Source organism: Pristiophorus japonicus, chromosome 4, assembly GCF_044704955.1.
Source record: "Pristiophorus japonicus isolate sPriJap1 chromosome 4, sPriJap1.hap1, whole genome shotgun sequence".
NCBI lineage: Eukaryota > Metazoa > Chordata > Chondrichthyes > Pristiophoridae > Pristiophorus > Pristiophorus japonicus.
Window position 1 is genome coordinate 5920543 of NC_091980.1, and position 144179 is coordinate 6064721.

Sequence of the window (144179 nt, forward strand, 5' to 3'; positions counted from 1 at the left end):
CCTGTGGAGTATTTGATTATCCCAAGCTGTGCTTGTAACCCCTAACCCCCCTCTCAAACAGATATGTGTGCTGCTCCTCTCTGACACCGTCCAGTGATTCGATCTCAATTGGGTTGACTATTCCAGCATTGCCCAAAGGTCCCCAGGAGTGAATGATTAATCGTCAGGACATTGAATCATAGAACGGTTACAGCAGAGAAGGAGGCCATTCGGCCCGTCAAGCCCGTGCCGGTTCTCTGCAAGAGCACTTCAGCCAGTCCCACTCCCCCCGCCCTTTCCCCGTAGCCTAGCTAATTATTTTCCTGCAGGTACGTATCGAATTCCCTTTTGAAAGCCACGATTGAGTCTGCCTCCACCACCCTCTCAGGCCGTGCATTCCAGATCCTAACCACTCGCTGCGTAAAAAACCTCTTCCTCGTGTCGCCTTTGGTTCTTCTGCCAATCGCCTTAAATCTGTGTCCTCTGGTTCTCCACCATTCCACCAATGGGAACAGTTTCTCTCTCTCTACTCTGCCTAGATCCTCGTTATTTTGAACACCTCGATCAAATCTCCTCTCAACCTTCTCTGCTCCAAGGAGAACAACCCCAGCTTCTCCAGTCTATCCACGTCACTGAAGTCCCTCATCCCTGGAACCGTTCTCGGAAATCTTTTCGGCACCCTCTCTCTAAGGCCTTCTGATTGGACGTGTTCCTTGAGTTTTAATCACATGACCTCACGCCTCCAATTGACCCGCCCCCACACTCTCTCGTCATTGGTCATTGGCCCATCACTTCTATCCTCCCCTGGCCAATTGGAAAGCAAATAGATTCTTTGTTACCCGATTGGTTGATTCTTGACTGTCAGTTCAAACAACCTTTGTTCACCATGATCTCTGATATTTTTACAACTGAATTGTGGTAAGGACATGACAAAAGAACGTATAAAATTCTGACGGGATGCAGAAAGAATGTTCCCAATGTTGGGCAAGTCCAGAACCAGGGGTCACAGTCTAAGGATAAGGGGTAAGCCATTTAGGACTGAGATGAGGAGAAACTTCTTCACTCAGAGAGTTGTGAACCTGTGGAATTCTCTGCCGCAGAAAGTTGTTGAGGCCAGTTCGTTAGATTTATTCAAAAGGGAGTTAGATGTGGCCCTTACGGCTAAAGGGATCAAGGGGTATGGAGAGAAGGCTGGGGTGGGGTACTGAGGTTGAATGATCAGCCATGATCATATTGAACCGCGGTGCAGGCTCAAAGGGCCGAATGTTGTGCTCCTGCACCTATTACGTAGAAACATAGAAACATAGAAAATAGGTGCAGGAGTAGGCCATTCGGCCCTTCGAGCCTGCACCACCATTCAATAAGATCATGGCTGATCATTCACCTCAGTACCCCTTTCCTGCTTTCTCTCCATACCCCTTGATCCCTTTACCCTATTTTCTATGTTTCTATGTTTCGACTATAATTTTTAACAACGCTATGATGTTTCTTTCATCCCTGGAGACTCCAGGTCAGCCCTGGAGAGTTGTGGTAATCATATTAAAATTACAACAACAACTTGTATTTATATAGCGCCTTTAAAATAGAGAAACGTCCCAGGGCGCTTCACAGGAGTGTTATGAGATTTTAAAAAATTGACATCGAGCTACAGAAGGAGAAATCAGGGCAGAGGTGACCAAAAGCTTGGACAAAGAGGTAGGTTTTAAGGAGCGTCTTGAAGGAGGAGAGAGAGGTAGAGAGGCGGAGAGGTTTGGGGAGGGAGTTCCAGAGCTTGGGGCCCAGGCAACAGAAGGCACGGCCACCGATGGTGGAGCGATTATAATCAGGGATGTTCAAGAGGTCAGAGTTAGAGGAGCACAATCTCGGAGGGTTGTGGGGCTGGAAGAGATTACAGAGATAGGATTACATAAGAATATAAGATTTAGGACCAGGAGCACGTCCTATGGCCCCTCGAGCCTGCTCCGCCACTCAATGAGATCACGGCAGATCTTCGACCTCAACTCCACTTTCCCGCCCGATCCCCATATTCCTTGATCCCCTTAATATCCAAAAATCTATCGACCTCAGCCTTGAATATATTGAGAGACTGAGCCTCCACAGCCCTCTGGGGCAGAGAATTCCAAAGATTCACCACCCTCTGAGTGAAGAAATTCCTCCTCATCTCAGTCCTAAATGGCCGACCCCTTATCCTGAGACTGTGACCCCTGGTTCTAGACTCCCCAGCCCCGGGGGGAAACATCCTCCCTGCATCCACCCTGTCAATCCCCCTCAGAATCTGATATATTTCAATGAGATCACCTCTCATTCTTCTAAGCTCCAGAGAGCGTAGGCCCAATCTACTCAATCTCTCCTCATAGGACAACGCTCCCATCCCAGGAATCAGTCTGGTGAACCTTCGTTGCAACCCCTCGAAGGCAAATATAGCCTTCCTTAGGTCGGGAGACCAAAACTGTGCACAGTGCTCCAGGTCAGTAAGCTGGCCGGCTGCTGCAGGTTTTCCGTGTAGCCAGCATGCCGGGTATCTGCGGTATTTTGAATGGCCCCTGTGTCAGTGTCGGCTGTGGCTCCATGGGTGGCACACTTGTCTCTGAGGCAGAAGGCTGTGAGTTCGTGTCCCACTCCAGGGACTTGAGTACAAAAATATAGGCTGACACTCCAGTGGAGTGCCACACTGTCGCAGGTGTCGTCTTTCGGATGAGACTTTTCGCAACCTTGGTGTCATATTTGACCCTGAAATCAGCTCATCCGCTGCTGAAGCCCTCATCCATGCCTTTGTTACCTCTAGACTTGACTATTCCAACGCACTTCTGGCTGGCCTCCCACATTCTACCCTACATAAACTAGAAGTGATCCAAAACTTGACTGCCCGTATCCTAACTCGCACCAAGTCCCGCTCACCCATCACCCCCTGTGCTCACTAACTCGCACCAAGTCTCACTCACCCATCACCCCCTCTGCTCGCTGCCCCGTGTCCTAACTCGCACCGGGTCCCGCTCACCCATCACCCGCTGTGCTCGCTGCCCCGTGTCCTAACTCGCACCGAGTCCCGCTCACCCATCACCCGCTGTGCTCGCTGCCCCGTGTCCTAACTCACACCGAGTCCGATTCACCCATCAACCCCTGTGCTCACTGCCCCGTGTCCTAACTCGCACCGAGTCCCACTCACCCATCACCCCCTGTGCTCACTGCCCCGTGTCCTAACTCGCACCGAGTCCCACTCACCCATCACCCCCTGTGCTCGCTGACCTACATTGGCTCCCAGTTAAGCAACGCCTCGATTTCAAAATTCTCATCCTTCTTTCCAAATCCCTCCGTGGCCCTTCCCCTCCCTAGCTCTGTAATCTCCTCCTACCCACAATGTCTGCGCTCCTCTAATTCTGCCCTCTTGAGCATCCCTGAATATAATCGTTCAACCATCGGTGCCCGTGCCTTCTGTTGCCTGGGCACCAAGCTCTGGAACTCCCTCCCTAAACCTCTCCGCCTCTCTACCTCTCTTTCTTCCTTTAAGACGCTCCTTAAAACCTACCTCTTTGACCAAGCTTTTGGTCACCTGACCTAATTTCTACACATGCAGCTCAGTGTCAAATTTTTTTGTCTCATAACACTCCTGTGAAGCTCCTTGGGACGTTTTACTACATTAAAGGTGCTATATAAATACAAGTTGTTGTTGTTGAGACATTAAACTGAGGCCCTGTCTGCTCTCTCAGGTGGACATAAAAGATCCCATGGCACTATTTTGAAGAAGAGCAGGTGAGTTATCCCTGGTGTCCTGGCCAATATTTATCCCTCAATCAACATAATAAAAATGGATTATTTGGTCATTATCACATTTGCTGTTTGTGGGAGCTTGCAGTGCGCAAATTGGCTGCAATGTTTCTCACATTGTTGAGGCCAATTCACTAAATATATTCAAAAAGGAGTTAGATGTAGTCCTTACTACTAGGGGGATCAAGGGGTATGGTGAGAAAGCAGGAATGGGGTACTGAAGTTGCATGTTCAGCCATGAACTCATTGAATGGCGGTGCAGGCTCGAAGGGCTGAATGGCCTACTCCTGCACCTATTTTCTATGTTTCTATGTTTCTATTACAACAGTGACTACACTCCAAAAGTACTTCATTGGCTGAAAAGCGCTTTGAGACGTCCGCTGGTCGTGAAAGGCGCTATATAAATGCAAGTCTTTCTTTCTTCAGGTGTGGTCTCACCAAGTCCCTGTACAATTGCAGCAAGATTTCATTGGTCCTGCTTGCATTAAAAGCCAACATACCGTTTGACTTCCCAATGGCTTGCTGTGCCTGCCCGTTAACCGCTCTGTGATTTTGTGCACAAGGACACCCGGATCCCTCTGAGCACCAACATTATCTGGTCCCTCACCTCTTCCATTTTTCCTGGGAAAGTGGATAATTAGAATTTTGTACTGAGAGGAATCCAACAGTTCGAAACTGAAAGGGTCCAAGTATGGCAAGGGACGTCTAAATCCTTTAAGCCCAATATTGCCGGTTTACGACCGGCCCCTAATTGTTTCAATCACCTCAGATCTTTGGGTCAGAGGTCACTGGTGTGAAGGCCATTCTGTCATATCTGCCTTAACTTTTGTAACCAATTATAAAGCAGGCCGAGAGAATCCTGAGTGATTTATTAATTTATTGCCTCTTTGCCACATCAACAGTGAACTCACATTTGAGCCATAAATGCCTCTCCTGTCCAGTCATGTTTATCAGAGTGGGATTAACAAAGCGAATTAAACACAGGAAGTGATTTGGAGGCAATGTACCAGCAGGCAACTTGCTTGCTCACGGCTGACCTTTGGCCTCAGGCCGAGGTCACGAACGGTCGCGAGCTGATTGGGGTCAACGGGAAAAAGGTTTTCTCTTTCGGTTTGTTCTCAGAGTTTTATGGTTTGGGGGAAATACAGATAGAAGGAACTTGCGTCGGCAAATGCGCACAGCAAGATCCCAGAGACAGCACACGTGTGTTGAACGGCCCCAGACAATACTCAGCTTTGCTGGTGCTTCTTGAGGGATGAATGTTGGCTGGGATACCCCGGAGAATTGCGTTTCTCTTTGAATGGCACCGTGGGATCGAGCAGGCCTTGATTTAACGTCTCGTTTGCAAAATAGCACCTCCAACGAAATAAAGGTCCCGCATTTATATGCAGCCTTTCACCAGCTCAGGACGGACCCAAAGCGCTTTACAGCCAACCAAGTACTTTTTGAAGTGAAGTCACCGTTGTAATGTAGCAAACGTGACAGCCAATCTACGCACAGCAAGATCCAACAAACATCAACATGATAGATGATCAGATGATCTGTATTAGTGATGTCGGTTGAGGGATAAATATTGGCCCAGGACACTGGGAAAAACTCCACTGCCCTTCTTTGAACTAGTGGCCGCTTGACAGAGCAGACGGGCCCTCAGTTTGACGTCTCATCTGAAAGACATTGTTATGAAACAACGAGACACAGAATAATTCAGGATCAAAAATCTGTGATGCTAAAAAGCTGCAATCATGGAATCATACAACGCAGAAGGAGGCCACTCAGCCCACCGAGCCTGTGCTGGCTCTGTGACAGAGCGATCCGATCAGTCCCACTCCCCCCCGCTCTTTCCCCACAGCCCGGCAAATTTTTCCTTTTCAATTATTTATCCAATTCCCATTTGAAAGTTACTATTGGATCTGCTCCTGCCGCCCTTTCAGACAGCGCATTCCAGATCAGAGCAACTATCTGCAGATCTCCCTCACTTACATCCCTCCATGGCCTCCCCCCTCCTTATCCTTATAACTTCATCCAGCCCTACAACCCCCCGAGTTGTCTGCGCTCCTCCAATTCTGCCCTCTTACGCATCCCTGATTATAATCGCTCCACCATTGCCGGCCCTGCCTTCTGTTGCCTGGGCCCCAAACTCTGGAACTCCCTCCCTAAACCTCTCCGCCTCTCTACCTCTCCCTCCTCCTTTAAGACCCTCCTTTGACCAAGCTGTTGGTCACTTGTCCTAACATCTCCTTATGTGGCTCGGTATCAAATTTTGTTTGTTAATCGCCTTGGGATGTTTTACTATGTTAAAGGATCTATATAAATGAAAGTTGGCGTTGTTGGGTGTGATGACAAGTCTGTGACAAGTTGTCAGAAGTATTTTCTATTAGAAATGTGGAAATAAGAATTTATAGCAGGTGGTGAAGAAGGCAAATGGTATGTTGGCCTTCATAGCAAGGGGATTTGAGTATAGGAGCAGGGAGGTCTTACTGCAGTTGTACAGGGCCTTGGTGAGACCTCACCTGGAATATTGTGTTCAGGTTTGGTCTCCTAATCTGAGGAAGGACATTCTTGCTATTGAGGGAGTGCAGCGAAGGTTCACCAGACTGATTCTCGGGATGGCTGGACTGACATATGAGGAGAGACTGGATCAACTGGGCCTGTATTCACTGGAGTTTAGAAGGATGAGAGGGGATCTCATAGAAACGTATAAGATTCTGACGGGACTGGACAGGTTAGATGCGGGAAGAATGTTCCCGATGTTGGGAAAGTCCAGAGCCAGGGGACACAGTCTTAGGATAAGGGGCAGGCCATTTAGGACTGAGATGAAGAGAAACTTCTTCATTCAGAGGGTTGTTAACCTGTGGAATTCCCTACCGCAGAAAGATGTTGAGGCCAGTTCTTTAGATATATTCAAGAGGGAGTTAGATGTGGCCCTTACGGCCAAAGGGATCAAGGGGTATGGAGAGAAAGCAGGAAAGGGGTACTGAAGGAATGATCAGCCATGATCTTATTGAATGGTGGTGCAGGCTCGAAGGGCCGAATGGCCTACTCCTGCACCTATTTTCTAAGTTTCTATGTCTATAAGAACATAAGAATTAGGAACAGGAGTTGGTCATTTGGCCCCTTGAGCCTGGTCCACCATCCAATAAGATCATGGCTGATCTTCGCCCTCAACTCCACTTTCCTGCACTGTCCCCATATCCCTTGATTTCCTTAATGTCCAAAAATCTATCGATCTCTGCCTTGAATATATTCAAAGACTGAGCCTCCACAGCCCTCTGGGGCAGAGAATTCCAAAGATTCACCACCCTCTGAGTGAAGAAATTTCTCCTCATCTCAGTCCTAAATGGTCGACCCCTTATCCTGAGACTGTTACCCCTGGTTCTAGACTCCCCAGCCCGGGGGAAACATCCTCCCTGTATTTAACCTGTCAATCCCCCTCAGAATCTTGTATGTTTCAATGAGATCAACTCTCATTCTTCTAAACGCTAGAGAATATAGGCCTAGGGAGGGAGGTGTTGCTACAGTTGTACAGGGCCTTGGTGAGGCCACACCTGGAGTATTGTGTACAGTTTTGGTCTCCTAACTTGAGGAAGGACATTCTTGCTATTGAGGGAGTGCAGCGAAGGTTCACCAGACTGATTCCCGGGATGGCGGGACTGACCTATCAAGAAAGATTGGATCAACTGGGCTTGTATTCACTGGAGTTCAGAAGAATGAGAGGGGACCTCATAGAAACGTTTAACATTCTGACGGGTTTAGACAGGTTAGATGCAGAAAGAATGTTCCCAATGTTGGGGAAGTCCAGAACCAGGGGTCACAGTCTGAGGATAAGGGGTAAGCCATTTAGGACCGAGATGAGGAGAAACTTCTTCACCCAGAGAGTGGTGAACCTGTGGAATTCTCTACCACAGAAAGTAGTTGAGGCCAATTCACTAAATATATTCAAAAGGGAGTTAGATGAAGTCCTTACTACTCGGGGGATCAAGGGGTATGGCGAGAAAGCAGGAAGGGGGTACTGAAGTTTCATGTTCAGCCATGAACTCATTGAATGGTGGTGCAGGCTAGAAGGGCTGAATGGCCTGCTCCTGCACCTATTTTCTATGTTTCTATGTTTCTAGTCTAGTCAATCTCTCCTCATAGGACAATCCCCCCATCCCCGATGAGCAACAAACCTGGTGACTTATGATGGATTTGTAAACATAAGAACATAATGGATGACTTTAAAATGGGAAGTGAATTATGTGTGAACACCTTGCTCCAAATATCACCCCCTCCGCCTACAATCCCCTTTGACCTGAAGACCTCCATGTTTAACGTCACAGATTGTCTGGTCTTGTTAAGTCATTACACGCATCCCACCCATCCTTTCCCTCAACCACATTCTGTCCCACCTGTGACAGAGACTGTAATTCCCGTATTGGACTGTTCAGTCACCTGAGAACTCACTTTTAGAGTGGGAGCAAGTCTTCCTCAATTCTGAGGGACTGCCTATGATGACGATGACACAGTAAACTGGCCAAGGTTAATGCGTAATTTTTCAGGATTGCCAATCAAATCAGTTGCCAATAAATAATAACTTCCAATCAGACTCACACCAATAAAAAGTCGAAATGGAGTTGAAGAATTTCTTCCATCCTGCCATGAAGGTGCTGACTGATGTGGTGGAATAGTCCGTAGATATTGGACCACCCTCACCATATCACCGAGGGGCCGTTCTTTGAGTGTGGGGGCCGCGTGGTGAGTGTCGCCATCTTGGAGCATCCCGGGTCGCCAACACGAGTGCACCTCTCTCGAAGAACACTGAAGAGGAAGATCCCAGGACAATATTTCACCCTCCCTCTCCAGGGAATAATCAACAACAACAACAACAACAACTACTTGCATTTATATAGTGCCTTTGACGTCGGAAAACATCCTAAGGCCCCTCACAGGTGCGTAATCTGATTAAAAACTCTGAGGAGAGATTAGGACAAGTGACCAAAAGCTTGGTCAAAGAGGTAGATTTTAAGGAGGGTCTTGAAGGAGGAGAGAGATTGAGAGAGGCGGAGAGGTTTAGGGAGGGAGTTCCAGAGCTTGGGGCCCAGGCAACAGAAGGCATGGCCACCGATGGAGGTGTGACTAAAATCAGGGGATACGCAGGAGGCCAGACTTGAAGGAGCGCAGAGATCGCAGAGGGTTGAAGGGTTGGAGGAGGTTACAGAGATAGGGAGGGGGGGTGAAGAGGCCATGTAAGGAATTGAACACAAGGGGGAGAATTTTAAAATGGAGGCGTTGCCGGACCGAGAGCCAATGTAGGTCAGCGAGCACAGGGGGTGATGGGTGAGCGGGACTCGGTGCGAGTTAGGACACGGGGCAGTGAGCACAGGGGGTGATGGGTGAGCGGGACTCGGTGCGAGTTGGGACACGGGGCAGCCGAGTTTTGGATGTGCTGAAGTTTACAGAGGGTGGGAGATTGGCCAGGAAGAGAGTTGCAATAGTCAGGTCTGCAGGTAGCAAAGGGACACAGTCACAGCCAGAACCGGTTTGGTTGAGATTAGCTAACACAACACACAAGATCTGGGGTGAAAGGTGGGTCTATATCACACGGGAAACCGCGAGGGATGTAGGTTCGTGGTGCAATTAACTCATCAATTTGTTACCTAACCTTTCTCCCCCCCCCCCTCTCTCTCTCTCTCTCTCTCTCTCTGTCTGTGAGCGCATTATTCGTTGCCTCAACACTTCACCTGGCGTTGGTATTGAGGGCCAAGGGGACAGAGAGAGAATTTCTCCTGTCCTTAATCTTTGTGGCTCTGTTTGAAGTTCTCAATCTCTAATCTTTGAATGCAAATTGGAGGAGCAGTTAAAGAGAGAGAGAGAGAGATGTGACGTCAGGGTGTGTTTTAAGTAAGAGATGGTTAATGAGAAACCGCGTTTGTGTGTGTGTGTGTGTGTGTGTGTGTGCGCGCGCGCGTGTGTGTGTGTGTGAGTATCAGGAGGAGTGCTAGAGAACTGTGTGCGGAAACTCAAACCGCCCTTTGCCGGCAAGCGGAGAGGCGGCATGTTCCAGGCTGGAGCCAGCCAACATGTACGTCAGTTATCTCTTGGATAAAGAAGGCAGCATGTATCCCAATTCCGTGCGGCACCCGGGCTTGAACCTCAACCCCCAGAACTTCGCGCCCCCTCCTCCCCCTCCTCCCCCCCCTCAGTATTCCGACTTCGCCGGCTATCACCACCACGTCCCCGGGATCGGCACCGAGCAGCACGCCGGCTCCTGGGGCTCCCCCTACGTGCCGTCCCGGGAGGAGTGGCACGGCTATGGAGCCGGGGCTGCCGCTGGAGCACCCTCGCCGGCCCAGCTGGCCTTCGGAGCCTCCGACTTCGCCCCTGGACCCCCACAGGGGGGCGCTGGACTGCTGCCCCCCATGAGCACCATGGTCCCTCAGCTATCCCCGGGCTCCCCCAGGCGGAACCCCTACGACTGGATGAGACGTAACCTGCCGCCCAACCCTCAAGGTAAGACGGGAATTCCGGGAAGACGGCGGGGGGGAGCGGGGGGGGGGAGGAGTGGGGGGGGGTTGGGGTGGGGGAAGGAATTGTTCCCGTTTATTTATTTTAAAAAAAAAATTCTTTCACTCTTCCGCCGGCCGGCTCACTTTCTGCCTCGAGTGAGATCCGACACCTGGGAATGCTGTGGGTGTCCCGGCGAATCATTAACCCAGGCGTGTAAGGTGGAATATGGGTCTGAGCTGCGAACTGCTGGACCAGATCTGGTCTGATTTACGGACCTGTCAAGTGCCTCGGGATGCATTTAGCTCCGTCCAAGGCGCTGTATAAACGCAAGTTGTGGTTGGTGTTGTGCCGGGCCGACACTCACATCCACTCGGGAGTCGGAGTAAGGCAGTCGGGGAGAGAGGGCGACTGCACTGTCCGACTGGGAGTCTCAGGAGGGTTTCAGAAAGTGGGGGAAAGAAAAAGGACTTGCATTTATATAGCGCCTTTCACGACCACTGGCCGTCTCGAAAGCGCTTTGCAGCCACTGAAGTATTTTTTTGAAGCGTAGTCACTGTTGTAATGTGAGAAACGCAGCAGTCAATCTGCGCACAGCAAGCTCCCACAAACAGCAACGTTATAATGACCAGATAATCTGTTTTTGTTATGTCGATTGAGGGATAAATATTGATCCCAGGACACCGGAAATAACTCCCCTGCTCTTCTTCAAAATAGCAGCTGTGGGATATTTTACGTCCGCCTGAGAGAGAGAGCAGACGGGGCCTCGGTTTAACGTCTCATTCGAAAGATAGTAGAGTTAAACGGACCGAGCATTTTGTGCACAAGAATTACAGAGGGCCGTTGGGGGGTGGGGGGGCGGGTGACGGGGGAGGGGTGGGCGAGGGGGCGGGTGACGGGGGAGGGGGGGTGATGAAGGAGGGGGGGGGGGTGATGGAGGGGAGGGGGGTGGGGGGGGTGATGGAGGAGAGAGAGGGATGGGGAGGGGGTTTAATTGCAACAATCCCGTCCCGTGAGTGCAGGGAGGTGGAGGGAGTCTTTGAGGTCGAGCAGAGAGTGCAAGCCGGAGGAAGTTGAGCGGAGAAGGGGACAGGTCACGAAGGGGTTTGAAAATGGGGATCTTAAACCCAAGTGACCAGGGAGGGTGCCGGGGTGGGGGGGGGAGCTGAGGGTCGGTAAGGAGGGGAATTTGAGAGTTTGGACTGCATCGGATACAGGGCTGGATAATGGCCAGATGGGCCTGGGGCAAACTGACCCAAATGTACCGATGGTTATGTTTGTTCATGGTCATTACATTACGTATAAATATAATAACAAATTACTACAGTGGACTTATAATATAATATATTAATATCATATGTTATATATTAACATATATTTTGTATCTTAAATATATTTTATATCATCATAAGCAGTCCCTCGGAATCGAGGAAGACTTGCTTCCACTCTAAAAATGAGTTCTCAGGTGTCTGAACAGTCCAATATGAGAACCACAATCCCTGTCACAGGTGGGACAGACAGTGGTTGAGGGAAAGGGTGGGTGGGGAGTCTGGTTTGCCGCACGCTCCTTCCGCTGCCTGCGCTTGATTTCTGCATGCTCTCGGCGACGAGACTCGAGGTGCTCAGCGCCCTCTCGGATGCACTTCCTCCACTTAGGGCGGACTGGTCTTTGGCCAGGGACTCCCAGGTGTCAGTGGGGATGTTGCACTTTATCAGGGAGGCTTTGAGGGTGTCCTTGTAACGTTTCCTCTGCCCACCTGGGGCTCGCTTGCCGTGTAGGAGTTCCGGGTAGAGCGCTTGCTTTGGGAGTCTCGTGTCAACCTGTTCAACCTCCGTCATCACCAGGCCATAGATTATACAATAACACTATTAAATAATAACACTGATAAATAGTAAAGATCTTGTCTCTGCAAAAATAGATATGTGCACATTGGGCCAATAAACAATATTTTCCTCGGTCTTGTTTTCCCTCTCTTATTGTCAATTCTATTCAGCCTATTTGCAAGGCCTTTCATTTTCTTTCCTACATTTATTTGGTGGGCCTGGGACTCAGGCCCATCCACCCCGTGGTTAATCTGCTCCAGATTGTATATAGACCAGGGTGGGGGGGCTTCTCTCTATTCCTTCCTCGATGATCCACATACTCGCCCTACGCAATCTCTCTCTCTCTCTCGCCGTGTGGGAAATCGAGACTCACTCTCCAACCCAAAGCTCAATCTATCTCCAGAATCCCCAAACTGTGCAGCTCCTCACCACCCTCACGCTCCCCCACCCCCGGCCCTCTGTTTCCGACAATCGGCAGGCTTCCAAAGCTCAGACATGTTGTCAGCCAATCAGCGATTGACCTGGTCGTCTCTGCCGCTGTTTGGAACCGTTCAAGGCAAAACAAAATAATAAAAATTAAAAAATACCCCAAATGAAATAAAAGCCATAAAACAGCTCTGTGCAGGTTTACTCGTGGCATTGGTATCCGGATCTGTCCGGCTATTGGCTGAAGAGTGGCTTTTAACGCCAGTTAAACGCAAGAAAAGGCCAAATCCCTCTTTCCGATGAGACGTTAAACCGTGGCCACATCATGGTGGACGTAAAAGTTCCCACGTCCACTATTTCGAGGGCAGGGCAGAGGGAGTTCTCCCCCGGTGTCCTGGGCCAATATTTATCCCTCAAATCAACATCACCAAAAGACAGATTATCTGGTCATTGCTGTTTGTGGCAACTTTCTGTGCGTAAAATAGCTGGCACATTTCCAACATTGCAACAGTAATTATCTTATATTGATGGCCCCTAATCCTGGTCTCCCCCACAGGGGGCTTATTATACTGTTGTCCTCCGCTGTACCGCTGCTCAAATAATTGGACCTGTTCTGCGATTCTGCACGGAAGTGGCACTGTAGCAGATTGCTCTATTTGAAGAGCCAGCAGCAACCCAGCTTCGATGGGCCGAATGGCCTCGCCCAGTGCTGCACGTTGCTATATCCTGTGAAATCTATTTCAATGACGCGTTGCAAAATCCAAGGGTTAAGTTGCGAGGAGAGATTATACAAACTAGGGCTGTATTCCCTGGAATTTAGAAGATTAAGGGGTGATTTGATCGAAGTTTTCAAGATATTAGCGGAACAGATAGGGTAGACACAGAGAAACTATTCCCGCTGGTTGGGAAGTCTAGGACGAGACATAGCCTAAAAATTAGAGCCAAGCCTTTCAGGAGTGAAATTAGGAAACATTTCTACGCACAAAGGGTGGTAGGAGTTTGAAATTCTCTTCCTCAAATGGATGCTGGGTCAATTGCTAATTTTAAATCTGAGACTGATATATTTTTGTTAACCAAAGGTATTAAGGGGTATGGGGCAAAGGCGGGTATAGGGAGTTAGGTCGCAGATCAGCTGTGATCGCACTGAGTGGCGGAACAGGCTCGAGGGGCTGAACGGCCTCCTCCTGTTCCTGCATTCAAATTGAATGACTTTTACTAAGTTCATGTGGCAGTATTCTGTCAGGGTCATTAATCACATATCGAGCTGTGCAGATCTGTTTTATGGCCGCTGCTGTTTTCCTTTGTACTGTATGCAAATCGCCCGTCTCTGCAACAACCTGTTGCACTGTCGCCGACATTTTGTTAGTGGGGCCCCTTCGCAAAGGCTCGTAAAACACTCCGGGAAAAAAATCCTCGAGACTTTTCAACCTGATTTCTAGGATTTAAAACGATCCCACACGCACGCTCGCCCTTGTGTGCCAGACCGGGCTCCGTAGATAGCGGCCTGTGAAACTCAAGGAGCAATGGCCCCTGAGCCCAGCTCTTCCCCCAGTGACCTCTGGGTCCGCCAGAGGCTGCACCTCATTGAACTCCAGCCTGCGTTTTATAATAGGCAGCACACTTAACATAGAAACATAGAAAGTAGGTGCAGGAGCAGGTCATTGGGCCCTTCGAACATGCTCCACCATTCAATATGATCATGGATGAATATGCAACTTCAGTACCCAATTCCTGCTTTCTCTCCATACCCCTTGATCCCTTTAGCCGTAAGAGCCATATCTAACTCCCTTTTGAATATATCCAATGAACTGGAATCAACAACTCTCTGTGGTAGAGAATTCCACAGGTTAACAACTCTGAGTGAAGAAGTTTCTCCTCATCTCGGTCCGAAATGGCTTACCCCTTATCCTTAGACTGTGACCCCTGGTTCTGGACTTCCCCAACATAGGGAACATTCTTCCTGCATCTAACCTGTCCAGTCCCGTCAGAATTTTATATGTTTCTATGAGATCCCCTCTCATCCTTCTAAATTCCTATTAGCTTAGTTTTACAACAACTGCCGTTTAGACAGCATCTTTATGATAGTAAAATATCCCAAGACCCTTCACCGGAGTGTAATCAGACATAACACTGACAATGACATGGAATATACAGCACAGAAAAATGCTATTCTGCCCAACTAGTCCATGCTAGCATTTCATAGAATTACAGAATCATAGATATTTACATCACGGAACGAGGCCATTCAGCCCATCCTGTTCGCGCCGGCCGACAAAACGCTATCCAGCCTGCTCTGACTTTCCAGCTCTTGGTCCGTAGCCCTGTATTTTTGTCTGTAGCCTTGTGCTAAATTTTTAGCGCGTAATACTCCTGTGAAGCATCTTGGGCGCTATGTAAATATAAGTTGTTGTTGTTGTATGTTATCACTTCAGGTGCACATCCAAGTACTTTTTAAATGTGGTGAGGGTTTCTGCCTCTACCACCCTTTCAGGCCGTGAGTTCCAGACCCCCACCACCCTCTGGGTGAAAAATCTTCTCCTCAAATCCCCTCTAAACCTCCCCCACAATTACTTTAAATCTTTGTCCCCTGGTTGTGGACCCCTTTGCCAAGGGAAACAGGTCCTTCCTATCCAGGCCCCAATAATTTTATACACCTCAATCAGGTCTCCCCTCAGCCTCCTCTGTTCCAGAGAAAACAACCTGTCTATCTGTCCTCATCGCTAAAATTCATGTTCTAGGCGAGTGACAGAAGGAGATAGTAGGAAAGGTGAGGTCACAGAGTTCGTGTCGTTAAACAGGAGAGAGAGGCGGAGAGGTTTAGGGAGGGAGTTCCAGAGTTTGGGGCCCAGACAACAGAAGGCACGGCCACCAATGGTGGAGCGATTATAATCAGGGATGCTCAAGAGGGCAGAATTAGAGGAGCGCAGAGATCTCGGGGGGTTGTGGGGCTGGAGGAGGTTACAGAGATAGGGAGGGGTGAGGGCCATGGAGGGGTTTGTAAACAAGGATGAGAATTTTAAAATTGAGGTTTTGACGGACCGGGAGCCAATGTAGGTCAGTGAACACAGGGGGTGATGGGTGAGCGGGACTCGGTGCGAGTTAGGACACGGGGCAGCGAGCACAGGGGGTGATGGGTGAGCGGGACACGGTGCGAGTTAGGACACGGGGCAGTGAGCACAGGGGGTGATGGGTGAGCGGGACTCGGTGCGAGTTAGGACACGGGGCAGCGAGCACAGGGGGTGATGGGTGAGCGGGACTCGGTGCGAGTTAGGACACGGGGCAGCGAGCACAGGGGGTGATGGGTGAGCGGGACTCGGTGCGAGTTAGGACACGGGGCAGCGAGCACAGGGGGTAATGGGTGAGCGGGACACGGTGCGAGTTAGGACACGGGGCAGCGAGCACAGTGGGCGATGGGTGAGCGGGACTCGATGTGAGTTAGGACACGGGGCAGCGAGCACAGGGGGTGATGGGTGAGCGGGACACGGTGCGAGTTAGGACACGGGGCAGCGAGCACATGGGCGATGGGTGAGCGGGACTCGATGTGAGTTAGGACACGGGGCAGCGAGCACAGGGGGTGATGGGTGAACGGGACACGGTGCGAGTTAGGACACGGGGCAGAGTTCTGGATAAGCTGAAGTTGGAAGGTGGGAGGCTGGCCAGGAGTGCGTTGGAATCGTCGAGCCTGGATGTTTTACGACTGTTAGGGATGAAAAGAATCTCGCGGGCAGACTGTGGAGCGATGGGGAGTAGTTTGCGTGATTCTGTCTGGTGACCTGTAGCAGTTTAAGTTTTCTCACGGTGTGCTCTAAATATTGCAGCGATAATTGTAAATGTGGAACCTGCAATCTGGGTGCATTTAATAGATCGTCCTATTGCTAAACACTTGTTTGAGCTTACCTGTGAATACAGTTCCTTGCATTCTTCAGTGGAGGCAACATGTTAAACACCAAAACCGAATACAATGCATGAGACTGAACCACGACCGTCTCTGAACACCTTGTAATTTAATTTTCTTTTTGAACCGACAAAGATCGAATAAAGTGCACTGGGGAGAATCATTCCTCCTGGGATGCAATCTGTTCCTGAAATCTCACTGCACTAAAACAATTTGAATTGTCCAATAAACTGCATGAAACGACAGAGCAGGAACTTAATGCTAAAAAAAAAGTTACTGACTTTGTGAAGAAAAATGAGTTGGTTGTAGAGTCTTTGCCTGTCATTGCTGTGCTGTACCTCCAGAGTTGACTATTCCAACGCACTCCTGGCCGGCCTCCCACATTCTACCCCACATAAACTTGAGGTGATCCAAAACTCGGCTGCCCCGTGTCCTAACCCGCACCGAGTCCCGCTCACCCATCACCCGCTGTGCTCGCTGCTCCGTGTCCTAACTCACACCAAGTCCCGCTCACCCATCACCCGCTGTGCTCGCTGCTCCGTGTCCTAACTCACACCAAGTCCCACTCACCCATCACCCCCTGTGCTCACTGCCCCGTGTCCTAACTCGCACCGAGTCCCGCTCACCCATCACCCCCTGTGCTCACTGCCCCGTGTCCTAACTCGCACCGAGTCCCGCTCAACCATCACCCGCTGTGCTCGCCAACCTACATTGGTTCTCGGTTAAGCAACACCTCGATTTTAAAATTCTCATCCTAGTTTACAAATCCCTCTATGGCCTCGCCCCTCCCTATCTCTGTAATCTCCTCCAGCCCCACAACTCCGCCGAGATATCTGTGCTCCTCAAATTCTGTCTCCCTGATTATAATCGCTCCACCATCGGTGGCCGTGCCTTCTGTTGCCTGGGCCCCAAGCTCTGGAACTCTCTCCCTAAATCTCTCCATCTCCCTCTTCTCCTTTAAGACGCTCCTTAAAACTTACCTCTTTGACCAAGTATTCCCCTAATGTGGTTCAGTGTCAAATTGTGCTTTATAACACTCCTGTGAAGATCCTTGGGATGTTTTACTCCTTTAAAGGCGCTATATAAATACAAGTTGTTGTTGTTGTCCCTTGAGAAGGTGGTGGTGAGCTGCCTTCTTGAACCGCTGCAGTCCCGTGTGGTGAAGGTGCTCCCACAGTGCTGTTAGGGAGGGAGTTCCAGGATTGTGACCCAGCGACGATGAAGGAACGGCCGATATATTTCCAAGTCGGGATGGTGTGTGACTGGGAGGGGAACGTGGAGGTGGTGGTGTTCCCATGCGCCTGCTGCCCTTGTCCTTCTAGGCGGTAGAGGTCGCGGGTTTTGGAGGTGCTGCCGAAGAAGCCTTGGCGCGTTGCTGCAGTGCATCTTGTAGATGGTACACACTGCAGCCAGGGGGCGCCGGTGGTGGAGGGAGTGAGTGTTGAAGGTGGTGGATGGGGGGCCAATCAAACGGGCTGCTTTGTCCTGGATGGTGTCGAGCTTCTCGAGTGTTGTTGGAGCTGCTCTCGAAGCTGACCACCACAGGATGTTGATGGTGGGGGATTCGGTGATGGTAATGCCGTTGATTGTCAAGGCGTGGTGATGGTGTTCCCATGCGCCTGCTGCCCTTGTCTTTCGAGCTGGAGGTGACGGGTTTGGGAGGTGCTGTTATAGAAACCTGGGCGAGTTGCTGCAGTGCAGCCACAGCTGTCGATGGTGGAGGGAATGAATGTTTAAGGATGGTGTCACTGACTCCTGGCCTTACTGCATTTTGTCTTCCCCTTGTTACAGCTAAAACAGGCCAGACAATCTCGATACAATATGACTCAACACTCAACCCACTGCCCAGGTTTATAGAGACCAATCTCAGGGAGCATTCAATCGGAGCTGAATTAGGTCTGCAACACCGTCTCTTGTGGGGGAGATCAAAACTAGGGACCATAAATGTAAGATAGTAATAAATCCAATGGGGAATTCAGGAGAAACTTCTTTACCCCGAGAGTGGTGAGAATGTGGAACTCACTGCCACAGGGAGGGGTTGAGGTGAATAGTATCGATGCATTTAAGGGGAACATAAGAACATAAGAAATAGGAGCAGGAGTTGGCCATTCGGCCCCTCAAGCCTGCTCCGCCATTCAATGAGATCATGGCTGATCTGCTCCTGGCCTCAATTCCACTTCCCTGCCCGCTCCCCATAACCCTTGACACCCGTGTCGCTCAAAATAGCTAGATAAACACATGAGGGGGAAAGGAATCGAAGGATATGGTGATGGGGGGGCGATCGAGCGGGGTGGGAGGGGGCTGGTGAGGAGCATAAACACCAGCACGGAGTGGTGGGGCCCAGTGATGTGTTCCTGTGCCGTACACTCAATGTAATTCTACGTAACGCATCAGTCATTCACATCCTTCTCTAGAAACTGTGCAGAAGATCATAGAGAGAGGGAGAGAGAGAGCCGGGTTGTCAGTGCACGCTGGGCAAAATAGAACCTGAGGCTATCGTGGTAAATCATAGAATGATACGGCACAGGAGGCCATTCAGCCCATCGTTGCCTGTGCCGGCACTGTGACAGAGCGATCCAATCAGTCCCTCTCCCCCGACTCTCTCCCCACAGCCTGGCAAAATTCTCCTTTCCAAGTATTTATCCAATTCCCGGTTTAAAAGTTACTATTGAATCTGCTCCCACCGCCCTTTCAGGCAGCGCGTTCCCGATCACAACAACTCGCTGCGTAAAAACATTTCTCCTCATCTCCCCCTCGGGTTCTTTTGCCAATCGCCTTAAATCTGTGTCCCCTGGTTACCGACCCTCCCGCCCCTGGAAACTGTGTCTCCTTATTCACTCTATCAAAACCCTTTAGAGTTTTAAACATCTCGATCAAATCTCAACATAACCTTCCATACATTCAGTCTTGATATATTCAAGAGGGAGTTAGATGTGGCCCTTACGGCTAAAGGGATCAAGGGGTACGGAGAGAAAGCAGGAATGAGGTACTGTGGTGAATGATCAGCCATGATCATATTGAATGGTGGGGCAGGCTCGAAGGGCCGAATGGCCTACTCCTGCACCTATTTTCTATGTTTCTATGTTTCTTCCCTGCTCTAAGGAGAACAACCCCAGCTTCTCCAGCCTCTCCACATAACTGAAGGCCCCCATCCCTGGGACCATCCTGGTAAATCTCCACTTCCTCTCTCCCAGGCCTTCACATCCTTCCTCGAGTGCGGTGCCCTGAACCGGACACAATACTCCAGTTGGGGCCTAACCAGTCATTTATAAAGGTTGAGCACTACTTTCCTGGCTTTTGTACTCTATGGGCCCGAACCTGGTGGCCTTACCGCCACTGCTGCCGGCTGCCGCCGAGTATTTTGGGCGGCACTGGGCTTCCACCGAGAAGATTATAAAATACTGACGGGACTGGACAGGTTAGATGCAGGAAGAATGTTCCCGATGTTGGGGAAGTCCAGAACCAGGGGTCACAGTCTAAGGATAAGGGGTAAGCCATTTAGGACCGAGATGAGGAGAAACTTCTTCACCCAGAGAGTGGTTAACCTGTGGAATTCCCTGCCGCAGAGAGTTGTTGAGGCCAGTTCATTGGATATATTCAAAAGGGAGTTAGATGTGGCCCTTACGGCTAAAGGGATCAAGGGGAATGGAGAGAAAGCAGGAGTGGGGTACTGAGGGAATGATCAGCCATGATCATATTGAATGATGGTGCAGGCTCGAAAGGCCGAAAGGCCTATGTTTCTATGTTTCTATGCCTATTAATAAAGCTAAGGATTCTGTCTGCTTCTTTAACAAACTTTTAAAAATCATTGAAGGTGGCAGGGCAGGTTGATAAAGCAATTAAAATAGCATATGGGATCCTGGGCTTCATAAATAGACGCATAGAATACAAAAGCAAGGAAGTTATGATGAACTTTTATGAAGCACTTTAGGAAGGATGTGAAGGCCTTAGAGAGGGTGCGGAAAAGATTTATGAGAATGGTTCCAGGGATGAGGGACTTCAGTGACGTGGATAGACTGGAGAAGCTGGGGTTGTTCTCCTTGGAGCAGGGGAAGTTGAGAGGAGATTTGATCGAGGTGTTCAAAATCATGAAAGAAAGAAAGACTTGCATTTATATAGCAACTTTCATGACCACCAGATGTCTCAAAGCACTTTACAGCCAATGAAGTACTTTTGGAGTGGTCTAGAAGGAGTAGATAGGGAGAAACTGTTCCCATTGATGGATGGGTCAAGAACCAGAGGACACAGATTTAAGGTATAAAACTGAAAATGCTGTAAATACTCAGCAGGTCAGGCAGCATCTGTGGAGAGAGAAACAGAGTTAACGTTTCGGGTCGATGACACTTCGTCAGAATCAAATTTCCAGCATCCGCAGTATTTTGCTTTTGCACAGATTTAAGGCGATTGGCAGAAGAACCAAAGACGACACGAGGAAAAATGTTTTTACGCAGCGAGTGGTTAGGATCTGGAATGCACGGCCTGAGAGGGTGATGGAGGCAGACTCAATCGCGGTTTTCAAAAGGGAGTTGGATAAGTACCTGAAGGAAAACAATTTGCAGGGCTACGGGGAAAGGGCGGGGGGAGTGGGACTGGCTGAGGTGCTCTTGCAGAGAGCCGGCACGGGCTCGATGGGCCGAAACCACTCTCTGATTCTATTCTATGATTCTAAATAGACGCAATGCATCTTCAGTACTATATCTGTAGACCCCAACACGAGGGCTGGTTCTGGGAAGGAGAGTGACCAATGGAACTACATTGTGAGTGCACCAGTTAGAGCGAGCTGCTTACTCAGACTCCAAAGGTTAGAGTCAAGGCAGAATATTCACCGGGAAATCTCACCATCTCGAAATGGCAAACTGTGCTAGCCATGGGTACAGAAGAAGCCTCGCGTTCTACACGTTGAATTAAAGTTAAAATGCTCCTATCAGGTTTAAGTCCTTTAAGTAGCAGCAACGTCAACTTTTATTTATATAGCGCCTTTAATGTAGTACAACCATCTCGAGGTGCTTCAGAGAGGTTCAGTCAGGTAACATTTGATACTGAGCTACAACAGGAGATATTAGTACATAAGAACATAAGAAATAGGAGTCGGCCATTCGGCCCCTCGAGCCTATTCCACCATTCAATAAGATCATGGCTGATCTGATCATGGACTCAGGTCCACTACCCCGCCTGCTTGACACCCTTATCGTTCAAAAATCTGTCCATCTCCACCTTAAATTTATTCAATGACCCAGCCTCCACAGCTCTCTGGGGCAGAGAATTCCACAGATTTACAACCCTCTGAGAGAAGAAATTCTTCCTCTTCTCCATTTTAAATGTCTGACCCCTTATTCTGAAACTATAAGAACATAAGAAATAGGAGCAGGAGTAGGCCATACAGCCTCTCGAGCCTGCTCCGCCATTTAATACGATCATGGCTGATCCGATCATGGACTCAGCTCCACTTCCCTGCCCGCTCCCCATAACCCCTTATTCCCTTATCGTTTAAGAAACTGTCTATTTCTGTCTTAAATTTATTCAATGTCCCAGCTTCCACAGCTCTCTGAGGCAGTGAATTCCACGGATTTACAACCCTCTGAGAGAAGAAATTTCTCCTCATCTCAGTTTTAAACGGACGGCACTTTATTCTAAGATCATGCCCTCTAGTTCTAGTCTCCCCCATCAGTGGAAACATCCTCTCTGCATCCACCTTGTCAAACCCCCTCATAATCTTATACGTTTCGATAAGATCAACACTCATTCTTCTGAATTCCAATGAGTTCTAACCTTTCCTCATAAGTCAACCCCCTCATCTCCGGAATCAACCTAGTGAACCTTCTCTGAACTGCCTCCAAAGCAAGTATATCTTTTCGTAAATATGGAAACCAAAATTGCACGCAGTATTCCAGGTGTGGCCTCACCAATACCCTGTACAACTGTAGCAAGACTTCCCTGCTTTTATACTCCATCCCCTTTGCAATAAAGGCCAAGATTCCATTGGCCTTCCTGATCACTTGCTGTACCTGCATACTAACCTTTTGTGTTTCATGCACAAGGACCCCCAGGTCCCGCTGTACTGCAGCACTTTGCAATCTTTCTTCATTTAAATAATAAGTTGCTCTTTGATTTTTTTTCTGCCAAAGTGTATGATCTCACACTTTCCAACATTATACTCCATCTGCCAAATTTTTGCCCACTCACTTAGCCTGTCTATGTCCTTTTGCAGATTTTTTGTGTCCTCCTCACACATTGCTTTTCCTCCCATCTTTGTATCGTCAGCAAACTTGGCTACGTTACACTCGGTCCCGTAGTTCTAGATTCCCCCAAGAGGGGAAACATCCTCTCTGCATCTACCTTGTCCAGCCCCCCTCAGAATCTTATACATTTCAATAAGATCACCTCTCATTCTTTTAAACTCCAATGATTATTAGGATACGTGACCAAAGGCTTGCTCAAAGAGGTAGGTTTTAAGGAGCGCCTTAAAGGAGGAGAGAGAGGCGGAGAGGTTTAGGGAGGGAATTCCAGAGCTTGGGGCCCAGGCAACTGAAGGCACGGCCACCGATGGTGGGGCAAAGTGAGTGGGGGTTGCCCAAGAGGCCAGTTTCAGGGGAACCCGGTGGGTTGTGGGGCTGGATTGGGTTACAGAGATAAGGAGGGGGCGAGACCATGGAGGGATTTGAACATGAGGTGAAGAAGTTTCAATCTGAACAGGTTAAGAGAGCATGGTATCATGATCTTCATGCGGAGGGGATTTGTTAACGGGTCCAGGTTGATGTGGGAGGGGTTAATTGGAGGTCCCTGAGGTCGCTGGAGAGAGTTGTATTGTAGCCCCTTCAATGACAAAGTCAATATACTTGAAGAATGGAGGTGGAGATGCAAACAGGGCCGGTGACACAGAGCTACAGAAGGGGCTGCCCTCTGCCATTGTCCTGGCCTGAGTTCTGTGTCTATGGAGCTGTGAACCACACAGTCATTGCCCTTTGATCTGATTCCCTGGCTTTCTGTTTTTCTCAGTGTTTGTCAAACACTCTTTTTAAATGTCTAACCCCTCCCCGCAAATTTACATCAAACAAGTCCCCTGGTTAGAAAAAGATAGGCACAATCTCAGCCATCTGGTCTTGTGGTCTTAGAATTGTCTTCTCTCTGGCAATGGAAGGTCAGAGGTCAACGTTTGTCTTCTCAGTTTCGTCAGAGCTGCTGTGTGAGTGTGAGTGTGTGTGTTACTGTATGTGTGTGAGTGTGTGTGTGTGTGTGTGTTTTACTGTGTGTGTGTGAGTGTGTGTGTTACTGTATGTGTGTGAATGTGTGTTTTACTGTGTGTGTGTGAGTGTGTGTGTTACTGTGTGTGTGTGTGTGTGTGTTACTGTGTGAGTGTGTGTGTGTGTGTTTTACTGTGTGAGTGTGAATGTGTGTGTGTGTGTGTGTGTGTTACTGTGTGAGTGTGAGTGTGTGTGTTACTGTATGTGTGTGAATGTGTGTGTGTGTGTTTTACTGTGTGTGTGTGAGTGTGTGTGTTTTACTGTATGAGTGTGAGTGTGTGTGTTACTGTGTGAGTGTGAATGTGTGTGTGTTTTACTGTGTGTGTGTGAATGTATGTGTTACTGTATGAGTGTGAGTGTGTGTGTTTTACTGTATGAGTGTGAGTGTGTGTGTTACTGTGTGAGTGTGAATGTGTGTGTTTGTGTTTTACTGTGTGTGTGTGAATGTATGTGTTACTGTATGAGTGTGAGTGTGTGTGTTTTACTGTATGAGTGTGAGTGTGTGTGTTTTACTGTGTGTGTGTGAATGTGTGTGTGTGTGTTTTACTGTGCAAGTGTGAGTGTGTGTGTTACTATGAGTGTCAGTGTGTGTTACTGTGTGTGTGTGAGTTGTGTGTGTTAATGTGTGAGTGTGTGAGTGTGTGTGTGTGTGTGTGTGTTACTGTGTGTGTGTGAGTGTGAGTGTGTGTTACTGTGTGAATGTGAGTGTGTGTTACTGCGTGACTGTGAGTGTGTGTTACTGTGTGAGTGTGTGTGTGTTACTGTGTGAGTGTGAGTGTGTGTGTGTTACTCTGTGAGTGTGAGTGTGTGTTACTGCATGCGTGTGAGTGTGTGTTACTGCGTGACTGTGAGTGTGAGTGTGTTACTGTGTGAGTGTGTGTGTGTTACTGTGTGAGTGTGAGTGTGTGTGTGTATTACTCTGAGTGTGAGTGTGAGTGTGTGTTACTGTGTGAGTGTGGGTGTGTGCTACTTTGTTAGTGTGAGTGTGAGTGTGTTACTGTGTGAGTGTGAGTGTTACTGTGTGAGTGTGAGTGTGTGCTACTTTGTTAGTGTGAGTGTGAATGTGTATTACAGTGTGAGTGTGTTACTGTGTGAGTGTGTTATGTATGAGTGTGAGTGAGTGTGTTACTGTGTGAGTTTGTGTTACTGTGTGAATGTGTGGGTCTCTCTGTGTGGTCACGTGTATGTGTGTTTGTATGTGTGTTCATTATTGTGCGAGTGTAAATCTGTCTGGCTCTCTTATGTTTAAGTGTCTTTATGTCTGTGTGTCTGTGTGGTCTTGGGCCCAAGACCGCCCTAAGTGGAGGAAGAGCATCCGGGAGGGCACTGAGCACCTCGAGTGTTGTCGCCGAGAGCATGCAGAAACCAAGCGCAGGCAGCGGAAGGAGCGTGCGGCAAACCAGACTCCCCACCCACCCTTTCCCTCATCCACTGTCTGTCCCACCTGTGACAGACTGTAATTCCCGTATTGGACTGTTCAGTCACCTGAGAACTCACCTTTAGAGTGGAAGCAAGTCTTCCTCGATTCTGAGGGACTGTCTATGATGATGCTGTCTATGTGGGAATGTATGTTTTTGTGTGTGTCTATCTGTGTGTGCGTGAGAGTGTGAGTTGCACTTGTGTGTGTGTGTGTGAGTTGAGGGTGTGTGTGCGTCTGTATGTGAATGTGTGTGTATGAGAGTGTGTCTGTGTTCATGAGAGTGTGAGTGTGTGTGTGAATGAGAGTGTGTCTGAGTGTGTGTATGTCTGCATGTGAGTGTGAGTCTGTGTCTCTGTGTGATTGTGTGCATGAGTTTGTGTCTGTGTGTGAGTGTGAGTGTATGTATGAGAGTGTGAGTGTGTGTGTATGTATGAGAGTGTGAGTGTGTGTGTATATATGAGAGTGTGAGTGTGAGTGTATATATGAGCATGTAAGTGTGAATGTGTATGAGTGAGTGTGAGTGTATATATGAGTGTAAGTGTGTGTGTGTGTGTGAGTGTGTGTGAGTGTGAGTGTATATTTGAGAATGAGTATGTGTGTATGAGCGAGTGTAAGTGCATATATTAGAGGATATGAGTGAGTGTGAGTGTGTATGAGTGAGTGTGTGTATGTAAAGTGAGTGTGAGTGCATATATGAGAGTGTAAGTGTGTGAGTGAGTGTGTGTATATATGAGTGTGTGTGAGCGTATATATGAGAGTGTAAGTGTGTGTGAGAGTGAGAGTGAGTGTATATATGAGTGTGTGTGTGAGTGAGTGTGAGTGTAAGTGTATATACGAGAGTGTGTGTGTGAGTGTGAGTGAGTATGAATGTGAGTGTATATATGAGAGTGTGTGTGAGTGTATATATCAGAGTGTGAATGTGAGTGTGAGTGTATATATGAGAGTGTGTGTGAGTGTATATATGAGAGTGTGAGTGTATATATGAGAATATGAGTGTATATATGAGTGTGAGTGTGAGTGAGCGTGAGTGTATATATGAGAGGGTAAGTGTGTGAGTGTATGAGTGAGTGTGTGAGTGTATATTTGAGAGTGTAAGTGTGAGGAATGTGAGTGTATATATGTGAGTGTGAGTGTGAATGTGTGTGAGTATATATGAGAATGTGCGTGTGAGTGTCTAAATGAGAGTGTGAGTGTGAGTGAGTGTGTATATGAGAGTGTGAGTATGTGTGTGCGTGTGAGTGTATGAGTGTGAGTGTATATATGAAAGTGTAAGCGTGAGTGTGAGTGTATATATGAGAGTGTAAGTGTGAGTGTATATATGAGTGTATGCGTGTGAGTGTATATATGCGAGTGTGAGTGAGTGTGAGTGTATGAGTGTGAGTGTATATATGAAAGTGTAAGCGTGAGTGTGAATGTATACATGAGAGTGTGAGTGTGAGTGTATATATGAGAGTGTGAGTGTGAGTGTATATATGAGTGTATGCGTGTGAGTGCATATATGCGAGTGAGTGAGTGTGAGTGCATGAGTGTGGGTGTATATATGGGAGTGTGAGTGTGAGTGTATACATGAGAGTGTGAGTGTGTGAGTGTATATATGAGAGTGTGAGTGTATATATGGGAATGTGAGTGTGAGTGTATACATGAGAGTGTGAGTGTGTGAGTGTATATATGAGTGTGTGAGTGTGAGTGTATATATGGGAGTGTGAGTGTGAGTGTATACATGAGAGTGTGAGTGTGTGAGTGTATATATGAGTGTGTGAGTGTGAGTGTATATATATGAGTGTGTGAGTGTGAGTGTATATATGGGAGTGTGAGTGTGAGTGTGAGTGTATACATGAGAGTGTGTGAGTGTGAGTGTATATATGAGTGTGTGAGTGTGAGTGTATATATATGAGTGTGTGAGTGTGAGTGTATATATGAGTGTGTGAGTGTGAGTGTATATATATGAGTGTATGAGTGTGAGCGTATATATGAGTGTGTGAGTGTATCCTGCAGACATTCCAATACACACCAACTAATCCTTGTATTAAATACTCTCATTTGATGATCTGTAAGTCAGTGAATGCAGTGATGATTTCCTGAACAGCACGATAGCCCCGGAAGTTTAGCCGCACACATGCAGCGACCGTTCACCGTGTACCGAGGGTTCAAGTGGACACCCTGGGCTCTGAGTACACAACAGGGTGCAGTGCAATTTATTGGATCTATATTTTAATTGACGTTGGCAGAGACTATATTGCCTCATGTTTTATTGATTCATTGCCCTTCTGAACTTGCATCTCGTGCCGAGGATGCTCGGCACTGCAGCCTGTGTCACAATCAACATAAGAGCATAAGAACATGGGAGGAGGAGTCGGCCATTCGGCCCCTCAATCCTGCTCCGCCATTCAATAAGATCACGGCTGATCTTCGACCTCAACTCCACTTTCCCGCCCGATCCCCATATCCCTTGATTTCTCGAGAATCCAAAAATCTATCGATCTCAGTCTTGAATATACTCAAAGACTGAGCCTCCACAGCCCTCTGGGGCAGAGAATTCCAAAGATTCACCACCCTCCGAGTGAAGAAATTCCTCCTCACAGAAATTCCTACAACAGTGACTACACTTCAAAAAGTTCTTCGTTGGTCGCGAAAGCCACTATATAAATGTAAATCTTCAGTTATTTCTCTTCATCTCAGTCTTAAATGGCTGACCCCTTATCCTGAGACTGTGACCCCTGGTTCTAGACTCTCCAGCCCGGGGGGGGAAACATCCTCCCAGCATCTACCCTGTCAATCCCCCTCAGAATCTTGAATGTTTCAATGAGATACGATTAAGATTAGTTTGACTGTCTTCTTCTCTAACTTGCTCCTTCCCAGGGTCTCTCCTCCCTCAGCTGCAATTTATGCCTTCAGTCGGGTTAGGTTGTGCAGCGGCTATGTCCTGAGATGGGCTTCCAACTTATCCTCTCCATCACCAAGACTCTCCGTAGCATCTGTCTCAGGCTGAACCACACTGCTCACAACCTTGGTGGCGTATTTGACCCTGAAATTTTCTTACGACCACATATTCGTACTATAACTAAAACCGCCAATTTCCACCTCCGTAACATCGCCCGTCTCCGCCCCTGCCTCAGCTCATCCGCTGCTGAAGCCCTCATCCGTGCCTTTGTTACCTCTAGACTTGATTATTCCAACGCACTCCTGGCTAGCCTCCCACATTCTACCCTACGTAAACTAGAGGTGATCCAAAACTCGGCTGCCCCATATCCTAACTCGTACCAAGTCCTGCTCACCCATCACCCCCTGCGCTCGCTGCCCCGTGTCCTAACTCGTACCGAGTCCCGCTCACCCATCACCCCCTGTGCTCGCTGACCCGTGTCCTAACTCGCACCGAGTCCCGCTCACCCATCACCCCCTGTGCTCGCTGACCCGTGTCCTAACTCGCACCGAGTCCCGCTCACCCATCACCCCCTGTGCTCGCTGACCCGTGTCCTAACTCGCACCGAGTCCCGCTCACCCATCACCCCCTGTGCTCGCTGACCCGTGTCCTAACTCGCACCGAGTCCCGCTCACCCATCACCCCCTGTGCTCGCTGACCCGTGTCCTAACTTGCACCGAGTCCCGCTCACCCATCACCCCTTGTGCTCGCTGCCCCGTGTCCTAACTCGCACCGAGTCCCGCTCACCCATCACCCCTTGTGCTCGCTGACCGACATTGGCTCCCGCTTAAGCAACGCTTCAACTTAAATAATTTCATCCTTGTTTTCAAATCCCTCTGTAATCTCCTCCAGCCCCACAACCTCCCCGAGATCTCGGCGCTCCTCAAAACCTGGCCTCTTGGACCTCCCCCCATTTCCATCGCTCCACCATTGGTGGCCATGCCTTCAGTCGCCTGGGCCCTCAGCTCTGGAATTCCCTCTAAACCACATCTAATGTCCCTTAGAGAAGGAAATCTGCCGTCCCTACAGGTCTGGGCCTACATGTGACTCCAGTTCCACATTGACGTGGTTGACTCCTAACTGCCTTGTTTAATTTTTTAGCGTGACCATCCGGTCTTACTTTGTAAAGTACACAGTACTGTTTTGAATGTTCTAACATGGCCTAGCAAACCACTCAGTTGTATCAAACCTGTGATGCCAGTGCTTCGAGAAGGCCCACTACCTCAGGGCAACGAGGGATAGGCACTAAATGCCGGCCTTGCCAGCGACGCCCTCATCCCAAGAATTATTCTAAAAGGTGCCTTTTAAAGCCCAGGTTTGGGCCTCAGCTCTTTACAACATATATTAATGACTGAGATGAAGGGACCGAGTGTAACGTATCCAAGTTTGCTGATGGTACAAAGTTAGGTGAGAAAGTAAGCTGAACACAAAGGAGGAGAACATAGAAATATAGAAACATAGAAAATAGGTCCAGGAGTAGGCCATTCGGCCCTTCGAGCCTGCACCACCATTCAATAAGATCATGGCTGATCATTCACCTCAGTACCCCTTTCCTGCTTTCTCTCCATACCCCTTGATCCCTTTAGCCGTAAGGGCCACATCTAACTCCCTCTTGAATATATCCAACGAACTGGCCTCAACAACTCTCTGCGGTAGAGAATTCCACAGGTTCACAATTCTCTGGGTGAAGAAGTTTCTCCTCATCTCGGTCCAAAATGGCTTACCCCTTATCCTTAGAACTGTGTCCCCTGGTTCTGGACTTCCCCAACATCGGGAACATTCTTCCTGCATCTAACCTGTCCAATCCCGTCAGAATTTTATATGTTTCTATGAGATCCCCTCTCATTCTTCCAAATTCCAGTGAATATAAGCCCAGTCGATCCAGTCTTTCTTCATCTGTCAGTCCAGCCATCCCGGGAATCAGTCTGGTGAACCTTCGCTGCACTCCCTCAATAGCAAGAATGTCCTTCATCAGATTAGGAGAGGCCGCAAAGAGGCTGTAGAGAGATATAGGGCTAGAATTTCATAACAACCCGCCAGCGCCCGATTGTCGCCCAAAAGACCGCTAAAATTCCCCAAATTATCGCCGGGTGAAAAATTCCCTCAAAAAGAAAAAAATTCATCCAGCAAAAAAAAAATGGGCGTTGCAACCCGATTGTTGGCGAAAAAGTAGAATTTTGGGTCGATTGGGTGGTTCCTAAAGAAAATGGGCAATAAATAAAAAATTCACGAAAAATGTACCCCAAGGCTGCGGGTTGGGCCTAGGAGGAGAAATAACTAAAAATATTTTTTCAAAAAACAGAGCATAAAAAAATCATAAAACCTTCTCAGGACCCTTTTCACTTACTTCACCCCAACAGAATTTTAAAATAATGAGTAAAAAAAAACAATTACTAACCTTTTTCTTGAAGAGCTACTCACCGACCGGCCAGCTCTGCTGATTCTCGTGGGTGGATTTTTTTTTCATACTGACCTACGGGTCACCGTTGAGCCAAATATCGCGCCAGGGCGGTCTGTGGATGGTGCACGCTGATGGTCCGCTCCCCAGCGGGACTTCGAAACCGCCGGCATAACTCAGCTGGGCAATTTCTCGCCGACCCGGTTATTGCCCAAACCGGACAATACCGCCCAGAAACCGGGCGGTGAAACACTGGAAATTCTAGCCCATAGTCATCATCATAGGCAGTCCCTCGGAATCGAGGAAGACTTGCTTCCACTCTTAGCATGAGTTCTCAGGTGGTTGTACAGTCCAATAGGGGAATTACAGTCTCTGTCACAGGTGGGACAGACAGTGGTTAAAGGAAAGGGTGGGTGGGGAGTCTGGTTTGCCGCACGCTCCTTCCGCTGCCTGCGCTTGCTTTCTGCATGCTCTCGGCGACGAGACTCGAGGTGCTCAGCGCCCTCCCAGATGCTCTTCCTCCACTTAGGGCGGTCTTTGGCCAGCGACTCCCAGGTGTCAGTGGTGATGTTGCACTTTATCAGGGAGGCTTTGAGGGTGTCCTTGTAACGTTTCCTCTGCCCACCTGGGGCTCGCTTGCCGTGGATGAGTTCCTAGTAGAGCGCTTGCTTTGGGCGTCTCGTCTCTGGCATGCGAACAATGTGGCCCTGCCCAGCGGAGCTGGTCGAGTGCGGTCAGTGCTTCAATGCTGGGGATGTTGGCCTGGTCGAGGACACTAACGTTGGTGCGCCTGTCCTCCCAGGGGATTTGTAGGATCTTGCGGAGACATCGCTGGTGGTATTTCTCCAGCGACTTGAGGTGTCTGCTGTATATGGTCCATGTCTCTGAGCCATACAGGAGGGGCGGGTATCACTACAGCCCTGTAGACCATGAGCTCGGTGGCAGTTTTGAGGGCCTGGTCTTCAAACACTCTTTTCCTCAGGCGGCCGAAGGCTGCACTGGCGCACTGGAGGCGGTGTTGGATCTTGTCGTCAATGTCTGCTCTTGTTGATAGGAGGCTCCTGAAACACTGGAAATTCTAACCCATAGACAGGTTGACTGAGTGGGCAAGAACATGACAAATGGAATATAATGTGGGGAAGTGTGAAGTTATCTATTTTGGTAGGAAAGACAAAAAAGCTGAATATTTTTTCGAATGGCGAGAGACTGGGAAATGTTTGCATTCAGAGGGTCCTGCATCACAGAAAGTTAACATGCAGGTACAGCAAGCAATTAGGGAAGCAAATGGTACGTTTGCTTTTGTTACAAAGGGATTAGAGTATAAGAGTAAAGAACAGGGCCTTGGTGAGGCCACACCTGGAGTACTGTGTACAGTTCTTGTCTCCTTACCCAAGGAAAGACATCTAGAGGGAGCGCAACGAAGGTTCACCAGACTGATTCCTGGGATGGGAGGATTGTCCTATGAGGAGAGATTGAGTAGACCAGGCCTATATTCTCTAGAGTTTTGAAGAATGAGAGGTGATCTCATTGAAACATATAACATTCTTAAGTGGCTTGACAGGGTAGATTTCCTCGGGCTGAGCATTCTAGAACCAGGGGTCACAGTCTCAGGATAAGGGGTCGGCCATTTAGGACTGAGATGAGGAGGAATTTCTTCACTTTGGGATTCTCTGCCCCAGAGGGCTGTGGAGGCTCAGTCGTTGAGTATATTCAAAACAGAGATCGATAGATTTTTGGGAACTAATGAGATTAAGGGATATGGGGACAGTGCCGGAAAGTGGAGTTGAGGTCGATGATCAGCCATGATCTTATTGAATGGCAGAGCAGGCTCGAGGGGCCGAATGGCTGACACCTGCTCCAAATTCCAATGTTCTTATGGTATAAGAACATAAGAAATAGGAGCAGGAGTAGGCCATATGACTCCTCGAGCCTGCTCCGCCATTCAATAAGATCATGGCTGATCCGATCATGGACTCAGCTCCACTTCCCTGCCCGCTCCCCATAGCCCCTTATTCCCTTATCGTTTAAGAAACTGCCTGTTATGTATGTAAACTTGTATATACCTTGTACAGCCACCAGAGGGCTCGTCCCCTGGAGTCTGAAGGGATCCCACAATCCCTTGGGAGCACAGGTACTTAAGGAGGCCTCACAGGCTGGAGAGACACTCTGGAGACCTGCAATAAAAGACTAAGGTCACACTTTACTTTGAGCTCACAGTATCCAGTCAGACTCTTTATTCACATACAACACTGCCTATTTCTGACGTAAATTTATTCAATGTCCCAGCCTCCACAGCTCTCTGAAGCAGCAAATTCCACAGATTTACAACCCTCTGAGAGAAGAAACTTCTCCTCATCTCAGTATTAAATGGGCAGCCCCTTATTCTAAGATTATGCCCCATAGTTCTAATCTCCCCCATCAGTGGAAACATCCTCTCTGCATCCACCTTGTCAAGCCCCCTCATAATCTTATACGTTTCGATACGATCACCTCTCATTCTTCTGAATTCCAATGAGTAGAGGCCCAACTTCCTCAACCTTTCCTCAGAAGTCAACCCCCTCATCCCCAGAATCAACCTAGTGAACCTTCTCTGAACAGCCTCCAAAGCAAGTATATCCTTTCGTAAATACGGAGACCAAAACTGCACGCAGTATTCCAGGTGTGTCCTCAACAATACCCTGTATAACTGTAGCAAGGCTTCCCTGCTTTTATACTTCATCCCCTTTGCAATAAAGGCCAAGATTCCATTGGCCTTCCTGATCACTTGCTGCATCTGCATACTAACCTTTTGTGTCTCATGCACAAGTACCCCCAGGTCCCACTGTACTGCAGCACTTTGCAATCTTTCTCCATTTAAATAATAACTTGCTCTTTAATTTTTTTCTGCAAAAGTGCATGACCTCACACTTTCCAACATTATACTCCATCTGCCAAATATTTTGCCCACTCACTTAGCCTGTCTATGTCCTTTTGCAGATTTTTTGTGTCCTCCTCACACATTGCTTTTCCTCCCATCTTTGTATCGTCAGCAAACTTGGCTACGTTACACTCGGTCCCTTCCTCCAAGTCGTTAATATAGATTGTAAATAGTTGGGGTCCCAGCACTGATCCCTGCGGCACCCCACAGGTTACTGATTGCCAACCAGAGAATGAACTATTTTTCCCGACTCTCTGTTTTCCGTTAGTTAGCAAATCCTCTATCCATGCTAATATATTACCCCCGACCTCGTGAACTTTTATCTTGTGCAGCCACTCCTATTTAATTTTTCATGTCCTCTCTTCAAATCTTTCCAAACTTGATGATGCCGTGCACCTGGAGGATTTACAGCCAGGAGCAGCTAATTTTTAAACTAGTGTGCAGAAACTCACAAATCACAGGACTGACTGGTATCCTTTTAATACTTACGGCAACCATTTAAAACTATGGGTTCAGAGACCTGAGCTTAAAAATCCAAGCCGACACTCCGAGTGCAGTGCTGAAGGAGCGCTACACTGTCAAAGGTGCCATCTTTTGGGTGAGATGTTAAACATAGAAATATAGAAAATAAGTGCAGGAGTAGGCCATTCGGCCCTTCGAGCCTGCACCACCATTCAATAAGATCATGGCTGATCATGCAACTTCAATACCGCATTCCTGCTTTCTCTCCATACCCCTTGATCCCTTTAGCCGGGAGGGCCACATCTAACTCCCTTTTGAATATATCTAATGAACTGGTCTCAACAACTTTCTGTGGTAGAGAATTCCACAGGTTCACCACTCTCTGGGTGAAGAAGCTTCTCCTCATCTCGGTCCTAAATGGATTACCCCTTATCCTTAGAACTGTGACCCCTGGTTCTGGACTTCCCCAACATCGGGAACATTCTTCCTGCATCTAACTTGTCCAATCCCGTCAGAATTTTATACGTTTCTATGAGATCCCCTCTCATTTTTCTAAATTCCAGTGAATATAAGCCTAGTCGATCCAATCTTTCTTCATATGTCAGTCCTGCCATCCCGGGAATCCATCTGATGAACCTTCGCTGCACTCCCTCAATAGCAAGAATGTCCTTCATCAGATTAGGAGACCAAAATTGAACACAATATTCAAGGTGTGGCCTCACCAAGGCCCTGTACAATTGCAGTAAGACCTCCCTGCTCCTATACTCAAATCCTCTCGCTATGAAGGCCAACATGCCATTTGCCTTCTTCACCGCCTGCTGTACCTGCATGCCAACTTTCAATGATTGATGTACCATGACACCCAGGTCTCGTTGCACCTCCCCTTTTCCTAATCTGTCACCATTCAGATAATATTCTGCCTTCCTGTTTTTGCCACCAAAGTGGATAACCTCACATTTATCTACATTATACTGCATCTGCCATGCATTTGCCCACTCACCTAACCTGTCCAAGTCACCCTGCAGCCTCTTAGCGTCCTCCTCACAGCTCACACTGCCACCCAGCTTAGTGTCATCTGCAAACTTGGAGATATTACATTCAATCCTTCGTCTAAATCATTAATGTATATTGTAAATAGCTGGGGTCCCAGCACTGAGCCGTACGGTACCTCACTAGTCACTGCCTGCCATTCTGAAAAGGACCCATTTCATTCCTACTCTTTGCTTCCTGTCTGCCAACCAGTTATCTATCCACATCAAAACATTACCCCCAATCCCATGTGCTTTAATTTTGCACACTAATCTCTTGTGGAGGAAGGCCCTAAGTGGAGGAAGTGCACCCGGGAGGGCGCTGAGCACCTCGAGTCTCGTCGCCAAGGGCATGGCAGCGGAAGGAGCATGCGGCAAACCAGACTCCCCACCCACCCTTTCCTTCAACCACTGTCTGTCCCACCTGTGACAGAGACTGTGATTCCTGTATTGGACTGTTCAGTCACCTGAGAACTCACTTTTAGAGTGGAAGCAAGTCTGCCATACAACTGTTTACAATATACATAGATGACCTGGAAGAGGGGACAGAGTGTAGTGTAACAACATTTGCAGATGACACAAAGATTAGTGGGAAAGCGGGTTGTGTAGAGGACACAGAGAGGCTGCAAAGAGATTCAGATAGGTTAAGCGAATGGGCTAAGCTTTGGCAGATGGAACACAATGTCGCAAAGTGTGAGGTCATCCACCTTGGGAAAAAAAACAGTAAAAGGGAATATTATTTGAATGGGGAGAAATTACAACATGCTGCGGTGCAGAGGGACCTGGGGGTCCTTGTGCATGACTCCCAAAAAGTTGGTTTGCAGGTGCAGCAGGTAATCAGGAAGGCGAATGGAATGTTGGCCTTCATTGCGAGAGGGATGGAGTACAAAAGCAGGGAGGTCCTTCTGCAACTGTACAGGGTATTGGTGAGGCTGCACCTAGAGTACTGCGTGCAGTTTTGGTCACCTTACTTAAGGAAGGATATACTAGCTATGGAGGCGGTACAGAGACGATTCACTAGGCTGATTCCGGAGATGAGAGGGTTACCTTATGATGATAGATTGAGTAGACTGGGTCTTTACTCGTTGGAGTTCAGAAGGATGAGGGGTGATCTTATAGAAACATTTAAAATAATGAAAGGGATAGACAAAATAGAGGCAGAGAGGTTGTTTCCACTGGTCAGGGAGACTAGAACTAGGGGGCACAGCCTCAAAATACGGGGGAGCCCATTTAAAACTGAGTTGAGAAGGAATTTCTTCTCCCAGAGGGTTGTGAATCTGTGGAATTCTCTGCCCAAGGAAGCAGTTGAGGCTAGCTCATTGAATGTATTCAAGTCACAGATAGATAGATTTTTAACCAATAAGGGAATTAAGGGTTACGGGGAGCGGGCGGGTAAGTGGAGCTGAGTCCACGGCCAGATCAGCCATGATCTTGTTGAATAGCGGAGCAGGCTCGAGGGGCTAGATGGCCTACTCCTGTTCCTAATTCTTATGTTCTTATGTTCTATGTTCTTCCTCGATTTCGAGGGACTGCCTATGATGATGATGAGATGTTAAACCGAGGCCCCGTCTGCCCTCTCAGGTGGGTGTAAAAGATTCCACGGCACTATTTTGAAGAAGAGCAGGGGAGTTCTCCCTCAATCAACATTTAACCCTCAATCAACATCACTAAAAAAATAGTGGGGGCGAAATGGCCCTGCGCCCCGATTGGAGGCGGTCACCATTTGGGCCGGGACTTTCTGCTGAATTTTGCTTACCGCCCTTCAAAGGAAGCCCAGCGCAATCTCAGGCTATGGACAGGCTCAGTGAGTGGGCAAGCACATGGCAAGTGTAACATATGTGGAGAAATGTGAAGTTATCCACTTCGGTAGGAAAAATAGACGAGCAGAGTATTTTTTAAATGGTGAGAGATTGGGAAATGTTGGTGTTCAGAGGGACCTGGGTGTCCTTGTACACCAATCACTGAAAGTTAACCTGCAGGTACAGCAAGCAATTAAGAAAACAAATGGTATGTTGGCCTTTATTGCAGGAGGATTTGAGTATAAGAGTAAAGATGTCTTACTGCAATTATATCGGGCCCTGGTGAGACCACACCTGGAGTATTGTGCACAGTTTTGATCTCCTTACCTAAGGAAGGATATACTTGCCATTGAAGGAGTGCAACGAAGGTTCACCAGACTGATTCCTGGGATGGGGGGGTTGTCCTAATGAGGGGAGATTGAGTAGACTAGGCCTATATTCTCTAGCGTTTTGAATAATGAGAGATGATCTCATTGAAACATACAAAATTCTTACAGGGCTTGACAGGGTAGATGCAGGGAGGATGTATCTTCTGTCTGGAGAGTCTAGAACCAGGGGTCACAGTCTCAGGATAAGGGGTCGGCCATTTAGGACTGAGATGAGGAGAAACGTCTTCACTCAGAGGGTGGTGAATCTTTGGAATTCTCTACCCCAGAGGGCTGTGGAGGTTCGGTCTCTGAGTATATTCAAGATAGGGATCGATAGATTTTTGGATATTAAGGGAATCAAGAGATATGAGGATCGGGCGGGAAAGTGGAGTTGAGGTCGAAGATCAGCCGTGATCTCATTGAATGGTGGAGCAGGCTCAAGGGGCCGAATGGCCGACTCCTGTTCCTAATTCATATGTTCTTTTGATCTTCTGCTATTATCTCGCGTGCTCCACTTCCTTTGGGGGTTCCCTGGAAGCTACTGAGGCGGCGAGGGAAGCGCTGTGCAGATGTTCTGCTTCAATGCCCCTCCCCTTCACTAAATGTTGGCCTTTATTGCAAGGGGGATGGAGTATAAAAGTAGGGAAGTCCTGCTACAACTGTACAGGGTATTGGTGAGGCCACACCTGGAGTACTGCGTGCAGTTTTGGTCCCCTTATTTAAGGAGGGATATACTTGCATTGGAGGCAGTTCAGAAATGGTTCACAAGGTTGATTCCTGAGATGAAGGGGTTGTCTTATGAAGAAAGGTTGAGTAGGTTGGGCCTATACTCATTGGAGTTTAGAAGAATGAGAGGTGATCTTATTGAAACGTATAAGACACTGACGGGGTTCGATAATGTAGATGCAGTGAGGATGTTTCCCCTCGTGGGGGAATCTAGAACTAGGGGCAAAGTTTCAGAATAAGCGGTCGCCCATTTAAAATGGAAATGTGGAGGCATTTCTTCTCTCAGAGGGTCGTGTATCTTTGGAATTCCCTACCCCAGCGAGCTGTGGAGGCTGGGTCATTGAATAAATTTAAGATGCAGATAGACAGATTTTTGAACGATAAGGGAGTGAAAGGGTTATGGGGAGAGAGCGGGGAAATGGAGTTGAGGCCAGGATCAAATCATCTTAGTGAATGGCGGAGCAGGTTCGAGGGGCCGAATGGCCGACTCCTGCTCCTATTTCTTGTGTTCTTATGACTCTGAGGCGGAAAGACCCTCAATGAGCCAAAGCCTCGTTCCTGGCCTTAAATGACCAGACCAGTTTAAATTGGATTATTTTGTAACCATCTCAAACAATCATGTGAGCTGGGCACTAAAAGGTTAATTAATATTCCTGCCGTGACATCACCAGAGCCCTCGGCTGGGGGAATGAATTGCAGACCAGGTCGGTGAGAGAAGGCCCTGAGAGTGTGGATGACACCAATGATAGGGTAGCTAATTCTTGGAGCTTGTTGGGAGATAACAGAGGTTTAATTATCTTTGTGTACGCTAACCTGCAAAGTGCAAAAAAAGCAAAGGGGAATTTGCATTTACTCAATGTTACTACGTTATCTGTTATTTGAAAGCTGTCCTTATCTGTCTAGTTACACAGAGACGAGAGGGGAGAGAGGAGCTAAAGCTCCTAAAAGTGAGGGTTGGTGTCTGTGAGGATGCGTTTGATGTGCCTTCTCCTCCTCTCGTCAGTAAAATGAGACGGCAGCTACACGGTTCCTGCCAGTGTCAGCCGTGGCTCAGTGGGCAGCACTCTCGCCTCTCAGTTCGAAGTTGCAAGTTCAAGTCCCACTCCAGAGACTTGTGCACAAAAATCTCGGCCGACGCTCCCAGTGCAGTACTGAGGGAGCGCTGCACTGTCGGAGGGGCAGTACTGAGGGAGCGCTGCACTGTCGGAGGGGCAGTGCTGAGGGAGCGCTGCACTGTCAGAGGGGCAGTACTGAGGGAGTGCTGCACTGTCAGAGGGGCAGTACTGAGGGAGTGCTGCACTGTCAGAGGGGCAGTACTGAGGGAGCGCTGCACTGTCAGAGGGACAGTGCTGAGGGAGTACTGCATTGTCAGAGGGGCAGTACTGAGGGAGTGCTGCACTGTCGGAGGGGCAGTACTGAGGGAGCGCTGCACTGTCAGAGGGACAGTGCTGAGGGAGCGCTGCACTGTCAGAGGGACAGTGCTGAGGGAGTGCTGCACTGTCAGAGGGACAGTGCTGAGGGAGTGCTGCATTGTCAGAGGGGCAGTACTGAGGGAGTGCTGCACTGTCGGAGGGGCAGTACTGAGGGAGTGCCGCACTTTTGGAGAGGCAGTACTGAGGGAGTGCTGCACTGTCGGAGGGGCAGTACTGAGGGAGTGCCGCACTTTTGGAGAGGCAGTACTGAGGGAGTGCTGCACTGTCGGAGGGGCTGTACTGAGGGAGTGTCGCCTTGTCGGAGGGGCAATACTGAAGGAGTGCTGCTCAGTGCGAGGTGCCGTCTTTCGGATGAGATGTTAAACTGAGACCCCTTCTGCTCTCTCAGGTGAACATAAAAGATCCTACGGCACTATTTCAAAGAAGAGCAGGGGAGTTCACCCCAGTATCCTGGCCAATATTTATCCCTCAATCATCAGCACTAAAACAGATTATCTGGTCATTATCACATTGCTGTTTGTGGGAGCTTGCTGTGCACAAAATTTGCTGTCACCTTACCTACATTACACAGTGACTACACTTCAAAAAATATTTCATTGGCTGTAAAGCACTTTGGGACATCCGGTAGTCGTGAAAGGCGCAATATAAATGCAAGTCTTTTTTCGCAGGTGATGGTATAACTCTGATATCTGGGTCACGGTGTCAGGTTCCTGATAGCCCCCCCCGACCCATTCAAACATAAACGTGCAGCACAATGTACGAGGGAATAAGCCCGTTGAATGTTTACACTCTGCATTAATATTAATGCAAATCATATCACAATAAATTGCAACAACAACATCACTAAAACTGATGCCTCGACCCCGAGCTCTGGAACTCCCTCCCTAAACCTCACCAACTCTCTCTACTCCTTTAACCTGCTCCTTAAAACCTACCTCTTTGACCAAACTTTTGGTCATCTGTCCAAATTTCTACTTATATAGCTCGTTGTCAAATTTATTGTCTTCTAACCCTCCCGTGAAGCGCTTGTGATGTTTTACTACATTAAAGACGCTGGATAAAAAGAAAGAAAGACTTGCATTTATATAGTGCCTGTCACGTCCAGCGGACGTCTCAAAGCGCTTTACAGCCAATTGAAGTACTTTTGGAGTGTAGTCACTGTTGTAATGTGAGAAACCCAGCAGCCAATTTGCGCACAGCAAGCTCCCACACACAGTAATGTGATAATGACCCAGATAATCTGTTTCAGTGATGTTGATTGAGGGATAAATATTAGCCCCAGGACACCAGGGATAACTCCACTGCTCTTCTTTGAAATAGTAGCCATGGGATCTCTCATGTCCACCTGAGAGAGCAGACGGAGCCTCGGTTTAACATCTTATCCAAAAGACGGCAGCTCCGACAGTGCGGCGCTCCCTCAGTACTGCACTGGGAGTGTCAGCCTAGATTTGTGTGCTCAAGTATCCCGGAGTGGGACTTGAACCCACAACCTTCTGACTCAGAGGTGAGAATGCGTCCCACTGAGCCACGGCTGACACCATAATATAAATACAAGTTGTTGTTGTTACATGGAAACATAGAAAATAGGTGCAGGAGTAGGATATTCGGCCCTTCGAGCCTGCACCACCATTCAATAAGATCATGGCTGATCATTCCCTCAGTACCCCTTTCCTGCTTTCTCTCCATACCCCTTGATCCCTTTAGCCGTAAGGGCCAAATCTAACTCCCTCTTTAATATATCCAATGAACTGACATCAACAACTCTCTGCGGCAGGGAATTCCACAGGTTAACAACTCTCTGGGTGAAGAAGTTTCTCCTCATCTTGGTCCTAAATGGCCTACCCCTTATCCGAAGACTGTGTCCCCTGGTTCTGGACTTCCCCAACATCGGGAATATTCTTCCCGCATCTAACTTGTCCAGTCCCTTCAGAATCTTATACGTTTCTATGAGATCCCCTCTCATCCTTCTAAACTCCAGTGTATAAAGGCCCAGTTGATCCAGTCTCTCCTCATATGTCAGTCCAGCCATCCCAGGAATCAGTCTGGTGAACCTTCGCTGCACTCCCTCAATAGCAAGAACGTCCTTCCTCAGATTAGGAGACCAAAATTGAACACAATATTCCAGGTGAGGCCTCACCAAGGCCCTGTACAACTGCAGTAAGACCTCCCTGCTCCTATACTCAAATCCCCTAGCTATGAAGGCCAACATACCATTTGCCTTCTTCACCGCCTGCTGTACCTGCATGCCAACTTTCAATGACTGATGAACCATGACACCCGGGTCGCGTTGCACCTCCCCTTTTCCTAATCTGCCGCCATTCAGATAATATTCTGTCTTCGTGTTTTTGCCCCCAATGTGGATAACCTCACATTTATCCACATTATACTGCATCTGCCATGCATTTGCCCACTCACCGAACCTATCTAAGTCACCCTGCAGCCTCTTAGCGTCCCCCTCACAGCTCACACCGCCACCCAGTTTAGTGTCATCTGCAAACTTGGAGATATTACACTCAATTCCTTCATCTAAATCATTAATATATATTGTAAAGAATGGGGTCCCAGCACTGAGCCCTGCGGCACCCCACTAGTCACTGCCTGCCATTCTGAAAAGGACCCGTTTATCCCGGCTCTCTGCTTCCTGTCTGCCAACCAGTTCTCTATCCACGTCAGTACATTACACCCAATACCATGTGCTTTGATTTTGCACACCAATCTCTTGTGTGAGACCTTGTCCAAAGCCTTTTGAAAGTCCAAATACACCACATCCACTGGTTCTCCCTTGTCCACTCCGCTAGTTACATCCTCAAAAAATTCCAGAAGATTTGTCAAGCATGATTTCCCTTTCATAAATCCATGCTGACTTGGACCGATCCTGTCACTGCCTTCCAAATGTGCTGCTATTTCATCCTCAATGACTGATTCCAACATTTTCCCCACTACTGATGTCAGTCTTGCTGAGGGAATCTAATAGAAACATATAAAATTCTGACGGGACTGGACAGGTTAGATGCAGGAAGAATGTTCCCGATGTTGGGAAAGTCCAGAACCAGGGGTCACAGTCTAAGGATAAGGGGTAAGCCATTTAGGACCGAGATGAGGAGAAACTTCTTCGCTCAGGGAATTGTGAACCTGTGGAATTCTCTACCACAGAAAGTTGTTGAGGCCAGTTCATTGGATATATTCAAAAGGGAGTTAGATGTGGCCCTTATGGCTAAGGGGATCAAGGGGTATGGAGAGAAAGCAGGAATGGGGGACTGAAGTTGCATGATCATATTGAATGGTGGTGCAGGCTCGAAGGGCCGAATGGCCTACTCCTCCTATTTTCTATGTTTCTATGTTTCCACCACTGTTTCAGGTCGAGCGTCCAGATCCCGAATAAATTCTCCTCAGCACCGCTCCAGATCTTTTTCCAATGATTTTGAATTCGACCTCATGTAATTATCCACTTGCCAGAGGGAATACTTAGCTCTCTCTACTCTATCAAATCCTCTCATCATCTTGAAAACTTCTATGAGGTCACCTCTTAACCTTCTCTGTTAAGCTATGTATGTGGAGGAAACAAAAAATCTGCAAAAGGACATAGACAGGTTAAGTGAGTGGACAAAAAGTTGGCAAATGGAGTATAATGTTGGAAAGTGTGAGGTTATGCACTTTGGCAGGAAAAAAAATCGAAGAGCAAGTTATTATTTAAATGGAGAAAGATTGCAAAGTGCCGCAGTACAGCGGGACCTGGGGGTACTTGTGCATGAAACACAAAGATTAGTATGCAGGTACAGCAAGTGATCAGGAAAACCAATGGAATCTTGGTTTTTATTGCATAGTGGATGGAGTATAAAAGTAAGGAAGTCTTACTACAGTTATACAGGGTATTGGTGAGGCCACACCTGGAATACTGCGTACAGTTTTGGTTTCCACATTTAAGAAAGGATATACTTGCTTTGGAGGCAGTTCAGAGAAGGTTCACTCGGTTGATTCCGGAGATGAGGGGGTTGACTTATGAGGAAAGGTTGAGTAGGTTGGGCCTCTACTCATTGGACTTCAGAAGAATGAGAGGTGATCTTATCGAAACGCAATATGAGGGGGCTTGACAAGGTGAATGCAGAGAGGATGTTTCCACTTATAGGGGAGACTAAAACTAGGGGCATAATCTTAGAATAAGGGGCCGCCAATTTAAAACTGAGATGAGGAGAAATTTCTTCTCTCAGAGGGTTGTAAATCTGTGGAATTCGCTGCCTCAGAGAGCTGTGGAGGCTGGGTCATTGAATACATTTAAGGTGGAGATAGACAGATTTTAGAACAATACGCAAGTCAAGGGTTATGGGGAGCCGACAGGGAAGTGGAGTTGAGTCCAAGATCCAATCAACCATGGTTTTATTGAATGGCAGAGAAGGCTCGGGGGCCTGCTCCTATTTCTTATGTTCTCATGCCGTGTCATCATCACAGGTAGTCCCTCGAAATCGAGGAACATAAGAACATAATGCATATACAGGGAATGGAATGTTTATACATAGAATGGAATGTTTAAACATATAATGAGATGTTTATCCATGGTCTAGAATGTTTCCACATGGAATGGAATGCTTATGTATGAATGGACTGTTTATACATGGAACAAAATGTTTATACATGGAATGGAATGGCTATATGTGGAATGGAATGTTTTGTACATGGAATAGTAAGTTTATACATGGAATGGAAAGTTTCATGCATGGAATGGATTGTTTATACATGGAAAGAGCAAGTTATTATTTAAATGGAGAAAGATTGCAAAGTGCCGCAGTACAGCAGGACCTGGGGGTACTTATGCATGAAACACAAAAGGTTAGTATGCAGGTACAGCAAGTGATCAGGAAGGCCAATGGAATCTTGGCCTTTATTGCAAAGGGGATGGAGTATAAAAGCAGGGAAGTCTTGTTACAGTTATACAGAGGCCACATCTGGAATACTGCAAATGGGCTGTTTTTACATTACTGAATTGTTTATACATGGAATGGAATATTTTTACATGGAATGAACTGTTTATACATGGAATGGAACATTTATACATGGAATGGGCTGATTATACATGGGCTGATTATACATGGAATGAAATTTTATATATGGAACGGAATGTTTATACATGGAAAGGAAGGTTTATGCATGGAATGGTCTGGTTATACATGGAATAGAATGTTTGTACATGGAATGTTTAAACATGGAATGGTTTGGTTATACATGGAATGGAATGTGTATACATGGAATGGAATGTTTATTCATGGAATGGAATGTTTATTCATGGAATGGAAGATTTATACATGAAATGCTTATACATGGAATGGGCTGTTCATACATGAAGTGGAATGTTTATAAATGGAATGTAATGTGTATACATGGAATGGAATGCTTATTCATGGAATGGGTTGGTTTTATATGGAATAGAATATTTATAGGTGGAATGGAATGTTTATAATTTGATAGAATGTTTATACATGGAATGGAATGTTTATAATTTGACGGAATGTTTATACATGGAATGCGTTGTTTATATATGGAATGTAATTTTTATACATGGAATGGAATGGTTATACATGGAAAGTACTGTTCATACATGAAATGGAATGTTTATACATGGAATATGCTGTTTATACATGGAATAGAATGATTATACATGGAACGCGTTGTTTATATATGGAATGGAATATCTACACAGGGAATGGGCTGATTATACATGGAATGTGTTGGGGTAAAAGGAAGACCTCTCTTCCTCGGGGTGGACTACCTGATATAGGTAATCGACACTTCACCCTTCGCCCTCCGTATAACGACCACGGAATCACAATCACAATCACTAAGGAGGTGGTACTCAGTAAGATAATGGGACTAAAGGCAGATAAATCCCCTGGACCTGATGGCTTGCATGGGTCTTAAGAGAAGTAGCGGCAGGGATTGTGGATGCATTGGTTGTAATTTACCAAAATTCCCTGGATTCTGGGGAGATCCCAGCTGATTGGAAAACTGCAAATGTAACGCCCCTATTTAAAAAAGGAGGCAGACAAAAAGCAGGAAACTACAGACCAGTTAGCCTAACATCTATGGTTGGGAAAATGTTGGAGTCCATTATTAAAGAAGCAGGACATTTGGAAAAGCAAAATTCAGTCAGGCAGAGTCAGCATGGAATTATGAAGGGGAAGTCATGATTGAAAATTTTGCTGGAGTTTTTTGAGGATGTAACAAATAGGGTGGATAAAGGGGAACCTGTGGATGTATTTGGACTTCCAGAAGGCATTTGACAAGATGCCACATAAAAGGTTACTGCACAAGATAAAAGTTCATGGGGTCGGGGGTAATATATTAGCATGGATAGAGGATTGGCTAACTAACAGAGAATAGAGAGTCGGGATAAATGGTTCATTCTCTGGTTGGCGACCAGTAACTAGTGGGGTGCCGCAGGGATCAGTGCTGGGACCCCAACTGTTTGCAATCTATACTAACGACTTGGAAGATGGGACTGAGTGTAACGTAGCCAAGTTTGCTGACGATACAAAGATGGGAGAAAAAGCAATGTGTGAGGAGGATACAAAAAATCTGCAAAAGGACATAGACAGGTAAGTGAGTGAGCAGAAAATTGGCAGATGGAGTATAATGTTGGAAAGTGTGAGGTCATGCACTTTGGCAGAAAAAAAATCAAAGAGCAGGTTATTATTTAAATGGAGAAAGATTGCAAAGTGCCGCAGTTCAGCGGGACCTGGGGGTACTTGTGCATGAAACACAAAAGGATGGTATGTAGGTACAGCAAGTGATCAGGAAGGCCAATGGTATCGTGGCCTTTATTGCAAAGGGGATGGAGTATAAAAGCAGGGAAGTCTTACTACAGCTATATAAGGTATTGGTGAGGCCACACCTGGAATACTGCGTGCAGTTTTGGTTTCCATATTTACGAAAGGATATACTTGCTTTGGAGGCAGTTCAGAGACTAGGTTGATTCCGTGGATGACTGCGGCACTTTGCAATCTTTCTCCACGATAATACTGTGGCAGATGAATTCCTGGAGTGTGTACGAGATGGTTTTTAGACCAGTATGTTGAGGAGCCTACTAGGGATCAGACTATCTTGGATTGGGTACTGTGTAATGAGAAGGGTTTAATTAACAGTCTTGTTGTGAGGGGTCCTTTAGGGAAGAGTGAGCATAACATGATTGAATTTTTTATTAAGATGGAAAGTGAAGTAGTCCAATCTGAAACTAGGGATCTAAATCTAAACAAAGGAAACTATGAAGGTATGAGGAATGAATTGGCTATGGTAGATTGGGAAGATTCATTAAAAGGCATGACGGTGGATAGGCAATGGCTAATATTTAAGGAACGAATGCATGAATTGCAACAGTTATACATTCCTTTCTGGCGTAAAAACACAAAAGGAAAAGTGGCCCAACCATGGCTAACAAAAGAAATGAAGGATAGTATTAGATCCAAAGAGGAGTTATACAAAGTTGCCAGAAAAAGTAGCAAGCCTGAGGATTGGGAGCAGTTTAGAATTCAGCAAAAAAGGACCAAGAGATTGATTGAGAGGGGAAAAATAGAGTATGAGAATAAACTTGCAAGGAACATAAAAAACAACTTCAAAAGTTTCTACAAGTACGTAAAAAGAAAAAGATTAGTGAAGACAAATGTAGGTCCTTTACAGACAGAAACGGGAGAATTTGTAGTGGGGAGCAAGGAAATGGCAGAACAATTAAATAAATACTTTGGTTCTGTCTTCACGGAAGAGGACACAAATAATGTCCCAGAAATGCTAGGGAACCAAGCATTCCCCATTACAAATCCCAGAGTACTAAAAGAGGTAGCCATGGAAATAGTGGATGCATTGGTTGTCATCTTCCAAAATTCTATAGATTATGGAACAGTTCCTGCAGATTGGAGGGTGGCAAATGTAATCCCACTATTTAAAAAAGGAGGGAGAGAGAAAACGGGGAACTACAGACCGGGTAGCCTAACATCAGTAGTAGGGAAAATGCTAGAGTTTATTATAAAGGATGTGATAACGGCACACTTAAATAATATCAACAGGATTAGACAAAGTCAGCATGGATTTATGAAAGGAAAATCATCTTTGACAAACCTACTGGAGTTTTTTGTGGATGTAACTGATAGAATAGATAAGGGAGAACCAGTGGATGTAGTGTATTTGGATTTTCAGAAGGCCTTTGATAACGTCCACATAAGAGGTTAGTGTGCATAATTAAAGCACATAGGATTGGGGGTAATGTATTGGCATGGATTGAAAATTGGTTAACTGACAGGAAACAGAGTAGGAATAAACGGGTCTTTTTCGGGGTGGTGGGCAGTGTCTCGTGGGGTACCACAGGTCTCAGTGCTTGGGCCCTAGCTATTCACAATATAAATAATTTGGATGAGGGAACCAAATGTAATATTTCCAAGTTTGTTGATGACACAAAACTAGGTGGGATTGTGAGTTGTGAGGAGGATGCAAAGAAGCTGCAAGGCGATTTAGAAAGGTCAAGTGAGTGGACAAACACATGGCAGATGCAGTATAACGTGGATAAATGTGAAGTTATCCATTTTGGTAGGAAAAACATAAGGACAAAGTATTATTTAAATGGTGATGGCTTGGGAAGTGTCGATGTACAGAGGGACCTGGGTGTCCTTGTACACCAGTCATTGAAAACAAACATGCCGGTGCAGCAAGCAGTTAGGAAGGCAAATGGTATGTTGGCCTTCATTGCAAGAGGATTTGAATCATCATCATCATCATCATCATAGGCAGTCCATCGGAATCAAGGAAGACTTGCTTCCACTCTGACACAGGTGGGACAGATAGTCGTTGAGGGAAAGGGAGGGTGGGACTGGTTTGCCGCACCATCTTTCCACTGCCTGCGCTTGGTTTCTGCGTGCTCTTGGCGACGAGACTCGAGGTGCTCAGCGCCCTCCTGGATGCACTTCCTCCACTTAGGGCGGTCTTTGGCCAGGGACTCCCAGGTGTCGGTGGGGATGTTGCACTTTTTGAGGGAGGCTTTGAGGGTCTCCCTGTAACATTTCCTCTGCCCACCTTTGGTTAATTTGCCGTGAAGGAGTTCCGAGTAGAGCGCTTGCTTTGGGAGTCTCGTGTCTGGCATGTGAACGATGTAGCCTGCCCAGCGGAGCTGATCGAGTGTGGTCAGTGCTTCAATGCTGGGGATGTTGGCCTGGTCGAGGACGCTAATGTTGGTATGTCTGTCCTTCCAGGGGATTTGTAGGATCTTGCGGAGGCATACAGCAGCTGGCCGACAGCCATGATGTGCGAGGATTCTTCATTGCAGTTCAAGGCCACCTATGGTCCAAACGCCCAAGGCCCCACCGCACTGCTGGCCAAGAACGGGGAAACACTCATGAAGAAGACCGAGACAGTCAGGGCCCACTGGAAGGAGCACTTCGAAGATCTCCTCAATCCAGACTCTATCTTTGACTCGAGTGGTCTTGACTCCATCCTGCAGCATGCTACCCGTCACCACCTCAGTAAAACCCCAACACTGCACGAAGCCATAAGACAGCTTAAAAACAACAAGGCTACGGGAACAGATGGAATCCCTGCTGAGGCACTGAAGTACGATGGAGAGGCACTGTTGGCGCGAATACATGACCTCATCTCTCTCATCTGGAGGGAGGAGAGCATGCAGGGAGATCTCAGGGATGCAGTGATCGTGACCATCTTTCAAAAAGGGAACAAATCCGACTACAGCAACTACAGAGGAATTTGAGTACAGGAGCAAGGATGTCTTACTACAGTTATACAGGGCCTTGGTGAGACCGCACCTGGAGTATTGTGTGCAGTTTTGGTCTCCTTCCCTAAGGAAGGATATATTTGCCTTAGAGGAAGAGCAGTGAAGGTTCACCAGACTGATTCCTGGGACGGCAGGACTGTCGTATGAGGAGAGATTGAGTCGACTAGGCCTGTATTAGAAACATAGAAACATAGAAAATAGGTGCAGGAGTAGGCCATTCGGCCCTTCTAGCCTGCAGCACCATTCAATGAGTTCATGGCTGAACATGCAACTTCAGTACCCCATTCCTGCTTTCTCACCATACCCCTTGATCCCCCTAGTAGTAAGGACTTCATCTAACTCCTTTTTGAATATATTTAGTGAATTGGCCTCAACAACTTTCTGTGGTAGAGAATTCCACAGGTTCACCACTCTCTGGGTGAAGAAATTCCTCCTCATTTCGGTCCTAAATGGCTTACCCCTTATCCTTAGACTGTGTCCCCTGGTTCTGGACTTCCCCAACATTGGGAACATTCTTCCTGCATCTAACCTATCGAACCCCGTCAGAATTTTAAACGTTTCTATGAGGTCCCCTCTCATTCTTCTGAACTCCAGTGAATACAAGCCCAGTTGATCCAGTCTTTCTTGATAGGTCAGTCCCGCCATCCCGGGAATCAGTCTGGTGAACCTTCGCTGCACTCCCTCAATAGCAAGAATGTCCTTCCTCAGGTTAGGCGACCAAAACTGTACTCAATACTCCAGGTGTGGCCTCACCAAGGCCCTGTACAACTGTAGCAACACCTCCCTGCCCCTGTACTCAAATCCCCTCGCTATGAAGGCCAACATACCATTTGCTTTCTTAACCGCCTGCTGTACCTGCATGCCAACCTTCAATGACATGCACCTCCCCTTTTCCTAATCTGTCACCATTCAGATAATAGTCTGTCTCTCTGTTTTTACCACCAAAGTGGATAACCTCACATTTATCCACATTATACTTCATCTGCCATGCATTTGCCCACTCACCTAACCTATCCAAGTCACTCTGCAGCCTCATAGCATCCTCCTCGCAGCTCACACTGCCACCCAACTTAGTGTCATCCGCAAATTTGGAGATACTACATTTAATCCCCTCGTCTAAATCATTAATGTACAGTGTAAACAGCTGAGGCCCCAGCACAGAACCTTGCGGTACCCCACTAGTCACTGCCTGCCATTTACTCCTACTCTTTGCTTCCTGTCTGACAACCAGTTCTCAATCCATGTCAGCACACTACCCCCAATCCCATGTGCTTTAACTTTGCACATTAATCTCTTGTGTGGGACCTTGTCGAAAGCCTTCTGAAAGTCCAAATATACCACATCAACTGGTTCTCCCTTGTCCACTCTACTGGAAACATCCTCAAAAAATTCCAGAAGATTTGTCAAACATGATTTCCCTTTCACAAATCCATGCTGACTTGGACCTATCATGTCACCTCTTTCCAAATGCACTGCTATGACATCCTTAATAATTGATTCCATCATTTTACCCACTACCGATGTCAGGCTGACCGGTCTATAATTCCCTGTTATCTCTCTCCCTCCTTTTTTAAAAAGTGGGGTTACATTGGCTACCCTCCACTCCATAGGAACTGATCCAGAGTCAATGGAATGTTGGAAAATGACTGTCAATGCATCTACTATTTCCAAGGCCATCTCCTTAAGTACTCTGGGATGCAGTCTATCAGGCCCTGGGGATTTATCGGCCTTCAATCCCATCAATTTCCCCAACACAATTTCCCGACTAATAAGGAGTTCCCTCAGTTCCTCCTCCTTACTAGACCCTCCGACCCCTTTTATATCCGGAAGGTTGTTTGTGTCCTCCTTAGTGAATACCGAACCAAAGTACTTGTTCAATTGGTCTGCCATTTCTTTGTTCCCCGTTATGACTTCCCCTGATTCTGACTGCAGGGGACCTACGTTTGTCTTTACTAATCTTTTTCTCTTTACATATCGATAGAAACTTTTGCAATCCGTCTTAATGTTCCCTGCAAGCTTCTTCTCGTACTCCATTTTCCCTGCCCTAATCAAACCCTTTGTCCTCCTCTGCTGAGTTCTAAATCTCTCCCAGTCCCCAGGTTCGCTGCTATTTCTGGCCAATTTGAATGCCACTTCCTTGGCTTTAATACTATCCCTCACTAGAGTTTAGAAGAATGAAAGGGGATCTCATTGAAAGGTATAAAATTCTGACGGGGTTGGACAGACTGGATGCGAGGAGGATGTTTCCCCGGGGCTGGGAAGTCTAGAACAAGGGATCACAGTCTCAGGATATGGGGTAAGAAATTTAGGACAGAGATGAGGAGAAAGGTTTTCACTCAGAGGGTGGTGAACCTGTGGAATTCTCTACCACAGAAGGCTGTAAAGGCCAAATCACTGAATATATTTAAGAGGGAGATAGATAGAGATTTCTCGAAACAAAAGGCATCAAGGGGTATGGGGAAAAAGTGGGAATATGGTGTTGAGATAGAGGATCAGCCATGATCATATTGAAAGGCGTTGTAGGCTCGAAGGGCCGAATGGCCTATTACTGCTCCTATTTTCTATGTTTCTATGTTCCTATAATATGGTGACCAGCACTACACACAGTACTCCAGCTGTGGCCAAAGTATTGCACAATTTAAGCATTTCCTCCCTGCTCTTATATTCTATGCCTCAGCCAATAAATGCAAGCATTCCGTTTGTCTTCTTAACCACCTTATCCACCTGGCCTGCTACTTTCAGGGATCAGTGGACAAGCACTCCAAGGTCCCTTTGTTAATCTATACTATTAAGTGGCCTACCGCTTAATGTGTATACCCTTTCCTTATTAGCCCTCCCAAAGAGCATCACCTCACACTTCTCTGAATTAAATTCCATTTGCCACTGCTCTGCCCACCTGACCAATAGATTGATATTCTCCCATTATATGTGGAATGCAAAGTTTATATTTGGAATGGAATGTTGAGAGGTGAAATGGAATGTGTATACATGGAATGGAATGGCTATACGTGGAATGGAATGATTATACATGGAATGGGCTGTTTATATATGGAATGGAATATTTGAGGATATAACGAACAGGGTGGATAAAAGGGAACCAGTGGATGTGGTGTATTTGGACTTCCAGAAGGCATTTGACAAGGTGCCACATAAAAGGTTACTGCACAAGATAAAAGTTCACGGGGTTGGGGGTAATATATTAGCATGGATAGAGGATTGACTAACGAACAGAGGACAGAGAGTCGGGATAAATAGTTCATTCTCTGGTTGGAAACCAGTAACTCGTGGGGATCAGTGCTGGGACCCCAACTATTTACAATCTATATTAACAACTTGGAAGAAGGGACTGACTGTAACATAGCCAAGTTTGCTGACGATACAAAGATGGGAGGAAAAGCATTGTGTGAGGAGGACACAAAAAATCTGCAAAAGGACATAGACAGGCTAAGTGAGTGGGTAAAAATTTGGCAGATGGAGTATAATGTTAGAAAGTGTGAGGTCATGCACTTTGGCAGAAAAAAATCAAAGAGCAAGTTATTATTTAAATGGAGAAAGATTGTAAAATGCCGCAGTACAGCAGGACCTGGGAGTACATGTGCATGTAACACAAAAGATTAGTATGCAGGTACAGCAAGTGATCAGGAAGGCCAATGGTATCTTGGCCTTTATTGCAAAGGGGATGGAGTATAAAAGCAGGGAAGTCTTGCTACAGCTATATAAGGTATTGGTGAGGCCACACCTGGAATACTGCTTGCAGTTTTGGTTTCCATATTTACGAAAGGATATACCTGCTTTGGAGGCAGTTCAGAGAAGGTTCACTCGGTTGATTCTGGGGATGAGGGGGTTGACTTATGAGGAAAGGTTGAGTAGGTTGGGCCTCTACTCATTGGAATTTAGAAGAATGAGAGGTGATCTTATTGAAATGTATAAGATTATGAGGGGGCTTGACAAGGTGGATGCAGAGAGGATGTTTCCACTGATGGGGGAGACTGGAACTAGAGGGTATGATCTTAGAATAAGGGGCTGCCCATTTAAAACTGAGATGAGGAGAAATTTCTTCTCTCAGAGGGTTGTAAATCTGTGGAATTCACTGCCTCAGAGAGCTGTGGAAGCTGAGACGTTGAATAAATTTAAGACAGAGATAGACAGTTTCTTAAACGATAAGGGAATAAAGGGTTATGGGGAGCGGGCGAGTTTGTGGAGCTGATTCCATGATCAGATCAGCCATGGTCTCATTGAATGGCGGAGCAGGCTCGAGGGGCCGTATGGCCTACTCCTGCTCCTATTTCTTATGTTCTTATGTTCTATACAGGGAATGGAATGTTTATACATGGAATGGGCTTTTTACACGTAAAATGGAAAGTTTATACAGGGAATGAGCTGTTTATGAAAAGGGCACTCAAAACAAGGCTCTCTCTAGTCCACCTTGATCACCATAATCATGTCGAGGGCAGGCGGTATCAACAAAGCAAGTACCATGATTGCGCAAATTTGTCACGTGATATTGAAGTCAATGACCCTGTATTTGTACTCAACTGTGGACATGGTCTCAAATGGCTTGCTGACACTGTCGTAGCCAAAGAAGGGAGTAGGGTGTTTAAGGTCAAACTTGCAAATGGACTAACTTGCAGAAAGCATTTGGACCAAACCAAACTGCGATTCACAGACAGCTACGAGCAACCTGAAGAGGACACCACCAACGTTGACCCTCCGATACACACACAAGTGGCAAACGACATCACGGTTGACCACGAAGCTGAACCCATCATCGCCAGCAGCCCACCAAGGCCAGCTGCGCATCAGCCCAGCGAAGGCCCAAACAACTCACCTGCACCTGTGTTTGTACCGAGACAATCGACTAGGGAGCGGAAAGCCCCAGATCGTCTCACCCTGTAAATAAGACCTTGGAGGGAGTGATATTATGTATGCAACAACTTGTAACCAGCATTCTACCGCCACCAGAGGGCGCATCTGTTGGAGTCCCAAGGGATCCCAGCATCCCTTGGGAGCACTGCATATAAGCAGACCTCCCATGCTGTGCCAGCACTCTGGAGTCAGAATAAAGAGACTAAGGTGACACTTACTCAAGTCTACAGTACTCAGTCACATTGCTTTATTTGAGACATAACAACTGGCGACGAGTAATAGATAACCAACCATTTTGCGAAAATGCAGAGAACTGTTGGTATCCTGGAGAAATTCTCAGAAGATGACGATTGGGAAGACTTCGTGGAGCGACTCAACCAATACTTCATGGCCAACGAGCTGGAAGGGAATGAGAACACTGCCAAACGAAGGGCGATGCTCCTCACCGTCTGCGGGGCAACAACCTATGTCCTCATGAAGAATCTTCTTGTTCCGGTGAAACCAATAACCAAATCATATGAAGAACTGTGTAAGCTGGTCCGGGAGCACCTAAATCCGAAGGAGAGCGTTCTGATGGCAAGATATCGATTTTATACATGTCAACGGTCTGAAGGCCAGGAAGTGGCGAACTAAGTTGACGAACTAAGGCACCTTGCAGGACAACGCGAATTTGGTGGATTCCTGGAGCAAATGCTGAGAGACTTTTTGTGCTTGGCATTGGCCATGAGGTTATCCTTCGCAAACTATTGACTGTTGAAACACTGAATCTGAGCAAAGCCATAACGATAGCCCAGGCATTTATGTCCACCAGCGATAACACCAAACTAATTTTGCAGCCTAAAGATGCATCGGCAAGTACTGTACACAAAGTAACATCATTTTCAGGCGGGAATATATATGGCAGAACGTACACGCCTGCAACCGCACGACCTCAGATGACCCAGAGTCCGCCATCAAGTGTGAATGCGAGCCAATTAACACCTTGTTGGCGCTGCGGAGGTGATCATCGAGCCCATCCATGCCGCTTCAAACACTATGCGTGCAAAGGCTGTGGAACAATGGGACACCTCCAGCGAATGAGCAGATGAGCTGCAAACCCTGCAAACCACCACGTTGCAGAGGAAGACCGATCCATGGCGGATCAAACTGAAATAGAGACTCGAACCGAGGAGGCAGAAGTGTACGGGATACATACCTTCACCACGAAATGTCCACCGATCATGTTAAATGTTGAACTGAACGGAATTCCAGTATCCATGGAACTGGACATGGGTGCGAGTCAGTCTATCATGAGCAAAAAGACCTTCGAGAGGCTGTGGTGCAACAAGGCACAAAGGCCCACGCTGAGCCCTATTCATACAAGCTGAGAACTTACACTAAAGAGCTGATCCCTGTAATTGGCAGTGCAGCAGTAAAAGTCTCCTATGATGGAGCGGTGCACGAACTACCACTACGAATTGTACCAGGAGATGACCCCACACTGTTTGGCAGAAGCTGGCTGGGAAAAGTCCGCTGGGACTGGGACGACATCTGAGTGCTTTCGTCCATCAACGACGCCTCATGTGCCCAGGTTTTGAGCAAGTTCCCGATGTTTGAGCCAGGCATCGGAAATTTCTCGGGGGCGAAGATGCAGATCCACTTGATTCCTGGTACACGACCCATCCACCGCAAGGCAGGTGCATTGCCATACATGATGCGAGAGAAAGTGGAGATCGAGCTGGACAGGCTGCAACGAGAGGGCATCATTGCATCGGTTGAGTTCAACGAGTGGGCCAGTCCGATTGTTCCGGTTCTCAGGGGCGATGGCACGGTCAGAATTTGTGGGGACTATAAAGTAACGATTAACCGTTTTTCGCTGCAGGACCAGTACCCGCTACCCAAGGCAGACGACCTATTTGCGATGCTGGCAGGAGGGAAGACGTTCACCAAGTTGGACCTGACCTTGGCCTACATGACGCAAGAGCTGGCGGAATCTTTGAAAAGCCTCACCTGCATCAACACGCACAAAGGTCTGTTCATCTACAAAAGATGCCCGTTTAGGATTCGATCGGCCGCGGCTATTTGTCAAAGGAACATAGAAAGTCTGCTAAAGTTGGTTCCGCGCACCATGGTTTTCCAGGACGACATATTGATCACAGGTCGGGACACCATCGAACAATTGCAGAACCTGGAGGAGGTTCTAAGTTGGCTGAATCATGTGGGACTCAGGTTGAAACGCTCGAAGTGTGTTTTCCTGGTGCCAGAGGTCGAGTTCTTAGGGAGAAGAATCGCGGCAGACGGCATCAGACCCACCGACACCAAGACGGAGGCCATCAAGAACGCACCGAGACCACAGAAGATGACGGAGCTGCAATTGTTCCTGGGACTCCTCAATTACTTTGGTCATTTTCTACCCGGGTTAAGCACCTTGCTAGAACCCCTACACGTGTTGCTGCGCAAGGGAGATGACTGGGTATGGGGGAAATCACAAGAGGCTGCTTTTGAGAAAGCCAGAAATCTGCTATGTTCCAACAAACTTCTTGTTCTGTGTGACCCATGTAAACGTTTAGTGCTAGCTTGCGATGCATCTTCGTACGGGGTCGGGTGTGTGTTACAACAAGCAAATGAATCGGGAACATTGCAACCGGTCGCCTATGTGTCCAGGAGTTTGTCCAAGGCCGAAAGGGCCTACAGCATGATTGAAAAAGAAGCTCTGGCATGTGTTTACGGGGTGAAAAAAATGCACCAGTATCTGTTTGGGCTTAAGTTCGAGTTAGAAACTGACCATAAGCCGCTCATATCGCTATTCTCAGAGAGCAAAGCTATTAATACTAATGCCTCTGCTCGCATCCAAAGATGGGCGCTCACGCTGTCTGCATATAACTATGTAATCCGCCACAGGCCAGGCACAAAGAACTGCGCTGATGCACTCAGTCGGCTACCATTGCCCACCACCGGGGTGGAAATGGCACAGCCTGCAGACTTGCTCCTGATGATGGGTGCATTTGAAAACGAAAAGTCACCCGTTACGGCCCGCCAGATCAGGACCTGGACCAGCCAGGATCCTTTACTGTCCCTTGTAAAAAAACTGTGTCGTCCATGGGAGCTGGTCCAGCGTCCCAGCGGAGATTCATGAAGAGATCAAGCCGTTCCAGCGGCGCAAAGATAAAATGTCCATACAGGCGGACTGTCATTTGTGGGGTAATCGTGTGGTTTTGCCTAAGAAAGGCAGGGAAACGTTCATCCTCGACCTACACAGCACCCACCCAGGCACAGTAATGATGAAAGTTATAGCCAGATCCCACGTGTGGTGGCCCGGCATCGACTCAGATTTGGATGCGCCAATGCAACACTTGTTCTCAACTGAGCAATGCACCCAGGGAGGCACCGCTAAGTTTGTGGTCATGGTCCTCCAAACCGTGGTCTAGGATCCATGTAGACTTCGCTGGCCCGTTTCTAGGCTAAATGTTTTTGGTTGTTTTGGATGCTTATTCAAAGTGGATTGAGTGTGTAATAATGTCTCTAAGCACATCCACTGCCACCATTGAAAACCTACGAGTCATGTTTGCCACGCACGGCCTGCCTGATGTCCTTGTCAGTGACAATGGGCCATGCTTCACCAGCACTGAATTCAAGGAATTCATGACCCGCAATGGGGTCAAGCACGTCACATCTGCCCCGTTCAAGCCCGCGTCTAATGGCCAGGCAGAACGGGCAGTCCAAACCACCAAGCAAAGCTTGAAACGCGTGTCGGAAGGCTCCCTGCAGACCCGCCTGTCCCGAGTCCTGCTCAGCTACCGCACAACACCCCACTCGCTCACCGGGGTTCCCCCTGCCGAACTGCTCATGAAAAGGGCACTCAAAGCAAGGCTCTCTCTAGTCCACCCTGATCTCCATGATCATGTCGAGGGCAGGCGGCATCAACAAAGCATGTACCATAATTGCACAAATTTGTCACGCGATATTGAAGTCAATGACCCTGTATTTGTACTCAACTATGGACATGGTCCCAAATGGCTTGCTGGCACTGTCATAGTCAAAGAAGGGAGTAGGGTGTTTAAGGTCAAACTTGCAAATGGACTAACTTGCAGAAAGCATTTGGACCAAACCAAACTGCGATTCACAGACAGCCACGAGCACCCCGAAGAGGACACCACCAACTTCGACCCTCCGATACACACACAAGTGGCAAACGACATCACGGTTGACCACGAAGCTGAACTTATCATCCCCAGCAGCCCAGCAAGGCCAGCAGCCCAGCGAAGGCCCAACCAACTCACCTGCACCTGTGTTTGTACCGAGACGATCGACTAGGGAGCGGAAAGCTCCAGATCGTCTCACCCTGTAAATAAGAGTACTATTGACCTTGGGTGGGGGGGGGGGTGGGGGAGTGATGTTATGTATGCAATACCTTGTAACCAGCATTCTACCGCCACCAGAGATCCCAGCATCCCTTGGGAGCACTGTATATAAGCAGGCCTCCCATGCTGTGCCAGCACTCTGGATTCAAAATAAAGAGACTAAGGTCACACTTACTCAATTCTACAGTACTCAGTCACATTGTTTTATTTGAGACATAACAGTTTATACACGGAATAGGTTGTGTATACATGAAATGTGCTGTTTTTACATGGAATAATTATACATGGAATGGAATATTTATAGATGGAATGGAATATTTATAGATGGAATGGACTGTTTGTACATGGAATGCAATGATTATACATGGAAAATTTATACATGTAATGGAATATTTATACATGGAATGGGTAGTTTATGCATGGAATGAGCTGCTTATACATGGAATGGAATGTTTATACATGTAATGGAATGTTTATGCGTGGAATGCACAGTTTATACATGGAATGGAAAGTTTATACATGGGATAGAATGGTTTTTGTGGAATGGAATGTTAATACGTGGAATGGAATGTTTACACATGGAATGGATTGTTTATACGTGGAATGGAATGTTTACACATGGAATGGATTGTTTATACGTGGAATTGAAAGTATATTCATGGAATGGAATGTGTATACATGGAATGGGCAGTTTATACATGGAATTGAATATTTGTACATGGCATGGGCAGTTTATACACAAAATGGAATGTTAATACATAGATTGGGTAGTTTATTCATGGACTGGGCAGTTTATACATGGAATGGATTGTTTATATATGGAATGTAATGTTTATACGAAATGGGCAGTGTATACATGAAGTGGAATGTTTATAGTATGGGGTTATAGATGGAATTAAATGTGTATACATGGAATGGGCTGTTTATGCATGCAATGAGCTGTTCATAAATGGAATGGAATATATATGCATGGAATATGTGTATTGCTGTTCCTTCATTGTAGTTGGGTAAAAATCCTGGAACTGCCATCATCACACGGACTACAATGGTTCAAGAAGGCGGCTCAACATCAGCTTCTCCAGGAAAATTACAGATGGGCAATAAATTACGGCATTGACAGTGACACTCACATGGCATGAATTATTTTTTATAAACATGGAATGTTTTTCATATAATGAATGGAATGTTTATACATGGAATGGAATGTTTATACATGGAATGGAATGTTTTTATATAGAATGGAAAATTTATACATGTAATGTGTAAGATACACCTATTTTTCTTGGAACAAGGCACAGGAAGAGGCCACAAACAAACAGTTTTAAAGTAAAACAAACTGTGTTAAAGTAAAAAAAAACCTGTTGGACTACCTGGGAGCGGAACAGGTGCCAGTCTGAGGCAAGTGGTGACTGAGCACCCATTAAAGTGATCTTTGTGGTCAAGGACGAAAATTGGTTATGCGTACATACAAAAGACATTGATACCCCAGAGATTACAAACCTGCAAGAAAACCAGGACTACAAAGGACCCTACGAAATGCACATTTTTGGATGACAGGGCATTAAGTATAAGGAGTTATCTTTTGCACTGTCAACTCCATGTGCAAATTAGTAGCCATTCAAAGTCATCACCACAGCCAGTTAAACAAATCACCACATCGATCCAGATACATTAATCGGACCCCGGCCCAGTGGGAAACTTATTCATAATGTGGATATAAATATACGGACACAGAAACACAAGCTCGCACAGAAGGGAAGGAAAGTAACAGAAGCAGGAGGAAGAACGAAGGAAGAATGACAAACAGAGAGACAGAAGGACAGGAACAGGAACAGCACTGTAGAGAACGGCCAGAAGAACCAACAGGTCACGGAACCAATGACCACGAACCTACAATAGCTACAGCCAGGGCTGGTGATTGTGTGTCTTGTCAATTTCTCTCAGAAGTCTAGTCCTGTAGTTTTAGTCGGTTTTTGTTGTGTAATAAAACTGACACTGGGTTAAGCCTAAATTTTGTGCCGTATGTTGTCCTTTCCCACTTTAAGTTCCGAGGTCTGAGAATCAGAGTAGAGTGAAAAACAAACACCCTACAAATGGAATATTTATACATGGAATGTGCTGTTCAAATGTGGAATGGAAAGATTATACGAGGAATGGAATATTAATACGTGGAATGGAATGTTTACACATGGAATGGATTATTTATACGTGGAATGGACTATTTATACATGGAATGGACTGTTTATACATGGAATGGAAAGTATATACACAGAATGAAATGTTTATACATGGAATGGAATGTTTATAGATGGAATGGGCTGTTTATACATGGAGTGGAATGTTTATATATGGAATGGTATGGTTATAGATGGAATGGAATGTGTATACATGGAATGGGCTGTTTATACTTGGTATGAGATGGTTATACAAGGAATGAACTGTTTATGCATGCAATGAGCTGTTCATAAATGGAATGGAATATATATGCATGGAATATGTGTATTGCTGTTCTTTCATTGTAATTGGGTAAAAATCCTGGAACTGCCATCATCACGGACTACAACGGTTCAAGAAGGCGGCTCATCACCAGCTTCTCAAGGGAAATTACAGATGGGCAATAAATTACGGCATTGACAGTGACACTCACATGTCATGAATTAATTTTTAAAAAGAATGGAATGTTTATAAATGGTATGGGCAGCTTATACATTGAATGGAATGGTTATACATGGAATGTGTTTTTTATACAAAGAATGGAATGTTTATACATGGAATAGAAAATTTATACATGGAGTGGGCAGTTTTTGGATGGAATGGAATGTTTATACATGGAATGGAATGTTTATCCATGAGATGGAATGTTTATACATGGAATGAGCAGCGTATACATTGAATGGAATGTTCATACATCGAATGGGCTGTATATACATGGCAGAGAATGCTTATACATGGAATGGAATGTTTATACATGGAATGGGCTGTTTATAGATGGAACGTGTTGTTTATACATTTAATTGAATGCTTATACATGGAATGCAATGGTTATACATGGAATGGAATGGCTATAGATGGAATGGTTTTACATTGAATGAGCAGTGTATAGATGGAATGGAATGTTTATACATGGATTGGGCAGTTTATACATTGAATGGAATGGTTATACATTGAATGGGCAGTTTATACAAGGAATGGAATGTTTATACATGGAATGGAATGTTTATACATGGAATGAAATGGTTATATATGCAATGGAATGTTTATATATGGAATGTGCAGGTTTGACATGAAATGGAATGTTTATACATGAAATGGAATCTTTATACATGTAATGTAATGTTCAGACATGGAATGGAATGTTTATATATGGAATGAGCAGTTTATCCATGGAATGGGCTGTTTATAAATGAAATGGGCTGTTTATAAATGGAATGGGCTGTTTAAATATTGAATGGATTGTTTATAAATGGAATGGATGTTTTATATGGAATGGAATGGTTATACATGGAATGGGCAGTTTATACATTGAATAGAATGTTCATACATCGAATGGGCTGTATATACCTGGCACGGAATGTTTATACATGGAATGGAATGTTTATAAATGGAAAGGTCTGTTTATACATGGTATGGAAAGTTTATGCGTGAAATGGAATGTTTTGTACGTGGAGTGGAATGTGTATACATGGAATGCGTTGTTTATAAATGGAATGGAACATTTATACATGGAATGGGCAGTTTATACTTGGAATGGGCTATTTTTACATAGAATGGAATATTTACATGGAATGGAATGATTATAATGGAATGGTCTTTTTATGCTTGGAATGGGCTGTATAAACGTGGAATGGAATGTTTATACATGAACTGGTCAGTTTATACATGGAATGGCATGTTTATACATGGAATGGAATGTTTATATGTGGAACGCACTGTTTATACATGCAAAGGAATGTTTGCACACGGAATGTGCAGTTTATACTTGGAATGGAATGTTTATGCACGATCTGTTCTGATTATGCATGGAATGAAATGTTTATGTTGGAATGAGCTGTTTATACATGGAATGGCCTGTTTTACATGGAATGGAATATTTATACATGGAATGAGCTGATTACATAGTCTGTTGATCCTGTGCAGACTCTCAGCTTGTCCCACTCCCTTGCCGTTGCCCCATAGCTTTTCAATTTTTTTTGCTTCAGGTACTTATACAACTCCCTTTTGAAAGCCATAATTGGATTTGCCTCCACCACCCTTTCAGGCCGTGCATTCCAGATCCTAACCACTCGCTGCGTAAAAAAGCTTTTTCTTCTGTCGCCTTTGGTTCTTTTGCCAATCACCTTAAATCTGTGTCCTCTGGTTCTCATCCCTTCTGCCAATGGGAAGATTTTCTCTCCATCTGCTTTGTCCAGACCCCTCATGATTTTGAACACCCTTGTCAAATCTTTTCTGAATCTTCTTTCTGCCAAAGAGAACAACCCCAGCTTCTCCAGTCTATCCATCTAAATGAAGTCCCTCATTTCTGGAATCATTCTCGTAAATCTTTTCTGCACCCTCTCTAAGGCCTTCACATCCTTCCTAAAGTGCCGTGCCCAGAATTGGAGACAATACTCCAGTTGGGGCTGAACCAGTGTTTTTTACAAGTTCGTCATAATTTCCACACCGTTAGACCCGATACCTCTATTTATGAAGCCCAGGATCCCGCAAGTCTTTTTAACTGCTTTCTCAACCTGCACTGGAATTTAGAAGAGTGAGAGGGGATCTCATAGAAACATATAAAATTCTGAGGGGATTGGACAGGTTAGATGCAGGAAGAATGTTCCTGCTATTGGGGAAGTCCAGAACCAGGGGTCACAGTCAAAGGATAAGGGGTAAGCCATTTAGGACCGAGATGAGGAGAAACTTCTTCACTCAGAGAATTGTGAACCTGTGGAATTCTCTACCCCAGAGAGTTGTTGAGGCCAGTTCGTTAGATATATTCAAAAGGGAGTTAGATGTGGCCCTTATGGCTAAAGGGATCAAGGGGTATGGAGAGAAAGCAGGAATGGGGTACTGAAGTTGCATGATCAGCCATGATCCTATTGAATGGTGGTGCAGGCTCGAAGGGCCGAATGGCCTGCTCCTGCACCTACTTTCTATGTTTCTGTGCCATTTTCAACTATTTATGCAGATATACCTCCAGGTCTCTCAGTTCGTGCACCCCTCTAGAGATTGTAATCTTTAGTTTATATTTCCTCTCCTCCACCAGAATGTACCACTTCGCACTTTGCTGCGTTAAATTTTATCTGCCACGTGTCCGCCCATTTCACCAGCCGGTCTATGTCTTCCTGAGGTCTATCACTCTCCAAGGTTATCCACTTTGGACCTAAGAAAGATAGATCACAGTATTTTCTAGATGGCGAGAAGCCAAAAGCAGAGAGATGTAGGGATCCAAGTACAGGAATCAGTAAAGACTAGTATACAAAGGGGTGGTGGGTATTACCGTTACCTAAAGCTCTGGTTAGATCCCATCCTGAGTGCTGCATTCCATTCTGGGCACCTCATCGCAGGAAGGATATATTGCCCTGGGAGTGGGTGCAGCGCAGGGTTGCCAGAATGATACCGTCATAAAGAGTTAGATTATGAGGAGCGGGTACATAGACTGGGCTTGTATTTGCTTGAGTATAAAAGATTAACGGCTGATCAAATTGAGGTCTTTAAGATGATTAACAGATTTAATAAGGGACACGGAGATAAATTATTTCCTCTGGTGAACCTTAAAATCAGAGCCAGGCCGTTCAGGGGTGATGTCAGGAAGCACTTCTTCACACAAAGGATGCTGGGAATCTGGAACTCTCTCCCCCAAAAAGCTGTTGAGGCCGGGGGGAGGGGGTGGGGTATGTGGTCAATTGAAAATGTCCAGAACTGAGATCGATTGTTTGCTATTGGGCAAGGGTAGTAAGGGTTACTGAACCATGGCATGGCGGTGCAGATCAGTCATGACCTAATTGAATGGCAGAATGGCCTCCTCCTGTTCCTAAGAGACGCTGGGTTCAATCACTAGTCCAGGACTGCCTGCCGTCTGTCAGATTAGAGACTAAGCTAGACTTTCATCTGCTTCTTCAGATGATGTGAAAAGACCCTTGTGCCAGCCGAAGAAACGCAGGTACTTCTCTGGTTGAGAAGAGGAGGAACTGCCATACATCTCTTCCAAGGTAAAGGATCACCTGAGCGGATGGGGGCAACAATAACTAAATAGCACCTTTAGCGCAAGACAAAGCACAGCGGACATCTGGGACTCTCTCCCCCAATAGGCCGTTGAGGCTGGGAGTCAATTGAAAATTTCAAGACTTGAGATAGCTGCATTTTTTGTTGGGCAAGAGTTACGGAACCAAGGCAGGTGAACGGTGTTAAGATACAGATCAGCCATGATCTCATTGAATGGCGGAACAGGCTCGAGGGGCCGAATGGCCTACTCCTGATCCTTTGTTCCTATCTGGGCATGATGCAAGCGCTGACAGCTTCATGAATTGAAAAATCACCATTGTGCAGCCTAGGCTTGTATTCCCTCGAGAATGGAAGATTAAGGTTCAATTGAAGTGTTTAAGATGATTAAAATAATCTATAGCGCAGATAGAGAGAAACTAGCTGCAGTCTTAAAATTAGAGCCAGGCCGCTCAGTGCTGATGTCAGGAAACACTTGTTCACAAATTGTAGTCACACCTTGCTGCCTGTATAGGCCTGCACTGGGCTGCCATATCATGGGCAAGTGCATCGGGTCTGTTAGTTGACGTTTGTTTCAGCCTCATTCATGGCAAGAAATAGCACAATCGTTACACAGACAACCCTTCAAAATAAACTTTTACACGAAAGCATTTAACACTTGTCATTGCATTTAAAGAGGCACTCAGAATATTACAGTGTGCAAAGGATAATTCAGGTTAAATTTAAATCCATTCATAACTATCAGCAGGATGTACTGCTTTTGTCAATCAAGTGCTGGGAGAAAGGCAGCCACCTTGTTCATATAATAGCTGGGGACCAGCTTGTGACAGTGAAAATCTGGAACACCCTCCCCCAAAAAGCTGTTGAGGCTGGGGGGAAGGAAGGGGCAGGAATTGAAAATCGAAAGATTTTGTTAGGCAAGTGTGTTAAGGGTTACAGAACCAAGGCGGATAAATGGAGTTAAGGTACAGATCAGCCATGATCTCATTGAATGGCGGGACAGGCTCGAGGGGCCGAATGGCCTCCTCCTGATCCTGCGGGGGGTGAAATTCATTATCGGCTCATTTAGGGGCGGAAACAGTTGGGGGGGGGGGGGGCACGCCCGCCCGGCTCGAGAAATTCGGGTTACCGCCCCCCGGAAGGAAGTGGAGCTAAATCAAGTGCTCCACTTCCTGGGGCGTTAACGGGGCAGTGCCTCAGCAGTGCGGCACACTTGTCCGTGCAGCGCTCCAACGTCCGAGGGGCCCATCCCTCACTCGCTGCCGACTTTGCTGAAGGAAAACGGACCGACCCGGACTGCCGGGGAGCTGGGGAGCCGTGCGATTAGCCCGACACTCGGAAAGAGCGAAACAGCGAAAAGCTAGGTCATTGTTTTTTTTTTCCATTGGCCACCTCGCCGTTAACCATCGCCCCGGTAGCGGCCGGCCGCCCGATCCGTGCCTCCCGCAGCTGCCGGTGTTTGCGCCCGCCGCTGCTCCCGGGGGGGCGGTAGTGAAGTGAATTCCCGGGGCAGGGGCGCTAACGGAGCGATGCATGCGGCGATTACGTCACGATCTCTGGGCACCGGAGATCGGGGCGCAAAGCCGGAGCGCCGCCCGCTAAACCCACGTCCAATATGGCGGGAGGCGTTACCGGCGTCGCACCCCGGCGGTAATGCATTTCTGCCCCATTACCGCCCCCCCAAGAGGCGCCAACGGGAGGCACAAACGCATTAAATTTCTAACCCTATGTTCCTCGAAGAACCAAGGGCCAATGTCATCGCTAAGAGGTGTATGAGCGACGACAAGGTCAATCAACGTGTCTTGGTTGAGTGGCATCAAGTTTGGGTTTAAAATCGTTTAGGGGATGGGAAAAAGTGGGAAAATTATGAAATTCTGAATTGTTGAGGTCCGGAGAAGAACGAGTTTGAGCAGGAGTCGGCTCGATGAGTCAACAGTGAGGAAGCAGGGAGTATGAGTATATTGGATGGGATATTTGAAGTTGAAGGTGCAGAGAGGAAAATTCAGAGGAGAAATGGCCATAGTATTAGCAATAAAATAGAGAGAGATGGAAAGGTTGTGATGTAGCGAGGTTGAAGGCTGTAGATAAGAGAAGAATCAGTTACCAGGCACTCGATAGGCTTCAGTGGGCAGCACACTCGCCTCAGAGTCAGCGTGTCGAGGGTTCAAATCCCACACCAGAGACTTGAGCACAAGTTCAAGGCTGACACTCCCCTGCACTGTCGGAGGTGCCTTCTTTCATATGAGCGGTAACACCGAGGTCCTGTCAGGTGGACGTAAAATATCCCATGGATCCTATTCCAAAGAAGAGCAGGGGAGTTCTCACCAGTGTCCTGGGCTAATATTTAATCCCTCAGTAACAGATTGCCGTTTGTGGGAGCTTGCTGTCTGAAAATTGGCTGCCGCGTTTCCCACATTACGACAGTGACTACCTTCAAACGAAGACCAGAACTAGGGGGCCATCAACATAAGACAGTCAGTAATAAACCCAATGGGGAATTCAGGAGAAACTTCTTTACCCAGAGAGCGGTGAGAATGTGGAACTCGCTGCCACAGGGAGGGGTTGAGGTGAATAGTATCGATGCATTTAAGGGGAAGCTGGATAAACACATGAGGGAGAAGGGAATAGAGGGTTTTGCTGATAGAGTTAGATGAGAAAAGATGGGCGGAGACGCGAGTGGAGCATGGAGTTGGGCCAAATGGCCTGTTTCTGTGCTGTAAATTCTGTAATTCTTTGTCATCATAAGCAGTCCCTCGGAATCGAGGAAGACTTGCTTCCACTCTAAAAATGAGTCCTTAGGTGGTTGAACAGTCCAATACGAGAGCCACAGTCTATGTCACAGGTGGGACAGACAGTGGTTGAAGGAAAGGGTGGGTGGGACTGGTTTGCCGCATGTTCCTTCCGCTGCCTGCGCTTGCTTTCTGCATGCTCTCGGCGACGAGATTCGAGGTGCTCAGCGCCCTCCTGGATGCACTTCCTCCACTTAGGGCGGTCTTTGGCCAGGGACTCCCAGGTGTCAGTGGGGATGTTGCACTTTATCAGGGAGGCTTTGAGGGTGTCCTTGTAACGTTTCCTCTGCCCACCTTTGGCTTGTTTGGCGTGAAGGAGTTCCGAGTAGAGCGCCTGCTTTGGGAGTCTCATGTCAGGCATGCGAAAAATGTGGCCCGCCCAGCGGAGCTGATCAATTGTGGTCAGTGCTTCGATGCTGTTCAATTCTATGTAATTGTAGACTGTAAAGTGCTTTAGCACGTCCTGAGGTGGTGAAAGGTGCTATATAAATGCAAGTACTTTCCTTCTTGTAAAGACTACGTCAGTGAATGTTGGCGAGCTGTTGTGATACTGTGATCGGATGGTTGATGGGTCTGTCAGCGCTGTGGAAACCCAAGGACTTGTTGTTGAGTTCCCCGAGGAGATTTGCAATAAACCTCAAATTACCCATTAACTGAGATAAGCTTCTTATCAAGCACTGAAGTCGGGTCTCTCAAGAATTGCTATCAGGGGCAGCAATTTTTCATCATAAACTTTCCACCGCTGGGGTCATTGAGCAACCGGCCTTCAATTATGTTGACAGTAAAGGTGGATAAATTGGAGTACAACTGGAATTCACAATTCAGCGGGTAATAAAGTTCGATTGGAGACACGCTGTCAAATCCTGGATGACAAGCCCGGGATAGGGCGGGATAATAAGGCAATTTCAAATGGTGGGACTGACTCCCGGGCTCTGATTGACTAGTCTAACTGATCGTTCATTTATCAAGTACCAACTCACACCTCTCGCTCATAAAAAAAATGACACCGCAGTTTGGAAAGTAAGAGAAGGACTTATATGGCACCTTATCAGTGAGGGATTAATGAGTGAAGCGACTGTTGTTGTGAGGACAACCGGGGCAGCTATTGTACGGGCAGCAAGATCTCACATACAGCAAGGCGATGGATGACCATCAAAACATAAGAAATAGGAGCAGGAGCAAGCCATTCGGCTCCTCGAGCCTGCTCCGCCATTCAATAAGATCATTTCTGATCTTCGACCTCAACTCCACTTTCCTGCACTGTTCCCATATTCCTTGATTCCCTTAGTGCCCAAAAATCTATCAATCTCAGTCTTGAATATACTCAACGACAGCCCTCTGGGGTAGAGAATTACAGGGATTCACCACCCTCTGAGTGAAGAGGTTTCTCCTCACCCCTGGTTCTAGACAGAGGAAATATCCTCCCAGCATCTACCCTGTCAATCCACCTCAGAATTTTATATGTTTCAACGAGATCACCTCTCATTCTTCTAAGCTCTAGAGAATATATGCCTAGTCTGCTCAATCTCTCCTGCTGACCAGCTAATCATTTCTATCTTTGGGTTGATAGAAACATAGAAACATAGAAAATAGGAGCAGGAGTCGGCCATTTGGCCCTTCGAGCCTGCTCCGCCATTCAATAAGATCATGGCTGATGGAAGGATGCTTAGTACATGAGTGTACTGAGCCTCCTGTGACATAATTTTTGGGGATTGAGTAATTTGAGACATGAGGTGTGGTGTGTGTTGTGTGCTCTGGAGGAACAGGTGACTTTGAAAAAAGAAAGAAAGACTTGCATTTCTATAGCACCTTTCATGACCACCAATCGTCCCAAAGTGCTCTACAGCCAATGAAGTACTTTTTGCAATAGTGCCATGGGATATTTTACATCCACTTGAGAGGGCAGACGGGGCCACGGTTTAACATCTCATCTGAAAGACGGCACCTCCAACAGTGCAGCGTTCCCTCAGTACTGCCTCTCCGACAGTGCAGCACTCCCTCAGCATTGACCCTCAGACAGTGCGGCACTCCCTCAGCACTGCCCCTCCGACAGTACAGCACTCCCTCAGTACTTTCCCTCTGACAGTGCGGCGCTCCCTCAGTGCTGCCCCTCTAACAGTGCAGTGCTCCCTCAGCACTGCACCTCCAACAGTGCAGTGCTCCCTCAGTACTGCCCCTCCAACAGTGCAGCGCTCCTTCTTCAGTACTGCCCCTCCGACAGTACAGCACTCCCTCAGTACTTTCCCTCTGACAGTGCAGCGCTCCCTCAGTGCTGCCCCTCTGACAGTGCGGCACTCCCTCAGTACTGCCCCTCAGACAGTGCAGCACTCCTTAGTACTGCCCCTCCGACAGTGCAGCACTCCCTCAGTACTGCACAGTGGGTGTCAGCCTAGATTTTTGTGTACGAGTGTCTGGAGTGGGACTTGAACCCACGACCTTGTGACTCAGAGGTGAGAGTGCTGCCCACTGAGCCACGGCTGATTCTGTGGACCTGTGCTTCCTAAAGCTCGCCACCACATGGGGTGTTTTCCTCACCTCATGTCTGGGTCTGTTGTGGACTCATTGATAGAGATTGATCGCCGTGATCAGTCAACAGCTCCTTTATCATTGTATCACGGGACTACCAGGAAGGGAGAAGGTGAACTAGATGAACCTTGGTCTTTATTTGTCTTGCAATCCCTATGTTCTTCAAATAGTATCATGTGGTCTTTCGCATTCACCTGAACGTGCAGAAAGAGCCTCGTGTGAGACGGCTCCTTCGACAGTCCATCTCTCCCTAAGAACTGCCTTGAAGTGTCAGCTGAGATGAGAGACTCAAGTTATGTAACAGGATCACCTCCAAAATGAACTTCGCATTCTTGTGCTAAGAACTATGGGGGTGACTTTCCAGTTGGGGTTCATCCGCTACAGTGTCATCAGATACTGGGGTTTCCAACCGTTAGTTAGGAATTTTTAGGTCAGTTTTTTTTCAGCCAGAGGGGGCGTAACCAGCCACCTTTGCCACTTCTGGCCATTTAGGGAAGTTTGGCCGGCTGAGAGTTACTCCAGCACAATATTTATGCTCCACACCAGCCCCCTCTCACCCCTCTCCATCTCCCCCCATCACCATATCCTTCTATTCCTTTCTCCCTCATGTGTTTATCCAGCTTCCCCTTAAATGCATCGATACTATTCACCTCAACCACTCCCTGTGGCAGCGAGTTCCACATTCTCACCGCTCTCTGGGTAAAGAAGTTTCTCCTGAATTCCCCATTGGATTTATTACTGACTATCTTATATTTATACTTTCTTGATAGGTATAACCTCTCATAAGAACATAAGAAATAGGAGCAGGAGTAGGCCATTTGGCCCCTCGAGCCTGTTCTGCCATTTAATAAAATCATGGCTGATCTGATCATGGACTCAGCTCCACTTCCCCACACACTCCTCATAACACTTGACTCCCTTATCGTTCAAAAATCTGTCTATCTCCACCTTAAATATACTCAATGTCCCAGCCTCCACAGCTCTCTGGGGCAGAGAATTCTGTCATGTATCTTACATTATTATATATAACTGTATCCTAACATGCTATACATGACTGTAATAAGATATGACCTGTAACCACCAGCATACCTTACCACCAGGGGTGCACTTGCAAGAGTTAGGTATATAAGGACAGGTCTCAGGCAAGTGCAGCGTTCCAGAGCTGTGAAATAAAGGTGCAGGTCCAGAGTGACCTTCACTACATGCCTCGTGTGAATCTGTACTGAGGGGACAGGACTTTACAGTGGCGACGAGTTACGGGATTACAGAATCCACAGAATGCCGAACAACGGATCAGATGAAAAGTACAATGCGGGAGACAATTGGGAGGACTTTATAGAAAGGCTCCAGCAAAGCTTTGTAACCAAAGACTGGTTAGGCGACGATAAGGCAGACAAGAGAAGAGCCCATCTCTTGACCAGCTGTGGCTCGAAAACATACGATTTAATGAAGGATCTGTTGGCACCCGAGAAACCAGCAAGCAAGTCGTTTGAAGAATTGAGCACACTGGTAAGAGACCACCTGAAGCCAGCGAGCAGCCTACACATGGCCAGACACAGGTTCTACAACTACAGACGCTGTGTGGGCCAGAGCATACCCGACTTTGTGGCGGAACTTCGGAGGTTGGCTAGTTTATGTGAGTTCTCCGATGAACTGAGGAGAGAAATGCTGAGAGACTTTTTCATTGAAGGAATAGGCCATGCAGGCATATTCCGAAAGCTCATAGAGATCAAGAACCTGACGTTAGAGGCAGCAGCACTGGCTGCATAGACATTCTTGGAAGGGGTAGAAGAAACGAGGTTGATTTACAATGCAGGTACAACAACTAACGAAATATCGGAACAAAAAGTTCACAGCACTAAACAAGCTGCTACCCCCACACACAGACAAAACCGGTAGAACAGGCTCTCGACAGCAGGCAGAAGCCATCAAGAGCCACAGGAACGGCCGTTCACACCTCATCAACCCACAATGCGAGCAATCAACTACAAACTGAGAGAAGCTCAAGAGAGATCAGCCAGACGCAGCTCATTCTTTGGAAACACTTTGAACACTGGAACAGGTCTGTGCTAGAGGTGTGGGGGTGGGCACTCGTCAAGGGGATGTCGATTTCAGCAGGCTATTTGCAGAAATTGTGAATATACAGGGCATTTGGCCCGCATGTGCAAAAAAACAGACAGTCCAGGCGAGATACCAGCAACCACACCCAAAGAAAAACAGACACCAAGGCAAACAACTGAACCACAACTCAGACGCTCCATGCGAGAGCGTAGACCACCTGAGAGACTGAACCTATAAAGACAATAAGACCTTGGGGGAGGGTGATGTCATGTATCTTACATTATTATATATAACTGTATCCTAACATGCTATACATGACTGTAATAAGATATGACCTGTAACCACCAGCATACTTTACCACCAGGGCTGCACTTGCAAGAGACAGGTATATAAGGACAGGTCTCAGGCAAGTGCAGCATTCCAGAGCTGTGAAATAAAGGTGCAGATCCAGAGTGACCTTGACTTCACTACATGCCTCATGTGAATCTGTACTGAGGGGACAGGACTTTACAAATTCCAAAGATTCACACCCCTCTGAGAGAAGAAATTCCTCCTCATCTCCATTTTAAATGGGCGACCCCTTATTCTGAAACTATGCCCCCTAATTCTATATTCCCCCACGAGGGGAAACATCCTCTCTGCATCTATTCTGTTAAGCCCCCTCAGAATCTTATAAGTTTCAATAAGATCACCTCTCATTCTTCTAAACTCCAATGAGTATAGGCCCAACCTGCTCAACCTTTCTTCATAAGACAACCCCTTCATCTCAGGAATCAACCGAGTGAACCTTCTCTGAACAGCCTCCAATGCAAGTGTATCCCTCCTTAAATACGGAGACCATCTGAGTTCTTGTGTCATCCGCGTAAATATCTTTTGCAGCTTCTGCAGTTCCTCTATATTCTTTTCGTAATAGGCAGACCAGAACTGTGCACAGTGCTCCACATGTGGTACTCGAGGACTATTTGCACTGGAGCAGGGAAGGTTCATTGAAGATTTAATCGAGGTTTTTAAAACCTCGAAGAGTTTTGATAGGGAGAGATTATTTCCTCTGGTTGGGGACTTCTCTTCTTCTTCTTTTGTACGATAGTAGCAAAAAGCAAATCAAACTTCAATATCTCAGTCGGATATCCAGGCCAAAGCTCCCGGTGTAACAGCGTGGATATTGTGTAGGCTGCCCGCGAATTCCCTCTGAGGGCAGTGCTCGATGATGTGCTCCAGGGTCTGATTAGGAGCTCCACAGTTGCATGATGATGATGCTTTAATCTTCCTCCTATGGAGAAGCCATGGCTCAGTGGGCAGCACAGTCGCCTCTGAGTCAGAAGATTGTGGATTCAAGTCCCACTGCAGGGATTTGAGCATATCTCGGCTGACACTCCCAGTGCAATGCTGAGGGAGCGCCGCACTGTCAGAGGGGCAGTACTAAGGGAGCGCTGCACTGTTGGAGGGGCAGTACTGAGGAAGCGCCGCACTGTCGGAGGGGCAGTACTGAGGGAGCGCCGCACTGTCGGAGGGCAGTACTGAGGGAGCGCCGCACTGTTGGAGGGGCAGTACTGAGGGAGCGCCGCACTGTTGGAGGGGCAGTACTGAGGGAGCGCTGCACTGTCAGAGGGGCAGAGCTGAGGGAGCACCACACTGTTGGAGGGGCAGTACTGAGGGAGCGCCGCCCTGTCAGAGCGGCAGAACTGAGGAAGCACCACACTGTCAGAGGGGCAGTACTGAGGGAGCGCCACACTGTCAGAGGGGCAGTACTGAGGGAGCGCTGCACTGTCGGAGGGGCAGTACTGAGGGAGCACCGCACTGTTGGAGGGGCAGTACTGAGGGAGCGCTGCACTGTCAGAGGGGCAGAGCTGAGGGAGCACCACACTGTTGGAGGGGCAGTACTGAGGGAGCGCCGCCCTGTCAGAGCGGCAGAACTGAGGAAGCACCACACTGTCGGAGGGGCAGTACTGAGGGAGCGCTGCACTGTCAGAGGGGCAGTACTGAGGGAGCGCCGCACTGTCAGAGGGGCAGTACTGAGGGAGTGCTGCATTGTCAGAGTTTATGTCTTTCAGATAAGACGTTAAACCGAGGCCCCGTCTGCTCTCTCAAGTGGAAGTAAAAGATCCCATGGCACTATGTTGAAAAAGTGTAGGGGAGTTATCCCTGGTGTCCTGGGGCCAATATTTATCCCTCATTCAACATAACAAAAAAAAAATGATCTGGCCATTATCACATTGTTGTGTGTGGGAGCTTGCTGTGCGCAAATTGGCTGTTGTGTTTCTCACATTACAACAGTTCAAAGATACTTCACTGGTTTTAAAGAACTCTGAGCTGTCCGGTGATTGTGAAAGGCGCTATATTTGTTTTTGATGTAGGTGACAGCAGTGACCATGACCGGTGCTGAGGTGGTTGATGGTTGCCCACTGTTAGTGAGGAAGGATTGATCCTTCAGGTTGTACTGTGGGGCCCTCTATAAGTAATCCATTCCGTATGTCACAGTTCTTCCAAGCACTTCGCCGTTGGTCATCGAGGCTGAGGGGAGATAGCTGACGGGCTTTCGGCAATGGTCCAAAATTACCTTCTAGATTTTGAGAGGGGTTGGTGGTAGGTCGGTCCAGTCGGCCTGGATCGGTTTGTCTTTGCTGGTGTCGCGGTTGTGTTCTCTGGAGACTGTGTGGGCAGAGTGAGGAGAGAGGTTAGGAGAAGCAGTTTGACAGAGAGCATTGTTGGAGCAAGGAATGCTTTGCCACAGGGAGTGGTTGAGGCAGAGGGCGTCGCTGCTTTTGAAAGAAAACAATTATAATTTGAAGCAGAGGGAGATGCTGGGCTGCGCGGGGCGAGCACGTGAAGGTGGGAATGGTTTTGGTTTTGCTGCAGCAAAGAGCCAGCTCGGACCCCCCAACGGGCCGAATGGTCCCGAACTGTGCCGCAGACCTCTGCAGTTGGGTTTGCAAATGACTAAAAGTACAAATGTTTCGAGCTCTCCTGATGCGGGCGAGGTCACTCACTGCCCACTTTGTGATGCTGAGCCCGACAGACAGGGAACACCCCAGGTACAAGCCCTGCCCAGTTCTGATAGCAGTCCCAGGAAAGGGGGCAACTCAATTGGCCTCATCGACCCGGCAACAAATAATTAAATTCTGGCTGACGAACTATTGGGGGCCTTCTACAGTTTGATGAAATTGCAAAGTGCCGCAGTACAGCGGGACCTGGGGGGTACTTGTGCATGAAACACAAAAGGTTAGTATGCAGGTACGGCAAGTGATCAGGAAGGCCAATGGAATCTTTGCCTTTATTGCAAAGGGGATGGAGTATAAAAGCAGGGAAGTCTCACTACAGTTATACAGGGTATTGGTGAGGCCACACCTGGAATACTGCGTGCAGTTTTGGTTTCCATATTTACGAAAGGATATACTTGCTTTGGAGGCAGTTCAGAGAAGGTTCACTCGGTTGATTCCAGAGATGAGGGGGTTGAGCTATGAGGAAAGGTTGAGGAGGTTGGACCGCTACTCATTGGAATTCAGAAGAATGAGAGGTGATCTTCTCGAAACGTATAAAATTATGAGGGTGCTTGACAAGGTGGATGCAGAGAGGATGTTTCCACTGATGGGGGAGACTAGAACTAGAGGGCATGATCTTAGAATAAGGGGCCGCCCATTTAAAACTGAGATGAGGAGGAATTTCTTCTCTCAGAGGGTTGTAAATCTGTGGATTTCGCTGCCTCAGAGAGCTGTGGAAGCTGGGTCGTTGAATAAATTTAAGACAGAGATAGACAGTTTCTTAACCGATAAGGGAATAAGGGGTTGTGGGGAACGGACAGGGAAGTGGCCGCGAGTCCATGATCAAATCAGCCATGATCGTATTAAATGGCAGAGCAGGCTCGAGGGACCGTATGGTCTACTCCTGCTCCTGTTTCTTATGTTCTTATGTTCTTTTGAAACGAATGGGCAGATTGCAAAGGGCCTGTGTCAGAAACATCAGGAGTGGTGATTATCACTCTCGGCAAACTCCATAGTGGAGCCACAGGCAGTAATGTCTACGTTCTCTAACAGACCCACAAAGAATGATCTTGCATTTAGTCAGCACCTTTAACAATCTCAGGACATCCCAAAACGATTTATATCCAAAGAAGGACTTTTAGTTGAAGTGTAGTCACGGTTGTGTTGTCAGAAATGACATTTTTGCGCATGGCAAGCTCCCACAAACAGTAACGTGATAATGACCGAGGTATAAATATTGGCCTTGATTTTTGTGGTATCTGTCAATGACTTGGACTTGAATGTAGGGGGTATGATTAAGAAGTTTGCAGATGATACTAAAATTGTCCGTGTGGTTGATAATGAAGAAGAAAGCTGTAGACTGCAGGAAGATATCAATGTACTGGTCAGGTGGGCAGAACAGTGGCAAATGGAATTCAATCCGGATAAGTGTGAGGTAATGCATTTGGGGAGGTCTAACAAGGCAAGGCAATACACATTAAATGGTACGACACTGAAAAATGTAGAGGAACAAAGGGACCTGGGAGTGCAGGTCCACAGATCCCTGAAGGTAGCAGGCCAGGTAGATAAGGTGGTTAAGAAGGCATATGGAATACTTGCCTTTATTAGTTGAGGCATGGAATACAAGAGCAAGGAGGTTATGCTTGAACTGTATAAAACACTGGTTAGGCCACAGCTGGAGTACTGCGTGCAGTTCTGGTCACCACATTACAGGAAGAATGTGATTGCACTGGAGAGGGTGCAGAGGAGGTTTACCAGGATGTTGCCTGGACTGGAGAATTTTGGCTATGAGGAAAGATTGGATCGGCTGGGGTAATTTTCTTTGGAACAGAGGAGGCTGAGGGGAGACCTGATTGAGGTGTATAAAATTATGAGGGGTCTGGATAGAGTGGATAGGAAGGACCTGATTCCCTTGGAGGAGGGGTCAACAACCAGGATTGAAAGTAATTGGTAGGAGGTTTAGAGGAGTTTAGAGGGGAAATGTCTTCACCCAGAGGGTGGTGGGGGTCTGGAATCCACGGCCTGAAAGGGTGGTAGAGGCAGAAACCCTCACCACATTTAAAAAGTACTTGGATGTGCAGTTATTGTGCTGCAACCTACAAGGCTGGAAAGTAGGATTGGCTGGATAGGGTCTTGTCGGCCGGCGCGGACACGGTGGGCCGGATTGGCCTCCTTCCGTGTTGTACATTTCTATGATGCTATGACACCGGGGATAATTTCTTCGAAACAGTAGCCAAGGGCAGAAGGAGCCTTGGTTTAATGTCGCAGCTGAAAGATGCCCCTCCCACAGTGCAGCGCTCCCTCAGTACAGCCCCTCCCACAGTGCGGCACTCCCTCAGTACTGCCCCTCCGACAGTGCAGCGCTCCCTCAGTACTGCCCCTCCGACAGTGCAGCATTCCCTCAGTACTGCCCCTCCGACAGTGCAGCACTCCCTCAGTACTGCCCCTCCCACAGTGCAGCACTCCCTCAGTACTGACCCTTCGACAGTGCAGCGCTCCCTCAGTACTGCTCCTCTGACAGTGCAGCACTCCCTCAGTACTGCCCCTCCGACAGTGCAGCACTCCCTCAGTACTGCCCCTCCGACAGTGGAGCACTTCCTCAGTACTGCACTGGGAGTGTCAGCCTAGATTTATGTGCACAAGTTCCTGGAGTGGGACTTGAACCCATAACCTTCTGACTCAGAGGCAAGGGTGCTACCCACTTTACAAAAAATTAATATTTATTGAACATTAACAACATCGTGATGATTCCCTTGTATCGTACAAATCCATACCGCCCCTCTGCACAACCGCTCCTCCAACACATATTTACATCAAAACCTGAAATTTAATTTGTCTCCTGTAACATATAATAATCTATTGTACTTTACAAATTGATCATAAAATGTTATTTTTAAATTCTTACTGAATAAAACATACACAGAGCCTTATAGAAACATAGAAACATAGAAATTAGGTGCAGGAGTAGGTCATTCGGCCCTTCGAGCCTGCATCCCCATTCAATATGATCATGGCTGATCATTCCCTCAGTACCCCTTTCCTGCTTTCTCTCCATACTCCTCGATCTCTTTAGCCGTAAGGGCCACATCTAACTCCCTCTTGAATATATCCAATGATTATATTATAATGATCTTTTAGTTTATATTTAAAACACTCTTTTAGGTTTATTCTCCTCACCTTAAAAAACAGAGCATTCCTTCTTTGCACAATCACAAATCTCGCCAAACTGAACATTAAATTAATTGCCGCTCCGCTAGACTCGGGCAGACTCTCCTGCAATTCCCATCTCAACACTGAGTCCCATTCTTGCTCTTCAGTCCTCACCCAGCAAGAAATCCTCACACAACTGTCGAACATAGTATTTAAAATCCTATAACTGCGGACATAACACCAGCAAGTGGATCCCGCGTCCCACGCACTGGGCAAGTTGCCACCTCGACTTGCCCAATCTTACATAAGACCATCACGGTAAAAACCAGGTTATGAGCCAATTTGTAATTCAGTTCAATCCATGCTGAACATTTAAAATTCGCCACACTCCCTTCCAAGTCCTGTTGAAGTCCAGCTGTGGGTATATATTCTGCCAAAACTCCTGACCTGATCTCATAGAAATCTCGAGTATTGCAGTTGTCAACTTGGACCAACTCCTCCCCTTTCTCCAGCAGAAAGCTTGGAAAAACTGGACGCATTATACCTCCTTTGGAGATCTGCGTATTTATTTCTTCCATCCAATCCTGTGGCATTGCCCTCACAATCTTCTCACACATGATCTTAATTGCTTTTTCCTCTGCCTCCATCAAAGCACATGGTATTGGGGGTAATGTACTGACGTGGATAGAGAACTGGTTGGCAGACAGGAAGCAGAGAGTCGGGATAAACGGGTCCTTTTCAGAATGGCAGGCAGTGACTAGTGGGGTGCCGTAGGGCTCAGTGCTGGGACCCCAGCTATTTACAGTATACATCAATGATTTAGATGAAGGAATTGAGTGTAATATCTCCAAGTTTGCAGATGACACTAAACTGGGTGGCGGTGTGAGCTGTGAGGAGGACGCTAAGAGGCTGCAGGGTGACTTGGACAGGTTAGGTGAGTGGGCAAATGCATGGCAGATGCAGTAAAATGTGGATAAATGTGAGATTATCCATTTTGGGGGCAAAAACACGAAGGCAGAATATTACCTGAATGGCGGCAGACTAGGAAAAGGGTAGGTGCAACGAGACCTGGGTGTCATGGTTCATCAGTCATTGAAAGTTGGCATGCAGGTACAGCAGGCAGTGAACGAGGCAAATGGCATGTTGGCCTTCATAGCTAGGGGATTTGAGTATAGGAGCAGGGAGGTCTTACTGCAGTTGTACAGGGCCTTAGTGAGGCCTCACCTGGAATATTGTGTTCAGTTTTGGTCTCCTAATCTGAGGAAGGACGTTCTTGCTATTGAGGGAGTGCAGCGAAGGTTCACCAGACTGATTCCCGGGATGGCTGGACTGACATATGAGGAGAGACTGCACCAACTGGGCCTTTATATACTGGAGTTTAGAAGGATGAGAGGGGATCTCATAGAAACGTATAAGATTCTGAAGGGACTGGACAGGTTAGATGCGGGAAGAATGTTCCTGATGTTGGGGAAGTCCAGAACCAGGGGACACAGTCTTAGGATAAGGAGTAAGCCATTTAGGACTGAGATGAGGAGAAACTTCTTCACTCAGAGAGTTGTTAACCTGTGGAATTCCCTGCCGCAGAGAGTTGTTGATGTCAGTTTATTGGATATATTCAAAAGGGAGTTAGATATGGCCCTTACGGCTAAAGGGATCAAGGTGTATGGAGAGAAAGCAGGAAAGGGATACTGAGGGAATGATCAGCCATGGTCATATTGAATGGCGGTGCAGGCTCGAAGGGCCGAATGGCCTACTCCTGCACCTATTTTCTATGTTTCTATGTTTCTATATTTCTCCTGATCCTCCTCCCAAACCATGATCCTCATTACCGCTTTCGGCAACCAACCTAGAATTACCTCATATAATACATCTTTCGCATATATAATACCAGCTTTTTTAAAAGCTTGATTAAATAATACCTCTCCTTCAATGTTGATCCACCTGTTCAAAAATAAGGGCTGTTTTAAAAATCCCTCAGCACCTTTGGGCATAAACTGCACACTTTTAAAAAATTGGGCCCAAGTCTCTACAACCCCCTATAGAAACATAGAAACATAGAAAATAGGTGCAGGAGTAGGCCATTCGGCCCTTCGAGCCTGCACCGCCGTTCAATGAGTTCATGGCTGAACATGCAACTTCAGTACCCCATTCCTGCTTTCTCGCCATACCCCTTGATCCCCCTATTAGTAAGGACTTCATCTAACTCCTTTTTGAATATATTTAGTGAATTGGCCTCAACAACTTTCTGTGGTCGAGAATTCCACAGGTTCACCACTCTCTGGTGAGAGGTTTAATCGATTTCAAAAACATATAGTTGCATTCCATATACAATATTCCCTGTCCTCCTATCCCACTTAATTTTAAAAAGTGCTGGAAACAGCTGTTCCAAAAACTTGTATTTGACTTCTGAAGAAATCTCTTCACCCATTTAATTCTAAAGGATGTTTTCTTCAAAGCAATATCTGGGAAATTGAGTCCTCCCTGATTTCGCTGTCCAATGATGGTGTTGTAAGCATCCAAGGCTGGTTTACCTTCCCATAAAAACTTTACACAAGCCTCTCGGATAGACTTTTCCGCCCACACAGGAATATCCTCCACCCTCAATAAGTACCATCGTTCAGATAGCAGGAGAGCTGACCCCACTGTCGGTCTTCCTTGCACTTTCAACCACCTTCTTTCCCATCTTCTCAAATTCTGCAGAATTTTATCAAGAATTTTTAGAGATTTTAAGTCCATTGGTCTTAGAGGTTTTTAAGGAGATTAAAACTGAGGGAAGCCTGGCTCCATCTATGAGGAGAGGTAACATAAGCTTAGCTTATAAAAATAAAGGGGTAGAAGGGATCTGAAGAATTGGAGGTCCATCACATTATTAAATGTGCATTATAAGATCTCGGCGAGGGTTATGGCAAATCTGAGGTGATGCCGCAGATAGTTTCGCCCTCTCAGTCCTATGGAGTCATAGGCCGGGACATCGCTGACTCTGGTCTCAATCCCAGATGCGCTAGAACTCATGGAAGAGACTGGGAGGGAAGCTTATGTGATAAAGATGGATCAAGAGAAAGCCTTTGATAGGGTCGCTCATGAGTTTTTATTGATGGTTCTGGAATCATCTTCTGTTCCCAATTTAGTCGATCCACTTCATCCCTTCACTTCTTGTATCCCATCTGCACCCCCAGAACTTCTAAACCTCCACCACCTTAAAAGGGCTTTCCTCGCCCCCCTACTCCTTCCCACGACCGGCATTGGGACTTTCTATCATTTACTCCGGCTCCTGAAGCTCTACAATACTCCTCCATTACTCCCATAGTTTTCCTCACTGACTCTCCATCTCTCAACGTTAAGGTCGTCTCATCTGCATATTGGTGTATCACCGACACCGGCCCGGAACTGGGAACCGCCATCCCCACTGTGCCTTGTTCCTTTCGCATCATGTAACCCATTGGTTCTGCTACCAATGTGTACAACAATGGGGATTGGGGACAACCCTGTCTCACTGATCTCTGTATTGGAAAATACTTGGATAAAAAACCCATTACATTTAACACAGCTAAATGTCTTTGAATAAAAAAATCCTTATCCACTCAATGAAATTATTCCCAAAAGCAAATGATTCCAGAACCATCAATAAAAACTCATGAGCGACCCTATCAAAGGCTTTCTCTTGATCCATCTTTATCACATAAGCTTCCCACCCAGTCTCTTCCATGAGTTCTATCGCATCTGGGATTGAGACCACAGAGTCAATGATGTCCCGGCCTATGACTCCACAGGACTGAGAGGGCGAAACTATCTGCGGCATCACCTCCTTCATACGGTGTGCCATAACCCTCGCCAAGATCTTAGAATGCACATTTAATAATGTGATGGACCTCCAATTCTTCAGATCCCTTCTACCCCTTTATTTTTATAAGCTAAGCTTATGATACCTTGCTTTAAAGATGGAGCCAGGCTTCCCTCAGTTTTAATCTCCTTAAAAACCTCCAAGACCAATGGACTTAAAATCTCTAAAAATTCTTTATAAAATTCTGCACATAGTCCATCAGACCCTAGGCTCCCCCCGCCGCACTTCATTCCACTTATTGTTACTTTTATTTTCGCTAATCCTACTTCTTTGTCACACCTGCTTCTCTCATCCTCCTTTAAACCCTCGTCAATAAAAGCACTAACCTTCTCCATCGCCAATTTGCAAATGTCTTCTTTTGTATATAACTCTTGATAAAAGCTACTAGCTGCCTCTGTAATCTCCTCACTTTCATTAATGATCTTTTCCCCAACCTTCAACTCTCCAATTAATGATAACTTTTGTCGCAACTTCTCTTGCTCTAGAAAATATCGAGTGCATCTTTCTCCCACCAATGCCTCTTTACCTTTGTGCAGAGAATGGTCCCCTTGCATTTTCAAACTTGCAATAATTCCTGCTCTTCCTTTAAAACCACCCACTTAGTCTCTGCTCCCTTGTCCCCTCCGTCAAATGCTTTACAGATATCTGTAAACCTTCTGTTTATATTCTCTTCTTGACGCCGGTTAGCTGTTGCTCTCTCTTTCCCATAACCTGCCGAAAAACTTTTACCTCATATTTGAAATTGTCCCACCAAACTCTTTTTCCTTTCAAGAATAAAGGTTCCTTCCGAGCATTGTTTATTATATTTAAAATCCCTTCTTTAAAAGCAATTTCTTTCAGATGCGATTGTTTAAAATCCACACCCCTGGACCGATCTTAAACCTGCTGTTCTTAATTTCAAGAACCAAAACTGAGTGGTCACTAAAAAATACCTTTTTATAATAGATCTCCATCACCTCAGAACTTAACCCTTCCCGCATTAACACACAATCTATTTGGCTCGGTTTTAAAGCATCACTTACACAACCTCTTCTGGAGAACTCCCTTTTTATGGGGTTCTGATCCCTCCATAGTCTCTCAAATTTAAATTTTCCATCATTTTTACAATCATCTCTCTGGAGTTATCATCCTTAAAGGTTATTTGGGCTGAAATATCTATCTGAGATAAAAATACATTAAAATCCCGCACTATACAAGGGTTTTCTGCCTCTGCCACTTCTCTGAATAACCACCGAAAAAACTCACGCCACTTGCAATGTTCATTTGGTGCATAGATATTAAAGAGATCACAATTCAATTCGTCCATTTGTACCTTTAGCTGTAAAAATCTCCCCTCAGTGTCCTTGTCCACCAGAGCAACGTTCTCTTTTATGGACGAACTCACTAACACAGCCACCCCTCTACGGTTATTATTTGTGCAACTTGCAAACACTTCTCCAAACCTTCCGAACCCTTTCGAGGATATCCTCATCCCAAAAGGTTTCTTGCAGACACAACAGGTCCATGTCTTTAAAACACTGCAGCAACTGCTGCAATTTCTTCTCCCCCCTCAGTCCGTTCACATTAATCGAGACCAATGTAATCATTGCTCCTAATAAAAGAAGTGTGCCCGATAATCCCCCCCCCCCATCATCATTTAATCTCCGGCCCTTCCCTCCTCTCGGGCTCCTCCACAATCTTTTGGGCAGCTGTTGATTTCTTCTGAACCTCCAGTTTGAACTTCCCCGGCAGTTTCAGCCACTTCCTTACATTAAATTTAGGCCGAGGAACTGCCCCTTCTCCCTCCTTCTGCCCCTCACTAACCTTTCCCTTTCCACATAATGCCCTCCCCCACCCCCCCACCCCCCAGTCTCCACCCCCCTCTGACTCCTCACTCTCCAGCTCTTCTGTAATCTCCCGTCCCTGTTCCCCGTCAGATACAGAATCTCCCTGAGAGAGTCCTCCTACTAACGTGGTTTCTCCAACAGTGCCACTCCCTTCGGCCTCACCCCCACCGCTGACCCTTGCTCCCTGTTTCTTCTCTCTCTGGGACAATGGCGCCTCTCCACCCATCTTGCTCCCTTTTGCCGTCTTTTGACTCCCTGCTCCCGTCCTGCTGCACCTTTAAGGCTCCTGCCCCTTGCACCCTCTCCTAGTCTTTCCCCTTCCTGCTCCCCCGAGATGTCCAACTCCCCGTCTCTCTTTGGAGTACTTACACTTACCCTGCCCCTCGCACCTGCCTCTGCTCCCCCCACGGACACCTGATTCTTTAGGGAGAGGTGAGCCATATTATGGCTCGACTCTATCCCTGACCCGTGATGTCCTCCTCTGACTTTGTCCTTTTCCACCATACTTGGTTTTCCCACTATCTCCATCCTGTTTTCTGCTCCACAATTTTCTGCCTCTTTTTCGCTCTTTCCTCATTCCGTTCGGGCGGCTGTGTCCTCCGCCTGCTCCGCTCCTCCGGCCACTCCACTCCCACCTCCTGCTCCTTCTCCCATCTCCTCGTCGCTCTAGGGACTTCCCTCTGCCTCACACTCACAGCGGGTGGGGCCTTTGTGACAAACCGCACAGCTCTCTGCCTTGCAGCTCCGAGCGATGTGTCCAGACTTGCCGCAGTTATTGCAGTACAGGTCTGGACAGCTTCTTACAAGGTGGTCGTGTCCAAGACAGTGATAGCAAACCTTCACCTGGTTATCATGCAGAACCCGGAAGTACTGCACTCCTTCCATTGTCTCGAACTTCATGCTGTCGGGCAGTGACTTCACCCCCTCCGGGAACAGCACTTTTACATAACGGGTTCCATCGGCTACCCGTGTTCCAGGATGGTATCTCCTCTTTATTACTGAGCAAAGTTTAATGTCCCACGTCTATAACTTTTTTATCAGCACCTGAACGTAAACAGACAGGTTTCAGAATGAGACCATCAGCTCTTCAGAATCCAGCAGAGATACTTCTAAGTGCCTCTCACCAACCTTCAGGCTCAGTAAATGTCTTTCCACCTCCTCTCGCCCACTGACCGTCACCTCGAGCCCAACATTCGGCTTTGGTCGGCAGGCAAAGCAACGTCCCTCACTACAGTCCTCATGTACTGCCTGGATAATATCCCAAGCTCGTATCTCCTTATCTGGCACTGAACCACCACCGTGTTTCCTTTCCCAAACCTCCTGGGGTTCCGGCCCAAATCTTTGGGCCTTTTATTCTCCCTTCTCAAGACATTTTCTCCCCTGATTAAATTCACACTGGGAGCATTGTCCTCAGCGGGGCCCGGCACTCCAGGCCCCTCAGCAGCCTCTGGCTGATGTTTATGGGCCAAAATCAAAGAGCAAGTTATTATTTAAATGGAGAAAGATTGCAAAGTGCCGCAGTACAGCGGGACCTGGGGGTCCTTGTGCATGAAACATAAAAGGATAGTATGCAGGTACAGCAAGTGATCAGGAAGGCCAATGGTATCTTGGCCTTTATTGCAAAGGGGATGGAGTATAAAAACAGGGAAGTCTTGCTACAGTTATACAGGGTTTTGGTTTCCATATTTATGAAAGGATATACTTGCTTTGGAGGCAGTTCAGAGAAGGTTCACTCGGTTGATTCCGGAGATGAGGGGTTTGACTTATGAAGAAAGGTTGAGCAGGTTGGGCCTCTACACAGTGGAATTCAGAAGAATGAGAGGTGATCTTATCGAAATGTTTAAGATTATGAGGGGGCTTGACAAGGTGGATGTTTCCAATGATAGGGGAGACTAGAACTAGGGGGCATGGTCTTAGAATAAGGGGCCGCCCATTTAAAACAAAGATGAGGAGAAATTTCTTCTCTCAGAGGGTTGTAAATCTGTGGAATTCACTGCCTCAGAGAGCTGTGGAAGCTGGGACATTGAATAAATTAAAGACAGAAATAGACAGTTTCTTAACTGATAAGGAGATAAGGGGTTATGGAGAGTGGGCAGGTAAGTGGACCTGAGTCCATGATCAGATCAGCCATGATCTTATTAAATGGCGGAGCAGGCTCGAGGGGCTGTATGGCCGACTCCTGCTCCTATTTCTTATGTTTTTATGTAAAAGACTCTAAAATTTGAAAATAAAACAAACCAAAAACCCACCACCAATGTTTTACAAACGTACTCCAACTCCAGCACCTGCTCACTCCTAGCCCCTCCCACCCAGAGAGTGTTCACTCCTAGCCCCTCCCATCCAGAGAGTGTTCACTCCTGGCCCCTCCCACCCAGAGAGTGTTCACTCCTAGCCCCTCCCACCTAGAGATTGTTCACTCCTAGCTCCTCCCACCCAGAGAGTGTTCACTCCTAGTCCCTCCCATCCAGAGAGTGTTCACTCCTAGCCCCTCCCACCTAGAGAGTGCTCACTCCAAGCCCCTCCCACACAGAGAGTGCTCACTCTAAGCCCCTCCCACCCAGAGAGTGTTCATTCCTAGCCCCTCCCACCCAGAGACTGCTCACTCCTGGCCCCTCCCACCCAGAGAGTGCTCACTCCAAGCCCCTCCCACCCAGAGAGTGTTCACTCCTAGCCCCTCCCATCCAGAGAGTGTTCACTCCTGGCCCCTCCCACCCAGAGAGTGTTCACTCCTAGCCCCTCCCACCTAGAGATTGTTCACTCCTAGCTCCTCCCACCCAGAGAGTGTTCACTCCTAGTCCCTCCCATCCAGAGAGTGTTCACTCCTAGCCCCTCCCACCTAGAGAGTGCTCACTCCAAGCCCCTCCCACACAGAGAGTGCTCACTCTAAGCCCCTCCCACCCAGAGAGTGTTCATTCCTAGCCCCTCCCACCCAGAGACTGCTCACTCCTGGCCCCTCCCACCCAGAGAGTGCTCACTCCTAACCCCTCCCACCCAGAGAGTGCTCACTCTTAGCCCCTCCCACCCAGATGGTGCTCGCTCCTAGCCCCTCCCACCGAGAGAGTGCCACCCACTGAGCCACAGCTGACGCAGGTGTTTAGAGGTGTCATTGAGCGCTTTGCACAAATCCGATACTAGAACTGTCTTACATCAACGATGGGCCGAATGGCCTCCTTCTGTGCTGTAAATTTCGATTGATTCTCTTCTATTCGAGACAACGTGCTGCCTCACTGAGCAGTGACTCAGGCTGGTTGCCTGTGGCTTGGCTCTCGCTAACCGACATACTTTCCTCTGGTCGCTGAGCTGGTTGGATGCTATTCCGCCCCCTCCGCCCTCACCACTTGCAACCAAGCATCAAACCGATTTATTTTTGTATTCCTTTCAACAACAACAAACAGAAAATACCATGCCTTTCCCGTGCTGGCTCCCTGTCACCCATTTCACGTTATCTTGGGCCGACTTTCGGATGAGGCGTTAAACCGAGGCCCCGTCTGCTCTCTCAGGTGGATGTAAAAGATCCCATGGCCACTATTTCGAATAAGAGCAGGGGAGTTATCCCCGGTGTCCTGGGGCCAATATTTATCCCTCAATCAACATCACTAAAACAGATTATGTGGTCATTATCACATTGCTGTTTGTGGGAGCTTGCTGTGCGTAAATTAGCTGTCGCGTTTCCAACATTGCAACAGTGACTACAATCCAAAAGTACTTCATTGGCTGTAAAGTGCTTTGAGACATCCGGTGGTCGTGAAAGGCGCTATAAAAATGCAAGTCTTTCTTTCTCTCTTCCTTTCTCTCTCTCTTTTTCTTTCTCTCTTTCTTTCTCTCTTCCTTTCTTTGGGCCCAAGTTTCGAGCCGCGCCTAGAACGCGCAGTCCCAACCTGGACGCCCGTTTTTCGCGCCACAAAGTGCGCCTAAAAAAAACTTCCAGATTCTCCAGCTCCCTGCAGGTTGTTTGAAGCTTGGCGCGGCACAGCATGAGCTGTAGGGGGCGGAGCTAGGTCCCTGCGCTGAAAACAGTGCCGGGACCTCTGCACATGCACGCTACAGTGGGCGCGCATGTGCAGTAGCTCCAGGCGCCCAAAACTGTGTGGGAGGGGCCCGAAGTACGCAGCCCCTAGCCCTGGCCGAATGGCCTCACTGGGGCTGCATGAATAAGGCTCCTCCCACGGCCAGCTCCTGCTTCCTCCTGACCCGACTCGACTCCCGCTTCCCGTCCCCGGACCGCACCGGACCCGACTCCGACTCCGACACCGACATCGACCCGACTCCCGCTCCCCCCCCCCCCCCGCCCCCCGGACTGGACCCGACCTGACCTCCCTCTCCCTCCCTCCCCCAAACCCGAACCGAACCGACCTCCCTCCCACCAACCCCCTGACCCGCGCTCCCCCCGACCCGACCCAACGCCACCTACCTGTAAATCTGGTGCTGGGGACGGGCCCTGCCCGAAGTCTCGGGCCCGGCCCGTTCAGCCTCCCTCCCCCTTCTCCTTTCCCCCCCCATCTCCTTCCCCCCCATCTCCTTTCCCCTCCTTCTCATTTCCCCCCCTTCTCCTCCCCCTTCTCCCCCATCCATCCCCCTTCTCCCCCATCCCTCCCCCTTCCCTCCCTCTGCTCCCCCCCTCTCTCCCTCTACTCCCCTCCTCCCCCTCCCCTCGCTGTCAGAAACACAGACACTGACAGACAGAGAATGAGAGACACAGACAGACAGAGAGATAGAGACACTGACAGAGACACACTAGGGTAGCGGGCGAGGGGCCGTCCCAGCATGCTGTTGGAGGGCTCCCGGTTTCTTATTAATTTTTTTTGATTGATTTATTGGTTGATTTATTGATGTTTTTATCATTTATTATTGATGATGGCTCTTTATTTGTAAAACTGAAGTGTTTAATGTTTGTAAACTTCCCTTTAAACACCCCCCCCCCCATTCCCTACGCCTGATTTGTAACCTACGCCTGATTTTCTAAAGTGTAGACAAGGTTTTTTCGAGCGTACAAAAATCTTCACTTCCTCCATTCTAAGTTAGTTTGGAGTAAGTTTTCACTGGCGAAACTTTGAAAACAGGCGTAAGTGGCCGGACACGCCCCCTTTTGAAAATAAAATTCTGTTCCAAAGTGAAACTGTTCTAACTGACGAGAACTGGAGCAAACTAAATGGCGAGAATTCCGATTTCTAAGATACTCCGTTCTACACCAATTGCTCCTAAAAATCAGGAGAAAATCATGTTGAAGCTTGGGGCCTTTGTTTGTTTGTTTCTTTCTCTCCTTCTCACCAAGTCAAGATCCAGCCCATACTCTGGGCTGACACTGCTGTGCTGTACTGAGGGAGCGCTATGTCATGCTGGTTGTTCATTGAATCGTAGAATAGCACAGCACAGAAGGAGGCCTTTCGTCTCATCGAAGCTGTGCCAGCCCTATTCGAAGAGGAATCCAGTCAGTCCCACTCCCCCAGCTCTTTCCCCATAACCCTGCAATTTTTTTCTCCTTCAAGTAATTATCCAATTCCCTTTTGAAGGCTGTTGGATGATATCTGCGGTGCGGTAGTGTACTGGATATGTTGCTGGACTTGTAAATCCAGAGAAATGTGAGTTCAAATCCCACCCCGATAGTTTGAGAATTTGACTGCTGTATTTAAAAATAAATCTATAAAAAAAGTGACCATGTAGCTACCAGATTGTCGTAAAAACCACATCTGGTTCACTCATGTCCCTTTAGAGAAGGAAACCTGCCATCCTTACCCGCTCTGGGCCTATAGGTGACTCCAATCCCACACCAATGTGATTGACTCTTACCTGCCCTCTGAACTGACCAAGCAAGCCACTCAGTTTGTATCAAACCACCTCCAGGAGTTTGATAAGGAGGCCCACCTTCTCAGGGCAATTAGGGATGGTTAATAAATGCCGACTTTACCAGCGATGCTCACATCCCCACGATAAAAAATGTAACGAGGGCCCCCGTCTGCTCTCTCGGGTGGATGTAAAAGGTCCCAACGGCACTATTTCAAAGAAGAGCAGGAGAGTTCTCCCCGGGGCCAATATTTATCCCTCAACCAACATCATGAAAATACGTTTATCTCGTCATTATCACGTTGCTGTGTGTGGGAGCTTGCTGTGAGCAAATTGGCTGCCGCGTTTCCCGCATTACAACAGTGGCCACACTTCAAAAGTACTTCATTGGCAGTAAAATGTGTTAGAGAAATATAATTCTTCCTTTTTTAGGTGGGTGTTGTCCAATAGAAATTGCTGAAGAGGAATGCATAATTTTAGTCGAAGAGGCCTCACACACACTCACATAATACGCTTAAATCTCCTTCACATCACGTGTATATTTACTTAAACATCTGCCGCCATTCAGTAAGCAGGGAAGTAAAGGAGCCACAACGACCAAAGGGTAAAGTTCACTCGCGCGGCCTTGGGAAGACCAGTGACAGGAGAAGATATTCTACGGCTAGAAGATATTCTTCTTCACTCAGAGAGTGGAATGAAAGGGGCAGTGGCAGCTTGGATACAAAAGTGGCCAAGTGACAGAAAATAGAGAGTAGTAGTGAACAGCTGTTTTTCGGACTTGTTTGAGTCTTTTGATGAGGTAACAGAGAGGGCCAATGAGGGCGATGCGGTTGATGTGGTGTACATGGATTTCCAAAGGGCATTCGACAAAGTTACACATAATAGGCACGGTTGTTTTTTGGACTGGAGGAAGGTATACAGTGGTGTTCCCCAGGGGTCGGTACTGGGACCACTGCTTTCCGTGATAAGAATTAGGAACAGGAGTAGGCCATCTAGCCCCTCGGGCCTGCTCCGCCATTCAACAAGATCATGGCTGATCTGGCCGTGGACTCAGCTCCACTTACCCGCCCGCTCTCCGTAACCCTTAATTCCCTTATTGGTTAAAAATCTATCTATCTGTGATTTGAATACATTCAATGAGCTAGCCTCAACTGCTTCCTTGGGCAGAGAATTCCACAGATTCACAACCCTCTGGGAGAAGAAATTCCTTCTATATATTAATAGAAACATAGAAAATAGCTGCAGGAGTAGGCCATTCGGCCCTTCGAGCCTGCACCACCATTCAATAAGATCATGGCTGATCATTCACCTCAGTACCCCTTTCCTGCTTTCTCTCCATACCCCTTGATCCTCTTAGCCGTAAGGGCCATATCTAACTCCCTCTTGAATATATCCAATGAACTGGCATCAACAACTCTCTGCAGCAGGGAATTCCACAGGTTAACAACTCTCTGAGTGAAGAAGTTCCTCCTCATCTCAGTCCTAAATGGCCTACCCCTTATCCTAAGACTATGTCCCCTGGTTCTGAACTTCCCCAACATCGGGAACATTCTTCCCGCATCTAACCTGTCCAGTCCCGTCAGAATCTTATACGTTTCTATAAGATCCCCTCTCATCCTTCTAAACTCCAGTGAATAAAGGCCCAGTTGATCCAGTCTCTCCTCATATGACAGTCCAGCCATCCCTGGGAATCAGTCTGGTGAACCTTCGCTGCACTCGCTCAATAGCAAGAATGTCCTTCCTCAGATTGGAGACCAAAACTGAACACAATATTCCAGGTGAGGCCTCACTAAGGCCCTGTACAACTGCAGTAAGACCTCCCTGCTCCTATAGTCAAATCCCCTAGCTATGAAGGTCAACATACCATTTGCCTTCTTCACCGCCTGCTGTACCTGCATGCCCACTTTCAGCGACTGATGAACCATGACACCCAGGTCTCATTGCACCTCCCCTTTTCCTAATCTGCCGCCATTCAGATAATATTCTGCCTTCGTGTTTTTGCCCCCAAAGTGGATTACCTCACATTTATCCACATTATACTGCATCTGCCATGCATTTGCCCACTCACCTAACCTGTCCAAGTCACCCTGCAGCCTCTTAACGTCCTCCTCACAGCTCACACCGCCACCCAGTTTAGTGTCATCCGCAAACTTGGAGATATTACACTCAATTCCTTCATCTAAATCGTTAATGTATATTGTAAATAGCTGGGGTCCCAGCACTGAGCCCTGCGGCACTCCACTAGTCACTGCCTGTCATTCTGAAAAAGACCCATTTATCCCGACTCTCTGCTTCCTGTCTGCCAACCAGTTCTCTATCCACGTCAGTATATTACCCCCGGTACCACGTGCTTTAATTTTGCACACCAATCTCTTGTGCGGGACCTTGTCAAAAACCTTTTGAAAGTCCAAATACACCACATCCATTGGTTCTCCCTTGTCCACTCTGTTAGTTACATCCTCAAAAAATTCCAGAAGATTGGTAAAGCGTGAATTCCCTTTCATAAATCCATGCTGACTTGGTCCGATCCTGTTACTGCTTTCCAAATGTGCTGCTATTTCATCCTTAATGATTGATTCCAACATTTTCCCCACTACTGATGTCAGGCTAACCGGTCTATAATTATCCGCTTTCTCTCTCCCTCCTTTTTTAAAAAGTGGTGTTGCATTAGCTACCCTCCAGTCCATAGGAACTGATCCAGAGTTGATAGACTGTTGGAAAATGATCACCAATGCATCCACTATTTCTAGGGCCATTTCCTTAAGTACTCTGGGATGCAGACTATCAGGCCCTGGGGATTTATCGGCCTTCAATCCCATCAGTTTCCCTAACACAATTTCCCGCTTAATAAGAATTTCTTCCGTTCCTCCTTCTCACTAGACCCTCGGTCCCCTAGTACATCCGGAAGGTTATTTGGATCTTCTTTCGTGAAGACAGAACCAAACTATTTGTTCAATTGGTCTTCCATTTCTTTGTTCCCCATTATAAATTCACCTGAATCCGACTGCAAGGGACCTACGTTTGTCTTCGCTAATCTTTTTCTCTTCACATATTTATAGAAGCTTTTGCAGTCAGTTTTTACGTTCCCTGCAAGCTTCCTCTTGTACTTTATTTTCCCCCTCCTAATTAAACCCTTTGTCCTCCTCTGTTGAATTCTAAATTTCTCCCAGTCCTCAGGTTTGTTGCTTTTTCTGGCCAATTTATATGCCTCTTCCTTGGATTTAACACTATCCTTAATTTCCCTTGTTAGCCACGGTTGAGCCACCTTCCCTGTTTTATTTTTACTCCAGACAGGGATGTACACTTGCTGAAGTTCATCCATCTGACTTGGATGTGGGTGTACGGGGCACAATTTCAAAATTTGCAGATGACACAAAACCTGGAAGTATAGTGAACAATGAGGAGGATAGTGATAGGCTTCAGGAGGACATAGACAGGCTGGTGGGATGGGCGGACACGTGCCAGATAAAGTTTAACGCAGAGAATTTCTAAGTGATACATTTTCGTAGCAAGAATGAGGAGAGGCAATATAAACTAAAGGGTACAATCCCTAGAGGGGTTGCATGAACAGAGAGACCTTGGGGTATATGGGCACAAATCGTTGAAAATGGCAGGGCAATGGTTAAAAAAGCTTACGGGATGCTGGGCTTCATAAATAGAGGCATAGAGTGCAAAAGCAAGGGAGTTATGATGAACCTGTATAAAACACTGGTTCGACCTCAACTGGAGTATTGTGTCCAATTCTGGACACAGCACTTTAGGAAGGATGTGAAGGCCTTAGAGAGAGGGTGCTGAAAAGATTTACGAGAGTGGTTCCAGGGATGAGGGACTTCAGTGACGTGGATAGACTGGAGAAGCTGGGGTTGTTCTCCTTGGAGCAGAGAAAATTGAGAGGAGATTTGATCGAGGTGTTCAAAATCATGAGGGATCTGGACAGAGTAGATCGAGAGAGAAACTGTTCCCATTGGAGAAACTGTGGAAGGGTGGAGAACCAGAGGACACGGATTTAAGGCGATTGGCAGAAGAACCAAAGGCGACATGAGGAAAACTTTTTACGCAGCGAGTGGTTAGGATCTGGAATGCACGGCCTGAGAGGGTGGTGGAGGCAGACTCCATCGTGGCTTTCAAAAGGGTGTTGGATAAGTACCTGAAGGAACAAAAATTGCAGGGCTATGGGGAAAGGGTGGGGGGAGTGGGACTGGCTGAGGTGCTCTTACAGAGAGCCGGCACGGGCTCGACGGGCCGAATGGCCTCCTTCTGTGCTGTAACCGTTCTGTGATTCTATGACTGAGATCACATGATCAACGACGGAGTCCATTACTCATTATTTTATTTATGAATCGGAAATTTGTTGGGTTAGTGTATTAAGGGTTATGGAACCAAGGCGGGTAGATGGGATTGAGATGCAGATCAGCCCTGGACTCACGGAATGGCGTAACAAGCTCAAGTGGTTGAATGGCTTCCTCCTGTTCCTGAATGCACTTAGCCACGTCTGGACGCCCAATTCACCGCATGTGGCTGGTGACTGATGTATCTCTTCTCTCAGGCAGTCCCTCGGAGTCGAGGATGACTTGCTTCCACACTAACATCGTTCTCAGGTGACTGATGAGACCAATGTGGGACCTACAGTCTCTGTCACAGGCGGGGCAGACGGTGGTGGGAGGGACGGGTGGGCGGGGGGGGGCTTGGGTTGTCGTGCGCTCCTTCCGCTGTTTGCGCTTGGTTTCCGCGTGCTCCCGGCGAAGAGATTCGAGGTGTTTGGCGCCTTCTCGGATGCTTCTCCTCCACTTTGAGCCGGCCTTGGGCCAGGGATTCCCGAGAGTCGGTGGGGATGTTACATATTTTCAAGGAGGCTTTGAGGGTGTCCTTGAAGCGTTTTCCCTGCCCGCCTAGGCCTCGCCTGCCGTGTCGGAGTTCCGAGTAGAGCGCTTGTTCGGGAGTCTAGTGTCGGGCTTGCGGACAATGTGACCCGTCCATCGGAGCTGATCGAGTGTGGTCAGTGCTTCGATGCTGGGGATGTTGTCCTGAGCGAGAACACTGACATTGGTGCGCCTATCCTGCCAATGGATTTGCAGGATCTTGCAGAGGCAGCGTTGGTGGTATTTCTCCAGTGCTTTGAGGTCCCTGCCGTATATGGTCCACATCTCTGTGCCATACAGGAGGGCGGGTATCACTACTGCTCTGTCTGGGACAGCATTGGCCTTGGACATGTTCAACCGGTTGTAAGGCGGAGATTGTCGAACGTCTTCAAGCTTGCCTCATTTAATAAATCCAATTTCTTCTTGCTGTCCCATTGGCAGGCAAAACCAGAACGAAAGACAAGTATCGTGTGGTGTACACCGACCACCAACGGCTGGAGTTAGAGAAGGAATTCCACTACAGCAGGTACATTACTATCCGCAGGAAATCGGAGTTGGCCCTTTCGTTGGGATTGTCTGAGCGACAGGTGAGTGTGTCTCAGATACGTGTGAGTGCAGACCGACTTTGACTGTTCCTTTATTTATCCAGGGGATTGTTTGCATCGCTGGCAAGGCCGGCATTTACTGCCCATCCCTAACTGCTCCTTGAGAAGGTGGTGGTGAGCCGCTGATAGGGGAGACTAGAACTAGGGGGCATAATCTGAGAATAAGGGGCCGCCCATTTAAAACTGAGATGAGGAGGAATTTCTTCTCTCAGTGGGTTGTAAATCTGTGGAATTCGCTGCCTCAGAGAGCTGCGGAGGCTGGGACATTGATCGTATTAAATGGCGGAGTAGGCTCGAGGGGCCGTATGGCCTACTCCTGCTCCTATTTCTTATGTCCTTATGTTCTTGAACCGCTGCAGTCCGTGTGGTGAAGGTGCTCCCACAGTGCTGTTAGGGAGGGAGTTCCAGGATTGTGACCCATCGACGGTGAAGGAACGGCCGATATATTTCCCAGTCGGGATGGTGTGTGACTGGGAGGGGAACGTGGAGGTGGTGGTGTTCCCATGCACCTGCTGCCCTTGTCCTTCTAGGTGGTAGAGGTCGTGGGTTTGGGAGGTGCTGCCGAAGAAGCCTTGGCGAGTTGCTGCAGTGCGTCTTGTAGATGGTACACACTACAGCCAGGGGGCGCCGGTGGTGGAGGGAGTGAATGTTGAGGGTGGTGGATGGGGTGCTGATCAAGCGGCTGCTTTGTCCTGGATGGTGTCGAGCTTTTTGGGTGTTGTTGGAGCTGCACTCATCCAGGCAAGTGGGGAGTGTTCCATCACACTCCTGACTTGTGCCTTGAGGTAACCTATCGCCAGCGGGTCACTGCTTGGTGATTTGCTGAGCCAGAGAGGTCAGGAAGTTCACAAGATCGATCCCCAATCTGTGTTGAGCCGATGCGGGAAGTGGCCTCACTTGCACAGTCAGCGTGGTCAAAAATCAGTCAAGGGACCTGCTCCTTATCACTGTCCCTGGTGTGTGTGAGTGTGTGTGTGTGTGTGTATCCGTGCATGTCCATGTATGTCCATATCTTTGTCCGTGTGTATGTGTACATGTATCCATGCGTGTTTGTGTGTTTGTGTATGTCCGTGTGTGTGTGTCTGAACATTGGCTGTTTGATGGGACAGTGTAGAGGGAGCTTTACTCTGTATCTAACCCTGTGCTGTACCTGCCCTGGGAGTGTTTGATGGGACAGTGTAGAGGGAGCTTTACTCTGTATCTAACCCTGTGCTGTACCTGCCCTGGGAGTGTTTGATGGGACAGTGTAGAGGGAGCTTTACTCTGCATCTAATCCCGTGCTGTACCTGTCCTGGGAGTGTTTGATGGGACAGTGTAGAGGGAGCTTTACTCTGTATCTAACCCCGTGCAGTACCTGCCCTGGGAGTGTTTGATGGGACAGTGTAGAAGGAGCTTTACTCTGTATCTAACCCCGTGCTGTACCTGCCCTGGGAGTGTTTGATGGGACTGTGTAGAAGGAGCTTTACTCTGTATCTAACCCCGTGCTGTACCTGCCCTGGGAGTGTTTGATGGGACAGTGTAGAGGGAGCTTTACTCTGTATCTAACCCTGTGCTGTACCTGCCCTGGGAGTGTTTGATGGGGCAGTGTAGAGGGAGCTTTACTCTGTATCTCACCCCCTGTACTTGCCCTGGGAGTGTTTGATGGGACAGTGTAGAGGGAGCTTTACTCTGCATCTAATCCCGTGCTGCACCTGCCCTGGGAGTGTTTGATGGGACAGTGTAGAGGGAGCTTTACTCTGTATCTAACCCGCGCTGTACCTGCCCTGGGAGTGTTTGATGGGGCAGTGTAGAGGGAGCTTTACTCTGCATCTAATCCCGTGCTGTACCTGCCCTGGGAGTGTGTGAAGGGACAGTGTAGAGGGAGTTTTACTCTGCATCTAATCCCGTGCTGTACCTGCCCTGGGAGTGTTTGATGGGACAGTGTAGAGGGAGCTTTACTCTGCATCTAATCCCGTGCTGTACCTGCCCTGGGAGTGTTTGATGGGACAGTGTAGAGGGAGTTTTACTCTGCATCTAATCCCGTGCTGTACCTGCCCTGGGAGTGTTTGATGGGACAGTGTAGAGGGAGCTTTACTCTGTATCTAACCCCGTGCTGTACCTGCCCTGGGAGTGTTTGATGGGACAGTGTAGAGGGAGCTTTACTCTGCATCTAATCCCGTGCTGCACCTGCCCTGGGAATGTTTGATGGGACAGTGTAGAGGGAGCTTTACTCTGTATCTAACCCCGTGCTGTACCTGCCCTGGGAGTGTTTGATGGGACAGTGTAGAGGGAGCTTTACTCTGTATCTAACCCCGTGCTGTACCTGCCCTGAGAGTGTTTGATGGGATAGTGTAGAGGGAGCTTTACTCTGTATCTAACCCGTGCTGTACCTGCCCTGGGAGTGTTTGATGGGACAGTGTAGAGGGAGCTTTACTCTGTATCTAATCCCGTGCTGTACCTGCCCTGGGAGTGTTTGATGGGACAGTGTAGAGGGAGCTTTACTCTGTATCTAACCCCGTGCTGTACCTGCCCTGAGAGTGTTTGATGGGATAGTGTAGAGGGAGCTTTACTCTGTATCTAACCCGTGCTGTACCTGCCCTGGGAGTGTTTGATGGGACAGTGTAGAGGGAGCTTTACTCTGTATCTAATCCCGTGCTGTACCTGCCCTGGGAGTGTTTGATGGGACAGTGTAGAGGGAGCTTTACTCTGTATCTAACCCGTGCTGTACCTGCCCTGGGAGTGTTTGATGGGACAGTGTAGAGGGAGCTTTACTCTGTATCTAATCCCGTGCTGTACCTGTCCTGGGAGTGTTTGATTGGGCAGTGTAGAGGGAGCTTTACTCTGTACCTAACCCATGCTGTACCTGCACTTGCATTGTTCATCTTCAGTTCAAAATTAAAAAGTAAGAAGAAATCTTGTCGGGATATTTGAACTTGGAGTGGTGGAGAAGGTTTTTGTAATGTATCTGCTTGTTGGGTTCTTTGCTGAAGAATTCATAGTAACACATTGCTATTGAGAACTAGTTGGTTTATTAGCAAAAGGTTTAACAATCACACTACACATTACCGGTTCATCCACTAGACCACCTGCTCATTGGGGAATCCCCCGAACCCAACTGGTCGGGGTTTTATTGAGTCTTGTGAACATCACATGACTGGCTAAGCCACTCCCACTCAACAGCTCTACAACTATTTTTGTGGACACAGTAATCAAGTGACCCCTGATTAAAGGGGAGAGGCACACTCCAAAAACTTTTAAAGTGTGCCCTTGTTTTTTTTTGAGGGCACCAAAAACACAAATTATACAAGTGCTCCCTGGCTAAAAGGGACGGCGGGAGGGGCACCAAAACCGACAAACTTAGACAAATTAAACTTTAGACATGTAATTCAAATTAAAATTTGGTTACCGGGGGTGATGACGCATTCCAGTCCCTCCGGCGCCCACCTCTCGCGGAAGGCCGCGAGCGTACCGGTGGACACCGCGTGCTCCATCTCCAGGGACACCCTGTCTCGGATGTAACCGCGGAAGAGAGGCAGGCAGTCGGGCTGAACGACCCCCTCGACCGCCCGCTGCCTGGACGGACTGATGGTCCCCTTGTCCAGGCCCAGGAGCAGTCCTTCGAGGAGGCCCTCCGACCTGCCCGCTCCCCTCCGCACAGGGTGCCCAAAGATCAGGAGTGTGGGACTGAAGTGCAACCAGAATTTGAGGAGCAGCCCCTTCAGATATTGGAAGAGGGGCTGCAACCTCGCGCACTCGACATACACGTGGAACATGGACTCCTCCAGACTCAACAGGTCTTCAACTATTTTGTTGTTGTCGCGCATGCTCACAGGTGCATGCGTTCGAGTTTTGCTGAAGGCTGGGCTATCTTTTCTCTTGCTCTGTTGCAGGTGAAGATTTGGTTCCAGAACAGGCGGGCGAAGGAGAGAAAAATCAACAAGAAGAAGGTACAGCAGCAGTCACAGCAAGCCAGCACGACAACACCCGGAGCCATCGCCTCCATTGGCCTGGTCAGCAGCAGCAGTAACATGGTCTCTCAGTCCATGCCACTGACAATCAAAGAGGAATACTTGCCCTAACCCAACCCATGTCCCCGTATCGCCTGGGCAACGGGCCTACTCCAATCATCAATGGCTGAGCCCCGGATGGGACGAGGAAGAGACCCGTTCTTGAACTGAAGAGGCGACCATTTTTATTTTTCGGGAGATGACGTCACTAAAACTCGGGAGGGCCTTCTTTATTTCCCCTCCCTCAAAAACCGGCGAGGGTGGAGGAGTGCGGTGGGGGACGGCGGGGTGTGGGGGGGGGGGGGTGGGGGTTAGGGAGGGAGTTGGGAATCGAGGTTCGAACTCTGACCTCGGCTTTTCCGCAGATGACAATACATCAAAAGACCTCAATAACGGTCCCGGGGACATGGCCACTGAATGGGGAAATGGCGGAGTTGTCTCTCAATACAGACGTTTGACGTGAAGTTTATCTTTCTGGAAACCCTGGGCTCAGAAAGATGTCTGTCTGGTCCCAAGCGGGACGTGAACGCTTCATCAAACATCTCTCTTTCTGTCGTGAACGCTTTTGAATTTGTTTTAGGATAGACTGTAATATAATTCATGTGCTTAGAGGGACTTGTTTATTTTTTAAGAAAGAATATATTATTGAAAAAGGGTGTATTATACCACATCATCACCACATTTTCACTTTAGACTTCCAAGAAGAGTTCTTTGACAAGACACAGTCCTCAGCCCCCCTTGTTTTTCCTATCCTAATATTTCACATATCTTGTGCGATGTCCTATCTCTATGGAATTGGAATGGAAGCCATTTAGATGTTGTACAACAACAACTTGCATTTGTACAGTGCCTTTAATGTAGCAAAACAGTCCCCAGGAGCTTCACAGGAAAAATTTAACACCGAGCCACATACAGAGATATTAGGACAGGTGGCCAAAAGCTTGGTCAAAGAGGTAGATTTTTAAGTAGCGATTTAAAGAAGAGAGCGGTGGAGAGGTATAGGGAGGGAATTACAGAGATTAAGGCCCAGGCATGGAAACATAGAAACATAGAAAATAGGTGCAGGAGTAGGTCATTCGGCTCTTCGAGCCTGCACCGCCATTCAATAAGATCATGGCTGATCATGCAACTTTAGTACCCCTTTCCTGCTTTCTCTCCATACCCCTTGATCCCTTTAGCCGGAAGGGCCACATCTAACTCCCTCTTTAATATATCCAATGAACTGGCCTCAACAACTCTCTGCGGTAGTCACGGCCGCTGATGGTGGAGCAATTATAATCAGTGGGGATGCGCAAGAGGGCAGAATTGGAAGAGCGCAGAGATCTCGGGGGATTATGGGGCTGAAGGAGGTTATAGAGATAGGGAGGGGCGAAGGTCATGGAGGGATTTGAACACGAGGATGAAAATTTAACATTCGAGGTTGTTGACGGACCAGGTTCCAATGTAGCTGCAAGTTAGGTTACGGGCAGTAGAGTTTTGGAAGTTCAAGGTGGGTGGAAGATGGAAGGCTGGCCAGGAGAGTGTTGGAATATTCGGGTCTGGAGATAACAAAATCATAATTGAGGATTTCAGCAGATGACATAGATAGGACGAGTGTAAATATCTGACTCTTCCTGCTCCCTCAGGCCCTAGATTCAGATTAGGGATTGTCACACTATGGGATCACTGCCTTCAACCAATATTTTTGGAAGGGGAGAGGTGACGCACCTTGTCTCACAGCAACAAACTCTTGGGGGAAGTGGATTATTATCATGGCCGAGCTGGGACCCAACTCCACATAAGTTTTCCCAAGCCAGAAGAGTAACCTGGAACCATTGTCCAACTCTACAGTATGATTTACTCAGCCACTGTACCAACCAATGTCTTTCTCAGGAATGATGCTTTATACAGTGATGAGACATGGGTCTGCGATTCTTACAGAGAATTACATAGAATATGGAGCACTGAAGCAGGCCATTTGGCCCAACAGGTCATAAGAACAGAACATAAGAAATAGGAGCAGGAGTCGGCCATTTGGCTCCTCGAGCCTACTCCGCCATTCAATAAGATCATGGATGATCTGATACCGGCCTTAACTCCACTTCCCTGCTCGTTCCCCATAACCCTCGACTCCCTTACCATTCAAAAATCTGTCTATCTCCACCTTAAATATATTCAATGACCCAGCCTCCACAGCTCTCTGGGGTAGAGTTCCAAAGATTCATCAACCTCTGAGAGATGAAATTCCTCCTCATTTCCATTTTAAATGGGCGGCCCCTTATTCGAAAGGTCGATATTGGCATTTATGCACCACACCAGCCCCCTCCCACCCCTCTCCATCTCACCCCATCACCATATCCTTCTATTCCTCTCTCCCTCATGTGTTTATCCAGCTTCCCCTTAAATGCATCGATACTATTCGCCTCAACCCCTTCCCTGTGGCAGCGAGTTCCACATTCTCACCCCTCTCTGGGTAAAGAAGTTGCTCCTGAATTCCCGGTTTAATGGTGACTGTCTCATATATGATCTCCCTCACAGGTGTAAATTTTTCCTCGATGTCTACCCTATCGAACCCTATCAAGCCTGCTCAATCGTCACTGATAGTTATAGCCTCTTGGTTCTGGTGTCTCCACACAGTGAGGTCTGGGTCTCTAACAGACAGCTGTAGCCAGTTGTTAGTTTCCCCGCCATCATTGAACCTGCCTGTCGGTCCCAGATGTTTCACTTGGGTCTTCTAACTTGTTCCACAGATGTAGTCCCAACTTTGCCTCCTAAAGACATTTCCTTCAGCAAAGGGCAAGGGACCTGTAGCTAGCTCCCAGAACCATAAGAACATAAGAAATAGGAGCAGGAGTCGGCCATTTGGCTCCCCGAGCCTGCTCCGCCATTCAATAAGATCATGGCTGATCAGATCTTGGACTCAGCTCAACTTCCCTGCCGGCTCCCCATATCCCTCAACTCCCTTATCGTTCAAAAATCTGTCTATCTCCACCTTAAATATATTCAATGACCCAGCCTCCACAGCTCTCTGGGGCAGAGAATTCCACAGATTCACGACCCTCTGAGAGAAGAAATTCCTCCTCATCTCAGCTTTAAATGGACGATGCTTATTCTAAGACTATGTCTCCTAGTTCTAGATTCCCCCACATGGGGAAACATCCTCTCTGCACCTATCTATGCCCCTCAGAATCTTATACGTTTCAATAAGATCACCTCTCATTCTTCGAAACTGTAATGAGTCTAGGCCCAACCTGCTCAACCTTTCCTCATAAGACAACCCTTCATCTCTGGCTCAGTCATGTTTCCCACATCACAACAGTGACTACACTTCAAAAGTACACTTAATTCACTGTAAAGCGCTTTGGGACGTCCTGAGGAGGTGAAAGGCGCTATGGAAATGCAACTTTGTTCCCTCCATTTCTCTAAGTGGGTAGCATTCTCACCTCTGAATCAGAAGGTTGTGGGTTCAAGTCCCACTCCAGAAACTTGAGCACGTACTGTGGAAGCGCTGCACTGTCGGAGGGGCAGTACTGAGGGAACGCTGCAATGTCGGAGGGGCAGTGCTGAGGGAGCGCTGCACTGTCGGAGGAGCAGTACTGAGGGAACGCTGCAATGTCGGAAGGGCAGTGCTGAGGGAGTGCTGCACTGTCGGAGGGGCAGTACTGAGGGAGTGCAGCACTGTCGGAGGGGCAGTACTGAGGGAGTGCTGCACTGTCAGAAGGGCAGTGCTGAGGGAGCACCGCACTGTCGGAGGGTCAGTACTGAGGGAATGCTGCACTGTCGCAGGTGGCAGCTTTCAGATGAGACGTTAAATCGAGGCCCCCGTCTGCTCTCTCGGATGAACGTAAAAGATCCCACTGCAAAATTTCGAAGAAGAATAGGGGAGTTGTCCCCAGTCTTCTGGACCAATACTTATCACTAAAACATCATTAAAAAAAACATTACCTAGCTATTTATATTATTGCTGTTTGTGGGAGCTTGCTGTGTGCAAATTGGCTGCCGCGTTTCCTACGGTACAACAGTGACCTAATTGCAAAAGTACTTCACTGGCTGTAAAGCACTTTGGGAAGTCGTGAGGTTGTGAACGGTGCTATATAAATGCAAGCTCTTTATTTCTTTACTAACATCCCACAACGGCATTGTATTTGGATAAAGGCCCAGAGAGGCCCCTGAGGGAGCAGGAGCACTGAGGGCAGTGGGGGAGAATAAACTAGGCCGCAAGTGGTCAGCTGGGTGCATTGCGAGTCTCACTGACACAGAAACCTGTCCAAATCACGCCCCAACAACAGCAACAGTTGCTATGGCAACAGTGGCAGGTCGCTCTGTCACGATGAGCTCAGATAATATTGTTTCCCCGCTCGCGAAAGGTTAAATAGATCTATGTTTCTACATCAGGCTGATAGGGGTTATCTGTCAGGCAAAATGAACCTTAATTGTTCTGATCAGTGATGCAGAGGTCATGTGGTTTGCAATGGTTTTGTATTAAAAAATAAAGGAGGTTAAGTTAATTTTTTTCTGCTGTGTTATTGAGAATGCCTTGTATCTTTAAACAAGCACAGTTCAGGCATTCCATTACTTAAGAACATGAGAAATAGGAGCAGGAGTCAGCCATTCAGCTCCTCGAGCCTGCTCCGCCATTTAATAAGATTGTGGCTGATCTGATCTTGGCCTCAACTCCACTTCCCTGCCCGCTCCCCATAACCCTTGACTCCCTGATCGTTCATAAATCTGTCTATCTCCACCTTAAATATATTCAATAACCCAGCCTCCACAGTTCTCTGGGGCAGAGAATTCCAAAGATTCACGACCCTCTGAGAGAAGAAATTCCTCCTCATCTCTGTTTTAAATGGGCGACCCCTTATTCTGAAACTTTGCCCCTCGTTCTAGATTCCCCCACGAGGAGAAACATTCTCTCTGCATCTACCCTATCAAGCCCCCTCAGAATCTTATATGTTTCAATAAGATCACCTCTCATTCTTCTAAACTGCAATGAGTACAGGCCCAACCTGCTCAACCTTTCCTCATAAGGCAACCCCTTCATCTCAGGAATTCTCAATGCACTATTTACTTGTTGAATGGACATTGCTCTGTGTTAGAGTGTGCATCAGACACGGTACTATAACTAGAGTTTGTGGCTTGTCACTACCCAGATTCACTCAGAAATTGGCATCTTCACACCTTCCAGTGCCTTTTATTCGAGTGCTGTAATGCACGGGTGGTAATTTGCAGTAATCTCTGGCATTTATTTATGGTGAGATTTTACATCATAATAGACTGTGCCCCCTCAGGTGGACCTAAAAGATCCCATTTCACTATTTCGAAGAAGTGCAGGGGAGTTCTCCCCTAGTGCCCTGGGGCCAATATTTATCCCTCAATCAACATCACCAAAAAAAAACAGATTATCTGGGTCATTATCACATTGCTGTGTGTGGGAGCTTGCTGTGCGTAAATTGGCTGCTGCCTTTCCCACATTACAACAATGACTACACTCCAAAAAGTAATTCATTGGCTGTGAAACGCTTTTGGGACGTGTTGCGGTTGTGAAAGGCACTATATAAATGCAAGTGCTTTCTTTCTTAGAAAATGGTTGGGTTTGCTCCATGGTGACTTGGACGGATTAGATTTCACAATTTGTGCAATTCTCAAACCTTGGCTGTAACGTTGGCTGGTATCTTTTTTTAAATAAAATGTTGTCCCTCATTCATCAGAGTTTTATTTATTTTTTTTCAGCTTTTATTCGTTGCGGGGGTATTTCAGTGAGTTTCTCCTGCTTTTAGCTTTTCGTTTTTTAAATCTTTTCTCTCCGTAAAGCGTTTTGAGACATCCGGTGGTCATAAAAGGCGCTATATAAATTCAAGTCTTCCTATCTGCCCTCATCTGAATCATCTTAAACCCCACAATTGGACCACCCCTTAATCTTCGATGCTCAAGGGAATACAAGCTGAGTCTGTGCAAGGATGAGGGGGAGATCGTGTGACGAAACCTCCAGCAATAAATCCAACGTGCGTTGGTTAAAGAGATGAGGAGCGTTCTGCTCACGGCTGGTCAAATGGCAGTGGTCAACATCCCTAGCATTGAAGCACTGACCACACTCGATCAGCTCCGCTGGGCGGGCCACATTGTTCGCATGCCCGACACAAGACTCCCAAAGCAAGCGCTCTACTCGGAACTCCTACACGGCAAGCGAGTCCCAGGTGGGCAGAGGAAACGTTACAAGGTACACCCTCAAAGCCTCCCTGATAAAGTGCAACATCCCCACTGACACCTGGGAGTCCCTGGCCAAAGACCGCCCTAAGTGGAGGAAGTGCATCCGGGAGGGCGCTGAGCACCTCGAGTCTCATCGCCGAGAGCATGCAGTAAACAAGCGCAGGCAGCGGGAAGAGCGTGCGGCAAACCTGTGCCACCCTCCCCTTACCCTCAACCACTGTCTGTCCCACCTGTGACAGGGACTGTGGTAACCGTATTGGACTGTTCAGCCACCTAAGGACTCATGTTAAGAGTGGAAGCAAGTCTTCCTCGATTCCGAGGGGCTGCCTATGATGATGATGGTTGAGAGCTGATGGGGCGGCCAGTGAGAAATGTTTATTATGGCGGGCTGGCTCCCCGATTCTTAAACGTTTAACAGATTTCCTCCGCACTGTTTGTTGTTGCACTATAGCTGGTGTGAAGGCGAAATATGCGACCATCGCTTTGTTGACACTCCCTGTCCTTTCTTCCTTTTAATAATTTCTTCGTTTACAGGATGTGGGTGTCGCTGGCAAGGCCGGCATTTATTTTTTTTTTGAAATTCGTAGCCAATCGTTCCATTTCTTTGTCAAATCACAAACGCCAGAGGTCACCTTGGGGCCATTCAAGGATCACTCTGCGCCAATGCTCTTAGCCAAAAGGCCTAGAGCCACTGCACCGTTCCTGGAAGTACTGCAATACCAGGTTCGTGCCATGGAGGTGGATGGGTCAGGTCCCCCACACACCTCCTATTTCCAAAAAAGCAAGCATATACCTTCCTGATCCAGGGAGAACCACCTTGGGGTTATGGTGGTTACTCCCCTGTCAGGTCAGTTATGCATGATCTTAGCCAAGGCCGGCATTCATTGCCCATCCCTAACTGCCCCTTGAGAAGGTGGTGGTGAGCCGCCTTCTTGAACCGCTGCAGTCCGTGTGGTGAAGGTGCTCCCACAGTGCTGTTAGGGAGGGAGTTCCAGGATTGTGACCCAGCGACGGTGAAGGAACAGTGATATACATAGTCCATGTAAAAGTTTTCCATTCCATGTATGAACAGCTCATTGCATGTATAAAAAGTCCATTCCTTGTATAATCATCCCATATATTTTTAACCAATAAGGGAATTAAGGGTTACGGGGAGAGGGCGGGTAAGTGGAGCTGAGTCCACGGCCAGATCAGCCATGATCTTGTTGAATGGCGGAGCAGGCTCGAGGGGCCAGATGGCCTACTCCTGTTCCTAATTCTTATGTTCTTATGTTCTTATTCCAATAATAAATATTCCAATCCATGTGTAAATATTCCACCCCGTGTATAAACAAGACATTCCATGTAGAAAAATCTCATTTCAGGTATAAGTATTCCATTCTGTGTATAAACAGTCTATTCCACGTTTAAATATTCCATTCCATGTAAAACTGCTCAATCCAGGTATAATCGTCCCAGTCCATGTGTAAAAAGTCCCTTCCAGTACTGACTTTGTCGTAGTGGTTTAATACAACTGAGTGTCTCGCTGGGCCATTCCAGAGGGTAGTTAAGGAGTCAGCCACATTGCTGTGGGTCTGGAGTCACATATCGGCCCAGATCCAGTAAGGACGGCAGGTTCCATCTTGGATTCCCAGGCAGGCAATTCCACTGCACCGAGCGCTCTCGCAATGCCTGGAAGATTGTGGTGTTGAAGCAGTGTTTGCTGGCTATAAATGAGACCTTTGAAAGCAAAGGGAGCATACTGCTCTCCTGAAGATTGAGGGGGTTTATTGCTGTGATGAAACCTGAGCAAGAGATGTGCCTACGTCTACAAAGCAAAGGGCAACGCTGTCACTCCAGGTGGTCAACCAAACTAGACTCGTGTCATTTGGGGTAAGGTGCCTCGTGCTCATGGAAACAGTGGCATGGTTTGTGCCAAGTTCAGCAATAACCTGCCCGCTAAGGCTATTGGGCACAGGATTCGTGTGATGCTGTACCCATCGAGGATTTAAAGCACAGTTGTACATAAATTGAGAATGAATCGCAAAGTGGTCTTAAAAAAAGAAATTAGTGAAGCAGTTGGGTTTTTATGGCAATCAGGTGGTTTCATGGTCACCATGACCGACATTAGCTTTTTAATTGCAGGTTAATTTAGTTAACTGAAGCTGCCGTGGTGGAATTTGATCTCCTGTCTCTGGGAGAAGACATTCGTCTTGGGCAAAAGCAACAACAACAACTCACATTTATATCGTGCCTTTAACGTCCCAAGGCACTGCACAGCAGCGATTACCGAACACAACTTGTCACCGCGCCACATGAGGAGATATTAGGACAGGAGATGAAAAGCTTGATCAGAGAGGTAGGTTTGAAGGAGCACCTTAAAGGAGGAGAGAGAGAGGTAGAGAGAGGCAGAGAGGTTCAGGGAGGGAGTTCCAGAGCTTGGGGCCCAGGCAGCTGAAGGCACGGCCACCAATGGTGGAGCGATGGAAATCAGGGAGGCTCAAGAGACCAGAATTTGAGGAGCGCAGATATCTCGGGGGTGTTGTGGGGCTGGAGGAGATTACAGAGATAGGGAGGGGCGAGGGCCATGGAGGAATTTGAAAACAAGGATGAGAATTTTGAAATCGAGGCGTTGCCGGACTGGGAGCCAATGTAGGTCGGCGAGCACAGGGGGTGATGGGTGAGCGGGACTTGGTGTGAGTTAGGACACGGGGCAGCGAACACAGGAGGTGATGGGTGAGTGGGACTTGGTGCGAGTTAGGACACGGGGCAGCGAGCACAGGGGGTAATGGGTGAGGGGGACTAGGTGCGAGTTAGGACATGGGGCAACGAGCACAGGGGGTGATGGGTGAGCGGGACTCGGTGCGAGTTAGGACACGGGGCAACGAGCACAGGGGGTGATGAGTGAGTGGGACTCGGTGCGAGTAAGGACACGGGCTGCCGAGTTTTGGATGACTTCGAGCTTACGGAGTGCCAACTCCTGTCAGGAGTGTGTTGGATTAGTCAAGTTTTGAGGTAACAAAGGCACTGATGAGGGTTTCGGCAAACAATGACTGTCTGCCAGCAGCCTGCTTAACCCTGGAGCCTGTAATGTATTTGGTTCATGGGCTCTTGCTTAAGAATTTATAGCAACACATTGCTATTAAGAACTAGTTGGTTTATTAGCGAAAGGTTAACAATCACACGACACATTACCAGTTCATCCACCAGGCTCACAACCACCTGCCCCATCGTGGATCCCCCAAACCCAACTGGCCGGAGTTTTATTGAGTCTTGTGAACATCACGTGCCTGGCTAAGCCACTCCCAACTCAACAGCTCCACAACTATGTTGAGTTGTATCGGTAATCAAGTGCCATTGATTAAAGGGTCGGGGGCGGGGGGCACACTCCAAAAACATTTCAAGTGTCCCCTTGTATATTTTTGAGGGCACTAGAAACACAAATTATACATGTCCCCCCCCTGGCTAAAAGGGGAGGGGCACTAAAACCCGGCAATAAAACAAATTAAACTTTAAAATATATAAAATCAAATTAAAATTTGGTTGCCGGGGGTAATGATGCACTCCCTCCGGCGCCCACCTATCGCGGAAGGCCGCGAGCGTACCGATGGACATCGTGTGCTCGACCTCCAGGGACACCCTGGCTCAGATGTAACCGCGGAAGAAAAGCAGGCAGTCGGGCTGAACGACCCCCTCGACCGCCCGCTGCCTGGACCGGCTGATGGCCCCCTTGGCAGTCCCACGAGGAGGCCTTCCGACCTGCCCGCTCCCCTCCGCACAGGGTGCCCAAAGGTCAGGAGCGTGGGACTGAAGTGCAGCCAGAATTTGAGGAGCAGCCCCTTCAAATATTGGAAGAGGGGCTGCAACCTCGTACACTCTGCATATACATGGAACACAGACTCCTGCAGACCGCAGAAATTACAGGCGGCCTGGGAGCCATCAATAACTCTACAACTACTTTGCTGTCAAACCTGTGAGCATATTCACAGGTGCATACATCACCCCGCGCCCACGTGGGCCACGGTCCCTAATGGATGGCGATCGGGGGCGGAGATGCTGGCTGTCTGGTTTTTCTTCCCTCCCCTGCTTGTCCATGGATACCTGCAGCCAATTCCGAGGCTCCTACTGCTCTCCACATCTGAGATCAGCACAGGCCAGGGGATCGAGCCTTTGAGAGAAAAGACACAGATAAACGGCAGCGAATCAAAATGCCTCCCGACTCCCTAGCGGGAAATCTCCTTCAGCTTTCCGAGACGATATATGTGTTCAATGTTTGCGCATGTTTTGAGTGTGGTGTAAATTCCGCTGTGTTTGAAATAAAATGCATCTAGCGCCTCAGTTGTTTGTGTTTGGTTAGACAGCGTTCTCGTAGAGTTCGATAAAGCTGGAGAACTGAAACCTTTTACACGCAGGATTTCCTCAGAGGGCTACTCCTGTTCCTCCGGTGTAACTCACACAGAAACTCGGAGGAAAAGGCTGGCTTGTATAATCACACGATTGCTTCAACAACACATGAAAACCATGAAAGTATGCCGCACGATGATATCATTTTGTTTATTATTCATTAACTGGATGCTGGCATCGCTGGCAAGCCCAGCATTTATTGCCCGTCCCTAATTACCCCTTGAGAAGGTGGTGGTGAGCCGCCTTCTTGAACCGCTGCAGTCCGTGTGGTGAAGGTGCTCCCACAGTGCTGTTAGGGAGGGAGTTCCAGGATTTTGACCCAGCCACGATGAAGGAACGGCCGATATATTTCCAAGTCAGGATGGTGTGAGACTTGGAGGGGAATGTGGAGGTGGTGGTGTTCCCATGAGCCTGCTGCCCTTGTCCTACTAGGTGGGAGAGGTCGCGGGTTTATAAGAACATAAGAACATAAGAAATAGGAGCAGGAGTCGGCCATTTGGCCCCTCGAGCCTGCTCCACAATTCAATAAGATCTTGGCCTCAACTCCACTTCCCTGCCCGCTCCTCAAAATCCTCGACTCCCTTATCATTCAAAAATCTGTCTGTCTTCACCTTAAATATTTTCAATGACCCAGCCTCTTCAGCTATCTGGGGCAGAGAATTCCAAAGATTCATGACCCTCTGAGAGAAGGGATCAGTGCTGGGGACTCAACTATTTACAATCATCTCCATCTTAAATGGGTGGCCCCTTATTCTGAAACTATGTCCCCTAGTTCTAGATTCCTCCACGAGGGGAAACATCCTCTCTGCATCTACCCTGTCGAGCCCCCTCAGAATCTTACACATTTCAATAAGATCACCTCTCATTCTTCTAAACTCCAATGAATATAGGCCCAACCTGCTCAACCTTTCTTCATAAGACAATCCCTTCATCTCAGGAATCAACCGAGTGAACCTTCTCTGAGCTGCCTCCAATGCAAGTATATCCCTCCTTAAATACGGAGACCAAAACTGTACGCAGTACTCCAGGTGTGGCCTCACCAATACTCTGTACAGTTGTAGCAGGACTTCCCTGCTTTTATACTCTATCCCCCTTGCAATAAAGGCCAACATTCCATTTACCTTCCTGATCACTTGCTGTACCTGCATACTAACCTTTTGTGTTTCATGCACAAGGACCCCCAGGTCCCGCTGTACTGCAGCATTTTGTAATCTCTCTCCATATTTAAATAATAATTTGTTTTTTTATTCTTCCTACCAAAATGGATAACCTCACATTTTCCCACATTATACTCCACCTGCCAAATTTTTGCCTACTCACTGAACCTGTCTATATCCCTTTGCAGATTTTTTGTGTCCTCCTCACAACTTGCTTTCCCACCCATCTTTGTATCAGCAGCAAACTTGGCTACATTACACTCGGTCCCTTCATCCAAGTCATTAATATAGATTGTAAATAGTTGAGGCTCCAGCACCGATCCCTGCGACACCCCACTAGTTCCTGTTTGCCAACCGGAAAATGACCCATTTATCCCTACTCTCTGTTTTCTGTTAGTTAGCCAATCCTCTATCCATGCTGATGTATTACTCCAACCCCGTGAACTTTTATCTTGTGCAGTAACCTTTTATGTGGCACCTTATTGAATGCCTTCTGGAAATCCAAATACACCACATCCACTGGTTCCCCCTTATCCACCCTGTTCGTTACATCTTCAAAAACATCAGAAAACCACTACTGGGCTGAAATTCAGCCTCCCAAAAAGACCTCTTACCGCCGGAAAGTGGCGGCTAACCAACGGAGTTGACTGGCCGTCGATTTGGAATCCAATGGCTGCCACCAGCAAAATTAATCTCGGTGATTTTTCCGGCGGTCCGCACTTCCGCCCCGCTGCTGCCGACCATCCTAAGTGCGGAATCCAAAGCGCGCACCTCCGATCTCCCGCACCTCCGCCGAAATTCACTTGCAAAAATCTTTCTCCCGCCGCGCGGTGCCCCCCGACAGCTTTTCCTGTCGGTGCACCGTGTGGTCAGTGTGAGCGACATGGCTGTGCGGCGGTTATTCAAGGCGAAGGTGCACTGCCGCGGCCGCCATTTTTATTATCGCCTGACTGCCAGGGCGGGCCGACAATTGCGCTCCCAGGTTCGGCCGGGCCGCCAACAGGCACCCTGGCACTCCCTCTTGGGTGCCTGGTCGCTGACCCGGCCGAAACCCTCCCTGGTGGCTCACTGCACCCAGGTTTTAAAATGGCGAAGGCCCTCCCCCTTTGAGCGAAGGGGAGAGACGTGGTGACGCAAACACGTAATGATATCATCGGCGCCAGGCTGATGACTGACAGTGGCAGAGACTCGGCCCCACCCCCACTTCCGCCCCTCTCGAGTGCTCACCGCCACATGTCCATCCCCATTATGACCGGCTTCTGGCCCGCTCCCAAAAAATTGCCACGGAGCTGAATTTCGCGCAGGAGTCCACCTCATCCACAGCAGCACAAAAAACACTTCAACAGCAGTAGGTGTGACCCGTTTCGGGCGGACCTGAATTTCCACCCCACAAATCTAATGGTTCCCCTTCATCCACCCTGCTCCTTACATCCTCAAAGAACTCTGTCCAATTTGTCAAACATGATTCTCCTTTCATAAAACCATGCTGACTGTGCTTGATTGTGTTATCATTTTCTAGATGTCCTGTTACTACTTCCGTAATAATGGACTCCAGCATTTTCCCAATGACAGATGTTAGGCTAACTGGTCTATAGTTTCCTGCTTTCAGTTTCCCTCCTTTCTTGAATAGGGGCATTACATTTGTGGTTTTCCAATCTGTTGGGACCTCCCAAGAATTCAGGGAATTTTGCTAGATTATAACCAATGCATCCACTATCTCTTCTTTAAGATCCTAGGATGCAGGCCATCAGGCCCAGGGGACTAGTCCACCTTTAGTCCCATTAGTTTGCCTAGTGTTTTGTCTCTAGTGATAGTGATTGTTTTAAGTCCTTCCTCCCAATAGTCCCTTGATTACAATTATTGGGAGGCTTTTTGTGTCTTCCAACGTGAAAATTGATACAAAATATTTGTTCAAAATCTCTGCCATTTCCCCGTTTCCCATTATTAATTCCCCAGTCTCATCCACTAAGGGACCAACGTTATCTTAGCTACTCTCTCCCTTTTTATATGTTTTTATATGTCTGTTTTTATATTTCTTGCTAGTTTACTCTCATAATCCATCTTCTTTCTCTTTATTATTTTATTAGTCGTCCTTTGTTAGTTTCTAAAAATTTCCCAATCCTCCGGCCTCCCACTAATCTTCGCAACATTGTATGTCTTTGTTTTCAATTTGATCCCATCCTTTACTTCCTTAGTTAGCCACGGATGGTTCATCCTTCTCTTAGAGTCTCACTGTAATATATCTTTGCTGAGAGTTATGTTTTTCAACCGTTTTAACCTTTAATCTATTTTCCCAGTCCACTTTAGCCAACTCTGCCTTCATACCTTTGTAATTGCCATTATTTAAGTTCAGGACATTAGTTTGAGACCCAACTTTCTCACCCTCCAACTGAATTTGAAATTCAACCATGCTATGATCACTCTTTCCTGGAGGATCCTTTACTATGAGATCATGAATTAATGCTGTCTCATTACACAGTACTAGATCCAAGATAACCTGCTCCCTGGTTGGTTCCGAGGAAATCCCAGATATGCTCTGTGAACTCTTCCTCAAGGCTACCTTTGCCAATTTGTTGGTCCAAATTATATGAAGATTTCAATCGCCATACCTTTCTTACAAGCCTCCATATTTTTTGATTTATATTCTGTCCAACAGTGTAGCTACTAGCTACCCCTGAATATTCAGTTCCCAGCCTTGGTCACCTTGCAACCCTGTCTCTGTAATGGCCATCAGATCATACCCATTTGTATCTATTTGTGCTGTCAACTCATCTATCTTGTTACAAGTGCTGCGTGCATTCAGATAACGAGCTTTTAATTTTGTCTTTTTACCATTTTCCCCTACTTTGACCCCACTGTCTGATGCCCTCTTATGTTTATACGCTCTGTCCCTTCCTGACACGCTCTGGTTATCATTACTCCTATCGTTACCCAGCTCTATTGCCTTCTCCTTTCTCTTTGACTTTTAAATTTCCCCTCACCTGAATCATTCCCCCCCCCCCACCACTATTTAGCTTAAAGCCCTCTCTACAGCCCTAGTTATTCGATTCGCCAGGACACTAGTCCCAGCACGGTTCCTGGTTTGGCAGCGGCTGCTAAGGTAATCTTGGAGAGTTGCTGCAGTGCCTGAATGCATCGAGGAGTTCGCCCGCCGCTCCCTCACTCGCCCTCTTAGCAGAAATATTAACCCAAAATACTCAGCACAGATCTGAGTACGAGACCTGGGACCAGTACCACCCGGCTGGTGGAGATAACCTGGGTCGACTTATGAGGAAAGGTTGAGTAGTTTGTGCCTCCACACGTTGGAATTCAGAAGAATGAGAGGTGATCTTATCGAAACGTATACGATTATGAGGGGGCTTGACAAGGTGCAGCCTAGCCCAGCAGTCTGCACGAGCTCCCGGCCTGCGAGCACCATCGGAGTAGGCCATGCAGCGTGGGTGCACCACACCAAGAGCGGCACGTGCTGGAGCAGGAGGGCGACGGCAGCAAAGAGTGACGTCACCAAGATCCAGGTCGGTGATTGGAGCGCGAGCAGGTACAGCAGGAGCGGCGAGGTCGGGGCGAAGGAGCGGCGAGAGATTGTCGAGGGACGTGATCGGGGCCCAGGAGAGGCGAGGGCCCAGAGGCAGCACGGGCCCAGCCCACACTGCGCTATGTGTGCAGCAGAACAGGTCTCCAGTCGTTCTGGTCAACCCTTGCCACTGGACCAAGACCTCGCTCTGTCAAGCCCCGTGAGGTGGCTGGTGTGCAACGGTCACCCCACGTTAAAAAAATCCACGCACAGGCATCTTCCACCCTTCAATTGGAGTTCAGGACCTGGAACATTGGGTCCTTCTTTGAAACATCTGTGAACTCACAACTTCGCTATCAATATAAGATAGTCAGTAATAAAGCCAATGGGGAATTCAGGAGAAACTTCTTTACCCAGAGAGCGGTGAGAATGTGGAACTCGCTGCCACAGGGAGGGGTTGAGGTGAATAGTATCGATGCATTTAAGGGGAAGCTGGATAAACACATGGGGGAGACAGGAATAGAAGGATTTGGTGATGGGGTGAGATGGAGAGGGATGTGGAGTATAAACACTGGCATAGACCAGTTGGACTGAATGGCCAGTTTGTGTGCTGTAGATTCTCTGTATGATTTGAGGGTTTGAGGAAATGGAGAGACTCAGGCACTTGAAAGGTGGCGTGCGGGTGTGATTGTTGATGCTTGTAAATTCCAACCCCTTCCAAGCCGGCGAGCAGTTGCTTTCCATCCAATCGCAGGGCGTGGGGTCCAAAGGACGAGGTGAGCCGGCATACAAACAAGCTTTTATTATGTGAACTTTCTGCGGTTCCGACCAGCTAAAGTCCTGTTTGCACGAGATACCAGTTTTAACTGAGAGACTTTCAACCTGAGAGGAGCAGAGGACGCTGCCTTTGTTTGGAGACACGAGGAATATCGCTCGTGATCGGCTGCGGCAGATAGGGACGGGTCTCGTTGAATGGTGCAGCGAGCCCTTTGTCAGATCCTGCTCATGTGTGCTCCTTCTACAAACACTCACCATGCAACAACCCTTGACTCACACATCATCATCATCATAGGCAGTCCCTCGGAATCGAGGAAGACTTGCTTCCACTCTAAAAATTAGTCCTTAGATGGCTGAACAGTCCAATACGGGAACCACAGTCCCTGTCACAGGTGGGACAGATAGTCGTTGAGGGAAAGGGAGGGTGGGACTGGTTTGCCGCACGCTCCTTCCGCTGCCTGCGCTTGGTTTCTGCATGCTCTCGGCGACGAGACTCGAGGTGCTCAGTGCCTTCCCGGATGCACTTCCTCCACTTAGGGCGGACTGGTCTTTGGCCAGGGACTCCCAGGTGTCGGTGGGGATGTTGCACTTTATCAGGGAGGCTTTGAGGGTGTCCTTGTAATGTTTCCTCTGCCCACCTTTGGCTCGTTTGCCGTGAAGGAGTTCCGAGTAGAGTGTTTACTTTGGGAGTCTCGTGTCTCGCAGACAAACAATGTGGCCTGCCCAGCGGAGCTGATCAAGTGTGGTCAGTGTTTTGATGCTGGGGATGTTGGCCTGGTCGAGGACGCTAACGTTGGCGCGTCTGTCCTCCCAGGGGATTTGCAGGATCTTGCGGAGTCATCGCTGGTGGTATTTCTCCAGCGACTTGAGGTGTCTACTGTACATGGTCCATACCTCTGAGCTATACAGGAGGGCGGGTATTACTACAGCCCTGTAGACCATGAGCTTGGTGGCAGATTTGAGGGCCTTGTCTTCAAACACTCTTTTCCTCAGGCGGCCAAAGGCTGCGCTGGCGCACTGGAGGCGGTGCTGGATCTTGTCGTCGATGTCTGCCTTTGTTGATAAGAGGCTCCCGAGATATGGGAAATGGTCCACGGTGTCCAGGGCCGGGCTGTGGATCTTGATGACTGGGGGGCAGTGCTGTGCGGCGAGGACAGGCTGGTGACACAACAACTACGGCTGTGAGGGTCCGGGAAGGGTGGGGCTGCAGGTGATGGTGGTCCCATTGACAGGGGTGTCACCCTGCCTCCGGAGTCAGCTCCTGGCAACGCCTAAAGGACACAACAACAACTTGCATTTATATAGCACCTTTAACGCACAAACACCACATTTGCCGATGATGCCAAGATCGATGGGATAGCAAGTTGTGAGGAGGGCGTAAAGGGCTGGGTTTTAGGATTTTGTGTTTTCAGGGCAAAAATGGAGGCAGGGCGGGATAGTTACTGGCCGGGAACGGTTTGCGCTTTGTAAGGAAGTTTCGGCATCTGGGCCCTGAGTCAGGGGGCGCAGCGCAAAGGGAGTCGTGGGACAAGGATGGGAAACTCGCTAACGAGTCGGCCGGGAGCGCTCCCAGAGATGCCTGGCGGGGGGGGGGGGGGGACCTTAAATAAAAACATTCCCAAAACCTTGCCCACGCCACCGCAACTCAAATCGCTAACAAAATTAAAAGAAGAAACACTCGCTCAGCCTGCGGAGCACTTTACCTCCCTCGCCACCGCCGGCTATGGTTATTGCGGGCGCACTTCCCGGCGGACGGGTCGGGCAAAAGTCCAAACCCGCGCGCGGTGTCGTAACCAGGGGCGTTGCACACACGGCGCGGCTCTTCCCGGCGGGGCCCCGAGCGCCACGGACCGGGAAATTCAGCCCCAAGAATCTGCAAAGGGATAGAGACAGGCTCAGTGAGCGGTCAAATCGTTGGCAGATGGAGTATAATGTGGGAAAATGTGAGCTTATCCACTTTGGTAGGAAGAATAAAAAAGCAAAATGTTATTTAAATGGGGAGAGATTACAAAGTGCTGCAGGTACAGCGGGACCTGGGGGTCCTCGTGCATGAAACACAAAAAGTTAGTATGCAGGTCCAGCAAGTGATCAGATTGAGTAGACTGGGTCTTTACTCGTTGGAGTTCAGAAGGATGAGGGGTGATCTTATAGAAACATTTAAAATAATGAAAGGGATAGACAAGATAGAGGCAGAGAGGTTGTTTCCACTGGTCAGGGAGACTAGAACTAGGGGGCACAGCCTCAAAATACGGGGGGAGCCAATTTAAAACCGAGTTGAGAAGGAATTTCTTCTCCCAGAGGGTTGTGAATCTGTGGAATTCTCTGCCCAAGGAAGCAGTTGATGCTAGCTCATTGAATGTATTCAAGTCACAGATAGATAGATTTTTAACCAATAAGGGAATTAAGGGTTACGGGGAGAGGGTGGGTAAGTGGAGCTGAGTCCACGGCCAGATCAGCCATGATCTTGTTGAATGGCGGAGCAGGCTCGAGGGGCTAGATGGCCTACTCCTGTTCCTAATTCTTATGTTCTTATGTTTATGTTCTTATGGAAGGCAAATGGAATGTTGGCCTTTATTGCAAGGGGGATAGAGTATAAAAGCAGAGAAGTCCTGCTACAACTGTACAGGGTATTGGTGAGGCCACACCTGGAGTACTGCGTACAGTTTGGGTCTCCGTATTTAAGGAGGGATATACTTGCATTGGAGGCAGTTCAGAGAAGGTTCACTCGGTTGATTCCGGAGATGAAGGGTTTGTCTTATGAAGAAAGGTTGAGCAGGTTGGGCCTCTACTCATTGGAGTTTAGAAGAACGAGAGGTGATCTTATTGAAACTTATAAGACACTGAGGGGGCTGGACAGAGTAGATGCAGAGAGGATGTGTCCCCTCGTGGGGGAATCTAGAACTAGGGGCATAGTTTCAGAATAAGGGGTTGCCCATTTAAAACAGAGATGAGGAGGAATTTCTTCTCTTGGAGGGTTGTAAATCTGTGGAATTCTCTGCCCCAGAGAGCTGTGGGGGCTGGGTCATTGAATATATTTAATATATATTAGACAGATTTTTGAACGATAAGGGAGTCAAGGGTTATGGGGAGCTGGCAGGGAAGTGGAGCTGAGGCCAAGATCAGATCAGCCATGATCTTATTGAATGGCGGAGCAGGCTCGAGGGGCAAAATGACCAACTCCTGCTCCTATTTCTTATGTTCTTAAAAACGTCCCAAGGTGCTTCACTGAAGTGTCAATCAGATGCAAATTGACACTGAGCCAAAGAGAAAACATTAGGAAGGAGTACGTTATTGAAGGAGAGAGGTTTAAAGAGGGAATTCTAGAGCTTGGGGCCCGGGCAGCTGAAGGCACGGCCACCGATGGTGGGGCAACTAAAATGGAGGATGAACAAAAAGCCAAAGTTGGAGGAGGGCAGAGATCTCGGGGGGTTGTGGGGCTGGAGGAGATTACAGAGATAGGGAGGAAATGGAGGGATTTGAAAAGAAGGATGAGACTTTTAAAATCAAAATGTTGCTTAACCAGGAGCCAGGGGGTGATGGGTGAGCGGGACTTGGTGCAAGTTAGGACACGGGGCAGCGAGCACAGAGGGTGATGGGTGAGCGGGACTTGGTGCAAGTTAGGACACGGGGCAGCGAGCACAGGGGGTGATGGGTGAGCGGGACTCGGTGTGAGTTAGGACACGGGGCAGCGAGCACAGGGGGTGATGGGCGAGCGGGACTTGGTGCAAGTTAGGACACGGGGCAGCGAGCACAGAGGGTGATGGGTGAGCGGGACTTGGTGCGAGTTAGGACACGGGGCAGCGAGCACAGAGGGTGATGGGTGAGCGGGACTTGGTGCAAGTTAGGACACGGGGCAGCTGAGTTTTGGGTGAGCTGAAGTTTACAGAGGGTGGAAGGTGAGAGGTCAGCCAGGAGTAGGTTGGAATCGTCGAGTATGGCGATAGCAAAGGCCTGGATGGAGGCTTCACCGGTGGGTGAGCTGAGGCAGGGGCGGGGACGGGCGACGTTATGGAGGTGGAAATAGGTGGTCTTGGTGATGGAGAGGATTATGGAGTCGGAAACTCAGCTCAGGGTCAAATGGGACGCGGAGGTTGCGAACAGTACTGCTTATTCAGTGCAATTGTAGTTGTGGTTGGAAAATTAAAAGGACAAAAATGACATTTATTTTCTTTCCACAAGCCGCCTTATTTTCGCTGGTCAGTTTCAAATACTCTGGGCTTTGGCCCATGTCATGATGTGGAGTCATAGAAACACAGAAAATAGGTGCAGGAGCAGGCCATTCGGCCCTTCTAGCCTGCACCACCATTCAATGAGTTCATGGCTGAACATGAAACTTCAGTACCCCATTCCTGCTTTCACGCCATACCCCTTGATCCCCCGAGTAGTAAGGACTTCATCTAACTCATTTTTGAATATATTTCGTGAATTGGCCTCAACAACTTTCTGTGGTAAAGAATTCCACAGGTTCACCACTCTCTGGGTGAAGAAGTTTCTCCTCATCTCGGTCCTAAATGGCTTACCCCTTATCCTTAGACTGTGACCTCTGGTTCTGGACTTCCCCAACATTGGGAACATTCTTCCTGCATCTAACCTGTCTAATCCCGTCAGAATTTTAAACGTTTCTATGAGATCCCCTCTCATTCTTCTGAACTCCAGTGAATACAAGCCCAGTTGATCCAGTCTTTCTTGATATGTCAGTCCCGCCATTCCGGGAATCAGTCTGGTGAACCTTCGCTGCACTACCTCAATAGCAAGAATGTCCTTCCTCAAGTTAGGAGACCAAAACTGTACACAATACTCCAGGTGTGGCCTCACCAAGGCCCTGTACAACTGTAGTAAAACCTCCCTGTCCCTGTACTCAAATCCCCTCGCTATGAAGGCTAACATGCCATTTGCTTTCTTAACCGCCTGCTGTACCTGCATGCCAACCTTCAATGACTGATGTACCATGACATCCAGGTCTCGTTGCACCTCCCCTTTTCCTAATCTGTCACCATTCAGATAATAGTCTGTCTCTCTATTTTTACCACCAAAGTGGATAACCTCACATTTATCCACATTATACTTCATCTGACATGCATTTGCCCACTCACCTAACCTATCCAAGTCACTCTGCAGCCTCATAGCATCCTCCTCGCAACTCACACTGCCACCCAACTTAGTGTCATCCACAAATTTGGAGATACTACATTTAATCCCCTCGTCTAAATCATTAATGTACAATGTAAACATCTGGGGCCCCAGCATAGAACCTTGCGGTACCCCACTAGTCACTGCCTGCCATTCTGAAAAGTACCCATTTACTCCTACTCTTTGCTTCCTGTCTGACAACCAGTTCTCACTAACCCCAATCCCATGGGCTTTAACTTTGCACATTAATCACTTGTGTGGGACCTTGTCGAAAGCCTTCTGAAAGTCCAAATACACCACATCAACTGGTTCTCCCTTGTCCACTCTACTGGAAACATCCTCAAAAAATTCCAGAAGATTTGTCAAGCATGATTTCCCTTTCACAAATCCATGCTGACTTGGACCTATCATGTCACCTCTTTCCAAATGCGCTGCTATGACATCCTTAATAATTGATTCCATCAGTTTACCCACTACCGATGTCAGGCTGACCGGTCAATTTGCATCAGTATCCATCTGTCGCTATTATTTCACTTATCAAGTGCTTTTACTTTATATTCATATTGGGAGTCAGGTCTGGGTGATACAGTCATAAGAACATAAGAAATCAGAGCAGGAGTCGGCCATTCGGCCCCTCGAACCTGCTCTGCTACTCAATAAGATCATGGCTGATCTGATCTTCGACCTCAACTCCAAATTCCCGCCCGATCCCCATATCTCTTGATTGCCTGAGTGGCCAAAGATCTACCAATCTCCGTCTTAAATATACTTAAAGACTGAGCCTCCACAGCCCTCTGGGGCAGAGAATTCCAAAGATTCACCACCCTCTGAGTGAAGAAATTCCTCCTCATCTCAGTCCTTATCCTGAGACTGTAACCCCTGGTTCTAGACTCCCCAGCCAGGGGGAAACACCCTCCCTGCATCTACCCTGTCAATCCCCCTCAGAATCTGATATATTTCAACATTACAATGGTGCCCACCCAGCAAAAGAGCACTTCATTGGCTGTAAAGCCCTTTGGGCCGTCCTGAGGTCGTGCAAGGTGCTATAGAAATGCAAGTTGCAACTCGCAAAGTGCTGGCGCTGTTGAATTCTCCCCCCCGCCCCGTCCCGAGCAATATTCATCATCATCACCATAGGCAGTCCCCCGGAATCCAGGAAGACTTGCTTCCACAGGGATCGCAAGGATGTGCGCATCACCTGCGCCATGACAGGAGCTGACGTCTGCTGGATGGACCACCCGTCTAATCCGATCCATCATCGACATTAACATAGCCCCAAAGCAGAGGGGACGGCAGAAGCAGTTCCGCAAAAAAGTTAATGCCAGGGCACTTAGAGACCCAGCTAAGGGAGCCCTGTACAGTCAGCGCCTCACAGCTAACCTGGCGTGCCTTGATGACCCCGAGACGCAGAATGCCCACAGTGCTTGGTCCGCCCTCCAGGCCTCCATAACCAGTGCCTGTGCAGAGACGCTCGGTCACTCAACCAGGAAACACCCAGGACTGGTTTTATGAGAATGACCAGGATATCCAACAGCAATATTAATGGGGTACAGGGGGTGGGTTTAAGAGTGTGAGGAACTTCAGCCTATGAGCGAGTCAATTCGACCTGAAGCAGATCAGTTATGTGAAGGGGGCATCGTGTTAAATGGTGCAGGAATCCTGCGACTTTAATGAGGTTGCATCCTTGATTAACATAAAACCATTTACTTCAGGTTAAAACTGCAAACAATTAGGACCCACTACAGCTGTATCGGTTGACTTTATGAAGCGCTTTAACATAAGTTGGTATAATTAGAACATTAGCTCCTTGCTAATCGACACAACACAGCCAGCGTTTAATTCTTGGATACACAAAGAGGCAGTATATCAATAACAATGTCAATGCTTTGAGTGTCTATAAATGACAGAAACAGGCTGCCAGCCTCATCCTCCATTACTACGCTAATTGTACAATGTTCAGTCACCTCGGCAGCTTTTCTGAGATGGACATTACGGTCAAGGAAGTAAACACGTACTCCACTCACAATCCTATATAACCAACAACAGCAATGAATTGCATTTATATAGCGCTTTTAACGTAGTAACTCGATCCCAAGGCGCCAATGGTCTCTGCCGTGGTTCAGTGGGCGGTGCTCTCGCCTCTGAGTTGCAAAGTACTGAGGGGGCGCTGCACTGTCGGAGGGGCAGTACTGAGGGGGCGCTGCGCTGTCAGAGGGGCAGTACTGAGGGAGCACTGCACTGATGAGGGGCAGTACCAAGGGAGTGCTGCACTGTCGGCGGGGCAGTACTGAGGGAGTGCTGCACTGTCGGAGGGGCAGTACTGAGGGAGCACTGCACTGTCGGAGGGGCAGTACCAAGGGAGTGCTGCACTGTCAGAGGGGCAGTACTGAGGGAGCACTGCACTGTCGGAGGGGCAGTACCAATGGAGTGCTGCACTGTCAGAGGGGCAGTACTGAGGGAGCACTGCACTGTCGGAGGGGCAGTACTGAGGGAGTGCTGCACTGTCGGAGGGGCAGTACTGAGGAGTGCTGCACTGTCGGAGGGGCAGTACTGAGGGAGTGCTGTACTGTCGGAGGGGCAGTACTGAGGGAGTGCTGCACTGTCGGAGGGGCAGTACTGAGGGAGCGCTGCACTGTCGGAGGTGCAGTGCTGAGGGAGCGCTGCACTGTCAGAGGTGCTATCTTTCAGATGAAACTTTAAATTGAAGCTCCATCTGCTCTCTTGGGTGGATTTAAAAGATCCCATGGCATTATTTGAATAAGTGCAGGAGAGTTATTCCCGTTATCCTGGCCAATATTTACCTATCAATCAACATCATTAAAAACAGATTATCTGACAACACTTCCAAGGTACTTCATTGGATATAAAGTGCTTTGTGATGTCCTGAGGTTGTGAAAGGCGCGATAGAATGCAAGCCTTTCTTCTTTCCTTCAAGGCACTTCTCAGCAGCATTAGTAAACAACATTTTGACACTGAGCCACATAAGGAGAAGTTAGCGCAGGTGATCAAAAGCTTGGTCGAAGAGGTAGGTTTGAAGGAGTGTTTTAATGGAGGAAAGAGAGGAAGAGAAGAGGAGAAGTTAAGGGAGGGAATTCCAGAGCTTAGGGCGCGGGCAGCTAGAGGCACGGCCACCACTGATGGGGTGAAGGAATTGGGGGATAAAGAAGTGGCCAGAATCAGAGGAGTGCAGAGATCACAGAGGGTTGCAGGGCAGTAGGAGATTAGAGAGATAGGGAGGGGCGAGGCCATGAAGACAATGATGAGAATTTTAAATTTGATGATTTATTGGACTGGGAGCCAATGTAGGTCAGGAAGCACAGGGGTGACGGGTGAGCGGGACTTGGGACCAGTTGTTTTCTTTCTCCCCTCTTTTCTAGTCACTGGTGATCTGCTAACCCTAAACCTACCAACCCTAACCCGACTAACCGTAACCCTAACCCTAACTCTAACCCTAACCCTAACCCTAAACCGACTAACCCTAACCCTACTAACCGTAACCCTAACCCTAACTCTAACCCTAACCCTAACCCTAAACTTACTAACCCTAACCCTACTAACCGTAACCCTAACCCTAACCCTAACCCTACCCCTAACCCTAACCCTACCAACCCTAACCCTACTAACCGTAACCCTAACCCGAACTCTAACCCTAACCCTAACCCTAACCCTACGAACCGTAACCCTAACCCTAACTCTAACCCTAACCCTAACCCTAAACCTACTAACCCTAACCCTACTAACCGTAACCCTAACCCTAACCCTAACCCTAACCCAAACCCTAACTCTAACCCAACTAACCCTAACCCTAAACCTACTAACCCTAACCCTACTAACCGTAACCCTAACCCTAACTCTAACCCTAACCCTAACCCTAAACCTACTAACCCTAACCCTACTAACCGTAACCCTAACCCTAACTCTAACCCTAACCCTAACCCTAAACCTACTAACCCTAACCCTACTAACCGGAACCGTAACCCTAACCCTAACCCTAAACCTACTAACCCTAACCCTACTAACCGTAACCTTAACCCTAACCCTAACCCTACTAACCCTAACCCGACTAACCGTAACCGTAACCCTAATCCTAACCCTAAACCTACTAACCCTAACCCTACTAACCGTAACTGTAACCCTAACCCTAACCATAACCCTAAACCTATTAACCCTAACCCTACTAACCGTAACCCTAACCCTAACCCTAACCCTAAACATACTAACCCTAACCCTACTAACTGTAACCCTAACCCTACTAACCCTAACCCTAACCTTAAACCTACTAACCCTAGCCCTACTAACTGTAACCCTAACCCTAACCCTACTAACCCTACCCCTAAACCTAAGCTTAACCCTAACCCCAACCCCAACTCCAACATCAACCCTAACCCTAACCCTAACCCTAACCCTCCAACCCCCAACCTATCGTTAGCACTAACCCTAAACCTAACCTTAACCCTAAGCGTAACCCTAACTCTGACGCTAACCATGTCTCAACTCCTAACTTTAACCCTGACCTGAACCAAAATATTAACATTAACGCAAACCGTAACACTAACCTGAACCCGAACCCTAACACTAAAGTTAACGGTTCCCCTAAACCTAATCCTAACCCTAACGCTAATCCTAACCCTGATCATAATCCGAACACTAACTCTAACATTAACCTTAACCCTAACCCTGTCCCTGTAACTAAGTCAGCACTTTCCATTGAGCCAGGATAGAGACCCAATATGAATGGATGGTTTCGAACGAATGACAGAAACCTGAGGACGACAGCTAGGTGGCACTATAAGATACTGGTTCCAACACTAGTGCCTCTGTAAAGCAACAATTCACTGACATTTATATTTGAATGCCTCTTTATAAAAACTGTTCTCTAGCGAGAGTCACTTGTTACAGCTGAATAAAATAAATATTGAGCAAATAAAGGCCGTGAGACAATTGATCTAAACTATGTAACATAGAAACATAAAAACATAGAAAAGAGGTGCAGGAGTAGGCCATTCGGCTCTTCGAGCCTGCACCGCCATTCAATGAGTTCATGGCTGATCATTCCCTCAGTACCCCATTCCTGCTTTCTCTCCATACCCCTTGATCCCTTTAGCCGTAAGGACCACATCTAACTCCCTTTTGAATAGATCGAACGAACTGGCCTCAACAACTTTCTGTGGTAGAGAATTCCACAGGTTCACAATTCTCTGAGTGAAGAAGTTTCTCCTCATCTCGGTCCTAAACGGCTTACCCCTTATCCTTAGACTGTGACCCCTGGTTCTGGACTTCCCCAACATTGGGAACATTCTTCCTGCACCTAATCTGTCCAATCCCGTAAGAATTTTATATGTTTCTATGAGATCCCTTCTCATTCTTCTAAATTCCAGTGAATATAAGCCCAGTCGATCCAGTCTTTCTTCATATGTCAGTTCTGCCATCCCGGGAATCAGTCTGGTGAACCTTCGCTGCACTCCCTCAATAGCAAGAATGTCCTTCCTCAGATTAGGAGACCAAAACTGTACACAATATTCAAGGTGTGGCCTCACCAAGGCCCTGTACAACTGCAGTAAGACCTCCCTGCTCCTATACTCAAATCCTCTCGCTATGAAGGCCAACATGCCATTTGCCTTCTTCACCGCCTGCTGTACCTGCATGCCAACTTTCAATGACTGATGTACCATGACACCCAGGTCTCGTTGCACCTCCCCTTTAACTAATCTGTCACCATTCAGATAATATTCTGTCTTCCTGTTTTTGCCATCAAAGTGAATAACCTCACATTTATCTACATTATACTAAAATGCATTTGCCCACTCAGCTAAACTGTCCAAGTCACTCTTCAGCCTCTTAGCATCCTCCTCACAGTTCACATTGCCACCCAGCTTAGTGCCATCTGCAAACTTGGAGATATTACATTCAATTCCTTCATCTATATCATCAATGTATATTGTAAATAGCTGGGGTACCAGCACTGAACCTTGCGGTATCCCACTAGTCACTGCCTGACTGCCATTCTGAAAAGGACCCGTTAATTCCTAGTCTTTGCTTCCTGTCTGCCAACCAGTTCTCTATCCATGTCAATACATTACTCCAAATGCCATGTGCTTTAATTTTGCACACTAATCTCTTGTGTGGGACCTTGTCAAAAGCCTTTTGAAAGTCTAAATACACCACATCCACTGGTTCTCCCTTGTCCACTCTACTTGTTACATCCTCAAAAAATTCCAGAAGATTTGTCGAGCATGATTTCTGTTTCATAAATCCATGCTGACTTGGACTGATCCTGTCACTGCTTTCCAAATGTGTTGCTATTTCATCCTTAATAATTGATTCCAACATTTTCCCCACTACCGATGTCAGGCTAACTGGTCTATAATTCCCTGTTTTCTCTCCCTCCTTTTTAAAAAAGTGCGGTTACATTAGCTACCCTCCAGTCCATAGGAACTGATTCAGAGTCAATAGAATGTTGGAAAATGATCACCAATGCATCCACTATTTCTCGGGCCACTTCCTTAAGTACTCTGGGATACAGACTATCAGGCCCTGGGGATTTGTTGGCCTTTAATCCCATCAATTTCCCTAACATAATTTCCTAACTAATAAGGAATTCCTTCAATTCCTCCATCCCACTAGAACCTTGGTCCTCTAGTATTTCCGGAAGGTTATTTGTATCTTCCTAAGTGAAGACAGAACCAAAGCATTTGTTCAATTGGTCTGCCATTTCTTTATAAATTCACCTGATTCTGACTGCAAGAGACCTACATTTGTCTTCACTAATCTTTTTCTCTTCACATATCAAAGAAGCTTTTGCAGTCAGTTTTTATGTTCCCTGCAAGCTTACTCTCATACTCTATTTTCCCCCTCCTAATGAAACCCTTTGTCCTCCTCTGCTGAATTCTAAATTTATCCCAGTCTTTCGGTTTGATGCTTTTTCTGGCCAATTTATATGCCTCTTCCTTGGATTTAACACTATCCCTAATTTCCCTTGTTAGCCACGGTTGAGCCACCTTCCCCATCTTATTTTTACACCAGACAGGGATGTACAATTGTTGAAGTTCATCCATGTGATCTTTAAATGTCTGCCATTGCCTATCCACCATCAACCCTTTAAGTATTATTTGCCAGTCTATCCTAGCCAATTCACGTCTCATACCATCGAAGTTACCTTTCTTTAAGTTCAGGACCCTAGTCTCTGAATTAACTGTGTCACTCTCCATATTAATGAAGAATTCTACCATATTATGGTCACTCTTCCCCAAGGGGCCTCGCAGAACAAAATTGCTAATTAGTCCTTTCTCATTACACAACACCCAATCTAAGATGGCCAGCTCTCCAGTTGGGTCCTCGACATATTGGTCTGGAAAACCATCCCTTATACATTCCAGGAAATCCTTCTCCACCGTATTGGTTTGATTAGCCCAATCTCTATGTAGATTAAAGTCACCCATGATAACTGCTGTACCTTTATTGCATGCATCCCTACTTTCCTGTTTGATGCTGTCCCCAACCTCACGACTATTGTTTGGTGGTCTGTACACAACTCCCACTAGCGGTTTCTGCCCTTTGGTGTTCCGTAGCTCTACCCATACCGATTCCACGTCATCCAAGCTAATGTCCCTCCTTACTATTGAGTTAATCTCCTCTTTAACCAGCAACGCTACCCCACCTTCTTTTCCTTCCTGAATATTGAATACCCCTGGATGTTGAGTTACCAGCCATGTCTCCGTAATCCCAATTACATCATATCCGTTAACAGCTATCGGTGCAGTTAATTCATCCACCTTATTACGAATGCTGCTCACATTGAGACACAGAGTCTTCTGACTTGTTTTTGTAACATTTTTTGTCCTTTTAGAATGATGTGGTAATGTGGCGCTTTTTGACTTTTGCTTTTGATTTCTCTACCCTCCACTTTTCCTTATCTCCTTTTTACCTTTTGCTTCTGCCCCCATTTTACTTCCCTCTGTCTCCCTGCGTAGATTCCCATCCCCCTGCCCTATTAGTTTAACCCCTCCCCAACAGCACTAGCAAACACTCCCCCTTCGATTGATCAATGTGCAATGCACCTGAAATAGTGCAGCATGTCACCCCACACTTCGCTATGACAATGGGCTCCAGGAGTTAGAGTTACTTTTGAAGAAACACAGACTTGCAATTTCGTTTTCTAAAATGACGAAATGATTGGATGCAGTCTGTTTCGACAGATCATGTAGGGGTGGCAGCAATGCAAACTATGTCGATAAAATTTGATGGTAAAGAGTTAGGATAGACCATGATTAGCGTCTAAAGCATGTTCTTGCTCAATTTTCTCAAACCCGCTGTCTTTTAAATCTCTCTTCAATCTCAAATGGTAGGACACTGAGAAGTGTAGAGGAACAAAGGGACCTGGGAGTGCAGGTCCACAGATCCCTGAAGGTAGCAGGCCGGGTAGATAAAATGGTTATGAAGGCATACGGGATACTTGCCTTTATTAACCGAGGCTTAGAATACAAGAGCAGGGGCGTTGATGCTTGAATTGCATAAAACCCTAGTTAGGCCGCCGCAGGTCTGGTCACCATATTACTAGAAAGATGTGATTGCACAAGAGAGGGTACAGAGGGGTTTTAACAAGGATGTTGCCAGGACTGGAGAATTTCAGCTATGAGGAAAGATTGGATAGGCTGGGCTTGTTTTCTTTGGAAGAGAGGAGGCTGAGGGGAGAGGTGTATTGAGGTGTATAAAATTATGAGGGGCCTGGATATAGTGGATAGGAAGGACCTATTTCACTCAGCAGAGGGGTCAACAACCATGGGGCATAGATTTAAAGTAATTGGGGGGGAGGTTTAGAGGGGATTTGAGGGGAAATTTCTTCACCCAGAGGGTGGTGGGGGTCTGGAACTCACTGCCTGAAAGGGTGGTAGAGGCAGAAACCCTCACCACATTTAACAAGTACTTGGATGTGCACCTGAAGTGCCGTAACCTGCAGGGCTACGGACCGAGAGCTGGAAAGTGGGATTAGGCTGGGTAGCTCTTGGTCGGCCGGCGCGGACACGATGGGCCGAAATGGCCTCCTTCCATGCTGTAAATTTCTATGGTTCTATGAACCCTCTTGCTTGTAAATCTCTCTTCAATCTCAATCTCCCAACACCTCCATCTTTTCCTCTGTCTTGGACTTTTTGCTTCCGTCCACCCTTCTGTCAACATCCTAGAGTTTGTGCGCCAGTTTCACGGAATGGGGATTGAACCCACCCCCTCTGACTCAAAGGCTACCCACTGGGCCAAAGCGGTCAGCATCAAAGAAGTCCATTTAGTCCATTATATCGGTGATGGCCCTTCCGCAGTGCAATCCCAAGTTATCGCCCCATGCCCTGCTTTCTTCCCATAGCCCTCTATCTCTCTCTGCTTCAAGTATTTATCTGCTCCCTTAAAAGATGCATATCCCAGGAAAGTGCCTGACAGAATCCCAATGGCCGCAACTCTGCAGATCCCAAAGGAGCTACTAGCCCCTCAATGCGAGATGTTCGAGCCTCTTCAAGGTCTAGTGACTAGTGGGGTACTGCAAGGTTCAGTGCTGGGACCCCAGCTCGCTCCGCTATTCTAGGGGCATTAATGCACCAAGTCCCGCTCACCCATCACCCCGCTGTGCTCGCCAACCTACATTGGCTCCCGCTTCACGAACGCCTCAATTGTAAAATTCTCATCCTCCTGTTCAAATCCCCCCGTGGCTTCACCCCTCCCTATCTCTGTGATGTCCTCCAGCCCTGTACCAGCCCTCCTCCTCCAAGATCTCTGCTCTCCTCCAAATCTGTCTTTTGGCTCATCCTCGATTTTAGTCAGGTTAGGGATAGGTTTAGGGTTAGGGTTAGCAGGGTTAGGGTTAGGTTTAGGGTTAGGGTTAGGTTTAGGGTTAGGGTTAGGTTTAGGGTTAGGGTTAGCAGGGTTAGGGTTAGGGTTAGGGTTAGGGTTAGGGTTAGCAGGGTTAGGGTTACGTTTAGGGTTAGGGTTAGGGTTAGGGTTAGGGTTAGGGTTAGGGTTAGGGTTAGCAGGGTTAGGGTTAGGTTTAGGGTTAGGGTTAGGGTTAGGGTTAGGGTTAGGATTAGGTTTAGGGTTAGGGTTAGGTTTAGGGTTAGGGTTAGCAGGGTTAGGGTTATGGTTAGGGTTAGGGTTAGGGTTAGGGTTAGCAGGGTTAGGGTTAGGGTTAGGGTTAGGGTTAGGGTTAGGGTTAGGGTTAGGGTTAGGGTTAGGTGTAGGGTTAGGGTTAGGGTTAGGGTTAGGGTTAGGGTTAGGGTTAGGGTTAGGGTTAGGGTTAGCAGGGTTAGGGTTAGGTGTAGGGTTAGGGTTAGGGTTAGGGTTAGGGTTAGGGTTAGCAGGGTTAGAGTTAGGGTTAGGGTTAGGGTTAGGGTTAGGGTTAGGGTTAGGGTTAGCAGGGTTAGGGTTAGATGTCGGGTTAGATTTAGCAGGGTTAGGGTTCGGTTTATGTTGTGTTCCTAAGACAGATGAGACTGCACACAGGGAGGTTAAAGTAACAGTGACCTCAGTCTTTATTAAGACATTCCAGATTGAGGAACAGGTCTTAGGGGTTGGCTTTCCAGTGCTCCCAAGCAATGCTGGGATCTCTTGGGACTTCAGGCGATGAGCTCTCTGGTGGCGGAACATGGGAGTGCATGCTTTACAGATACACAACATCACTCTCCCCGAAAGTCAAAGTGAAAACTATTTACAAGGTGAGGCGGTCGGGAGCCTTTCTTTCCCTGGTGGACCGCCTCGGTACAAATGTCTGTTCTGGTGTGTTGGCTGTGCCCTCGCTGGGCTGGCGTGTTGTTGGCCCTGCAGGGCTGCTGGGTGAGCCTGGCCTTGCTGGGCTGTTGGGTATGATGGGTTCGATTTCCTGGTCCGGCGTGGTGTCGTTGATCCTTTGGGTGTGTGTTGTGGGCTCGAAAAAGGTGGTGTCTGCTGTGGGTTGTTCAGGGCAGTCTGTGAACCACAGCCTCGTTTGGTCCAGGTGCTTTCTGCAAATTTGTCCATTGTCTAGTTTGACTCCAAACACCGCACTCCCTTCTTTAGCTATCACCGTGCCCGCGATCCACTTGGGACCATGTCCATAGTTTCGCACATACACAGGGTCATTTAAATAAATTTCCCGTTACACAATGGCGCGACCATCGTTTACGTTTTGTTGCTGCCGCCTGCTCTTTACCTGATCATGCAGGTTGGGGTGAACCAGCGAGAGTCTGGTTTTAAGTGTGTTTTTTATGAGTAGCTCAGCCGGGGGCACCCCTGTGAGCGAGTGGGGTCTCGTGCGGTAGCTGAGCAGTACTCGGGACAGGCGGGTTTGGAGTGAGCCTTCTGTGACTCGCTTAGGGCTCTGTTTGATGGTTTGTACTGCCCGCTCTGCCTGCCCATTGGAGGCTGGTTTAAATGGGGCCGAGGTGACATGTTTGATCCCATTGCGGGTCATGAATTATTTAAATTCGGCACTGGTGAAGCATGGCCCATTGTCACTGATCAGTATGTCAGGCAGGCCGTGGGTGGCAAACATGGCCCTCAGGCTTTCAATGGTGGCGGTGGCGGTGCTTCCCGACATTATTTCACATTCAATCCATCTTGAAAAAGGATCCACCACCACCAGGAACATTTTACCGAGAAACGGGCCCGCATAGTCGACACGGATCCTCGACCATGGTCTGGAGGGCCAGGACCACAAACTTAGTGGTGCCTCTCTGGGCGCGTTGCTCAACTGAGCACAAACACTGCATTGCCGTACACAGGACTCTAAGTCAGAGTCGATACCGGGCCACCACACGTGGGATCTGGCTATCGCTTTCATCATTACTATACCCAGGTGTGTGCTGTGGAGATCCGAGATGAACGTCTCCCTGCCCTTTTTGAGCACGGTTACCCCACAACAGGCAGTCTGCCTGAATGGACAGCTCGTCCTTTCGCCGCTGGAACGGCTTGATTAGCTCTTGCATTTAGAAACATAGAAACATAGAAAATAGGTACAGTAGTAGGCCATTCGGCCCTTCGAGCCTGCACCGCCATTCAATAAGATCATGGCTGATCATTCCCTCAGTACCCCTTTCCTGCTTTCTCTCCATACCCCTTGATCCCCTTAGCTGTAAGGGCCATATCTAACTCCCTCTTGAATATATCCAATGAACTGACATCAACAACTCTCTGCAGCAGGGAATTCCATCGGTTAACAACTCTCTGAGTGAAGAAGTTTCTCCTTATCTTGGTCCTAAATGGCCTACCCCTTATCCTAAGACTATGTTCTCTGGTTCTGGACATCCCCAACATCGGGAACATTCTTCCCGCATCGAACCTGTCCAGTCCCGTCAGAATTTTATATGTTTCTATGAGATCCCCTCTCATCCTTCTAAACTCCAGTGAATAAAGGCCCAGTTGATCCAGTCTCTCCTCATATGACAGTCAAGCCATCCCTGGAATCAGTCTGGTGAACCTTTGTTGCATTCCCTCAATAGCAAGAACGTCCTTCCTCAGATTAGGAGACCAAAACTGAACACAATATTCCAGGTGAGGCCTCACCAAGGCCCTGTACAACTGCAGTAAGACCTCCCTGCTCCTATATTCAAATCCCCTAGCTATGAAGGCCAACATACCATTTGCCTTCTTCACCGCCTGCTGTACCTGCATGCCAACTTTCAATGACTGATGAACCATGACACCCCTTTTCCTAATCTGTCGCCATTCAGATAATATTCTGCCTTCGTGTTTTTGCCCCCAAAATGGATAACCTCACATTTATCCATATTATACTGCATCTGCCATGCATTTGCCCACTCACCTAACCTGTCCAAGTCATCTTGCAGCCTCTTAGCGTCCTCCTCACAGCTCACACCGCCACCCAGTTTAGTGTCATCTGCAAACTTGGAGATATTACACTTAATTCCTTCATCTAAATCGTTAATGTATATTGTAAATAGCTGGGGTCCCAGCACTGAGCCCTGCGGCACTCCACTCGTCACTGAAAAGGACTCGTTTATCCCGACTCTTTGCTTCCTGTCTGCCAACCAGTTCTCAATGGGGATGCTGGCCCAGCTCCCATGCAGTACACAGTTTTTTCCTTGCGACAGCAGAGGATCTTGGCTGGTCCAAGTCCTAATCTGGCGGGCCGTGACAGGTGATTTATCATTTTCAAACACTTCCATGACCATCAACAAGTCTGCGGGCTGCGCCACCATCAACAAGTTTGCAGGCTGCGCCATTTCCACCCCCGTGGTGGGCAATGGTAGTCGACTGAGAGCATCCGCACAGTTCTCGGTGCCTGGCCTGTGGCGGATGGTATAGTTATACACTGATAGCGCGAGTGGCCACCTTTGTATGCAGTCTGAGGCATTAGTATTTATCCCCTTGTTTTCAGCGATCAGGAATATGAAGGACTTGTGATCGGTTTCCAGCTCAAATTTGAGGCCAAACAGGTACTGATGCATTTTCTTTACCCTGAACACACACACTAATGCCTCTTTCTCAATCATGCTGTAGGCCCACTCGGCCTTAGACAAGCTCCTGGAAGCATAGGCGACAGGTTGCAACTTCCCCGCAACGTTAGCTTGTTGTAATACACACCCGACTCCGTACGACGACGCATCACATGCTCGCACAAGTCTTTTACACGGGTTGTACAATACAAGCAGCTTGCTGGAGCATAAAATGTTTCTGGCTTTCTCAAAAGCATTTACTTGTTTTTTTTTCCCCATTCCCAGTTCTCACCTTTCCGCAATAACACATGTAGGGGCTCTAAGAGGGTGCTTAACCCCGGTAGGAAGTTACCAAAATAGTTGAGGAGTCCCAGGAACGACCGCAGCTCCATGACGTTCTGTGGCCTGGGCGCGTTCCTGATAGCCTCTGTCCTGGTGTCTGTGGGCCGAATGCCATCCGCCGCGATCTTTCTCCCCAAAGACTCCACTTCTGTTGCCATGAAGACACATTTCGATCTCTTCAGCTGCAGCCCTACGCGATCCAGTCGCTGGAGGACCTCCTCCAGGTTTTGTAGGTGCTCGGCCGTGTCCCAACCCGTGACCAATATGTCGTCCTGAAAAACCACCGTGTGTGGTCCCGACTTAAGTAGGCTCTCCATGTTTCTCTGGAAGATCACTGCAGCTGACCGAATTCCAAACGGGCATCTGTTGTAGATGAACAGTCCCTTGTGCGTGTTGATGCAGGTGAGGCCCTTCGAAGACTCCTCCAGCTCCTACATCATGTAGGCCGAAGTCAGGTCGAGCTTGGTGAACGTCTTGCCTCCTGCCAGGATCACAAATAGGTCGTCTGCCTTAGGTAACAGGTATTGGTCCTGTAGCGAGAAACGATTAACAGTTACTTCATAATCGCCGCAAATCCTGACCGTGCCATCACTTTTGAGTACTGGAACAATCTGGATGGCCCACACACTGGATTCCACTGGGGAGATGGTGCCCTCGTGTTGCAGCCTGTCCAGCTCGATTTCCACTCTCTCTCTCATCATGTGAGGTACCGCTCGTGCCTTGTGGTGAATGGGACGTGCCTCTGGGACCAAGTGGATCCGCACCTTCACCCTGGAAAAGTTTCTAATGCCTGGCTCAAAAAGGGAAGGAAATTTGTTGAGAATCTGGGTACATGAGGCCTCATCGACATGTGATAGCGCTCGGATGTCATCCCAGTTCCAGCGGATTCTGCTCAGCCATCTCCTTCCAAGCAGTGTGGGGCCATCGCCCAGGACAATCCAGAGTGGCAGTTCGTGCACCGTGCCCTCGTAGGTGACCTTGACCATGGCGCTACCCAGGACAGTGATAAGCTCTTTGGTGTATGTTCTCAGTTTCGTGTGGATGAGGCTCAGGGCTGGTCTGAGTGCTTTATTGCACCACAGTCTCTCAAACATCTTTTTACTCATGATGGATTGGCTAGCGCCAGTGTCCAGTTCCATGGCTATGGGTAAGCCATTCAATTTTACATTTAGCATTATAGGTGGACATTTCATCAAAAATGTGTGCACCCCGTGTACTTCAGCATCTGCCTCCTCTCTCTGAGGCTCAAAATTGCTTTGATCCACCATGGATCGATCTTCCTCTGCCACGTGGTGGTTAGCAGGTTTTGCAGAGCTTGCAGCTCGTTTGCAAGCTCGTTGGAGGTGCCCCATTGTTCCACAGCTCTTGCAAACATGCTTTGAAGCAGCATGAATAGGCTGAATGGAAGCCTCCACAACGCCAACAAGGTGTGAGTTGCCTTGCATTCATCCTTTGTTGGGGACTCTGAGTCATTCAGGTTACCTGAGGCCTGCTGGCAGTTGCAGACTCATGATTTCTGCCCTGTACATTTCTGCTCGCAAACACAGTTCCAGTTAATTTATGAACATTGCTAGCACTTGTGTGCTGAGAGATTTGTTTGGTGTTATCACTGGTGGACATAAACGCCTGTGCTATCGCAATGGCCTTACTGAGGGTCGGTGTCTCTACAGTCAAAAGTTTTCGTAGGATGGTCTCGTGGCCAATGCCCAGTACAAAAAAGTCTCTGGGCATCTGCTCCAGGTAGCATCAAATTCGCATTGTCCTGAAAGGCGCCTTAGCTTGCCACTTCCTGACCTTCAGATCGCTGGCATGTGTAGAACCGATACTTCGCCATCAGCACGCTCTCCCTGGGGTTTAGATGCTCCCGAACCAATGTACACAGCTCCTCATATGACTTATCCGTGGGTTTCACCGGAGCTAGAAGATTCTTCATGAGGCTGTAGGTCGGTGCCCCGCAGACTGTGAGGAGGACCACTCTCCTTTTTGCAGCGCTTCCTTCTCCGTCCAGCTCATTGGCTACAAAGTACTGGTCTAGCCATTCGACATAGGCTTCCCAGTCCTCACCCTCTGAGAACTTCTCCAGGATTCCCACAGTTTGCTGCATCTTTGTGTTGGATTCGTATACTCGTCGCCAATTATTGTAGTCCTAACACAGATGAGCCTGCACACAGGGAGGTTAAAGTAACAGTGACCTCAGTCTTTATTAAGACACTCCAGAGTGAGGAACAGGCCTTAGGGGCCGGTTTATATACAGTGCTCCCAAGAGATGCTGGGATCCCTTGGGACTTCAGAGGATGCGCTCCCTGGTGGTGGAACATAGGAGTGCATGCTTTACAGATACACAACAGTTTAGGCTGAGGGTTAGCAGGATTTAGGGTTCGGTTTATGGTTAGGGTTTGCAGGGTTTAAGGTTAGGTTTAGGGGTAGAGTTAGCAGGATTTAGGGTTAGGGTTAGGGTTAGGGTTAGGGTTAACAGTATTCGGGTTAGGTCTAGGGTTCGGGTTAGTAGGGTTAAGGTTAGGTTTCGGGTTAGCAGGTTTGGGTTAGGGTTAGATTTAGGGTTAAAGTTAGCAGGTTTTGAGTTAGGTTTAGGATTAGGGTTAGGGTTAGGTTTAGGGTTAGGGTTCGCAGGTTTTGGGTTAGGTTTAGGGTTAGGTTTAGGTTTAGGGTTAGGGTTAGTTTTAGGGTTAGGGTTAGCAGTGCTAGGTTTAGGTTTAGAGTTAGGGTTCGCAATGTTCGGGTTAGGTTTTGGGTTAGGGATAGCAGGGTTAGGGTTAAGGTTATGATTAGGGTTAGGGATAGCAGGGTTAGGGTTAAGGTTACGATTAGTGTTAGGGTTAGCGGGGTTAGGGTTAAGGTTACGATTAGGGTTAGGGTTAGCGGGGTTAGGGTTAAGGTTACGATTAGTGTTAGGGTTAGCGGGGTTAGGGTTGGTTTAGGGTGAGCAGGCCACCAGTGACTAGAAAGGAAGGGGGAAAGAAAATAACTGAGAACCTATTCCCGCTCACCCGTCATCCCTGTGCTTACTGACCGACATTGGCTCCCAGTCCAGTAAATCATCAAATTGTTCATTCTTATCCTCGTGTTCATGGCCGCGCCCCTCCCTATCTCTCTAATCTCCTCCACCCCTACAGCCCTCTGTGATCTCTGCGCCCCTCCAATTCTGGCCTCTTGTCGAGCCCCGATATCATTTGCCTCTCATTTGCTGCCGTGCCGTCTGTTGCCTAAACTGTGGCACTCCCTCCCTCAACCTCTCCGTCTTGCTACCTCTCTCTCTCCTCCTTTAAAATGCTCTTTAAAACAAACCCCTTTGTCCAAGGTTTCGGTCACCTGTCCTAATATCTCCTTATGTGGCTCGGAGTCAACTTGTATCAGATTTTGCTCCTGTGAAGTGCCTTGGGAGCTTTTACTGCATTAAAGGGACCATGTAAATATAAGTTGTTTTTGCTGTTTCGACCAGACTTGCGTCAAAGTTACGAGAGCGTAGCGACAGAAAATTCTGAGCCACAGTGACACTCACTGATAATCTTACTGGTCCTTCATAGCTCCCCTGAATAACTGGCCCACTTGACACTCCATTGCTGCGATCTAACTCTATAACTCCCTCAGCAACCAATAACGTGCTCGGAAACCCGCCACATACAGTGCTGAAAGATGGTTGATCCACTTGATAAACGCCCCGTCACATCACCACATAAATCGTGCATTCAATTCAGAGTCTTAATTTCAGCAACAATTTTGGATGTTGATGGGGGGTGGGGAGATTCACCATAATTCTTTTTGCTAAAATGCACAGCATGTTCTGGTCATGATCTCGACAGGCCTGGAGGTCCCAAGCTCAATACCGAACATGGGTTAGCTCTGTCACAGAGCCGGCACAGGCATAATGCACCGAATGACCTCCTTCTGTGCTGTAAGATTCAATGATTCTATGATGCAGTGTCCCATCAAACACTCCCAGGGCAAGTACAGCTCGGGGTTAGATACAGAGTAAAGCTCCCTCTACACTGTCCCATCAAACACTCCCAGGGCAGGGACAGCACGGGTTAGGTACAGAGTAAAGCTCCCTCTACACTGTTCCATCAAACACTCCCAGGGCAAGTACAGCTCGGGGTTAGATACAGAGTAAAGCTCCCTCTACACTGTCCCATCAAACACTCCCAGGGCAGGGACAGCACGGGGTTAGATACAGAGTAAAGCTCCCTCTACACTGACCCATCAAACACTCCCAGGGCAGGGACAGCACGGGTTAGGTACAGAGTAAAGCTCCCTCTACACTGACCCATCAAACACTCCCAGGGCAGGTACAGCTCGAGGTTAGACACTGAGTAAAGCTCCCTCTACACTGTTCCATCAAACACTCCCAGGGCAGGTATAGCTCGGGGTTAGATACAGAGTAAAGCTCCCTCTACAATGTCCCTTCAAACTCTCCCAGGGCTGGTACAGAATGGGGTTAGATACAGAGTAAAGCTCCCTCGACACTATCCCATCAAATACTCCCAGGGCAGGTACAGCATGGGTTAGATACAGAGTAAAGCTCCCTCTACACTGTGCCATCAAACACTCCCAGGGCAGGTACAGCATGGGTTAGATACAGAGTAAAGCTCTCTCTACACTGTCCCATCAAACACTCCCAGAGCAGGTACAGTACGGAGTTAGATGCAGAGTAAAGCTCCCTCTACATTGTCCCATCAAACACTCCCAGGGCAGGTACAGCATGGGGTTAGATACAGAGTAAAGCTCCCTCTGCACTGTCCCATCAAATACTCCCAGGGCAGGTACAGCACGGGGTTAGATACAGAGTAAAGCTCTCTCTACACTGTCCCATCAAATACTCCCAGGGCAGGTGCAGCACGGATTAGATACAGAGTAAAGCTCCCTCTACACTATCCCATCAAATATTCCCAGGGCAGGTACAGCATGGGTTAGATACAGAGTAAAGCTCCCTCTACACTGTGCCATCAAACACTCCCAGGGCAGGTACAGCATGGGTTAGATACAGAGTAAAGCTCTCTCTACACTGTCCCATCAAACACTCCCAGAGCAGGTACAGTACGGAGTTAGATACAGAGTAAAGCTCCCTCTACATTGTCCCATCAAACACTCCCAGGGCAGGTACAGCATGGGGTTAGATACAGAGTAAAGCTCCCTCTGCACTGTCCCATCAAACACTCCCAGAGCAGGTACAGTACGGAGTTAGATGCAGAGTAAAGCTCCCTCTACATTGTCCCATCAAACACTCCCAGGGCAGGTACAGCATGGGGTTAGATACAGAGTAAAGCTCCCTCTGCACTGTCCCATCAAATACTCCCAGGGCAGGTACAGCATGGGGTTAGATACAGAGTAAAGCTCCCTCTACACTGTCCCATCAAATACTCCCAGGGCAGGTACAGCACGGGGTTAGATACAGAGTAAAGCTCTCTCTACACTGTCCCATCAAATACTCCCAGGGCAGGTGCAGCACGGGTTAGATACAGAGTAAAGCTCCCTCTACATTGTCCCATCAAACACTCCCAGGGCAGGTACAGCATGGGGTTAGATACAGAGTAAAGCTCCCTCTACACTGTTCCATCAAACACTCCCAGGGCAGGTATAGCTCGGGGTTAGATACAGAGTAAAGCTCCCTCTACAATGTCCCTTCAAACTCTCCCAGGGCTGGTACAGAATGGGGTTAGATACAGAGTAAAGCTCCCTCGACACTATCCCATCAAATACTCCCAGGGCAGGTACAGCATGGGTTAGATACAGAGTAAAGCTCCCTCTACACTGTGCCATCAAACACTCCCAGGGCAGGTACAGCATGGGTTAGATACAGAGTAAAGCTCTCTCTACACTGTCCCATCAAACACTCCCAGAGCAGGTACAGTACGGAGTTAGATGCAGAGTAAAGCTCCCTCTACATTGTCCCATCAAACACTCCCAGGGCAGGTACAGCATGGGGTTAGATACAGAGTAAAGCTCCCTCTGCACTGTCCCATCAAATACTCCCAGGGCAGGTGCAGCACGGTTTAGATACAGAGTAAAGCTCCCTCTACACTATCCCATCAAATATTCCCAGGGCAGGTACAGCATGGGTTAGATACAGAGTAAAGCTCCCTCTACACTGTGCCATCAAACACTCCCAGGGCAGGTACAGCATGGGTTAGATACAGAGTAAAGCTCTCTCTACACTGTCCCATCAAACACTCCCAGAGCAGGTACAGTACGGAGTTAGATACAGAGTAAAGCTCCCTCTACATTGTCCCATCAAACACTCCCAGGGCAGGTACAGCATGGGGTTAGATACAGAGTAAAGCTCCCTCTACACTGTCCCATCAAATACTCCCAGGGCAGGTACAGCACGGGGTTAGATACAGAGTAAAGCTCTCTCTACACTGTCCCATCAAATACTCCCAGGGCAGGTGCAGCACGGGTTAGATACAGAGTAAAGCTCCCTCTACACTGTCCCATCAAACACTCCCAGGGCAGGTACAGCACGGATTAGATACAGAGTAAAGCTCTCTCTACACTGTCCCATCAAACACTCCCAGGGCAGGTACAGTTTTGCAGGAAGACTGAAGGAGGGGAGGAGTTCCACAGTTTAAAGGGAGGATTGGAGGAAGATGAGGAGTTGCACAGTTTAGAGGTCCCGGGTGAGCTTTTACAAATTCATTGTGCGCAGTACTGGCAGGGCCAGTATTTATTGCCCACCCCCTTGTTGCCTCGGGAATATTGTGGTGGGCGTTCTTGAACCGCTGCTGGTCGGTTTGGTACAACTGAACGCCTTGTTGGGCCACTTAAGAGGGCAGTTAATAGTCGACCACTTTGAATTTGAGTAGGACATTCATGTTCCATTCCATGTTTTTCTTCTGTTCTCGAACTAAGTGACAGACTGAGCGGATGTGAATTCCATTATTAAATGAGTGGGGGCGTTAAACACAACATGCACTCTCCCCATAAACCGGCCAAACGTATACAGTGACTCCTCTGCCAAGCGATGTCTCTCACTGACTGTTATAAAAAACAGAGCTCACAAAGTGTATTGAAACATAAATCTTCCTGAACATTACAGTCCATTAGTCTCTGGCAGTATGAGAGGAATGAAGCAACATAAACAGTAATAAATCACGTGGAGACAAGGTACTGAGAGAAACATTAAGGGCCCACCGTCTCCACTGACAATCAGTTCCAGATTTCGGCAACGATCCCAGTTCAGTACGTCCGTTTCAAAGGCGCTCGCGAAAGAAAGAAGTATTTGAATTTCTCCAGTGTCGTTCCCATCCTCAGGAGCTGGTAATTGGGATTAGACTGGATGACCTTTGGTTGGCCAGCACAAGAAAAAATGGTAAGTACTGCAGGGATTCGAATGCGGCCAGGGTGATCTCCTGGACTAGTTTCAATCGCCTGGATGTGCCGGAGAGGAATTTTTCCAGATTTTTTCCGCCCTAATTTGGCCTGGGTTTATATCTGTTTTTTGCCTCTCCCAGGAGATCGCATGGCTCCGGTTGGGGTGGAGTGTAGAATGTTTCAGTGTAAGGGGTGTCACAGTTGTGTGGGGCAGATTGGTTAGGCTGGGTGCTCTTTGCCTTTCCGCCATTGTTCATTGTTCATAGGTTTATATGTAACCTTCAGGGCTGCTGACCGAGGGCCGTGCGGCTCTTTGTCGGCCGGCGCGGACATGATGGGCCGGAATGGCCTCCTTCTGCGTTCTGCGTAAATCTCTATGTTTCTATGTTTCTATGTCCCAAAGCGCTTTACAACCAATTAAGTACTTTTGAAGTGTGGTCACTGTTGTAATGTAGGTAACACAGCAGCCAAATATTATACAGCAAGCTCCTACAAACAGCAATGTGATAATGACCAGATAATCTGTGTTGGTTGAGGGATAAATATTGGCCCCATGACGCAGGAGAGAACTCCCCTGCTTTTCTTCGAAATAGTTCCGAGGGATCTTTTACCTCCAACTGAGAGAGCAGAATGGACCTGGTTTTAAGGTCTCATCCGAAAGATGGCACCTGCGACAGTGAGGCACTCCCTCTTGGGGTCAAGGATAGATCCTTGCAGGACACCAGAGGTAACGATGCGGGAGTGTGAAGAGAAGCCATGGCAGGCGATTCTCTGGCTACGATTAGATGGATAAGAATGGAACCAGGCGAGTGCAGTCCTACCCAGCTGGACGATGGGGGAGAGGTGTTGGAGGAGGATGGAGTGGTCAAACCGTGTCAAAGGCTGCAGACAGGTCCAGGAGGACGAGGAGGGATAGTTTGCCTTTGTCACAGGCACAAAGGATGTCATTTGTGACTTTGATGAGAGCCGTTTCAGTACTGCGGAAACCGGATTGGAGGATTCAAACATTGAACTGCAGGAAAGATGGGCCTGGATGTGGGAGGCCACAACACCTTCTAGGACTTTTGGAAGGAAAGGGAGGTTGGAGATGGGCCGGTAGTTTGCAAGGACGAAGGGGTCGAGGGTTGTTTTTTGAGGAGAGGGGTGATGACGGCAGATTTGAGGGAGTGGGGGAACAGTACCTGAGGAGAGAGAACCGTTAACAATGTCGGCCAACATGGGAGCCAGAAAAGGAAGTTGGGTGATCAGCAGTTTGGTGGGAATAGGGGCCAGGGGAGCAGGAAGTGGGTCTCATGGACAGGATGAGCCCGGAAAGGTCATGAGGGGGATCGGAGAGAAAGTGGAGAAAGATGTGAGGTCAGGGCTGGGGCAGGGGGGAGCCTTGGAGAAAGTTTGACCCGGGGGCTAGGGGCAGGAAGGGGAGGGGCAGAGGCGGCCGAACGGATGGTCTCAATGTTAGAGGCAAAGAAGTTCATGAGCTCCTCATAATTATTGTTGGAGGTGAGGGTGGAGAGGGGTTTAAGAAGACAGTTGCAGTGGAGAATAGAAGCCGGCGTTTATCGTTACAGTCCAGAATGATTCTGGAATAGTGAACGAATGTGGCAGACGAGAGCAGGACCCGATAATGTTTTATCTGGACCAGCCAGATCGGGTGGTGAATCAGGGGCATCCAAGCCTGTGTCCCTTAGACTCAAGGGAGCAAAGATCAGGGCTGTACCAGGGGGAACAGCCAGGATGAGAGACAGTAATCGTTTTAACAGGACTAGGGCATCAAAGGTGGTGGTGAGGGTGAGATTGAGCAGATCGGTAGCTGCAGGAATGTCACGGTGAATGGAGGACCAAAGGCTGGACAGTTGGGAGTCGATAAGTGCAGGTGTCGGGAGAAAGTTTGTTTCAGGGGCAGACACAGAAGAAGGTCGGGTTGGGGGGTGAAGGGGCTGGTGGGGGTGGAGAGCGATACAAGGAAGTGGTCAGAGATGGCCTTATCTGCGATTGACACGATGGGAGTAGCGAGGCCACAAGAGATGGCAAGTTCGAGGGGCTGGCCGTGAATATGGGTTGGGCAGTTCAGAAGGAGGGAGAGATTACGGGAGGACAGGAGGGTAGTGAAAGAGGAGAGAGCATGGAGTATTGAAATGGAGGTTGAAATCACTGAGGATGAGAAGTCGTTCGGTGCAGAGGCTGAGGGAGGAAAGTGGTGAAGATATCTCTGCAATAAAATGTTTATCAAACTTGGGAGGGCGGTAGAGAAGGAGAATTTTAACTGAGAGGTGAGAGGGGTGGAATAGGACGAGATGCTCAAAGGAGGAGAAAGTGCCGGAGGAATAGGGGGACAGACCAAGGTGTGATTTGGTGATGAGAGCCACACTGCCACCACAGTGGTCTGGGTGGGGCCAGTGGTGGAAGATATGGCCGGGCAGGGAGGCTTTGTTTAAGGGTAAGGTGCCATCGCCCCTCAGTCAGGTTTCTGTCAGGGCCATGATGTCAATGCCATCTGTTGTGTATGGAGAAAGAGTTAGACTGAACACTGTGAGCTCAAAGTAAAGTGTGACCTTAGTCTTTTATTGCAGGCCTCTCCAACCTGTGAAGCCTCCTTAAATACCTGTGCTCCCAAGGGATTATGGGATCCCTTGGGACCCCAGGGGATGAGCCCTCTGGTGGCTGTACAGAGTAAATACAAGTTTACATATATAACAACACTCCCCCCCCACCGCCCCCCAAAGTCAATAGTGTAACTATTTACAATGTGAGTCGACCTGGGGCCCTTCTTGCCCTGGTTGATTGTCTCGGTGTGAAAGCTGGTGTTGTTAAGTCATTTGTTGGGCCCTCGCTGGGCTGCTATGCAGCTGGCCTTGCTGGGCTGCCTGGTGTGTTGGGCTCTGCAGGGCTGCTGTGGGTGATGGGTTCTGCTTTGTGTTCAACCGTGGTGCCGGTTGCCACTGGTGTGTGTGTTGGGGGATCAAAAAAGGTAGGGTCCAAGGTGGGTTGCTCAGGATAGTCCGTGAATCTGAGTTTGATTTGGTCCAAGTGTTTCCGGTGAATGAGTCCATTTGAAAGTTTGACCTGAAACACCCTGCTCCCCTCTTTGGCCACGACAGTGCTGGGAAGCCACTTGGGACCTTGTCCATAATTCAATACAAATACAGGATCATTGATTTCAATCTTGCATGACACATTTGCGTTATCATGGTATGCACTTTGTTGAAGCCGCCTGCTCTCTACCTGTTCATGTAGATCAGGGTAAACTAACGAGAGCCTTGTCTTAAGTGCTCTTTTCATGAGCAGTTCAGCAGGTGGGATCC

The 144179-nt window shown here is 47.8% G+C and overlaps 1 protein-coding gene and 1 pseudogene across 1 annotated transcript; both read left to right on the plus strand.

The window, feature by feature from the left end:
• Positions 1–9800: 9800 nt before the first annotated feature.
• cdx1b (caudal type homeobox 1 b) lies at positions 9801–98722 on the plus strand. The gene is made up of 4 exons (XM_070877146.1): positions 9801–10213; positions 11061–11086; positions 94501–94646; positions 98534–98722. Exons 1-4 carry the CDS (start codon positions 9801–9803, stop codon positions 98720–98722), a joined length of 774 nt encoding a protein of 257 aa, XP_070733247.1.
• Positions 98723–106503: 7781 nt separating this feature from the next.
• On the plus strand, positions 106504–106852 carry LOC139261986 (large ribosomal subunit protein eL33-like; annotated as a pseudogene).
• The last annotated feature ends 37327 nt before the right edge of the window (positions 106853–144179 follow it).

Excerpts from the sequence above, each read along its gene's own strand:
- cdx1b (XM_070877146.1), top strand. The coding sequence starts at position 9,801 with ATGTACGTCAGTTATCTCTTGGATAAAGAAGGCAGCATGTATCCCAAT. Across the intron at positions 10,214-11,060 it reads GACTGGATGAGACGTAACCT|AGGGCCGTTGGGGGGTGGGG; the intron begins GCCGCCCAACCC and ends CAAGAATTACAG. Across the intron at positions 11,087-94,500 it reads GTTGGGGGGTGGGGGGGCGG|GCAAAACCAGAACGAAAGAC; the intron begins GTGACGGGGGAG and ends TCCCATTGGCAG.